At 40.3% G+C, this 144179-nt stretch overlaps 1 protein-coding gene across 4 annotated transcripts; it reads right to left on the bottom strand.

The window, feature by feature from the left end:
• Window positions 1–47108: 47108 nt before the first annotated feature.
• Window positions 47109–133616, bottom strand: LOC149445614 (uncharacterized). Of its 4 annotated transcripts, none has more exons than XM_089653536.1 (42): window positions 133562–133616; window positions 133008–133052; window positions 130666–130722; window positions 128922–129050; window positions 127577–127636; window positions 124931–125192; window positions 124720–124834; window positions 119476–119566; window positions 119288–119394; window positions 118853–119069; window positions 116228–116353; window positions 116026–116143; window positions 114168–114306; window positions 111589–111699; window positions 111052–111121; window positions 110351–110488; window positions 108343–108507; window positions 107083–107177; window positions 106766–106892; window positions 106361–106616; window positions 104777–104829; window positions 103039–103139; window positions 101438–101589; window positions 101205–101343; window positions 96009–96119; window positions 95706–95885; window positions 95387–95626; window positions 93074–93230; window positions 92855–92983; window positions 91472–91625; window positions 89396–89433; window positions 87546–87749; window positions 66428–78724; window positions 62576–66274; window positions 59001–59270; window positions 58375–58473; window positions 55325–55365; window positions 53006–53134; window positions 51341–51439; window positions 49520–49648; window positions 47759–47816; window positions 47109–47286 (listed from the first exon to the last, which is right to left on the bottom strand). In XM_089653536.1, the coding sequence occupies exons 5-42, from the start codon at window positions 127614–127616 to the stop codon at window positions 47120–47122; spliced, it is 20823 nt and encodes a 6940-aa protein (XP_089509662.1). In that variant the 5' UTR covers window positions 127617–127636; window positions 128922–129050; window positions 130666–130722; window positions 133008–133052; window positions 133562–133616; the 3' UTR covers window positions 47109–47119. The 4 variants fall into 4 exon arrangements, with proteins under 4 accessions (XP_089509662.1, XP_089509663.1, XP_089509664.1 ...); XM_089653537.1 differs by having other exon boundaries at window positions 62576–67525; window positions 67679–78724; XM_089653538.1 differs by having other exon boundaries at window positions 62576–69874; window positions 70028–78724.
• Between the last annotated feature and the right edge of the window lie 10563 nt (window positions 133617–144179).

The raw sequence follows: 144179 nt of genomic DNA, 5'->3' as shown, positions 1-144179 counted from the left end.
TGAATGATCACAGAGGTCACATGGTACAAGGCTATTCACAACAGCCTTGTACCATGTGACAAGCTGTGACCAATCACAGCTCACTCAGTACTTCTCAATGACTGCAAGAATGCAGAGAGAGAAAGAGAAATTATTGCTTTTACATACTATATGGGTGTAAAAGCAATTAGTGTAAAAAAAATAAATAAATCTTCATCACCCCCCACAAGTAGTACAGTGTCACCATGGTGACACTGCACTGCTAGGGTGACAGTATATAAAAAAAAAAAATAATATAAAAAAAAAAAATAAAAATGTAAAAAGAAATCTTTAAAATTTTTTGGACTTTTTCATTTACATAGCAAAAAAAATAAAAATCCCAGTGGTGAATAAATACCACCAAAATAAAGCTTTATCTGTCTCAAAAAAATTGGTAAAAAATTAATTTGGGTACAGTGTTGCATGACCGCGCAATTGTCATTCAAAGTGTCATAGCGCTGAAAGCTGAAAATTGCCCTGGTCAGGAAGGGGGTAATAGTGTCCGGTTTGGAAGTGGTTAAACTATTTTTTTCCAGCAAAAATTGATCTATATGGTCTTTTATTAAACTCTCCAGTATCTTCCTAACTATAGAAGTTAAACTAACAGGTCTATAATTACTTGGCAAAGATTTTGACCCCTTTTTAAATATTGGCACCACAATGGCCTTACGCCAATCCAGTGGTACTACGCCAGTCATTAAAGAAACCCTAAAAATTAGAAACAATGGCTTTGAATTGACAGAGATCAATTCTTTAAGGACCCGTGGGTGTATGCCATCCGGTCCAGGTGCTTTACTCACCTTTATACTGTCTAAATATTTTTGGATCATATCAATTGTGAGCCAATGTGGATCATCTGGGTCTGTGTCAATACCATGCCCATTATGGACAAGAGCTTCCCCATGCTCCTTTGTATACACAGAGCTGAAGAAGGTATTAAACCCATGCAAATACACCCAGAGCATGAGGTTTTGAAGGCTTGGTGAACCAGGAATGCTAATGTGAGTGCAAAATTGGAAATACTTTTCTTACTTTCTAAAACAATAAAAGGTAATACACTATGGAAAGCTGTACTTATGTCTTTTACTGAGATATTGGCTCACACCCCAAAACGCATACCCCAGTGAGGGAGATCGTTACAAGGAGAGGTCTCAGTGACAGAGGAATCATATGCATGGAGGATCCGGTTTTGTGATCCCAAAAGTGTTTTGACCCTTACAGGTCGAAGCAATGAGGTGAGAGGCTAATCCTGCCACTTACGGATACTCTTTAGTGGTTACCCACAGTCACCATACATGGGCACGAGTGTTCATTTGGGTTTTGGATTATGTGGTGTGGATAGCACCATTTTGGACTTTAGTTCACATATTTTTGTGTGTTGCTTTTTGTTATGCAGTTTGCTGCATACTTTAAGCTTTAATATACTACACAGACTTTTTTCACTATGCATATTTATGTTTTATTTTCTTCATTTGATTTGCATTTGATACCTGTATATGGATACATCACTTAGTACTTGGATATTATAATATTTTTTTTGCATTTTTATATGCACATTCATTTTTTCACTTGCATGTTTATGTGTTTATTTTATATTTGAGTCCATATTTCTGTGGACTTACCACCTTTAAGTCCTTAGTTGGACTATCATTTACCATCACCAATTTATCCTGCTTTGGATTTATTCACTTTTGATACTTACCTATTGTATATATGGTTTCACATATTGTTTATTGTCATTTGTGTGGTTGTTCATTTTTCACTTCTTTATTCATCTTTGGATCCGGTTAGGATCAGATACTTGCTAAGACCCCATGAAGACCTTATTAAATTTTTTTCTTTTGCTCATTGTATCACTGTATATATTATCTCCACTTTTTTTGTATACAAGTTTAATATGTGATTTATGGATTGTGAGTAGTGCAACATCATTTTTTTCTCATTGCATTTATTTGATCATTGGTATATGATTGGTTGTTAGCAGCTTCTCTGTGAGTTTTGAATTATATCATTAGTAGAAGCGCAGGAGGTTCACACCATTATTATTAGCCTCAGACAAGAATGTGAGATTCATATGGTCAGTCAAAATGAAGACTGGCACAGTAGTACCCTCAAGGAAATGCCTCCATTCTTTAAGAGCTAAAATGATGGCTAATAATTCTCTGTCCCCAATTTCGTAATTGCATTCTGCTGGAGACAATTTTTGAAAAGTAGCCCCAAGGATGCATAGGGCCCACAGAGGTAGGACGTTGATACAGGAGAGTGCCTACTCCAGTCTCAGATGCATCAACCTCAAGAATGAAGACTAACATAGGATCAGGATGGGTCAGCACTGGGGCTGTAGCAAAAGCGGCATTGAGGGATTCAAAGGCTTTAATGGAATCCAGAGATCAATTCTGTGGGTTGCCCTCTTTTCTGGTCATATCAGTCAGGGGTTTGACCAGAGAAGAGAAATTACGAATAAATTTCCGATAATAATTGGCAAAACCAAGAAAACATTGTAGAGGACATAGACCTATGAGTCAAGGCCACTGTAAGAATGCAGATAGTTTATCTGGGTCCACCAAAATCCCAGAAGCAGAAATGACCCAAAAATTTAACCTGTTCACAAAGAAACTTTTCCACTTTTCCAGCTTGCAATACAGGTTGTTCTCTCTCAACCTCTATAGCACACGGGAGATGTCTGTGTGGTGGTTCTCTAAGGATTTTGAATATATGAAAATATCATCAAGGTAAACCACCACATATTGCTGCAGCATATCTGAAGGATACCGTTAATAAATTCCTGGAAAACTGCAGGAGCGTTGCAGAGACCAAAGGGCATTACAAGGTATTCGTAGTGTCTGCTCCTAGTATTAAATGCTGTTTTCCATTATTCGCCCTCTTTAATCCTCACAAGATTGTAGCCCCTCTTGAATAGAGCTTAGTGAAGACGTTGCTCCCTTTAGTTGGTCAAATAATTCCAATATCAATGGGATTGGATAAGCATTTTTAATAGTAATTCGACTGAGATACCTAAAATCAATACAGGGTCTCAGTTCACCACTCTTCTTTTTCACAAAAAAACCCCACACCGGCAGGAGAAGTGGATTTGTGGATGAACCCCTGAGATAATGAATCTGCAACATACTCCTCCATAGCCTTATCCTCCGAGACAGACAGAAAGTAAACCCGGCCACGAGGAGGAATGGCACCAGGTTGAAGATCAATTGTGCAGTCATAAGGCTGATTTGGCAGCAAAATACCAACCTGACCTTTGTAAAAGACATCACAGAATTCCTGGTACTCCTCTGGCAAAGAAGAGTGTTAGGGATCCGGGTATGACCAGAAATGTGTGGACTGACACAGGGAAACGCAGGCTATAGGTATAGTGTAAATAAGACAATTTATTAAGACTAAACAACACAAACGCAGTGCAAGGTAAACATAACACAGTGCAAACAACCCAACCTCCAACAGATAACCATATATACAAATCAACGTAGTCGGGCAGGCCGGGTCGGTAGCAAACAGGCAAACAGGGTACCAGGAGAGAGCGGAAGAGTGGTCAGGAATAGCCGAGGTCAGGACAGGCGGAGTTCACTCAGAGTCAGGATCAAGCAGAATCAGGAATCGAGCAGGAAGCAGACAGGATGCAGGCACAGGGGTTCATGGGAAATATTACACCAAGGCCCTGATCACAGGCCTGGCCATTCCTTAAATACACCTGCTGCAATCAGCCTCAGGTGATGGCTCATTGCAGGAGTGAGCCTCTGGTTGCTGAGAGCACCCGCTGGCCAGCCTTGGTACTGCAGCCCACAAGGCAGATGAGTCCCACCACCACTGGCAAGTTCATTCCTGACAGTACACCCCCCTCAAGGAGCGGCCTCAGGACGCTCTAAACAGTCCGTAATGGCCCAAATGTTCCACCGCCTGGGTCCGGCAACTGGCTGGACATCCCACTGCCGGAATCAAGCGATTGGCTGGGTCTCCTGCTGATAGGCCTATCTTTTTGCAGGAGACTGCAGGAAGGCAGATTGCTGGACACAGGATTTCCAGAAGCAGGCTGGGCAGCAGGCAGAGGCACGTCAGGCTGGGTAGCAGGCAGAGGCACGTCAGGCTGGGTAGCAGGCAGAGGCACGTCAGGCTGGGCAGCAGGCAGAGGCACGTCAGGCTGGGCAGCAGGCAGAGGCACGTCAGGCGGGACAGCAGGCAGAGCCACGTCAGGCGGGACAGCAGGCAGAGGCACGTCATGCTGGACAGCAGGCAGAGGCACGTCATGCTGTACAGCAGGCAGAGGCACGTCGGGCTGGGCAGCAGGCAGAGGCACGTCGGGCTGGGCAGCAGGCAAGGCAGCAGGCACCGGGCCATCAGGCGGAGCAGCGGGCACCGGGCCATCAGGCGGAGCAGCAGGCAAGGCAGCGGGCACCGGGCCATCAGGCAGAGCAACGGGCACCGGGCCATCAGGCGGAGCAGCAGGCAAGGCAGTGGGCACCGGGCCATCAGGCGGAGCAGCGGGCACCGGGCCATCAGGCGGAGCAGCAGGCAAGGCAGCGGGCAACGGGCCATCAGGCGGAGCAGTGGGTACCGGGCCATCAGGCGGAGCAGTGGGCACCGGGCCATCAGGCGTAGCAGTGGGCACCGGGCCATCAGGCTGGATAACAGAAGGCAGGTTCTTAGACAGCAGGCTGACCGATTTGGATACTGGTAGGATGGTACTGGTTGGAAAGAATTTTCGCTTCTTCTTGGGTTTAGTTACTGGAGCACTGTAAGTAAACGCAGGTCTGTAAACGGATGGAGCAGCTGAAGACCTGTTAGGGATCCGGGTATGACCAGAAATGTGTGCACTGACACAGGGAAACGCAGGCTTCAAGTATAGTGTAAATAAGACAATTTATTAAGACTAAACAACACAAACACAGTGCAAGGTAAACATAACACAGTGCAAACAACCCAAACTCCAACAGATAACCATATATGCAAATCAACGTAGTCGGCAGGCCGGGTCGGTAGCAAACGGGCAAACAGGGTACCAGGAGAGAGCGGAAGAGTGGTCAGGAATAGCCGAGGTCAGGACAGGCGGAGTTCACTCAGAGTCAGGATCAAGCAGAATCAGGAATCGAGCAGGAAGCAGACAGGATGCAGGTACAGGTGCTCATGGGAAACATTACACCAAGGCCCTGATCACAGGCCTGGCCATTCCTTAAATACACCTGCTGCAATCAGCCTCAGGTGATGGCTCATTGCAGGAGTGAGCCTCTGGTTGCTGAGAGCACCCGCTGGCCCGCCCTGGTACTGCAGCCCACAAGGCAGGTGAGTCCCACCACCACTGGCAAGTCCATTCCTGACAAAGAGACTGAAGACGTACACATGACCATACTCACTTTCTAAAAACAAGTATTAGTGCATTGTGGTGACCATAAGAGAACCTCGGCTCTGCACCAGTCAAATGAAGGATTGTGCTTCCGTAACCAAGGATACCCAATGACAACTGGGTAATGAGGTGAGGAAATTACTTGGAATTGGATTATCTCATGGTGAAGGGCCCCTACAGCCATGGTCAATGGAGCAGTTTCATGGGTCACATGGGCAAGCTGTAGAGATCTCCCATCAATAGCCTCAATGGCAAGTGGGGAGGCATGAGGCTGCAGCAGTATCGAGTGCCTCAACACGAAGACACTATCTATGAACAAGCCTGAAGCTCCAGAATCAATTAGTGCCTGGGTGTCGATGGAAAACTAAGACCAGAGATGGGTAACCGAAACTAGAGGTCCCTACAGGACTTCTGATTGGTTGGACAAGACTTCAATAAGTGACCTGCTTGGCCACAGTAAAGGCACAATCTCTCCCTTCTCCTAAAGGCCCTCTCTTCAGCAGAGAAACGTGTGAAGCCCAACTGCATGGGCTCTACATCACTGGAGGATTCGGCCCCAGGAGGCATGGGAGGTGAGGAAGGCATGGGTGGGAATGCAAAGCTTGGAGCCAATGTACATTGGACTTCCACAAGCTCTTCTTAAAGGAAGATCTCACTCGAAGTCTGGTATCAATGAGAATGGCAAATGAGATCAACTCCTCAAGATCCTTAATTATATCTAAAGCTGCAGTCTCATCTTTAATGTTATCAAAGAGGGAATGGGAAAAAGCAGTCATGAGAGCCTTATTGTTCCAAACAACCTCTGCTACCAGAATACGGAATTCAATAGTGTAGTCGGCAACAGTTCTCGTACTCTGTTTAACGAACATGAGGCTCTTGGCAGCAGAAGTGGAGTGAGCGGGAATGTCGAATAGCCTTTTAAAAGAGGACACAAACTCAGCGTAATTTTGGACAATGAGTTTTTGTGTCTCCCATAGAGGGTTTGCCCAAGCCAAGGCTTTTTCAGAAAGCAAAGAAATAAGGAAACCTTCTTTGCTTCTGTCCGTTGGAAACGCCTGGGGCAGCATCTCAGAATATATTCCAACCTGACTGAGAAACACTCTGCAGTGAGATGGAGCACCTTAAACCACTGGAGAAGTGGAGCAGAACCAGTCATACCTCCTACAGCGGTAGTATCAGAGGTAGCTGCCTGAACCTGAACCAAGATAGGAGCAGCAGCAGGGATGGTAGAAGGATAGGTAGCAGCCAAGGTAGGATGATCCAGATTAGGCTTAGGATCAATTTGAATCAGGAGCATTTGTAATGCTATGGCAAATTTATCCAAGCGGTGGTCCTGCTCATCCACTCTGGAAAAAATATCATGATCAGATGGATTGCATGCACCTTCTGAATTCATGACCTTTACATAATGTCAGGAACCATAAACCAGACAGAGACAGTAAGTGCAGTTAAAAACACACCTTTAATGAAACAGCAAAAATAACACAGTTTGGGAACGTAGTCAAAAACAGAGGCCAGGGTTTGGATGCCCGACCGGGTACTCAGACGATCCTGGATCAGGAAATCAGAAGCCAGCATAGCCAGGAGCAAAAATCAGGAACAGGAATCAGAAGAGAAGTCAGCCAGACCAAGTTGTACATAGGACAGAGGCAGGAACACACTGGAGATCATAGACCATGCAAGGGCAAGAAGGAAATGAGCTAAGCTGCTAAAATAGCAAAAAGCGCTGTGGGCTGGACTAATGAGGCAGGTAATGATATCCAGGTGAGTCATTGTAGAGACAATGAGTAACAATTAACCGACAGCTAAGCAGCTACTGAACACTGAAAGAAAAGAGCTACTCTCTAAGTAGCAGGAACCCAGCCCTGACAATTGAATATATTTAAATGGGATCTAGCTATGTATCTGAAACACAATGAAAGAGCTTACAGGCATATGTGTATCAAAGGGAGGAAGGAGGCCTTCACTGGTGTTCTTCTAGACTGCAATTGCAGTGAATACCCAATAGATGGCTCCCTACTCAACGCAATGATGTGAATACAGAACAGCCTTCATATCTTTTCATGGAATAGGGAACAATCATCAACTGTGCTTTTCACAGTGCTATTCTGGAACAAAGCTAAGCGCAATAGTTCAGTCTAAATAAGTATTTGTAAAGATACCTTGTTTAAAGCAGAGTTCCACCCAAAAGTGGAAGCTCCGTTTGTTTGGCTCCTCCCCCCTCCATTGCCATATTTGGCACTTTTTTGGGGAAGTGGGTGCCTGATTTTGCCAGGTACCCGCTCCCATATCCGGCTCAGTTTGCCATGGCGAAGTGAGCCAGCAGTTCAGCCCCCTACTTCCTCCCGCAGTTTCCTGGGAACTTGCACAGGTCTCAGAAGACTGCTGGACCAATCAGGAGGTGTAGCGCGACTCGCAAATGCACCGTGGACATCAAGCTGTGAAGCCGCAAGCTGTCACAGCCTGGTGCCCACAGTTTAGATGCTGGTGCTGTGGAGGAGAGAAGGGATGGCGCAGGTGAGTACATCGCTGGACCCTGGGACAGGTAAGTGTGTGTTTATTAAAAGTCAACAGCTACAGTTTTTTTGTAGCTGCTGACTTTTAAGAAACACAAAAATGGCTGGAACTCTGCTTTAATTGATATTGACAAAGGTGATGAAGTGATTTCTTACCTTTGTGGAGAATTGTATGTACTTGCTGCGTTGAAGAATTTTTTTTTTCCTAGACCATATCATACTTCCATGGAAAGTAACAAGTAATAAATTACCATACCATTTTTTGAACCTTTGTTGCAACAAATGTTAACAAACATAAAGTGGAAATAAACCCACTGATTCAACTGTTTCTCAAAAACAGCTAAATTCAAGGTATGCCTTGAATTATTATTTTTACAGCTACTATTGTAAACCAAACTGTCAAGCCATCCAATAGCCAGTGTCATAGCTGATAGCACATTGCTGACAATATAGCAACTTCAGATTGTGGCCAAGATGGCAGCTTCCTTTGTTGTAAAGGATAGGAGGGTTTAGTTTCACTTTAGAGTGGTAGTAAACTCAATATCATAATGTGCTACTATCACTTTATGAAAGTGATATACTAGCATTTTATGAAAGACTTACCGTGAAACTAAGACCTCCAGCGGTGTGATGTCACCGCTGCATAGGCTTCCACCTTCACTAGGTATTCCTTCCAGGTTCCCAGGCTATGGCCTCTTTAATGGCCGAGACGCGATGATGTCACTCCTGTGCATGCACGCAGGAGTCACAGTCGCGGCACTGAGCTCTGAAGGAATGGCACACCATGGACATCACTGGCTGCTGTCCACTGGAATATCACCTAAACGGTGCATGGTTATGAGACAGTCATTACCTACAGGTAAACTTTAATATAAGCTTACCTGTAGATTAAAATCAATATGCTGAGTTTACTACTGCTTTAAAGCAAAACATTTGTCTGCTCGGGGAACAATGACAACTGACTTTCACTCAGCTCCCCCAACCACTAGGTCTGACACATATCAGCATCTGTCTGTCCAACCTTTCTTTTGCACCAGTCCAATGAGGTTTGGGCTGCATCTGGCCATTGTATTTTAACTGCTTCTTTCAACTTATTCCCCCTGCTAAAAGAGGTACACAGGCCAATGCATACCAAGTAGCATCGGATGCCCTTTTGCATACACCACCAGGGGGCCTAACTTCGGTCAAAGCAATTATGACAAGCATGGTCTGCTTAATACATTAGACACCCTCTCCCAGTTTTACAGTAAAAAAAAGGGCAAATAAATTAGTAAAAATACTTATCTTTACCGTGGGGTCCATACAGCAATGGGTGACATTACACTGCTTCCAGCAAGATCCTGGAGATGCTAAAGCACAGTGCAAGATAGTGTGCTCACAAGATATACAGTATGACCATAATTTCCCGGTATCTTGCTAGAAAAAGGATGGCTGCCACGTACCTGATGGGAGACTGAATTGATGAGGTCGGCCTTACTTGTGTTACTAGCCCTGACCCCGCTGAAGTTGGAACAGAGGGAGTCTAGGGACCAGGGGGACAAGAGTGCCAGTGGTTGTTGTTTGCAGCTCTTGCAGATGATGATCTTGGAAAGAGTGATGATCCTCTGATTTGGACACCGTAGTAATAGGCAGAGCAGGTTTTGTAGATTGCCAGGCGTGCAGCAGAGCAAGGCAGGTAGTGAGGACAAGAGAAAGGAGCAGAGTCATGAAATAGCCAGGGTCATCAACAGTCGGGCAGCATGGTACAGAATCAGAAGGAAAAGCCAAGGTCAGGAGCAGACCTGAAGTCAGGAACCAGTATCAGGAGAGCAATCGAAGTCGGGTCAGGAACAAGCCGGGTCGGTAACGGAGGAATCGTACAGGAACAAGCAGGACACGGGGGGAGCTGAAGACCAGTCAGCACTGAACATGAGCAGAGACACTCCTTAAATAGGCCTTCTGCCGCCAATCTTCGCCGTGCGCGTGCGTGTGCATTCCTGCGCGCATGTGCACAACCAGCAATTCTTCTGCGGGAATTCCTATGCGCATGCGCATTTCTGATCGCGATTCTTCTTGCCAGAAATCCCTTACAATGGCATTGCCCTTGCCTAAGAGCTTTGGACACAAACTGGGGTGAAGGTAAATATGTTATTTGACTTTTTTAGCATCGGCTCTGGATGCCCTTTTACATGCATCACTAGGGGGTCATAGCCTAACTTTGGTCAGAGCAATTTTGACAAGCAGGGTCATCTTAATACATTAGGCACCCTCTCCAAGTTTTATATTTAAAAAAGGGAAAATAAATTAGTAAATATACTTGTCCATACAGCAGGAGGTGACATTGCACTGGCTCCAGCAAGATCCCGGAGATGCTAAAGCACAGTGCAGGATTGTGTGCTCACAAGATATGGGATCACCATTTCCCGGGATCTTGCTAGAAAAAGGACAGCATCACCCACCCTTGCCTATGAGCTTTGGGCACAAACTAGGTTGAAGGTAAGTATGTTATTTGACGTTTTCTCTTTTTCTTTTTTTTTAATTGAAAAATGCAATATGTGATGTGGGAGGAACCATAATATAATACGTAGATCTTTCAGTTTTACTGCATGGTCTACTTTAAGTAGAAATAATGCCTTTTAAACTTCTGTTTATTCCAAGCTGTGTAAAGCAACCAGCTTTTTAACTTTGTTTTACACTTATGATGCAAGGGCTGTGTTTTTCTTACTTTCTCAGTGACTTTCTTTCCCTTTTACTTTCTTCCTTCGTGACCCACTTACATATAGTCATTGGACACAGCTGATCATGGAGATCGACGGGTGTGCGCGTTCATATGACGCCCTCCCAGGACTGGACAACCGTGCTGTACCCATCATTCAGCTATAGCGCGATTGCCAAGTGGTTAAAATGCTGCACAATCTTGAAGCACCCATTACAAAATGTAAAAAACAAAACTAATAGTTTTACAGAACGCAGCAACATCAGCACTTGTAGAACAGCCAACGCCAGTGGTGATTTATTTTTCCAAAGCAAATACATCTTTTCACAAAGATACTGACTAGTATTTCATTGTTTCTCTTCTCCCTCAGTTTCTCTCTCTCTAGTGTGACCCCAGTGCTGGCGGAGAGGGGCAGGGGAGGGGCAAGGATGCTGTGCAGGTGCCCAATGTCCTTATCAACTGATGACATCATAGCTTTTTTATGTCATCGGTGGCTAGAAAATTAATTGGTGCACAATGAAAACTTGTGGCTTTTTGTAACTAAAAGGCAGGTGTGATCCACCTGCTGACTTATATACAATTTTTGGCCAATTTTTGAGGAATTTTGTTAAGGCACTCCTGAAGATAACTGAAGGCACCCTGGTTGAAAAAGGCTGTGTTAATGCTTGGTAAATCTTTGAAGGTTTATTAAACCCACAAAAAAAATGTTATAAGTGCAGCTTACCAATCCTTAAATGTGATAGCTGCATTCGTTTTCTTTCTTTTTTTTTTGCTTTTTTCTTCAAATTATTTCACACGGAGATCCAGCCAGGAGCACACTTCTTGTCTCAGGGTGCCTGTATTCTGGATGAAGTAGTAAAGCAGACACCTTTGGACAGCAGCATTGTCGTTCTGGGGGAACGGTAGTTTTAGGCTAGCAGATTTAGATGGACCTGACCAACAAATTGAAACTCAACTCCGGCTAACACTTTATAATCAGTTACAGCAACATTTTGTTTTTCCTTTTGAGAAAAAGGTTTTACATAAATGAATAAAAGCTGATCTTTGTAAGCACCCTTGCCAGTGTTAAATGGTTTGTCTCATCCCTAAAACTGCTACTTTGTCTGGGCAGCTTTGTCTGTTACAGTGGTTGTAAACCCTTATATATAGTGAGTGAAGTGACTGGCTTCAGGTGATACACGGCGATTAACCACTTCCCGTCCGCCCTATAGCAGAAGTACTGCTACAGGGAGGCATGGGTGAGCAAAATCATGTATATATACGTGATCTTGCACTTCCGGGTAGGGAGCGCGTGCCCTCCTCTCGCCGCCATGTGCGCCCGTGGCTGTCAATCACCAGGTCCCAGGCGGTGATTACTTGACAGAGCCTAGTGATTGTTGAGCATCTCTGATGGGGGGGGGGGAGAACTGTTTGTAAACAAAACAGTTATCTCCCCTGTCAGCTCCTGCACACTGCTTTGCATGGCTGTGCACCATGCATGTGCGGTATTGCCGTGAACGTCAGATCAAGGGCAGTAATTCTAACACTAGGCCTTCTCTGTAAATCTAAAATTGTAGTTTGTAAAGGCTTTTAAAGCATTGCCTATGGATATAAAAAAGGTATGCAGTTTGTCGACATTGCACGGGGCATGCGCTGTTTTAAAGCATGTCATGTTTGGTATCTATTTACTCAGCATACCATCTTTTATATTTCACCAAATAATTGGCCAATATATTGTGTTTTTGTGCATTAAAAGTAAAAAAAGTGTATTTTTTTTTTTGCGTTTGAAAAATCGCTGCGTGAGTACTATGTGACATACAATATTGCAGCACCCACCATTTTATTCACTAGGGTGTTCGCTTTAAAAAATATATAACATTTGGGGGTTTAAATAATCTCAACAAAAAATACTGATTTTTTTTCATGTGAACAAAAAGTGTCAGAAAAGGCTTGATCTTCAGGTGGTTAGAAGAGTGAGTGATGTGTAGCATAAACTTCTAATGCTGGGCATAAAACACCCCCACCCCCCAAAACTACCCCTTTTTGGAAAGTAGACTCTACAAACTATTTGCTGAGAGGCATGTTAAATCAATGGAAGAATTCATTTTTTTTTTTTTACACAAAATTGTCACTTAAATGATTTATTGCTCATACATGCCATGGGTATATGTGGAATTACTCCCCAAAATACATTCTGATACTTCTTCTGAGTATGGGGGTACCACATGTGAGAGACGTTTTGGCAGTCTAGCCAAGTACAGGACCCCAAAATCCAATAAGCACCTTCAGGCTTTTAAAGCGCTTTATTTCCTCATTACACTTCCTGACTACCTATCACAGTTTTGAAGGCCCTGAAATGCCAGGATAGCACCAAACCCCCCCCCCCCCCCCCAAATTAACCCTTTTTGGAAAGTAGACAGCCAAAGGAAATTGATAAGAAGCATGGGGAGTATTTTGCAGATCTCGTTTGTGGCCACAAGTTTTTGTAATATGAAGAAAAAAAAACAAAAAATATTTTTCTTTTCTTTTTTTCTATTTCAAAACCTTGTGAGAAAAAATTAGATCTGCAAAATACTCATCATACCTCTTTTTATATTCCTTGAGGTGTCTACATTCCAAAAAGGGGTCATTTTGGGGGGTTTGGTGCCATCCTGGCATTTCAGGGCCTTCGAAACTGTGATAGGTAGTGAGGAAGTGAAATGAGGAAGTTACGAACCTTCAGGATTTCAAAGTGGTCATTGGATTTCTGGCTTCTGTATGTGGCTAGGCTCCCAAAAAATCTCACACATGTGGTATCACCATACTCGATAGAAGTAGCAGAATGTATTTTGGGGTGTAATTCCACATATACCCATGGCTTGTGCAAGAAATATATCATTTTTGTCATTTTCCATAAACTTGTGGAAAAAAAAATAAATCTTCCATGGACTCAGTATGCCACCCAGCAGACAGCTTAGGGTGTCTACTTTCCGAAAAGGGGTCATTTGGGGGTGTTTGTACTATCCTGGTATTTTAGCACCTCAAGAAATGTGATGGGCAGTCAAAAAGTAAAAGCTGTGTAAATTCCATTATCTATACCATAGTTTATAGATGCTATAACTTTCACACAAAGCAATCAATATACATTTATTGGGATTTTTAACCAAAAACATGTAGCAGAATACATTTTGGCCTACATTTATAAGTAAATTTTAGTTTTTTTGGATATTTTTTATGACAGAAATGAGAAAATAAAATTTAAATTTTTTTTTCTCAATTTTTGTATATAGAGCCAAAAATAAAAAGCGCACATGTGATCAAATACCACCGAAAGAATGCTCTATTTGTGTGAAAAAAAAAAACGTAAATTTTGTTTGGGTGCAGCATTGCATGACCGCGCAATTATCAGTTGAAGTAGAGCAGCGCCCAGTAGCAAAAAGAGGCCTGGTCAGGAAGGGGGGTAAATCCTCTGGAGGGCAAGTGGTTAACCAATATGTATGAATATTCTCAATTCAGGATTTATCCTCTTCTAAAGTTATATCATTTATTTAAGATTTTTGTTTTGTTTTCCATCAAATCCACAAAACTGTAATTTTGAAATATGGAAGTTGATCTTCATGGAGGAACTTTTATTTTTCACATACAACTTGTAATTTTAGCTAAATTTGCGCAGATAAACCTATTAAATGCTGTGACAGAAGTTGCTGTTCTCTGAACAACTCGGAAACATCCTTTTGTGAACGGGTGCCCAAAATTAACTGTATATTCAAAATTAGGTGATACAAAGGCTACCAACACAATTGGTTTAGGAGATGGGCAACAAAAGGCAGTCTGCACAGGGGGGACAGGAAGTATAAATCCAGCTCTGATTACCTGTTAAGAAAATCTAAATAATATTTATTTAATAATAGAATTTATAATTCCAGTCCAAAAGCTACAAGAGTAAATAGTACAAGAGGATAAGTCCCAATCCTTGTAACTTCAAGGATCATCAGGAACAGAGCTCAGCCTAACCTGACTGTACAAAGGTCAAATAATATCAATTTCTAGGATTCAGAACAATAGCTGTCTGTCATGCCAGTTGAATCCATTGTTACAATCAGACTGATTATGAAGGGGGCATCCTGTACAGAAAGCTGAACTGTCAGATGAAACATGCTGATAACAAATATAATACTTCACAAATGTCTCAGCTGTGTTTGCACAGTAAACCTTCCAATGTCTTTATACACTGAGGTGTAAATAGCAGAGCTGTGTGACCTCTCAGTTAATATTGGACGTTTAAAGCAGCTAAATAGCATAAAATCTTCGCAAATACTCTAAAACAGATTTCTTTTATATGGGGTCCATTATCAGCATTAAATAACTGGAGTGGGGGGACACCTACAAAACTCCTAATACTGCAGTCTCATACAGCAGAAAGATTTGGGATGATGATGTGCCACTTTTTTACGTTAAGTAAATGCAAAGTACAACATCAGCACTTTACCACAGCAGGGTGTGATTGTAGTATGCAGGAGTAGGGATGAGCCGAACTGCCCTGGGTTCAGTTAGAGCATTGCTATGTGAACTTTAAAGAAGTTTTGTGCCGAACTTGAACCCCATTGAAACCAAGGGGTGCCGAATCTGCCAAACTAAAAATGGCAATTTTCTAAATTAATAGACAATGGGGTGTCTATAAAAATAGCATAGGGGATGGTCATTGTCAGGGTATCAGGGCTGGGCTCCTGCTACTTAATGAGCAGCTCTTTTCTTTCAGTGCTCAGAAGCTGCTCAGCTGTCAGTTAATTACCAGCCACTCGTTGTCTCCACAGTGACTCAACTTGATACCAACACCTGCCCCATTAGTTCAGCCTACAGCCAGCCCTTTTTGCTATATTAGCACTTTCTGTCTCTGCCTGGTTCATGGTTCCTGACACAGGGGCACTTTATGAAAGCATTGGGTCTGTGTCAGAGACGTAACTAGAACCTTCAAGGGACTGGTGCAAGAAACCATGAAGGGTCCACCTGATTCCTGGCTGGGGCCCTTCTCTCTGAGCCTGGGGCACTTCCCACTGATTATAAAAAAAAAAAGAGTGCGCTGTATGCTAAAAAATCATAAACAATAATAAATCAAATAAATACTGCTACATAAAAATTGTGCATAAACTAATTGAAATTATATAAGTCCACATTCATAAATTAAATAGTTAAAAGTCCCAAAATCCAATACCAACAGTGCTGTGTGCTAAAGAAATCCTCCAACGGAAAGTGCATAGGTGTCCAGAAATGCTTGACACAAAAGAAAAAATCAGCCTCTTACCAGACACTGTGATCTCCAATCAAGAGATTCACACTGACACCCTAGTTATCAAGGAGATGAATGGAAGATGAATGGACGACTGCAGATTCACTTGAACAAATTCATCACATCAGACGGCTCTCCACATCATGCAAGGAAAGGTTTAAAACAGAAGAAGAAAACTTGATAGTGCGACCCAATAAACCAGCAAGAAATGTATTAAAGTATTGCACTCACATAGATAAGCTGCATAAAGGCAGTGTAAACATTTAAAATTTCCATGGTGTCTTGATTTTGGGGGAGATCCCCACGACATTTTTTAAATTAAATTTTGGTGTGGGGCTTCCCCTCAAAATCCATTCCAGACCTGAAGGGCTTGGTATGGATGGGAGGGGGGGACCCCACGCCATTTTTATTATTTTTTAATTGCTGGCAATTCTTTCTTTTACATTCAGCTGTCAGTGGGAATTCCGCTGACAGCTGAAACATTAGTGCAAGCTTTTCACTACTAAAATACTGCATGACTCATAACTCATGTGGTATTTTAGTAGCCTTTTTTAGTGAATTTACTATTTTTCAGTGCATTCTGGGCACTGACGTTTTTTAACCTACGTTTTCCAGCAGCCAATTTCCATAATTCAGAAGAGTTTTCCAAACACCCTGTGTACATGAGCCCTAAAGACACAGCCCTCAGTAGCACAGAATAACTGGACAGGAATAGGTCTGTACAGAGGTTCCTGTTTATTCACAAACTAAAGCATAGTAAACACAGTTAACTATGCCTCAGTTATAACTGAACAGAGTCAGTGAACTATATCAAACTATGACTCTGTCTATTCAGAAAAGGAAGGGGCCAGTAAATGACATATTCACCGACCCCTTTCCCGCTCTCCATCATGACTGCATGGGGGGACCAGGGGCAGCAAGACCTGGAAAGAAGGGGAGGCAGGGGCAGCATATATATTAACCAATGACTTCCATTTTCCTCCTGCAACCGCTGAATACCTGCAGGAGAGAGGGGAGGAGAAGCAGGCTTTCAGGGGCTGCAGGAGGAAAATGGAGGGCAATAAGTTTGGCTAGCTCGACAGCTAATACTGCAACACAAAGTTTTAGTTTAGGTATGGTGTGCTCAGGATATGGAGCCAGTTTTTCTTTGCCCACGACATATTCTATATGGTACTGTACTGTAACATTTACAGTTTTTAAGTAGGCAACAGCAGTTATTGCTTTGACAGAAGCATTGGAGAACATGCAAGGTTTTTGGCTTTTTAGCTCTGCAGAGCATACAGGAACATATGGGTGTAAAATATGCAGATCAGATGAAGCTGACAGAATTTCTCCATTCTACACAAAAGTTTCTTTTATCACAGGGCAGTGGGGCATCCCAGTCAGATGTTGCATGAGTTATGTCTTTAAGCAGTGCTTTTCCTTGAATGGCAACGGGGGCTACAAATCCCAATGAATCATACAGGCAATTAATTGTGGACAAGACACCTCTGTGAGAGAAAGGGTTTCCTCTGTACTTATGTGGAACATAAAGAAATCCAATTTCAAGTCCCATAACAGACCATTGTACAGGTAAAGAGCCTGTCCCTAAATCTAAGTCTCTTAGATCATTAGCGTGATCTTAAGAAGGGATTACTGTTGGGAGCAATCTTGCGAAGTAAGAGATTTTAAACAGTCATCTACATAAAAGTCATTTTCTAGAAATTGTCTAGCATATGAGCCATATTCAGGTTCACCCTCCTGAGCAGAATTTCTGAGTCCATAGATTGCAACTGCAGAAGAAGAGCCATTATTCTTATTCCATTATTTCTTATTATCCTCAATAGGAATTGCCACCTGATTGTCCTCTTTTGTTCTTTGAAAGACTGTGCACCCTAAATAGTGTTAGTCACTGTCACAGGAAAGGTTGTCACTAGAGGGGGCCTATGAAGGGACAAGCAAGTGGATAGTGTATGGCAATCTCTTTATGAGGAAATGGTTGTGGCAGGGCTAGAAAATGTAGGTACATCCGTTCTCTATTGTACTTGTAATCATGCTGTAAACAGAAAGAGGTTTGTGCATGTTTTCTAAACGGGCTTCTACAGTATAATCACCCATCCTTCTGGGCATATCGAGCATTATGGGGACCATTAATTTGAGCTCTTGCTTTATGGACTCATAAGATATCTCTCCCAAGGAGTAGGATTATCTGAGCCTGTCGATCATGTTGTGGTATCAATGCAATCTATGCTTTTCAAGTGTGGGTGATGAAATACTGCATCTGGTTTGAGAATTTCAGATCTGTGATCAGGGATCTGATTGTATTCAATATGAGTCGGTAAGGACAGACATGTTTGCCCATCAAAAGAATCAATTAGGTAGCTAGATGCTCTCCTTCCGCCGTCTCTACTATACCTGGATAATTTCTTAAGGAGTAGGGAATGTTGGAATATGTCAAAGAAGGTTGAACTGGCTAAAGACTTGTTACTTTGAACATCAAGAATTGCATAACGCTTAATGGCTTTGTTCATTTGGCCTGCTGAGGCCTTAATGTTCAAGTTGAACATAAGTTTGACTTGAACATCAGCCGTTTGTGTGTTCAGTGAACACATGAATGGTATGGGCGTTTGTTGGGCTGTTCGCCTGCCGTGCCCCACAATGCACTGTTATTGCTCTGACAATGCATTGTTATTGGCCAAATCAATGCACCTGACACAAGTGCAATGCTTTGGCCAATCACAGCACAATTGGGCAGAGCTAGTAGTGATGTTACCACTAGCTCCGCCAAGTTGTTTACATCTGACCTGCAAATGCCAGACAGCGACAAGTGCTTGGCAGGTGCGGGCGGCGGTTTTTTTTTCTACCTATTCCGGCGAGTCGGTGCCATGGAGACAACACTGGATGCCATAACTGATGATGGATTACAATGTTGGAACCTTTTTATTTTTTTTAAAAAGGGGCTTGTCAAAAACTGTTGTGTTTTTATTCAAACATTACACTTCCAGATTCTGATAACTCACACTCACCCCCCACAACTACAGCCCAGGGTTGTGGCGAAGAGACCCTTGTCCCAGGAATTTTAAGGAGGACCCCATACTTTTTTTTAAGGAATTTTAAGGAGGACCCCATACTTTTTTTTCCAAATTTTTTTGGGGTGACCTTACAATCCTTGGCAAAGTGAGATATGGATGAGCAGCACGTGTACTGTAGCAGACATTGTTTTTATTCAGGAAGGCTTTGCAATCCTCTGTGGACTTCTCTCTGAAGGCTCTTCATTTTAGAGGACATGGCTTCTAGTGCAAAGGACACTGCTTACCAGGATATTTGACCTTTATCTCTGAGTTAGAGCAGCTGGCAGACCTGTGAAAACAATCTGGAGGAATCACATTGGTTTTGTATTCTACTACTGGAGGTTTGTGAGGGTGCATTCCTGTAGAAGCAGCACATGACAATTTAAAGTCAATACTAGGATCATTTCTTATTCTAGCTTGCTAGCTTACAAAGTCCACAGAAAAAAAGAGAAAGGGGGATGGAACATTAAAATGTCTTTTATATTTGGAGCTATATGTGATCCACTGCTCTTGAAAGTTATAGGGTAGCTTTTGTACAGTGGGGTCTATACCTCTGGCTGTATCAAGGAAAACAAGTCCTTGTAAGTTCTCTTTGGCTTTGGCTACCTGAATTTCCAAAAGTAAGTCCCTTAGTTCCCTGAGTTTCTGATAGGCCTTGTTACGTATCTTAGGAAAACAGTCAAGTCTTTTGAAAAGTGCACTTTCAATTGCTTATGCTGAGCCAAAACATTCCTCAAGTCTATCCCAGATCCTTTTAAGGCCAGTGTCTGGGAAGTTTCTGGGAATTAAAGGAACATTCTTTTAATCACAGTACAGCATCAAGTCAATTAAACTCCTGGGATATTGATCTGGTTAGTTAAGTAGCAGAGGGGGTTGTTAATCAGTTTCGGCTGCTTTGGTGTTAATGAAATTAATAACAGGTGAACTAGATGGGTACCAATAAGATGACCCCCAAAAAAGAAATAGTTTTACAGGTGGATGCCAGTGACATTTTTTCCTTATTCATCTTTTCTGACTGTATTTCACTAGTTTTGCATTTGGCTAGGGTCAGTGTCACTATTGGTAGCATGAGGCGATACCTGGACCTTACAGAGGTTGCACAGGCAGTCCAACTCCTCCAGGATGGCACATCAATGCATGTCATTGCCAGAATGTTTGTTGTGTCTTCCAGCACAGTCTCAAGAGCATGGAAGAGATTCCAGAAGATAGAAAGTTACTCTAGGAGAGCTGGACAGAGCCATAGAAGGTCCTTAACCCATCAGCAGGACCAGTATTTGCTTCTTTGTGCAAGGAGGAACAGGATGAGCACTGCCAGAGCCCTACAAAATGACCTCCAGCAGGCTTCTGGTGTGTATGTCTCTGACCAGTCAGAAACAGACTTCATGAGGGTGGCCTGAGGGCCTGACATCCTCTAGAGGGCCCTGTGCTCACTGCCTGGCACCATAGAGCTCGATTGGCATTTGCCATTGAACATCGGAATTGGCAGGTCTGCCACTGGCACCCTGTGATTTTCACAGATGAGAGCAGGTTCACCCTGAGTACATGTGACAGACATGAAAGGGTCTGGAGAAGCCATGGAGAATGTTATGCTGTCTTCAACATCTTTCAGCATGACCATTTTGGTGGTGGGTCAGTGATGGTCTGGGAAGGCATATCCATGGAAGGACACAAAGACCTCTATAGGCTAGACAATGGCACCCTGACTGCCATAAGGTATCGGGTTTAAATCCTTGAACCCATTGTCAGACCCTACGCTGGGACAGTGGGTCCTGGGTTCCTCTTGGTGCACAACTCATGCCCGACCTCATGTGGCGAGAGTATGCAGGCAGTTCCTCCTGGAGGATAAAGGAATTGCCTGACCTACATCCAATAGAACACCACTGGGATATCATGTGTAAGGGAATTCCCATGAGACAGCTGGTGAATAGACGTGCACATGCACACAGAAATGCGCGATCGTGCACACGCACGCTGAAGATTGGCACCAGATGGACTATTTAAAAGGTGCCTGTGCTGAGTGCTGACTGGTCTTCAGCTGTTCCCCATTCCTGATTTCAGCTCTGTTCCTGACTTTGGCTTGCTTATGATTTGGTACCTCGCTGTCCACCCGTTGATGACCCTGGCTATTCCTTTGACATTGCTCCTGTCTCCCATTCCTACTTCCTGCCTTGCTCTGGTGCACACCTGGCGACCTACTATACCAGCCCTGCATATCACTACTGATCCTGAATCGGAGGTTCATCAGTGTTCCAAAGTCTCCAACTGCAAGAGCTGCAAATAACATCTGCTAGCGCTCTTGTCCCCCTGGTCCCTAGACACCCTCTGTTCCACTTCCAGTGCAGTCAGGGCTTGTGACAAAAGTGAGGCTGACCTAGTCATTTCAGTCTCCAATCAGGTACGTGACATCATGTTTCGGTCCATCTGACGCCACCAGGTTGCACCTCAGACTGTCCAAGAGTTCAGTGATGCCCTAATCCATATCTGGGAGGAAATACCCCAGGACACCATCCTGACATTGTCAGGCATGCATTCAAGCACGTGGCGGCCATACAAACTACTGAGTATCATTCTTAGTTACTGCAATGAAATTTCAGCAGAATGGACTAGGCTACTGCATAATTTTTTCACTTTGATTTTTGGGGTGTCTTTGAATTTAGTCCTGTAGGTTGATAATTTTCAATTCCATCAAAAAATAGGTCATGCTTACGTTGTTAACACATTACCCCGTCCATATCAGTATAGATATCCAGCATGATATTTTTCCCCATTGAGATCAGATTTGTTTTCAAAGTGTTCCTTTAATTTTTTTGAGCAGTGTATTTATTGTCCTGATTCACCTGGCATGTTCAGCTGACTTGTATCCAAGCAATTTGGTCTATCTCTTCACTACACGACAGGTCTAAGCCTCTGATAGTGTTTTGGAAAGAATTCACCAGGCTCTGTAGATTTCATGCGGTTCAACTTTTCAAGTCCTTTTGTGGCTAACTCGTATTGTGCAAAGAACTTGGCAAAGTCTACCATGGCTTGATTAGCTGGCTGTTTATTGCTATGGTGAAAAGGTGAGGTGTAATCATATCTTTTAAGAGTTTCTGGCCAGTCCTTGTCATACCAATCTGATGTGAAGGCAGGACCTGGAGGATAGTTTGTAGATTCTGATACCTTGCATGTAAATTGTTTGTCATAAGAGGTTTCACGTTGCTCGGAGTTCTCTTGTTGATTTGAGGCTCATTGCTGATTTGTGGTGGTGCTATGTAGCATCCTTGGTTTGTCTTCTAGAGGCTGTCTTGTTGCTGCTTGGCCTTGAGTGTTGATGGACATTGTCCGAAGTGCGTTGAGGTTCAGCTTCTGGACCAAGCACACTGCTGCGTCACTATCAGGGTATACAGCTAATTCTAAGACCTCTGCTTTGGCTATAGTGACTGACACTTCTTTCTCTACAGTAAGCTTCTGTTGGTTTTCTTCTAGTAGGGCTTTCTGCATTTTGCTTTGCACTCTCTCAGCCTCTGATTGTGCTCTCTCAGCCTCTGAGCATGCTTCTTTTTGAGCCCCTAAGCGTGCTTCATGCTGCTCTTTCTCAGCCTCTAAGCATGCACTCTCTTTTTAACTGCATTTCTTGCTTGGCAAAGACTTTTGAGGCTTCAACTTTCGCACAAGCAACCGTGAGCACATTACTTGTGGATGAGGATCTAGAGGAACCAGAGACTTGGGAACTCATTTGAATCTTGAAGTGAAGGCGCCTGACTCTTTGACATGTTGCTTGTGGAGATGCTTGACTGTGTAGAAACTGCTGTGTTGCCGTATGCAAGTGGCTGCGCTGACAGTTAGCTCTGATGAAGAAGGCATGTACTTCGAAACGCGTCAGTGGTACTGAGTGTCTACCCCCATGATGGGATTCGCACTGGCTTCTTATCTTTGAAGTCCCTCTGAGGACTTACATGCCTGATTTTATTTGCTGTTTGTGAGTACCATTTTTTCATCAATAAATTTTGGTTACTGAGGTAATGCGCAAGGTTGGTGCGCTTCTCGTTTTTTGTTTCATTTTGCGCTGACAGTGTAGCAGGCCTCTGTGTAGTCACTATGTATCCCACTTACTGGGTAGTTGTTTCACTGTTCTGTCCTTGCTACATGTTTCCCTGTGTGTGACTCAACATGCAGCTAAACCCTCCTATTCTGCAATCAACCAGACTGAATGTAATTTTGAAGCTCTATTAACAAAAGAGGGTGGAGTGAAACTATTGAGAAAAACAAAGAGGAAATACATACGATCAATATATGAAGCATACAGAAAACACAGCTAAATGATTGGGCTGTAGATGGCAATAAGTCCATGCTTATCAGCGATGCTGCCTGTAGGGGATGTAATTTCAGTCCACAACATGTGCTTCAAGGATGATGGTGGTTTCTCTCTCCTTCAGTTCTAAAAATGAAGTCTGAGCTCCCATGATGCACCTGTTTCCTTTTCTTAGAATGAAGGATGAAGGGAGCTTTTATTAACTGAATAGATTCTGTTTTCTGGAAAACAGTAAATTGTTCCAGGCTCCATCTAGTGGCCAAATGTAATATTGCATAATGATTTTCCCTGCTGGAGGCAGAGCACATTTGCTTTTCTGCATGCAAAAATGTAACATTTTGCCTGACAAAGCTTAAAGAAGAGCTTCATTAAAATCAGCAACTTCTGAGATAATGAACACTTTGGTTAGGACTATGTAACATGCAATATATATAGAGTGAAGGAATCAGTATTTATTTAGGCCTAATGATTCTTTCACTAATGGTTATCAAAACAATATTTTCACTAAAAATATACTAAAATCATTTTTAGCGGAGACAAATACAGGAACCCTTACAAAATTTCAAGTAAATTCCTACTAAATATGAAATCTAAAACTGTATTGAATTAATAAACCAGTCTAGGGGTGTTGTTTTTGTGGTTTTTATTTTTGAAGAACTTGGATATTGTTAAGGATATTAAAGTGTTTGTAAAGTTTCAAGATTTGTTTTACCTTCATGCATTTTATGCATGAAGATAAAAAAAACCTTCCATGTACAGTAGTCTCCCCAGTGCCCCTAATACTTACCTGAGCCTCATCGCAATCCCGTGATGTGCACGAGAGTTTCGGCTTTCCAGGGACTCTCCCTCCTCATTGTCTGAGACAGCAGCGGGAGCCATTAGCTCCCGCTGCTGTCAATCACAGCAAGTGAACCAATAAGGAGAGAGAGAGGGTGGGGCCAAGCAGCTTGCTCTGAGGGCACTTGACAGGAGGGAAGGGCCAAGTGCGCCGGTAGGGACCTGAGTAGAGGAAGACCGGGGCTGACATTACCTGTTTTTTTGTTTTGTTTTTTTTAAGAAATTACCTTTAATATCACTTTAAGTGGGATACTCCAAAACAAGAACTATGTACAGTTGAGGGTTTGTGTATTCTTCAGGATAGCTGTAGCAGAGTCTGTGCTTGAAACAAACAGTAGACGTCAGCTTTAAAGTGGTAGTAGTAGCAGTAGTAAACTAGATCAGAGTCCCTTCATGTAGGAGATCAAGTGAACAAAACTCTTCAGGACACCAGCCAGTATCCCCTTTAACTGAACCCACAGCTGACACCCTAGCCCCAGAGGGGTTTTAGCAGCACAAAGTCTATAAGATCCTTTCAGATGTGTCTGTACTCACAAGGACCAATTAGAGCTGGTTGCATTCCTACGTGATACCAGACTGGTAGATGGCCCCTAAGCTCCTAGTAGAACCTGGGTCTCAGTATTCAGGCCCTCAGGTAATCCACCTGAGGCCTATGACAGCAGATTCAGCAGCATTGCCTGGGAGGGCAGCATGCCCCCTCCAGGCTAGAACAATCTTATTGAGAAAAGACCCCAAACTCAGTGTGCTCACCAGCATGCCACCAGAGCCTCTCTCTCAGGACTAAGCCAAGGCTGTATCAATATTCATGATGCCATTTGTATAGCTCCCCACCTATCATCCAGAATCTTCTCAAGCTTCCTGGATGAAGAGGGAGCTAGCAGGCCTGAGCAGACCTGACTAGCAGATCAGAGAAGCACTGATTACAGTGTGCAAACTATGCTTTTAGCTAACATCAATCACAACCACTCTAAGTACAGTGTGGTAACTAAATTTATATATCAAAACACATACTAAATCTATCTATTTAAACCTAACACCTATCTAGGAGGGTGCTACAGAAATATTTGTACATTTTAAATTGCTCCTTTTTGTGAAATGGTGAAAATTGAAGGTATGCAAAACTTACACTTACAGCTTTCAGAGTTTGTAAAAGACCCCCAAACCATAGTTTTTCTGAAAGCACATGACTTGTAGAACAAAAAAATGGTGCTACTAGTTTTTTAGGTCCTGAAATAGTTGCCCAAATGTTTATCAAATTCACTATATTGCCAAAAATATTGAGACACCTGCCTTTACACACACATTAACTTTAAGGGCATCCCAGTCTTAGTCCATAGGGTTCGATATTGAATTGGCCCACCCTTTGCAGCTTCAACTCTTCTGGGAAGGCTTTTCTCAAGGTTTAGGAGTGTGTCTATGGGAATGTTTGACCATTCTCCCAGTAGCCCATTTGTGAGGTCAGGCACTGATGTTGGACGAGAAGGCCTGGCTAGCAGTCTCTGTTCTAATTCATCCCAAAGGTGTTCTATTGGGTTGAAGTCAGGACTCTGTGCAGGCCAGTCAATTTCCTCCACCACAAAATCGCTCATCCATGTCTTTATGGACCTTGCTTTGTGCACTGGTACACAGTCTTAAGAGTTCCCTTCACTGGAACTAAGGGGCCAAACCCAACCCCTGAAAAACAACCCCACACCATAATCCCCCCACCACTATATTTTACACATTGCAGTCAGGTAAGTACCATTCTCCTATCAACAGCCAAACCCAGACACGTCCATCGGATTGCCAGACAGAGAAGCATGATTTGTTACTTCACTGTTCTAGAGCCCAGTGGCGGCGTGCTCTACGCTACTGCATCTGATGCTTTGCATTGCACTTGGTGATGTAAGGCTTGGATACAGCTGCTCGGCCCTACTCTATGCACTGTTGTGCTAATCTGAAGGCCACACAAAGTTTGGAGGTCTTTAGCTATTGACTCTGCAGACAGTTGGCGACTTCTACTCACTGTGCGCTTCAGTATGCGCTGACCCCGCTCTGTCATTTTACGTTCCCTACTACTTCATAGCTAAGTTGCTGTTGTTCTCAGTACTTATTGCACAGGCGGCAACCTATCACGGTACCACGCTTGAATTCACTGAGCTCCTGAGAGCGACCCATTCTTTCACAAATGTTTGTAGAAGCAATCTGCATGCCTAGATGCTTAATTTTATACACTTGTGGGCATGGAGATGATTGGAACACTTGAATACAAAGATTCGGAGGGTGTCCCAATACTTTCGGCAATAGAGTGTATTTTATTTTCACTAAAATCAGTATTAGCACACCAAAACACAACATAACTTACAAAATCCCTACTAAGGCCTTGTTTACACGGGGGAGCTAGAGCAGATGCCCATACGAGGCTGTGTTTGCCCGCACTGAGATGCACAGGTCCCATTCATGTCTATTGGGATGCAGTGGTGGCATGGACACAGTTGCTGCTCCCAATCTGACATTTGTGCAGGTGCATGGCCTAGAACACAGACAGTATACCATTCAGGAACATGCACCCACACAGATGTAATTTTGGGAGCAGTGGCCTTGCAGCTGCTGCGTCCCAACTGACATCAATGGGATTGCCTGCATGGGATGCATGGAACACCTGGGCATCACTGTGCGAGTAAACATGGCCTCACACAGACATAAGCTTTAGTATGCAATGTGTGAACAAGGCCTCATTATGTTCCTTTTTTTTACAATTTTATTTTTAATATGCTTTATATTTTTGGGGAGGGGGGCTTTGGTGAACATTTTTTTAAGACAGAGAAAGAGACTGAGAACATAGTCCTCATTTCATTTCTTTGCAGCCTCAGCTGCACTGCAAATGAATGAATAAATGTCTCTGTTGGAGGCGTTCTATTCATTCTCAAAGTGAAGTATAGTAAACACAGTTTACTATGCTTCAGTGATGAATGAACACAGGATCAATTGGTACTGATCACCAGGGCCACCAACAAGCAGATATCGCTGGTCATCACGGCGGTCACATGATCTGGATAGGTCCCGATCAAAAGAGGAGACCGAGACCTTTCCGTGAGTACTGGACATGTGTGCTGGGAGCGCGCAGGGCGCACGCTCTCAGCACATATGTTTTTTCTTACCTGAATGTAAATGTGAGGCCGCTCAGCGTCTAGGCCAGCAATGGGCAAACTACGGCCCGCGGGCCATATACGGCCCGGCGGGCCTTTTAATCCGCAGCCAGGGCAGGCAAACATTGGCTGTCAGGATGTGTGTAGGCGGGGCAGCGTGACGAATGTGAGGGGAGCTAGGCTCCTCTCACAGTCCGCCCTGAAGACCGGAACGGCGCGGGAACACGGCGAGAGGGACGCGCGGAGCAAAGGTAAGTGAATTGACACGGGGGACTTGGTTTACTACTTGGGGGGGAATAGTACTGTGGGGGATGAAATACTATATGAGGGATGAATTAATATGGGGGATGAATTAATATGGGGAATGACTTACTATAGGGGGGATGAATTACTATGGGGGGATGAATTACTATATGGGGGATTAATTACTATGGGGGATGAATTACTATGGGGGATGAATTACTATATGGGGGATTAATTACTATGGGGGATGAATTACTATGGGGGATGAATTACTATATGGGGGATGAATTAATATGGGGGATGAATTACTATATGGGGGATTAATTACTATGGGGGATGAATTACTATGGGGGATGAATTACTATATGGGGGATGAATTACTATGGGGGATGAATTACTATATGGGGGATGAATTACTATGGGGGATGAATTACTATGGGGGATGAATTACTATATGGGGGATGAATTACTATAGGGGGGATGAATTACTATATGGCGGATGAATTACTATATGGGGGATGAATTACTATGGGGGATGAATTACTATATGGGGGATGAATTACTATGAGGCATGAATTACTATATGGGGGATGAATTACTATATGGGGGATGAATTACTATGGGGATGAATTACTATGGGGGATGAATTACTATATGGGGGATTAATTACTATGCTTACTATGGGGGAATATTACTATACTTACTATGGATGACACATACACATCATTCATCTACTCTTGGTCCGGCCCCCGGGTCCAATATATGAACCCATTGCGGCCCTCAAGTCAAAAAGTTTGCCCACCCCTGGTCTAGGCCCATACCCCGGGAGGCTGCAAATTTGTGTACGGCCAGCATGAAGAGGTTAAGTACACAGGTTTTGGGGCTGATCATGGTTGTAATTAAACTCACTTGGTGCCTTATCTGCATTAAATTATCCTTAGAACCTGTGTAATTAATATGTGTTTGGTTTTAAAGGGATGAGGTGGGAACCCTACTTTAAGTCTTTCCTCTGCTACTTCACCTTGTGTCAGTATTTTGACTCGCTTGCTTTGCTAAGCCTGATGCTGTTGCTATTTATCCTGCTTATGCTCCTGACCTTGACTGTTAAGAAGCATAGGCATAAAGCCACCTCCACTTAACAAACAACCTTGTGCCTTTATAGGAAATAAAACATGGAAACTGTTGTTGAATATGAAGGGCAAGGCCACAGCTTTATTTATCACTTATAATTACAACTTCAATAAATGCTCCAACATGAAACATATGATTCCAAATTCAACATGCCAGTCACAGCCAAGCTGTGAGCACCCAATACTAACATAGCCTAGATGCCTGTCCCAACCATCAGGTCAGGACAGGCACTGTCTTCACACAAACAAAGGTTATTAACCAGATCTTTGAGGCTTGCAAGGTAACAATCCACCAGTAAAGCAGATAAAGTTGTGGCAAGATACAAGAGATGTTAGTAAGGTTTTTTTTTTTTTCTCAGTGGGGATGATTATTATTATAATTATTAGGGAGGGAAGGTGTGAGCTTCTCATTTGGGAGCAGAAGTCCAAAGAAGACATGCTCCTGCCCACTGAGTACAGGGGCGGAACCGGCGGGCGATTCAAAGAAGTAAAAATGTGCATTACACACTATACACTGAAATCTGTTAGTATTACATTACTGTATCAAACCATTTCACCTAAGTTTTGTCCCTAGTGTCCCTAGTGCTTTGTCCTGTGCCCTGCCTGCACTTTTACTGTTCTTTCTGCCTGGAAACTAAGAAACATCCATGGCATCCAAAAAGAGTCCCTTTAGGTCAAAAGCGGTTTTAGACCAGCTAGAAAACAGCGATAGTGAATTAGAATCACTTGCAGAATTGCGCGATAATGATTCGTGGGGAAATTTGTCATCAGACACTGAAAACTATTTTGCGACTGAGCTCAGTGATGTGTGAACTTGGTGCTCTATTTCAAATTTCAGTGTTTTTGGTTTGATTACATTATTGAATTAAATGTATTATTATATTATTTTTTATATTTATTTATTATATTATAAATTATAATGATTAAATATAAAATATATAAAGTATTAATTATATTATATAATTATTTATTATATTATAATTTATGATTTTGCGTTTCAAACTTTATCATATCAGATGTTTACTAGGCTCTTGTTTGGACAGATTAAGTAAGTTATTCCTAAGAATTACAGGCCTACAATACAAAACAACAAATTTCCATGCAAAAAAATGTACCGCTTTGACATTTAAAAATATTGATTAGTTGGACCGCCAGGGAGGGTTAAGGGAAGACCCCTACACTATCAGCTGCCATTCTTCTACCCAGTCAGGGCCCCTTTCTCTAGCGTGCCAGGGCAACTTCACGATCTTGCTCTTGCCCTGCATCCTGTACCCTGCTCCCTTACTTCTGCTCCCCTTGTTCCTGTTCCTGTATCCAGTCCTGGTTCCCCCTTTCTTGCATCACTGGTATTCCCTGTTACTCATATTCCTCATCTTGTATATATAATGTAGATATTGTATATAGTTAGTTTGTTAGGCTTCCTGTTACTTACTTCTGCATTTTGGCTATATGGTTTTTGTTCAATTGTATCTTCACGTTTGCTTGTTTCCTGTTTGGTATGCGGATGTCTTTTGTTTTATTGTTAATAAATGTACTGCACTGTGCATATTCTGCTCTCATTTTCTCAGTGCAGCCATGCAGATCTGGTCATCTCTGCTGCTAAATCCTGACATAGCGCTGATGCCCACTAACCACCAGACTAGCTGCACTTGGGAACTGGGAGATATTGCATTTAGCATTTGCTGTCCTTAATGTCAAAATAATTTTAGGAGAGCTTATTGCTCATGTGAAATTGGCATTAGGGAAAAAAGATCTTTGCTGTCAGATGTTGTAGGATTTCACTGGTGAAGAACTGTTGGAATGCATTCATAGTGAATACCTTGGTTGATCTGGGCAGATTTTCCTTTGGGGAAATACAACCTCTAATTCAGGTTTGTTTTAATTAGTTTCACCTGCTTCGTCTCATGACCATGATGTTTTCACTCCTCCCTTTACACCCACTGCGGGTGCGACTTGGCATGTGATTTGCAAATTGTATGCCAAGTTGCACCCTATTGTCCACAATTACATCAGTCAAATCAATGCGGTTCTGACTTGGTCGGAGCCGCACTGATTTCTAAAGTAGTACATGCACTACTTTTGGTGCGATTTGCATAGACATCTGTGTCAGATGTCTTTTAAGTTGCACCTGAAATCGTCATCTCACCCAACTTTGAAATCGTGCAACTTCACTGTAAGTCGCATGATTTCAAAGTCGGGCTTGATGTGACCGGGAGGTTAGTATGCCTCAGGTTACGCTTTTGGTATGGTTGCTGAAAAATGGTACAGGTTCCTTCTTTGAGCAGCACTCAGCTTCCTCACAACAGGCGCTGTTCATTTGTATTACTGATATACGTTTTCTAGTCAGACAAAAGGAGCTGTAAACTAAACTTTATTCAGCCTCTGCTCCAAGCCTGGTCAGAGATACTATCCCCAGTTTCAGATCATTGACACCAATTCAGATCTGCCTCTAAACATCAAGAATCCTTTTCCTTCATTACCCTTCGCAGCCACAGCTGCTACTGAGTGTTCCTCACCCCCTTTATACCAGTCCCCTTACTTTCATTAATGTCACTCCCCTGCATTTACTCACCGAAGGCTCCCTGTCAGGAATGGACTCTCCAATGGTGGTGGGACTCACCTGCCTTGTGGGCTGCAGTACCAAGGCTGGCCAGCGGGTGCTCTCAGCAGCCAGAATCTCACTCCTGCAATCAAGCCATCACCTGAGGCTGATTGCAGGAGGTATATTTAAGCAGGACCAGGCCTGTGATCAGTGCCTTGGTGTTTGTTTCCCATGAGCTCCTCTATCTTGTTACCTGTGCCTGATCCTCTGTTCTGTGAAGTACCCTTTGTTGCTGACCCTGCTTTGATCCTGATGACTGTCTCCTGCACTGACCCCTGGCTCTTTACCTGATTACTCTCTGCCTGCTCCTCCTGTACCTACCTGCCCGTTAGTTGCTGAACCTGGCTCGTAACCTGACTACTCCCCGCCTGCTCCTCCTGTACCTACCTGCTCGATAGTTACCGACCTACCTGACTACGCTTGTGTTCCTGCACATATTGAGACTAGCTTAAGGTTTGGTTTGGTTTTGCACTGTGTGCTCTGTGTATTGTGCATCTTAAATAAATTATATTACTTTTACACCATACTTGAAGCCTGCATTTCCCTGTGTCAGTCCACACATCTCTGGTCATATCCGGAGCCCTGACACTCCCCTTGCAGTTCCATTACCCACAGTAACCTCTCAGACATCTTCCTCTTCCTCTGCTTTTGCTACCTTTTCTTCTATGATTCCAAGTACTGCTGCTACCTATTTACCAGCAGCACAATCTGGTCAGCACCCTGCAATCACTTGCAGGACTTCTGCATCTATATCAAAATAGAAACAAATGTTTTTCCCGTCTCATAAAACTTGGCCACTATTTACTGCTGCCTCAACCATTGTATTGTATACGTATTGTATTGTAGACACATCAAAATGATTAAAAAATTGATGATCAAAAAAAATAAAAGTAAAGAAGTGACATATACAGTATTCTTTCTTTGATCTGGTGCCATAGAATTTGCATTAGTCCCTTCCACAAAAACTGAGCTCCCCACCAGAATCACACACATGCACACATGCATTTCAACCCCTCTACAGTAACCTTCTAGATAACTGTATGGGGAGAATTGAAGGAGAATACTATAGGGTGTCACTTGATTGACAGCTCTGAGAATGCTGGGGCTGCTGACATCACAGCCAACATGGTGGCTCTCAGCAGCAGTGTCATGGCTTTTGGATGTCTAAACAAGGGTGGCTTTCACGTTCCTTGTAAGTTATCGTATTTGCGTGTAAAATACATGCAAATGCACATATAATCTTATGGGAAGAATTTTAATAAAATGAATGTCAACACAATCTTTATCATAGTTGCCAACATTTCAAAAACATTTCCAGGTACACGTTTTTTTTTTGCTGAATGTCCAACAAGCCATTGTAGGATGAGCATATACTCTAAATAGTGGAGGGGTATTTGTTTAAAATGGGCGTGATTCCACAAGAAGAATATGGTTAGCCTATTATTTGTTACTGTCATATATAGCACTTGCGATTTTGAAAGTGCTTTTCATACTGTATGTAACAATTCATTTCTGTATATAGTGTGAGATTACTCATAAAAAGGACAAGGTCTTATTCATTAGTAAAATCATTGAAGTATATGTTTAGCTACAACAGTACGTTTTTTTTTGCAGAAGCCCATGAGATCTCACAGGGAAAACCACCAATTACACTGCAAACACATTTTGCATCAAATTCTCTGGAAGCATCATTGGACACTGACCATTCTGCTGAGTACTGAAACTCAGTAGTAGGTAGAGCAGTGTACAGAGGTCAGTAGTATGTAAAGCCGTGTATAGGGGTAAGTAGTATGTAGAGCAGTGTACAGAGGTAAGTAGGATGTAGGGTAGTGTACAGAGGTCAGTCGTATGTATGGCAGTGTACAGGGGTCGGTATTATGTAGAGCAGTGTACATGGGTTCAGTATTATGTGGGGCAGTGTACAGAAGTCAATAGTATGTGGGGCAGTGTACAGAAGTCAATAGTATGTGGGGCAGTGTACAGAAGTCAATAGTATGTGGGGCAGTGTACAGAAGTCAGTAGTATGTAGGGCATTGTACAGGGGTCAGTAGTATGCAAGGCAGTGTACAGAGGTCAGTAATATGTAGGGCAGTGTATAGGGGTAAGTAGTATGTAGAGCAGTGAACAGAGGTAAGTAGGATGTAGGGTAGTGTACAGAGGTCAGTGGTATGTAGGGCATTGTACAGAGGTCAGTAGTATGTATTGTAGTGTACAGGGGTTGGTATTATGTAGAACAGTGTACAGGGGTCAGTAGTATGTGGGGCAGTGTACAGAGGAAAGTAGGATGTAGGGTAGTGTACAGAGGTCAGTGGTATGTAGGGCATTGTACAGAGGTCAGTAGTATGTATGGTAGTGTACAGGGGTTGGTATTATGTAGAACAGTGTACAGGGGTCAGTAGTATGTGGGGCAGTGTACAGAAGTCACTAGTATGTAGGACTGGGCACCAGCAGGGCAGAGGATTGGGCATCAGCAGGACTGAGGATTGGTAGTTATCAGGGCAGAGGACAGGGCATCATCAGGACAGAGGACTGGGCATCATCAGGACAGAGGACTGGGTGTCAGCAGGGCAGAGGACTGTGCATCATCAGGACAGAGTACTGGGCATCATCAGGACAGAGGACTGGGCGTCATCAGGACAGAGGACTGGGTGTCAGCAGGGCAGAGGACTGTGCATCAGCAGATTGAGAATATTCCACCGCTGCAACAGAACTAATTTAGGAAATTACCTCCATGTTGCTCTCACAGTCAGCAGCGCTTGGCTTCAAATGTGCACCATAGCAGAAGAAGGTGGGCGAGGTGCGAGGCTGGCCACACCCTCTCCCCAAGTCCCACCCAATCAAATTGTGAGCCTCTCAGGCGCTACCTGAACATCAGCTGCTGGGGAAGGAGGTAGAGATTCTATGGATCTTGGGGGCACCCAGCCCCGACAGCACACACACCATGCATGGTATTTTATTATAAAAGAAAGATACTCACAAACAAATCTGTAGGGATAAGCATGTAGAACAGCTCAGTTCGTCAGAGTGGGCATGATGACGTTCTTGCTAGGCTAGGTATCTTTCTTCAAAGAGACAAGAATTTCTTTCATTTCTTATTTAGACTATTTAGAGATTCACCTATACATTCATTCTGTGTGAATTTGTCAAAAACAAATGTTGTTTAGACTATTTTCACTTCTAAATAAATTTTCTTTTACTGGTAGTAGGCTGTAATAAAATATTGAATTTTGGCCACTAGATGGAGCTGAGGTACATAGAAAATACATGTCTTTGTAGCAAATGATGCAATAGCAATTCTTAAGAAAGCTACCAGGAATTAGTACATACTGTACATGTATTCAAGGGTTATATTTATTTGCTAATTGCCTCTAGTGTTCTTTAGACCAGTTTTTCTCAACCTTTTTTCAGTTAAGGCACCCTTTAAAATTATGGACAGTCCTGAGGCATCCTTTAAAAGTATGGACAGTCTTGAGGCACCCCATTCTAAAATGTGGTGCCTCAAGACTGTCCATAATTTTAAAAGGGCACCCCATTCTAACATGTCAAAAACTATTCTAATAGTTTTATATAACGCAGCACCATCCACACATGTAGGACACCCAACATTAGAGGTGATTTATTCTTCCAAAGCAAATACACTTTTGTACACTGGTACTGACTAGTATTCCAATGTTTTTCTTCTCCCTCAGTTATTCTCCAACACTGAGCTAATGTGACCCCAGCACTGATGGAAATGGGCAGGGGAGGTTCAAATTAAGATGCTGTGTAGGCAACTGATATCCTCCTTATCAACTAATGATGTATTTGGTTGTCAGGATGCCGGCGACTAGAAGGTCATAATGGTGCACAATGGAAACCCGTGACTTAGTGTATCTAAAAGGCAGGCTGGATTCACCTGCTCTCTTGTATACAAGTTTTGGTCAATTTTTAGACATTTTGACAAAGCACCCCTGAAGAAACCTCAAGGCACCCCAGGCACTGATGAGGCAGCACTGGTGGGCATTGATGAAGAGACACTGATAATGCTGTACTGACATGCAGCAATGGTGGTCACTGATATGTGGCACTGATGGGCACTGATAGGTGGCAATGATGGGCGACACTGACTGACGGCACATACTGGCAGCATTGCTGGGCACTGATGGGCGGAACCAATGGGCACTGATGGGCGCAACTGCTGGCCAGCACTGATGGGTGCTGATCTGCTCTGTGACAGCTGCCAGTTATCAGCAGTACTTTCCTGACGCTGTCACAGCATGAGGAAAGTGCTGCCGATAACCGGCAATTGTATTTACTCCATGATCTGCTGTGTCATTGAACACAGCTGATCACGTGGTAAAAGGCCACTGTGATTGGTCTATTTATCTCATCACATGATCAGCTTTGTCCGTAGGACACAGCGAACACAGAGATCGCTGGGTGCGAGCCGCTGGGGGCATGCAGGAGGGCTCGTTCTGAGAGGAACGCCATATGACGCCCTCCCAGAACTGGACAACCGCGCTGTAGCCGTCATTCGGCTATAGAGCAGTTAGCAAGTGATTAACCAACAATTTGTTTTGTGTAATTCTCTTTTAAGGGGGGCGTGTCCTATGCCTACATACTTTTGCTAATGGGTGTCCCTCATTCCTATCTCGGAAAGTTGGAAGGTATGCTTAACGGTATGACAGTGTCATTTTAAAATGTTATCTAAACCAGATAAAGACTAAATAAATATAGGTGGTGCCAGACCAACTAATAATAATTATATTCACCCTATCGATTCTTGAACCAGCTGCAAAGTCTACCCTCTGTGAAGGTGCATGCAAATACAAAAAAACAAGACTGCGCTAGTAACAAATAATCAGAAATCATAAAATGTAAACCAAATATCCGTGACAAAAACAGAAGAAATATAGAAAAATGTCAATATCTAAATCATATAAATCCTAAAAAAATCATTAAATATAAAATATAAAGTCCCAAACAAAATGTATTGAATGATAAGTCAATCATATGAAGTCCCAAAACCATATATATAAATAGTGAAGATAAAAAAATTCCTTTTAAACTAAATCCACCAAGTGAATCCGCCACCAAATGAACTGAATAAACTCACAAGAGCAATATGCTGATTATATTATAAACCAGCATAAGCGCTTTTTTGCTCTGGGAGCAACGATCTGTAGGCAGTTGAAACACAGCTTAGGCTTGGAAGAAAGACGATTCCCTGAAGCAATACTCTGCAGGAGACTCTGAATAACCACTTCATTCATATCCCATCCTATTTAAGGGGTATTGAAATGGCCACTCGGAATAAAAGAGAAAAAGCTCATGGTGCAGTACTTCTTAAAAACGTTGTTTTAATAATACAAAAACGCACTTACAAAAAACGGTGTCCAACCGACACCAGCATAATCAGCACAATCAGATGTCAGTGAACAGACCCAGCCACATTACATATGCGCTCTTGCGATCCTAGGAGCGTGCTGATGTCACATCACTCAAGCCCCGCCCTACGCGTTTCGTCATTCGACGTCCTCACGGAGCGGATGAATGTGAGACGTCCTAACCTCATTAAATATGCATTGCATTCAAGTCACAACAGCTGTCAGTAATTCACAATCGCGTGTATAAACCAGATGACAATCTCCTTACAGACCTTGGTTACATTCCGGAGGATAGATAGAGTGTAGTGAAATGTCAGCATGGCTAAGTGTGTTTGTACACTGTTCTGGCCTCTGTGAACTCGAATACAGTAATGCTCCCATCCCTATTTCTACCACTGTTACCCAAACAACTCTGCAAACCACTCTGTTATTACTAGAGACAGAGCATGACATCTTGTTGTTTCTCTCCTATACCCTTTTAAACTGTACTCTGAAGTGACTCAGACTTAAGTCCCGTACACAAGATAAGAAAATAGTATGAAACCTTCCACATGAGGAGCGATCGTTTAATAATCTGATCGTTAGTACACAGCTTTCGAGAGCTGATCATGACAGTCTCTGCGAAAATATCCGAAGAAACATACACGAAAATGTTTCTCATACAATATCAGAACAAATGGTTTTCATTCAATTAGTACAGTATACGTCTGAAAAAAAATCAGAAGACCAAGACCACACATGGTCAGAAACGAAAGAATACATTACAGTACAATACAATATAATACATCACTTCCGAAGTTGTATTATATTGCTCTTCATTTCTGATATGAGACTAGCATGTGAAAAAAAGATCATTCATCTGATATTCTAACTGTGTGTATGGGGTTTTATTCTGTGAGCTGAGCTTTATTCAGACTCACCTCATTTGTTCACAGCTGTTGCTGCCCTTCCTAATTTTTGGAAGTGTAGGGATCTGCTGCCCTCTCCTATCTATATTTATAAATATCTTTTGATTTTTTTTAGTTGCCAGTTAGTTTGTTACAGACAGGTGCTTTCTGCTAACTGGGTCAGAAGTCCTGATTGGAGGACAGGTGATGTTATATAAATGGGAGTTTCCAGGAAACAGACACTGAAACTGACCCACATGAACTAATGCACATAGGAGCTGCATGTATTTCACCCAGACTAGAACAGAATTTTTTATGCAAGTAAAGTTTAACTGCAGCTGTCCATAGCTTCTTGAGTGTGTATCTAAATCATTGTGACAGACATATCTCTGTCCTATTGTTATTATCTGACATGCACAGTGTCAGATAGCTAGGTCTTTGCTACTGTATGTTTGTAGTGGTCACCTTCCAGTAAATGTGTAGGTGAACCCATTTATTGCAATAGAGTTTATATGCAGCTCCTGTCATTTTAGTAAACTTTGTCTCTTCTAGTCTGGGATTCTATAGTTAGTTTTACCTCAGGGCTCAATAACCAGCATACGCTAGAGCCAGGTTAGACATCTGCCAGCACTGGTAGTTAGAGGTCTGGTTGCATGACAGATTAGAAACTGCTAGGTTCTAAGACGAAGAGTAGATAGGCTGACTCTGAGTTCCAGTATCAAATAACAGTTTCTGCTGGTGAGAATCTGCATTCCAGGCTGGTTGGACAATGATTGAAGGATCTTCCCATCACCACTGATCTTGTCTTCAGGTCTCCGACCACAAAGATGGATGCTGCAGTGTGGTCATTCTCAGGGGCTCCTGAAACTGGAATTTGCGGCAACCTTCAGATATCTTTATTAAAAAAAATATATACTCGGATATACACTCACCAGCCACTTTATTAGGTACACCTTGCTAGTACCATTTTGGACCCCCTTTTGCCTTCAGAACTGCCTTAACCACTTGCCAACTGCACTGTAGCCGAATGGCGGCTACAGCGCGGTTGTCCAGTTCTGGGAGGGCGTCATATGACGTCCTCCCAGAATGTGCTCCCAGGGACGGTCACCCAACAATCTCCATGATCGCTGTGTCCTACAGACACAGCTGATCACGTGATGTGGTAATAGGCCAATCACAGTGACCTTTTATCATGTGATCAGCTGTGTCAAATGACACAGCAGATCACCAGGTAAATACAGTTGCCGGTTACGCTCTCACAGCGTAAGGAAGGTACTGCTGAGAACCGGCAATTGTCAGCGAACAGATCGGCACTGATCATCAGGCCACTGATGATCAGTGCCCAGCAGTGCTGCCCCACATGTGCCCATCAGTGCCTCACACATCTGCCCAGTAGTGCCATCCACCTGTGCCCAGCAGTGCCCTCCATCAGTGCTGCCCAGCAGTGCCACCTATCACTGCAGCTTCATCAATGCACATCAGTGAGGGAGAAAAATTACCTGTTTCCAAAATTTTATAATAGAAACAAAGAAACTTTTTTTTTCACATTTTTTACTCTTTTGATTATAGCTCAAAAAATAAAACACCCAGCAGTAATTAAATACCACCAAAAGAAAGCTCTATTTGTGTGAAAAAAAATTATAAAAAATTTCATATGGGTACAGTGTTGCATGACCGCGCAATTGTCATTCAAAATGCGACAGCACTGAAAGCTGAAAATTGACCTGGGCAGGAAGGGGGTATAAGTGCCCAGCAGGCAAGTTGTTAATTCTTCATGACATAGATTCAACAAGCTGTTGGAAACATTCCTCAGAGATTTTAGTCTGTCAATTCTCCTCTGACCATCAACAAGGCATTTTTGTCCACACAACTGTAGCACGCTGGATATTTTCTCTTTTTCGGACCATTCTCTGTAAACCCTAGAGGTGGTTGTGCATGAAAATCCCAGTAGAACAGCCCATCTAGCACCAACAACCATGCCATGTTCAAAGTCACTTAAATCCCCTTTCTTTCCCATTCTAATGCTCGGTTTGAACTTCAACAAGTCATCTTCACCACGTCTAGATGCCTAAATGCATTGAGTTGCTACCATGTTATTGGCTAATTATCAGTTTGTGTTACCAAGCAATTGAACAGGTGTACCTAATAATGTTGCTGGTGAATGTATGTCCTCATTTTCACCAGAACTCTTGTTGGGCCATTCTTATATAAAGCTTGTATTATTTCCAAAATGGAAGAGAGGGGGCACCCACTAGGTTAAACTGGCGGCCCTCCAGCTGTTGCCAAACTACAAGTCCCATGAGGCATTTCAAGATTGACAGTTACAAGCATGACTCCCAAAGACAGAGGCATGATGGGACTTGTAGTTTTGCAACAGCTGTACGGCTGCCAGTTTGAAATCCCTGCACTAGGTGAAGGCTCAAGACTGCTGGAGATCGAAACAGGAAGTGCCAGTAACCATCCTGGAGTGCACAGGGGAGCAGGTGTGGACGGCATGTTATGTGAGTTGTTATGTGGGTTTGGCTACAGGCCTGAGAAAAGAGCAGGAAGCTCTGAAACATGTAGCCACTCCCACAGTACAACCCATGTGACATAACTTCCGCACTTGCTCCCCTGTGCACTCCAGGATGGTTACTGGCACTTCCTGTTCCAGTCTTGAGCTTCCTACACAGAGTCTGGTGGCTGCACAAGCAGGACAAGACATTAGTGGGGCTGACAGTGGTGTTCTTGTGAAGATATGCCTTTTATCTGTTAACCCAGTGAATTGTATTTTAATAAAGTGGATGATTTTAATGCTGTACTTAGTGGACACCCCCTTTTTCCCTTTTTGTTTCATTACAGAGACTGCTTTCTACTCTTAGCTGGCTGTCCTAAGTTAGCCTGTGGATAGCATTACAGGACTTTTTATTCAAGTTGGACTTTTATGGACTTGGGCTGCTTGTCCTATTAGCGTCATTTACCTCTTGTTTGTTATATTATTTCCATACTGGCATGCAACTAGATATTTATGGCTAATGGTATATGTTGATTGTAGTAGTTCCTCTGCTTTCAATTGCTTTTATTAGAATACTGGTTAATTTCAAAGGAAAGGACCCCCCCTCCAATTCACAGGGGCCCTGTTCTGAGTGGTAACACAGTCAACTTTATTATCAAACCTACTTTTCCAATTGACAAAGTTTCTGATTCTCTATCCTTTTTGAGGAGGCTCATTTCTCATAACCCCCTCACACACACAACAGCTACAGCAGCATTATGCTTACCCTGCAGGTGGGGAGAGGAGTGGCTGGAAGGGAAGATCTTCACTTTGTGTTGGCCTGCTGGCTGCAATACAGGGAAGGGACTGGCTGCCACTTCACTTGACAGCTTCTAATGCCAGATGTCAGTACTTTAAGGCAATGCATCTGGAGATGCTTCTTGGGGCTCACAGTAGAAAAAAAACAGCCCGTAATGTATTAAAGTGGTTTTTACAGTTTCCACCCAACTGGTTGGTAAAATGTCAGTTGTGTGGAAACTCTACCTTTGTTCAGATAGCCAGGAAAGAATCAAAATTGATTTGCTAAACAAAATTGAAAATTCTAATGACGTTGAATAAGGAAATGTGTATTGTTCAGATGTATCCATTTTGATGCAGCAAAACGCATGCATTGGGCTGCATGAAAATGCAATTTAGAAAATAGATAGAAATACCACCTTAGGTGGTAGGTGGCTGGTTCACGTCTATGCTTTGCAGCTTAGCGTGAAGGGGAAACTGTATGGGTCATTCACCATTATGCAGGTGCTGAGCAGAATGCCTATTTACTCCCCATGTTCAGATACAGGTGTAGGCCCCTTCAAATCCCTTCTTTACAACTCCATGGGTTTCTGGAAACACTCAGTGAAGAGGGTTCTCTGCTTTCCTCCCTCAGCAGGTAGGAGAGGCCACATCTTATGAGGCAGAGATAGCAGAAAAAGCAATTTACAGCCAGGTGGAAGGCCCTCCACTGTCAGAAACCTGCAGGCAGTCAGACCAGAATGCTAAAGCAGGACCAAACTACTGTAGGGCATCCAATCCTAATTTCTACCAGACTAGATCTGTTCCAATTATACATTTAAAAAATGTTATATATTGCAGTTTACCAGTTCTTAGATGCAGTAATCACATTAGTTTTTGTTTTTTCTGGATTTGTTTTCTTTTATTTTCATCTGGTGATCCGGGCCTGTAACACCTTTGGCCACTCCTCCATTGTATCTATAGAGGCAAGCATGGCTGTCACACAAGCTTGACTTCAAACACGTATGAAGAAAAAGCAAGTTACAAAATAAACCTCCCAAAAAGTTCTTGCGGTAACCAAGCAAAAATTACAGAGTTGATCAAGTTTAATACACCAATGTTTAGGAACTGCAGTAGATCCAGTTTTCAAGGTGACAAGCAAACCCCAATCTTTATTGACTACATATGCCTTGATTACATTTGCCTATACCAAATTGCAGAGATGGTATAGAAGCAAAATCCGCAAGTAAATCATTCGAAAGAATTTAAATCATGCCCATCCCATTACTGTAATTTATGTACATTGCTCTCAAGAAAGGTGTTTTTTTTTTCCTTTGAGGTTTTTTGTGGGAATGCTGACTCTCTTTTTATGCACAGTTATATGCGGCATCAATGTTTGTCTTGCACTCTGCAGCTGTGGCAGTAAGTGTCTGGTGATGGATGAATTTGTCTGCAGTGGATTTCAAAAATGGCTGCATTTGTTTATCTCCTATATATGGTGGATTGATGGGACTAATAGTTTATATAATAAAGATAAGGTTCTCTATGCTTTCTTTTAGGCTCACAGGAAGTGAAATGGACACTGCATTTCTTGTGAGATCAACAGGTATTTGTTGTACTTGCTGAAAATAAAAGTCTGAAATGTGAAAATGAATACAGCCACCTTGCCTAAGGACTGCAGTACATAAAATGTTTTGGTTTTGGGTTTAGATGCACTTTAACGACTAAAAATTTACAGAACAAGAGTGCTTTTTCAGATTAGTTTTGCCCTTCTTTAGATCATAAAACAAAAATTACCACACAAGTGTCTTGCTTTGAAGTTTAATAAAATCTACATTTAAAAAATAACAACAGTATAGTAAGAATGTAGCCTCTCTCATTCAATAAAAAGTATACATTGTTGTAAGGAGACAGTACAAATGTTGAAATATTACTTTCTACAAAACTACTCAAAACTGTAAAGCTACCATGAAGTTCTGAATGAGCAATAGCAGAGGCTCATGCTGTAAAGCATGCTGATGTCTTCCAGTTATCAGAATTAGTCTTCATTGCTGTGACTTCCAATTTGTCTACTATTCTGATTTTTAGCGGATAAACTTCCTAATGCACTGGAAGGACTATTGGGTGTACAGTAAGCACTAACGCAGCCACATCTGAGCACACTGGTGTAGGTGTAGGCAATGCGAGCTCCGTTGGCACATTTCATTTCAACAGTCTTCTTTCCGACTTCGAGCTCTGAGCAACATGAACATGTGTGCACCATGCTCCTGGTAGCCACAGAGTACCTGAACAATGAAAAGTAATATAATTAGTAAAAGGAAGTGCATAACAAGGGTAGAACCAATTCCACCAAACACTTGTACTAAAAACTGCTATGCCCAACTAACCATTTTATTTTATACCTTTAATTATCAGATCACAAACCAGTCTGGAGTAAAAATTGGCCATACCAGCCATTGATTAACATATAACAAACATTCCTTTAAAACAAACATATTAAAGATTGCCGATCTTTGAAAGCACTAAAACCTGTAATCTAATTTTGTATCTCTGGAAACACTTAAAGATTCCCAGTCGCAACACTCAGCTCAGGAACAAGCTTGCAGAGAACTCCATGTCACAAATTCCCAAAGAACCCATAGTTAACTGGAATTCAAAAGAGAACACCATAGCAAAGAGGGGTCCCTAGCATCTAATAGTAGTACTATTTTTAACACCTCCAGAGACCCAAATTTCCAGACCACTATGACCTCAGAACTATCCATCAATCAAGTACAAATATCAGGGCAGGGGGGGCGGGTGGAGTTTCTTCTTCAGCCAGCTCCAAACTGACTCTAGCTCTCACCTCTCCCTAGTGCTACATTTGAAAACCTCCTTCACCTTTAAACTCTGCAAACCCTGGTGAGTAGCTAATATTTCCTGACATATGTTAACCCTTTCCAACCGGCCTCCACTGTTCCCCCAGTTGTGACTGCACTCTGCATAAATTTCTTTTTTTTGCTCTGCGCCTATCTGTTTTGTTATCCAGAACTACGACTTTAGCTGCCTAAAAAAAGAGAAAATATTGTTGTATGCAGATATAATGTGCGGTGACTGTAAAAACCAGGAATAGTTTTGAGTACTCTTAGGGCTGAATATTATACTGATATTTTAGCACACTTCAGGTTTGCAATTATTCCCAACCATCCACCCCACCCCCCTTCATTCCAACTAATCCATTACAATGAAAGGCTATTTAAAGTAAACCCATACTTGAAGAAATAATGAGACTGCCATTGATGCCCTCCTTCTTAAATTACGCATTCTGTCACTGGTTTTGGTTTTAATACTTCCTCAGCCGCTGAACTAGAAGTATGCAGCAATTGAAGGCAGAACTGATATGCATATTTGTTTCAGATCAAGCAAGCTATGTATAAATTTCCTATGCATCTGGTTTTAATAGATGTGTTATATAATATACGATTTTCCATCCTTTTTAGCATCCACGTACACTATATTGCTAAATGTTTTGGGACACTCCTATAATTCATTGGATTCAGGTGTTCCAATCGCCTCCATGGGCACAGGTGTATAAAATTGGGAACTGAGTGAATTCAAGTGTGGTACCGTGATTGCCACCTGTGCAATAAGTTCATCCATGAAATTTCCTTGCTACTAAATATTTCAAGGTCAGCTGTGTATTATAACAAAGTGGAAGTAACTGGGAACAACAGCAACTCAGCCACAAAGTTGTAGGCCACGTAAAATGGCAGAGCAGGGTCAGTGCATGCTGAAGCACACTGTGCGCAGAAGTCACCAACTGTCTGCAGAGTCAATAGCTAAAGACCTCCAAAGTTCATATGGCCTGCAGATTAGCAAAACAGCAGTGCGTAGAGAGCTTCATGGAATAGGTTTCCATGGCCGAGCAGCTGCAGCTAAGCCTTACATCACCAACTGCAATGCAAAGCGTCGGATGCAGTGATGTAAAGCACGCCGCCACTAGACTCTAGAGCAGTGGAGATGTGTTCTCTAGAGTAATGGATCATGCTTCTCTGTCTGGAAATCCAATGGACATTTCTGTGTTTGGCAGCTGCCAGGAGAACGGTACTTGCCTGACTGCATCGTGCCAAGTGTAAAGTTTGGTGGAGGGAGGATTATGGTGTGGAGTTTTTCAGAGGTTGGGCTTGGCCCCTTAGTTCCAGTGAAGGGAACTCTTAAGGCATCAGCATACCTAGACATTTTGGACAATTTCATGCTCCCAAGTTTGTGGGAACAGTTTGGAGATGGCCCCTTCCTGTTTCAACATGACTGCACACCAGTTCAAAAAGCAAAGTCCATAAAGACATGGATGAATGAGTTTGGGGTGGAGGAACTTGACTGGCCTACACAGAGTCCTGACCTCAACCCGATAAAACACCTTTGGGATGAATTAGAGCGGAGACTGTGAGCAAGGTCTTCAAGGTCAACATCAGTGCCTGGCCTCACAAATGCGCTTCTAGAAGGATGGTGAAACATTCCCATAGACCAGGGGTGGGCAACCTGTGACTCTCCAGCTGTTGCAGGTCTACAAGTTCCATCATGCCTCTGAAAGTCATAGCTGTAACTGTCAGTTTTGCAATGCCTCATGGGACCTGTAGAATCATGCTTGTAACTTCTGGTCTTTGCAATGCCTAATGGGAAATGTAGTTCCACAACAGCTGGAGAGCCGCAGGTTGTCCACCCCTGCCCTAGACACACTCCTAAACCTTGTGGACAGTCTTTCCAGAAAAGTTTAAGCTGTTATAGCTGCAAAGGGAGGGCCAACTCAATATTGAACCTTACGGACTAAGAATGGGATGCCATTAAAGTTCATGTGCGTGTAAAGGCAGGCGTCCCAATACTTTTGGCAATATATTGTATGTGCTGTTTGAGCATGAGTCTATTTTAAAGTGGGACTTCAGGCAAAAATCTAAATTGAAATTCACAGACACACAGAAGAGAGACAGCAGAAAAAAGACCAAGTGGTCCGAGTCTGCCCCAGTTTTTTTTTCTTACTTTTATATACAGTGTATGTTTTTGTTTTTTAACTTTTTCTGTATAGAGTATACAGTAGATCTGTTTGTCCCAAGCATATTTGAATCCACTTACTGCTGACTGACTCACTACCTTTGATGGAAGTCTTTTCCAAGTGTCAACTACTCTTTGGTGAAAAATAACTTTCTTAGATTAGTTTTGAACTTTCCTCTTGTTAGTTTGAGGTTCAGGTCCCATGTTCTTGTCTTCATATTGAAAATACTGTCCTGCTGAACCTTATTCACCCCATTGATATATTCAAAGTGGTTCTAAATGTAGAAGGTTTTTTACACTATTGCATTGCCCTGTGTGCATCGGGCCATAGGCTTATTACGAATTAATAAAATACAAAAACATAAATGTATTGAAAGGTTCAAATAAGCAAATCCACCGGGCCTTAGCCCGTTGTTTGGGTTGACTTGCGAATGATCCAGCTCTGACTCTGTATTTAGCTGTTTGCCTGCAATTTGGACTTAAGGACACGTGCAAAGTGATTTGTGGCAAAATGAATGGGCTAAATGCAACGTATGTTAACATACAATAAAATGTACTATGTGTGTGCAGTAAAGCCTCAGTGTGAAAGTACTCTAAGCACCCCAGTGAACTCATTAAACACTAGAAAAGTAACCACATATTGGACTTACATGGAAGTTCCCATGCAGGGTCCTCCACAATATGTGAGTTCCACTGTCGCCTTGCAGTCGTTTTGTGTCAGAACAGTAATATTCGTACGAACACTGCAGTCAGGCACTTTAGTTGATGGTGTGACTGATGATCCTGGTATATTGGGAAGTGTGGTGGAGTCTATTGAAAAACAGAAAAATTATTTAACATTTCTATATAATATGGAAGGTGAAATTGAGATTGTTATGTTAGTTAAAGAGAACCCGTCACCACCTTAAAATTGCAAGTAAAGACACAGAAAAATCAAGTATTTTAAATGCTTATTTGCAGCATTTTTATTTTCTCCTTAACAATGTTATATTCACTTGTAATATGACTCTCATGTCCCTACATAATGTTTAGGCTGCTTTCACACTGATCCATTTTTCTTTCACTTTCACGTTTCGGGTCCGATGTGTTTTTTTAAAATCCTGCTTGCTGCACCTTTGGGGTGGTTAAAAACGCACAGTAAAAACACACCTCCTTATTGAAATGCACCCGCATTGCGTTTTTGGTGCTGTTTTTGAGTCACATGTCCTGTAAAAAACACATCGCAAACACTGAAAACACGTTTTTGCTACTGATCAGTGTGAAAGTAGCCTTATACAGCATCCAGAAGAGTATTGAAGGGGAAAACTAGAGTGTATAGCTATGGCTGGGGCTGCTGACATCACATCCAAGATGGTGGTGCCCAGCATACTGTATAATTTATGGGAATATTGTTGTTGAAATTATAGATCTGGTGGAAAGATCTTGTTTATATTCAGTTTATTGTAATATTAGAATAAAAAAGTAAGGCTAACTCTTGTTTGTTTCATGAAGGAAAAGAATATTGCATGAACTTTGTCAAAGCTATGTATGTTTTTGTTACTGAAGATAGTCTTTTGCTTTGAATATAAAAAAAAAGTTTTGATGACATACCATTTCCTCCAGGCACCTTAGATGAGGATGTGACTGAGTTTCCTGGTGTTGTGTTGAGGTCTGTTGAAACATAGAATCACGGTTTAACATTTCCATATAATATAGACGGTGAGGTTGTTATGTTAGTTTAAGTGAACCTGTCACCACCTTAAAATTACAAGTAAAGACACAGAAAAATCAAGTTGTTGGCGCCCAGCAGCAGATCCAGATATACAAATGCATAACCTTCCTAAAAATACGTTGAATGCAAATACTGTAAGAGAATATTATGTTATGTATTATGTGCAGTATATTATGTATGTATTATTTATATTATATAATATCATGAATGGGACTATTACTGTTGAAATTAATGATCTGGTGACAGGGTCTCTTTATCTGCTGTTTTTTTGTAATATTACACTAAAAATATAAATCACTTCTTTGTTTCAGGAAGGAAAGAACATTGCCTGAAGTAAGACAGAACCACGTATGTTTATGTGACTGAAGTTGGTGTTTTGCTTTGAACATGAAAAAAGTTTTGATAACGTACCATATCTTAAAGGCTGACAAGTCCTGCAGCAGCCATTTGCATCATATTGAATGGTGCTCTAAAATGAGAGAGACACACTGAAAGTTACACATTTGTTTTGTTGAATAAAGAAAAACTCTTCTGAAGCTCAGCTACAATGCATAGATTTTACTAAAATTCTTCTTACATTTTTACATGAGATAGTTCATACCAAGGATATCAAATCTGTCAAAGTTTTAAAATGTTTTTCCTTTAGCTATGCTTCAAGAAAATGAATCTCTATGGATAAATACGTATATTGCAAGAAAACAAAACTCTATAGCTAAATAAGGTCAGTTATGACCAGGGACCCTATTTTAATGTTCAGCTGCTCACCACAAACATGCCTAGAACATGTAATAAGTGTCCCTGCTTACTGTGAGTGAAAGCATGAATACCTGACTCTTACAGGAATATCCCTTTTTCTAATTGCTATTATGAGGTAGGAGGACTCAAGTGCCGGGTCACACATATGCAGATTGGTGCATTGGCGGTGTAGATTCAGTGCAGTTTAAACAAGAGTCATGTACGATTTCTGAAAAGTGTAATCAGATTACAGGCTATTGACTTGATAAAACCCTGAGCTGATCCTGTCTTGAAACTGATGTAAACCTGACCTGAACCACTGAATAACTACTGTGTTTAGCTGTGAAACCTGAGCTTCAATCCACACCGCACATGTGTAAATCAGCACTAAATCTACAGGTAAAGTAGCAAATCCTTTCAATCACTGCTTCATAGGTGAGGGCTGGTGCTACTACCCGTCTGGTGGTGATCTTTATCTATCATGAACTACATGTGTTTTGCAAAGACTAACGTATGACCAAACTAGAAAGGCCTGATTGTTTTTTTTTCCATTGATAATGGGTTAATTTGCCTTGCTTTTATGTTGCTTTAAGCAGTCTTTCAGTTAACCATTAAGTTGCTTCAAAATGCCTTTGCATTTACATTGACTTGTATGGGTATGCAAAGCAGCTTGAAAGCAAACAAAAGATCATCAGTACATTAGCCCTTAAAGCAGCGGTTCTCAACCTGTGGGTCGCGACCCCTTTGGGGGTCGAACAACCCTTTCACAGGGGTCTCCTAAGACCATCAGAAAACACATATTTCCGATGGTCATAGGAACCGAGACACCGCTCCTCTATCAGTCTCCAGGCGGGTCCGCCCACATGCAGATACGTCCACATTTCCCTGGACCGCGATGTGTGCGCGGGATGACATGCCACCCCTGTCATCTGGCCACATCCCCGGGATCACTCAACAGCTCCGCCTCCTCGCCAGTGATTGACTGCCGGAACTGTAGCTCAGGAGAGGCACACAGGCGGCCAATCACCGGCGAGGAGGTGGAGCTTGGAGAGGAGGAGCCGAGCAGCAGTGCGAAGATCAAAGAAGATCGAGCGAGGGAGCGGCCGGAGAAGGAAGGCAGCTGACAGATGGTGCTGCTGCAGCCAGGTATGCTGGCTGTAGATGGGAGAGGGAGAGAGCGAGCCCAGGCTGGAGCAGGAGTCAGCAAGGTAAGTATTGCCATTGCTACTATGTAACAAATGTGGGCATCTCACTGTTCTCAACCAGGGCTCAGAAGTGCCAGATTTGCAAAATACAAGGCTGATTGTTTCTGATTTAATTTTAAAACGTGCCACTGGGAGTTTTAAAATGGACAGTCTTTTACTTATTTCTGGAAAGTGTACAGTAGGCAGTGTTCTTTCTAAAGGCAAACATTTTTTAGAAGTTTTTTTAACCTACCATGTCACATTTAGTGATGTCCAACTCTTGGCAGACCGTCTGCACTTTGGTAAGAACAGGCTGGCCGTCTTCTTCATTACATTCATAGTAGCTGCATCTGTTGCTGGGGGTACTGTATGTCTGACCAACCTGAGAGACAAAGTTTTCCTTGTCAGTTTATTTAGGTCTATAGGCAACACAATATTCCACATTTAGTTCTGGATAGTATATTAATAGTAGGCAAGGATTAACTTACCTTTTCTGGTCATATGACAAATTGTCATGTGGTCTTAATTGAATCAGAGGACCATTTTCCTGCAGAGCTGCTGATTGGCAATCTCTGCTTGATTGTCATTATAGAAAATACATTTAACCTTTTTGGTTCTGCATTTTTTTTTCTCAGTTCCACTTCACAAATATGCGAATTGGATGCATTTTGAATCGCATGTCATTTGCATGACATATGAACCAAATGGCTTTTCTATGGAGCCGGTTCACATATGTGGGGGCCGAAGCCAGTGAGACGTCATGCATTCTACAACAGAACAGCAAAATCAATTGTTCTCTATGTGCCCTGTTCACAACACTAGTATCCAGGGGCGGACTGATCATTTGGAAACTCGGGCACTGCCGAGGGCCCAGGGTCAGTAGGGGGCCCCATGAGATGCCCCTGGTACCTTTTCATAAGCTTTTTTGAGTTTGGGCACGGACACAGGGGCCCCATGATCCCCTATTGCCGGGGGCCCCATGAGTTGTCAGTCCGCCCCTGCTAGTATCACATCGAGATTTTTTTCTGCTCAGGATTCTGCAACGTGTATAAAACTAATTGCAGCGTGCATGAATACCGATGTCAACTGATGTCTCTACAAGTGAAATCTGCATGTCAATTTCCATCAGTTTTCATGCACGTATGGTGTGAACGACGGCCTCAAAAAGTGTCCGGTCCGATTTTCAGCCTGGTTCAGGTGCGATTTCCACTGTTAGACACATTAACAATTTGCACCTGAATCGCACCTGAACCACTGAACGAAGTTGCACTGGAAGGGGATTGAAATCGCACTGCAAGCTGGCCCCACACATACAGTATGTGAACCCAGGCATAAAAACAATGTCAACATTCAAGCACATGCCTGCTTTAAATGGAATATGAAACTATGGCTTGTGTACTAAAACAAAATAATGTAGCCTCTGCAAATGTCCTTAAAATCTGTGCTTTTCCTTGGTGCAAAAATCAGAAGATGTCAAATAACCCAATGTAAGTCAGGCTTACACTATAAGATACATTTCAGTCACCTTTACATTTACAATTTGAAAGGAGGTGACAGGGATTTGTTCTTAATATGTAAGACTCTCGGTACACTATTCAATATGGGCATAATTAGCGTCAGTAACAAACTTGAAATGAGCATTTTGTCGTTGGAGTTGGACCTGTATACAATGAAAAATGATACTAAGCATACTGAAATATAGATTTTGAGTTTTCAAACAAATTATTTAGAGATTTTTCAGCATGCAAGTTTTAAAAGCCATTCTTTTGAATTGCCCTGGTATTATAAAATGGAAAAAGCAGCTGTTGTAGCCACATCATCTACCATGGCCACAAATGTTCCCAGCAAAGGTTTGCCATATAACTTACTACAACTCCTACTTATCTATGGGAAACTTGAAATGAACACATTTTTTTAAAGAAAGTGCCTGAAGAAAAGGCACGAAAAACAATATTTTGGCATAAAATACACAAACACAAGGCACACAGCCACACAAAATCGGTGCTTTATGTAAGTAAAGGCAATTCAAAATGTTCTAAAAGACATAATTCAATTATAGAGGATGGGCATTTACCGCTAGGCTGACATCAGTATTCTTCTCTCCTTTCATGGTACATTGTTTGGCCACACACTCTCCACAGCATTGTCCACTTATCTGTTTGTATTCATAGCCCTATGAAATAAAGCACACATAATAAAGATTGAAAATAAAGAAATTACATTACTGATGAGTGGCTATGTGCTTACATGAATGTAAAACTGCATCAATTTGTTCTTTTATATTGGCCCAGAGGAATTTGGCTGTAAAAGTGTACAGAATTTACTTTATTGTGTGTGTGTGTATGTATGTATATATATATATATATATATATATATATATATATATATATATTTGTGTGTGTACTCTACTTTAAAACAGTTGTAAACTCTGTGTAATCTGCAGTTACTTTTTTTTGCCTAGGTCTACTTTTCCATCCATTCCACAGTGCTTTGTGGCTAGCTTTGTGGCTAGGCAGCTGCTATATTGGTGGAGAAGCAAGCTCTTCCTTTTACTGCCATCCTGATGATAACATTAATATCATCTAGTAAGAGTCGGAATGGGCAGGTATGCTTATTAAACTCCTAATAGGCTCCTATGAGGGTTGGAGAAAGGAGTGTGCCTAGGTACTGTCCCATGTACAGGAGTGTTTTCTTGCTTCTAATTATGAACTTTATAGTATGTGAAAAGTACATTTATTGTTTATTTTGTCAAATTAAACTGTGCTAAGCAATTCCTGTTTTGCAATAATTTTGCCCTTTTAACAATAAAAATGAAACTCCCTCAGTTTATCCCCCTGGGACAAATATTCACCTTCAGCCCTTATCCAGTGAACTGCCTTGTGCGGCTTCGCTCAGAGCCACAGTTTTGCTTTCAAAAATGTCACTTCATATTGCACGTGTGCCACAGTTATATTCTTTCTTATGGGAAGGTGAATCCTGGATGCCACCTTGAGTACAGCTTTTCCATGAAAATGAATGGAGTCACGACACTCCTATGCAATACTAACAGCTGTTTTGTAAGACTGGCTTAGAGCAAGCTGCACATTGAAGAATGCTGGATTGGGCTCGATGGTGAGTTAGGAGTTAGGGAAATTTAATGAAGACAAAGATAAAGTTGTCCTTTAAATCTTCTTGGGATTTTCAGTCTAATTAACTACATAATTAGTGTAAATTGTAATGCATGTTTAGGTATATAGCTAGCATTTTTAAAGAATACCACTGAGTTGGTTTGAATGGAAACATTAGGATCAGTACACAAAAAAGCTTTAGGAACTTTTTTTTTCTCCAATGCACCTCAATGCAATGCATTGGCATGCACAGGCCCAAGGTAAATAATGAATTTTCTATATATTTTACTTGTCCTGAAAAAATGCATTACTGTTGTGAACAGGATCCAACAAGGTAATAAGAAAGGTAACAACTTTTACTGGTAAGCTAGGAAGTCTTTATCTTCCCTTATTCAAGTATGATCTCACTTTTCCTTGTCATTGACCCATTATAGGCATTATCCCAATGTGTTTATTGGTTAGAAAGGGTTTTCACAGTTGATATTTTGGTGTTTGGCTTTCAGGCAAAGGCTATTTGACATTAAAAATTAGCAAATGTCACTAAACTCTTGTGAACACTCTGCCCCGGGGCACAGAAAGCTGCTTTCCCACCATGTAATGTGCTGTATTACCACAGTTAAATAAATTCTTACTGATTTGCAGGCAGTGTTGCAGGCAATTGGAGAGCATTTTATTGCGTAGAATCCTGAAATCATGTCCATATCGTGAGAACATTCACAAGTCTGACAGGCTCTAGCTGGCTGTGGTATAAGTGATCCACGCTAAAAGAAAAATAAATAAGAAGGAAAAAAACATTTTTATTTCCAGTATAAACACACAATATCTACACCCTTATATATTTGAATAGAGGCCTCAATTAGCTACTGTACATTCATTCTCAAAAAACGACTTGATGAAAGCAACAGCCCTTACTGAGGTATATAAACCAAAATCAAAAATGCAACATATTGTAACTCAGCCATCATTAAACATAGTGGCTGCATCCCTTTTTTGTAGGCTTTCCCCCTCTGTTTTCACCTGGTGATCTGACCAGCAAAACACCTTCTGTATTAAAATGCCAGCACTTTGAATAGATTAGCACAGACTGCACATTTGGACAGCAGCATTGTCAGTCTGGGTGGAGGGGAGTGTTAGATGTACTAGCAAATTTAGATATACACATTGGAGCAAACTCCAGTTCACAAGCAGTTAAAGTAGCCATTTTTTGGAGATAACGTTTTTACATGAATAGATAAAAGCTGACCATTGTAAACAACCCTGTCAGTAGGACATGGTTTGTCTCAACACTCTATCTGCTACATTTGCAGGAGAGCTTGTTCTGTTGAGAAACAACAGACTTACTGGCTGGATCACCAGATGAAGGTAAAGAAAACAAAGCCTAAAAAGGAAAACTAATGCAGCCATCACATGTAAGAATTGGTAAGCTGCTAAATAATAAATCAGGGTTTCTCAACCAGGGTTCTGTGGAACCCTAGGGGTTCTCCAGAGGTTGCTAGGGGTTCCTTGAGCAATCAGCAATTTTTGCCTCTCAGGTAAGTTCCCACTGACACCCTTGATCTTTTAAGCAATCTGTAAGGGGGTAATTCTTCCCAATGACCACAAGTGTAAGGAGCATTTTCACCTCTGACTATCACACTAATGTATCATGAATTGTACATATAGTCATTTTTAGCAGGGGTTCCCTGAGATCGGAAAGTTATGTCAAGGGTTCCTCTGCATTGAAAAGGTTGAGAAAGACTGGAATAAATGTTTGATTTTGGGTTAATGCCACTTTAATAGCTAATCAGCAATCATCTGTTATTTTTAGTGCCATGGCATGATCAAAGGTAAATTCCTGTTGGATGATATAAGCTACTATACTAAATATTTCAAGCTGGCTATTCAGGCATCAATTAAAGGGCCATTCCACCCAACAATGTTTTTTAAATTTATGATTGGTGTTTGGTGAGCAGAGTCACCTACACCTTTTGTATCTCTTAGGCACTCCAACAGCAAAATTCCTTTGCCTGTATCTTTCAACTCTTTTCCTTTTTGGGTGTTTTGGTTGTACCCTCCCACCCCAGAGCAAGAGAACGTCACAGCACACCATGGATTTCCAGAATGGATTCAAAGCTTTATTTAGCAATTACATTATTACAGCAGAAGTGTTCACCCCTTCTGTTATATTCCCTATAATATTAAATACATTGAAAAGCATAGAGGGAGCCTGAGACCCCTTAATCATGGTTGTGGCAGGTGTGCAGCAATGAAGCATGCATATTTTAGAAAGAAGTCCTTGAGAGATATAGGAAACTTTTTAGGGTAAATGAAGTTGTAGTTTCCACTCTTGCCCTCCTTACCACTATTACCCCCCCCCCCACACACACGCACACACCACCACCATTACTGTAATTAATTGGTAATAGTGCCTGTCTACAAGGGGTTTTACTTTTGAACGGCTTCCTATTCCTTACAAGTTAGCGGGAATGCAAAAATAGCTGTAAGCAGGTTGAGGCAGCTTACAAGGATGCACTTGTGAAGGCATTCAGATGTGCCTCACACACATTTCAAACTAATCTCTAATATAGTCTAAATGCACCTGAAAGCATGCATTTGCCTATGGATATAGGCTCTTACAGTAGCTGCCAACATTCACAGCATACCCTAATTTTTCATTTCAAAAGAAAGCCAACAAAACACCCACAGCAATAAACTACTACTACTTTGTGTACTTTTGATAGGCAGCATTCCATTAGAGAACTATACATTACCCTAATGTGATTACACGAAGGAAAGCCCCCCTGCTGGCCGATGCTAAGGTAAAGTTTAAAATTTCTTACTGGACCAGAATTTAATTTGTAACCATGGGCAACAAATATTTATCCAAATCTTTATCAATCAGTCCTAATGTTGCCACGTAACAGCTATTTAATTTCAATTAGTAAAGATTGTCACTTTTTAGAGTGTTTTACCTGGTACACATCATTTTCATATACACAGACAGTGTCCGGTACTGTGAAAAAATACACACAAAAAAAGTTATGAGTAACATCATAACAACTATATACTGAATACATCAACTCATTCCATCTTTTTTTTATTTAAGTCAGATTTTATTTATTGCATTTTGTAACCTTTTTTCCAGTCTTCTTGTACAGAGAAAAAAAATCAAATAAAGACAGCTGTGTATACAAAAGAACAAAAATAGAAATTACAAGTGAAATAATATAAGTGAGCGCTTTTCAAATAAAGCAGCTAGGCACACAGGATAACCAATAACAATCCTCACAAAGACATATGTAAAAAAGTGCAGCGCTAAAATAAAAACAAAAATAATGCATCCAATAAAAAATTGCAGTGTACAAAGGACTAACCGTCCTGAAAGGAATAATGGCCGCCGGAGCTCCACAATGCTCCGACGGCGTGACGTCACGGTGTATGTAGGCTTTTTCTTCCGCGAGATGTCTGAGGATTTGCTTGGCACGTAATGCGTAAGGAGGAGCCTACGTACGCTGTGACGTCACGTCGTCGGAGCATCATGGAGCTCCAGCGGCCATTATTCCTTTCAGGATGGTTAGTCCTTTGTACACTGCAATTTTTTATTGGATGCATCCTCTGCTGCTGTCGCATGCTTTTAATAAATGCTGTTTATTAAACAATACATCACTATGGGCACCTTTTTTTCTTGACCCCTTGTGGGGAGCATCTCTTTTTAGACACCATAACCCGCTCTACCCAGTGAAGGACTCTTACCCTTTGATGGAGCTGTGCCTGGTTTTACCCTTAAAGGGAACTTTTTAACTATCTATGTGCCATCCGTGGATCCACACAGATGACCACTTGCTGAACTGTAGGATATCTACACTGCACATTTAATGTGCACATCTGATTAGTGTGCATTTCTCACTTTATTTTACCTCCATTGGGACTATTAATATATTTTTTATTTTATTTACTATTTTTATTTTTGTTTTTATTTTAGCGCTGCACTTTTTTACATATAAAAATAGAAATTAAACTGATAAAATGAATGAAGTTCCACTTCTGAGCTGCAAGCTGCATATTGTATATGATGCATAAGCTACTGTGGGGACTCAGATTTCATCACATTGCACTGCATTTTAGGGGGATAGAATTAGGGTACATTAGACAACATACTGTAAGTGATATGCATCTCGCATTTCATTATCAGGATAGCGTTTGGCATAAAATCTTTAATCAGTTCCACATGTAGACTTTAGTGCAAGTTCTATTATCTATCTGTATTAAATAACTGGTGCACTTTAAGCATGAGTATGAAAGCATGTCAGGGTGTCATTTATTTGACCCAACCAGCTATACCAAATTCCATTGAATTTGCTTGGAATGCCTCATGTTTTCCAAAGGAGAGCATGAGGTGTATCTCCTGGGCCACTCAGCCGTTGTGGGTAGAAATGTTCTATTTCCATCTCTATTTCCTTACTATTATTTTGCAAGCAAAGAATAGAGCTCTGGTTGCACTACCCAAGCAAAACTCATTCCATTTTACTGGGCAAACAGCAAAATACATTGGATCTGTAACTTTGCCGTGGAGAAAGGATACGGTCAATTTAAATCCTTGATATACTATAAAATGTAGTCTGCCATTTACATGGAAACAAGGATTTTTTTCTCAGAAAATAGGCGCAGGAACTAAACCATGACTCCCCAAATCCCCCCTCCGAAACGCACCCTCCAAAACATATCAAATAGTGCATGTGGTCGACTGTAACTAACAGCAGGAGGGTCTTAAGGGGACATTAAATACCAGGAGTGCATTATGTACAGAGTGCAGAGTTGGGGGGGGGGGTTGCACACTGAGTGCAGAGTTCAGGGGTGTGCTATGTGTATAGTTTGGGGGTGCAATACATACATAGTGCAGAGTTCAGTGGTGCACTGCATACAGAGTTCAGCTTTCTTACACAGTTCCTTACCTCTGCATCCCCCATCCACATCTCATTTTCACTCCTATTCAGCCCTGATCTCTGCATTCAGCCCCCCTCCACTGCCCCATCTTCTCCCTCCCTCCTTAAAAGCTCCACCATCTTCCACATGTCTTACTTTTGTTGCTGTATTAAGTAGCACCCAGCTGGCTCAAGTACTTCCCCGCACACTGTATCTGCCTCCGCCTCTCTCCCTTGCAGGAAGATCATCCACTGGGGGTGTCGGCATCCATGCCCTGGGCACCTGCATCTCCCTTGTCACCATCCTGCACTCAGTGGGAGCCACTCAGGAGATCAGATTTGTTGGAGCCACTGGGAGACAAGCTGTCACTTGTAAACACAGAAGCTGGACTTCTGTGTTTACAAATGATAGGGGTGAACAGGGAGCAGAGGGTCTGAGCCAGAGGTGGTGTAATTGAGTTCCAGCAAGTTCCAGCTGAAAAAAGCCCTGCTTGGAAACCATTTCAATTTCTTCCACTGCCTGCACAGATTGTTACCTTGAACACTGTAAATCTAGCCGCAGCTCCTTTGCCAAATGTGTTTTAGAATTTACCTTCTTTAATGCTTGGATGCTGTCTTTTATTGGATTTGGGAGTATCCGGCTTTTTTTGACATTATACTAGTTGTTATTTACCCCACACTCATTCCAGCACTGGGGGGGTCAATAACAACTCTACAGGTAATAATAGAAGAACTGGGCTTATGTAGACACCTGCAAAACTACAGATTTAAACTTTTTGAAACCTAATCTGGTAATATTTTTTCAGCTTGTTGCTTTTATATAATCAGACAATAAGTTCCCATGTTAAGTGCTCTGTGTTTATAGTAGATCTCAACTAGTAGCACATATAAATTGAAAGTAGATGTCTGGAATGTAAAGATGCAGTTACTAATGTTACCTATATGCTCTTTTTTATCCTAGAGTTAGAATATTCTGGGATATAACTTAGGCATTAGGACTGGTGTACAGAGTTCAGTTTAATTTTGTGAATAGTATCCTATTGTGAACAAAAAACAATGAGACAGCATAATAATTTGATTAAAATATCAAAAGTACATACCGCAAGTAATGTTGACACAGCAAGCACCAGGAGGTAAGAAAGACACTACTTTGTAGCCAGACCCACATTTTGGCATTTGACAAACGCATTCATCACAAGCTATATGAGAAGAAGAGGAAGTGGAGTAAATACTTTATTTTTTCCTGTGATTAAGGTATTAAGTCAGCACTCTGTATGCTAAACTAAAAAAGGCCAGTTAATTTTCCATTATCTTCACCTGATATTCCTGCAAAAATACACTTCTTGTCCCTTCATGTCTGTACTTACTGTATGTCTCTAATGCATCTCTGGAGGCAGCCACAGTTGCCATGCAGGCCAAGCTTCAAACATCTCCATACGTGGTGGATTGATGGGGCTAGTTTTCTTTTATACAATAAAGGTTCTGTGCACTTTCCTTTAAACTTACAGGAAGCGTTAAGTAAACTGAATTTCAGGCAAGATCAACAGGAATTTTCTACTTCCTAATTTTTGTATTTTCTACTTGCAATATTTTGCTTTCTAGAAATGTTCTTTGCCTAAAAAAGAAAACTAAGCAGCCACCACTAAGGACTGGTCAGCTGCAACATATTAAATGTAAGGATTTATAGTTCCTAACAGGTCATTCATAAACTATTGCTTATACTTACGAGTAGTGGGAGGGGCTGTAGTTGATAGACGTGTTGAGAGGGTAACTGGTGTTTTAGTTGTCGAACCAGTTGTTGAGGATGTAGTTGTTGATTTAGTTATTTCAGATGTGGTTGTTGGTACAGTTATTGTCACTGTGGTTGTTGATTTTGAAGTAGAAGGTGTTGTTGTTTCTGAACAATTTCCAACAAATTTTTCTGGTTGGCATTTGCTGCTACATATTGCATAATATTCACAGCCGTTCAGATCTGCAGTTCTGTAAATAATATCACCTTAAAGACAAAATAAAAAAAAACATAGGCATTAAGAAATTAGATACAGAAGGTATTAACTTTAACAATAAAGCATATTGACCTCTATTGATCCCAAACCTCCTATGTCAATATGTATTATTTTGAAACTATTGACTATCAGGATATTGGCACATGCATAAGGGCTATACATAAAACACTAAATCATACCCACCTATTAAAGAATCAGAATCTATTTATGGGTGAGGAACAAAAGTAATAACATACATAAACTGGCATGAACCTGCTTTCATGTACACGTTACTTTTCTTTGTATACTTCAAAGGATTATGCAAAGAGCTTGAGAGGTAGTGAGTAGGCCTCACCTAGCAATGTCCTGGGACTTTTCCAGTCAGGCTTCAGAAGGTATGCAAATGGCTTACACCTATAGCAAGGGCATTATCCAACTTAATCAGAGCTGCACAGTTTGTTTTTATCTACAGACACCCCTTATTTGCATAGGCAGCTTTTTGGTAAAGGTGAACTATCCCTTTAAATGAAACCCTGCCTGGCCTAAACCTTTCTAGGGTAAGGAAGGTGCCTACGAGTGGCTGTAAGTACTTGGATTTTATGCCCAGGATGTAAGAAGGAGGTCAGACTGACTAGAGATTGAAGCAGTATTAAACCCAAAAGAAAACATTTATTATATTGCAGCTTACCATTTCTCAGATGTGATGACTGTATTAGTTTCCTTTTTTTAATCTTTTTTTTTCTTCTATTTTTATCTGGTGAACCAGCCAGCAAGTCTACTTTTTTCAAAAGCTCAACCTTTTCAGCTCTCCAGCAGAATGTATCAGTTTACATGGATGAGGCAAACCACTGAACACTGGCAGGGATGATTAAAGTGATTTGGTTTTATTTATTTATGCAAAACCTTTATTCCAAAAGGAAAAAAAAAAATGTTTCCTGTAACAGACTATAAAGTGTGTGTAGCCAGGTTGCCTACTGTATGTATAGATAGCATCCAGCTATCCAGGTCAGGGGAAAAGGGTTAAAGTTTTTGCTGCTTTTCCCCAGTAGATTCATGGGGGTCTATCCTCCTTCCTGTGACATATAAAAGGGAAGAGGTCTGGCTTCTAGAGGGGAACTTGGGGGGCTCTAGGGAAACGTATGTGGAACACATGCTGAGGACTTGCTGGGACCTATGGTCCACTCTGGAATGTTGATATGCCGGAAGAACCCTGGAACATGAAATTCTCTGTTAGAATATCACCAAGCTTGGACTTTCCTCTAAGAAACTTCACCTATGTAGATAACCTGGGGCAGCTACAGTTAGGTTTAGCTACATACGGAATGTCTTTGCATGTTATACCTAGCAGGGCCCTCTGTTTCCTCTTGTACCAAATTGTATTGTACCTGTAATGTCTACATTCATTTTGTAAAGCGCTGCACAGACTATTGGTGCTATATAAATCCTGTATAATAATAATAATAATAATAATGTTATACATGTTTCCAAGCTTATAGTGAAGGTTGTTTCAGCTACTTCAAGCCTGGACCAAAGGGTGAATGTGAGGTCTAGGTATACTGCTAAAGAGCTTGGGTCTACAACTAAAAATGGGGCTTTGTGTAGCATCGTTACAGCAAGGAATTCACGAGTAACTATAAGGAAACCAGGAACCAACCATTGGTGTGGTACCTGATAGGTGACAAGTTCTCCAGTAGTGGGAGGGTCGGTGCTTTGACTTCCTCCCTGACTTTCTGTCTCTGTCAGTCTCTAGGAGTGGACTAGTGTTACGGAGATCTATGGCCTAATAACTTGGTACTGAAAGAGAAGAGATAAGTTATATCCACGCTATGTGCTCGGCAGGACCCCTGTCTGTCAATGAGAGTGAGGTAGCAGAGGTACGCTGACTGCAGTGGGCAGTGGCTCAGCCTGTCCCTCCGAATGCTTCATTTACATAAGAACAAGTGTTTGGGGCAAGGCAGCTTAAGCTCCTCATTAAAAAGTATTACCCCATGCCAGAGTTAGTAGCCCCACTCAATGCCGGAGTAGTCCAAAAACCCACCCCAAGGGAGAACCTTTCATGTGACCCTTGCTTGGTTCCCAATGAGAGAAGGAAGCATGGAGGACATGACAGACTAACAGTCTACCCCCCTGGAATGCCAAAGAAAAGAAAACCGATGCAGTCACCACATCTAATGATTCGTAAACTGCAATAAAATATATTTTTAGTTTGGGGTTTAATACTGCTTTAAGGACTTTCTGCTGATAAGATCCACCTTGTTTATCACAATGTTAATATGCATCAAACGCTAATTTTTTTTTTGTGTTTTTTCTAACAGCGTGTGGTTGGTTTAGAACTTCTGTCAGATTTTAATTTTTACCTGTGTCACCACTGCACAGATTTACCTTCTTTTTTTGCTCCCTGTGCCCATTGTAAAAGAAAATAGGAGTGTTAGAAAATCCAAAATGTTGAGCTGTCAGTGGAAAAGGACAATAAGGAAAATCTTCCAATGATAATATCTGTTCCAGCGATCACTTACTAGGAGGGGTTTCTGTGACCTTATATGATATATTCTGACCTCCTATTATGTTTTACATCTACAAGAAAAGAAGTTATGATACTCCCCAGTAAGACTCAAATGAAAAAAAGTGACAGGTGCTTGAACCATCCCCCACTCTATCCAAAAAAAAAAAAATTCCAGAACTTTGCTTGACAGTAGAAATAAATTAAAAGCAAAATGACAGAAGGAGCCTCCAGCACTCTGGAATCAACATTGTCATATCTGGCTTAGAGTCACAATAACAACTAACAAATCTCAGTATACTTTATCCACACCCACCATTCCAAAAATTACTTCTATGTCAATGATTCCATGCTTCGGTCTATCACGAATCTACGTGCTATATTGACAATATGTTCTCATAACCATATTCGCTCAGCCCCTCTTCATGTCTCGTCTTTTCTGGACTCACGTCCTCCTCTTAGTTCCCTATGTTTTTGTACGGGGTCCGACCCTTCATTCCTATGTGTTTGAATTATATGTTATGTCCTATGTCTGACATACTCCTATTACTATGCTAGATGTCCCTAGCAAATTGCTATTTCGATATAACAAAAGTTTTTGTTTATGTTTATGTTTTTCATTGCTCAATAAATCTTTTTTTAAGGAAAAAAAATGACAGAAGGAAGCATGTTGAACCCCATATATAGCCTGGATATACGTTCCAAAGAGGTTTTACTATCTCACATTATATTATCTATTCACAAATATTCACATAGTTCTAAGAACTCTGCATAATGTAGCCTTTAATTATTGGCAATAGAAAACATAGCACATACCTGGTGAAAATAGTGCTGTATTTACTTGACAGAAGCAGTGTGTTGTACTTGGAATTGTTGAGGATGTAGAAGAGAATGTGGTAGAAGAAGAACTAACTGTAGTCTTTCCACTTGTAGTAGATGAAAGAGTAGTGGACAAAGGGGAAGTTACAGAAGTAGATGATGTCAACGATGTAGTAAATGAGTTTGTATATATTGGAGAAGTGGTTGTTCCAGAAGTGGAAGTAAGAGTAACAATTGTTGAGGAAGTAGAAGAGGTTGAAGTTGTAGATGCTGTTCTGCTTGTGGTTGATGATGTAGTCTCTGTTTCTTTTGTAGTTGTGGAGACAGAAGGAGTAGTTGAGGTACTTGTAGATGATGATGTTGGAATAGAGGTAGTAGTCGTTGGTGTTTTACTTGCGGTGGTAGATACAGTAGAAGTAGTTGTTCCACTTGTGGTTGATGATGTGGACACAGAGGAAGTAGTGGTTGGTGTTTTTACAACGGTGCTGGATACTGTAGAAGGAGTAGTTTTAATTGTGGATGAGGTTGTAGAAACAGTGTAGGGAGTTGTTTTTGTTACGGTGGTGGTAGTTGTTTGTCCTCCTGTGGTTGAAATTGTTGTTTCACCACAGAATGTAGAACAACACTTTACCCTAATCTTATAATTTGAACACTCTGGTCCTCTTCGATTTGGATCAAGACATGCAAGTCCAATATTTCCATCACATTTTGAAACAGAATTTAGTGCTTTTTTTCTTGAATCTGCTACTTCACACTCTATTTGGCTTGCCATTTCCTGCACTGAGCAAATATGATATCCAGAATTTGTCAGTGTAGCCAAGGGGTTGTTTTCTTCAATGGAGTGCTGTTTTGCTAGATTGTGGTCCTCCTCACTTGAACTCTTGCTACCTCTTTCATTAGATTTGTCTGTGAATGGATTGTAACCTCTGTATGAAGAATCCTTTCTCTGAGAGCTCTTTTGATCCTTATTAGAGTGACGGCTTGATGGACTGTGGTCCTCTTCTGACCAGTAATCCCTGAAAAGACCATGGGATTCTTCACTGGAGGAACCTCTTGAACGATCACTACCAGTGTAGGATTTAATAACTGGACTGCTGTCATCAATCCATGGTGTCCAGTAGCATTTCATGGAACTTGCAAATGCACAGGTTGTTGAGGTTGTAGTTGATTTTGTAGTGGATGAAGGGGTGGAAGGTGTAGATGAAGTTACTGTTCTAGTTGTGGATGGTGTTGTAGAATGAGTGGTAGGCGTAGTGGTTGATGTTGTGGAAGTGGTAGAGGTAGTTGTTGTACTACTAGTCGTTGATGGTGTAGATCCTGTGTAATGCGTTGATGTTTCTGTGTAAGGTGTAGATGAAGTTACTGTTTTAGTTGTGGATGGTGTTGTAGGAGTGGTAGATTTAGTGGTTGATGTTGTGGAAGTAGTAGAGGTAGTTATTTCACTTGTGGTTGAAGATGTAGGTATTGTGTAAACAACTGGTTTTGTTGTTGCGGTGGTAGTAGATGTAGTAGAAGTAATTGTTGTAGTTGTGGGTGATGATGTGGACACAGAGGAAGTAGTGGTTGGTGTTTTTACAACGGTGCTGGATACTGTAGAAGGAGTAGTTTTAATTGTGGATGAGGTTGTAGAAACAGTGTAGGGAGTTGTTTTTGTTACGGTGGTGGTAGTTGTTGGTCCTCCTGTGGTTGAAATTGTTGTTTCACCACAGAATGTAGAACAACACTTTACCCTAATCTTATAATTTGAACACTCTGGTCCTCTTCGATTTGGATCAAGGCATGCAAGTCCAATATTTCCATCACATTTTGAAACAGAATTTAGTGCTTTTTTTCTTGAATCTGCTACTTCACACTCTATTTGGCTTGCCATTTCCTGCACTGAGCAAATATGATATCCAGAATTTGTCAGTGTAGCCAAGGGGTTGTTTTCTTCAATAGAGTGCTGTTTTGCTAGATTGTGGTCCTCCTCACTTGAACTCTTGCTACCTCTTTCATTAGATTTGTCTGTGAATGGATTGTAACCTCTGTATGAAGAATCCTTTCTCTGAGAGCTCTTTTGATCCTTGTTAGAGTGACGGCTTGATGGACTGTGGTCCTCTTCTGACCAGTAATCCCTGAAAAGACCATGGGATTCTTCACTGGAGGAACCTCTTGAACGATCACTACCAGTGTAGGATTTAATAACTGGACTGCTGTCATCAATCCATGGTGTCCAGTAGCATTTCATGGAACTTGCAAATGCACAGGTTGTTGAGGTTGTAGTTGATTTTGTAGTGGATGAAGGGGTGGAAGGTGTAGATGAAGTTACTGTTCTAGTTGTGGATGGTGTTGTAGAACGAGTGGTAGGCGTAGTGGTTGATGTTGTGGAAGTGGTAGAGGTAGTTGTTGTACTACTAGTCGTTGATGGTGTAGATCCTGTGTAATGCGTTGATGTTTCTGTGGAAGGTGTAGATGAAGTTACTGTTCTAGTTGTGGATGGTGTTGTAGAACGAGTGGTAGGCGTAGTGGTTGATGTTGTGGAAGTGGTAGAGGTAGTTGTTGTACTGCTAGTCGTTGATGGTGTAGATCCTGTGTAATGCGTTGATGTTTCTGTGGAAGGTGTAGATGAAGTTACTGTTTTAGTTGTGGATGGTGTTGTAGGAGTGGTAGATTTAGTGGTTGATGTTGTGGAAGTAGTAGAGGTAGTTATTTCACTTGTGGTTGAAGATGTAGGTATTGTGTAAACAACTGGTTTTGTTGTTGCGGTAGTGGTAGATGTAGTAGAAGTAATTGTTGTAGTTGTGGGTGATGATGTGGACACAGAGGAAGTAGTGGTTGGTGTTTTTACAACGGTGCTGGATACTGTAGAAGGAGTAGTTTTAATTGTGGATGAGGTTGTAGAAACAGTGTAGGGAGTTGTTTTTGTTACGGTGGTGGTAGTTGTTGGTCCTCCTGTGGTTGAAATTGTTGTTTCACCACAGAATGTAGAACAACACTTTACCCTAATCTTATAATTTGAACACTCTGGTCCTCTTCGATTTGGATCAAGGCATGCAAGTCCAATATTTCCATCACATTTTGAAACAGAATTTAGTGCTTTTTTTCTTGAATCTGCTACTTCACACTCTATTTGGCTTGCCATTTCCTGCACTGAGCAAATATGATATCCAGAATTTGTCAGTGTAGCCAAGGGGTTGTTTTCTTCAATGGAGTGCTGCTTTGCTAGATTGTGGTTCTCCTCACTTGAACTCTTGCTACCTCTTTCATTAGATTTGTCTGTGAATGGATTGTAACCTCTGTATGAAGAATCCTTTCTCTGAGAGCTCTTTTGATCCTTATTAGAGTGACGGCTTGATGGACTGTGGTCCTCTTCTGACCAGTAATCCCTGAAAAGACCATGGGATTCTTCACTGGAGGAACCTCTTGAACGAACACTACCAGTGTAGGATTTAATAACTGGACTGCTGTCATCAATCCATGGTGTCCAGTAGCATTTCATGGAACTTGCAAATGCACAGGTTGTTGAGGTTGTAGTTGATTTTGTAGTGGATGAAGGGGTGAAAGGTGTAGATGAAGTTACTGTTCTAGTTGTGGATGGTGTTGTAGAATGAGTGGTAGGCGTAGTGGTTGATGTTGTGGAAGTGGTAGAGGTAGTTGTTGTACTACTAGTCGTTGATGGTGTAGATCCTGTGTAATGCGTTGATGTTTCTGTGTAAGGTGTAGATGAAGTTACTGTTCTAGTTGTGGATGGTGTTGTAGAACGAGTGGTAGGCGTAGTGGTTGATGTTGTGGAAGTGGTAGAGGTAGTTGTTGTACTGCTAGTCGTTGATGGTGTAGATCCTGTGTAATGCGTTGATGTTTCTGTGGAAGGTGTAGATGAAGTTACTGTTTTAGTTGTGGATGGTGTTGTAGGAGTGGTAGATTTAGTGGTTGATGTTGTGGAAGTAGTAGAGGTAGTTATTTCACTTGTGGTTGAAGATGTAGGTATTGTGTAAACAACTGGTTTTGTTGTTGCGGTGGTGGTAGATGTAGTAGAAGTAATTGTTGTAGTTGTGGGTGATGATGTGGACACAGAGGAAGTAGTGGTTGGTGTTTTTACAACGGTGCTGGATTCTGTAGAAGGAGTAGTTTTAATTGTGGATGAGGTTGTAGAAACAGTGTAGGGAGTTGTTTTTGTTACGGTGGTGGTAGTTGTTGGTCCTCCTGTGGTTGAAATTGTTGTTTCACCACAGAATGTAGAACAACACTTTACCCTAATCTTATAATTTGAACACTCTGGTCCTCTTCGATTTGGATCAAGGCATGCAAGTCCAATATTTCCATCACATTTTGAAACAGAATTTAGTGCTTTTTTTCTTGAATCTGCTACTTCACACTCTATTTGGCTTGCCATTTCCTGCACTGAGCAAATATGATATCCAGAATTTGTCAGTGTAGCCAAGGGGTTGTTTTCTTCAATGGAGTGCTGTTTTGCTAGATTGTGGTTCTCCTCACTTGAACTCTTGCTACCTCTTTCATTAGATTTGTCTGTGAATGGATTGTAACCTCTGTATGAAGAATCCTTTCTCTGAGAGCTCTTTTGATCCTTATTAGAGTGACGGCTTGATGGACTGTGGTCCTCTTCTGACCAGTAATCCCTGAAAAGACCATGGGATTCTTCACTGGAGGAACCTCTTGAACGAACACTACCAGTGTAGGATTTAATAACTGGACTGCTGTCATCAATCCATGGTGTCCAGTAGCATTTCATGGAACTTGCAAATGCACAGGTTGTTGAGGTTGTAGTTGATTTTGTAGTGGATGAAGGGGTGAAAGGTGTAGATGAAGTTACTGTTCTAGTTGTGGATGGTGTTGTAGAATGAGTGGTAGGCGTAGTGGTTGATGTTGTGGAAGTGGTAGAGGTAGTTGTTGTACTACTAGTCGTTGATGGTGTAGATCCTGTGTAATGCGTTGATGTTTCTGTGTAAGGTGTAGATGAAGTTACTGTTCTAGTTGTGGATGGTGTTGTAGAACGAGTGGTAGGCGTAGTGGTTGATGTTGTGGAAGTGGTAGAGGTAGTTGTTGTACTGCTAGTCGTTGATGGTGTAGATCCTGTGTAATGCGTTGATGTTTCTGTGGAAGGTGTAGATGAAGTTACTGTTTTAGTTGTGGATGGTGTTGTAGGAGTGGTAGATTTAGTGGTTGATGTTGTGGAAGTAGTAGAGGTAGTTATTTCACTTGTGGTTGAAGATGTAGGTATTGTGTAAACAACTGGTTTTGTTGTTGCGGTGGTGGTAGATGTAGTAGAAGTAATTGTTGTAGTTGTGGGTGATGATGTGGACACAGAGGAAGTAGTGGTTGGTGTTTTTACAACGGTGCTGGATTCTGTAGAAGGAGTAGTTTTAATTGTGGATGAGGTTGTAGAAACAGTGTAGGGAGTTGTTTTTGTTACGGTGGTGGTAGTTGTTGGTCCTCCTGTGGTTGAAATTGTTGTTTCACCACAGAATGTAGAACAACACTTTACCCTAATCTTATAATTTGAACACTCTGGTCCTCTTCGATTTGGATCAAGGCATGCAAGTCCAATATTTCCATCACATTTTGAAACAGAATTTAGTGCTTTTTTTCTTGAATCTGCTACTTCACACTCTATTTGGCTTGCTATTTCCTGCACTGAGCAAATATGATATCCAGAATTTGTCAGTGTAGCCAAGGGGTTGTTTTCTTCAATGGAGTGCTGTTTTGCTAGATTGTGGTCCTCCTCACTTGAACTCTTGCTACCTCTTTCATTAGATTTGTCTGTGAATGGATTGTAACCTCTGTATGAAGAATCCTTTCTCTGAGAGCTCTTTTGATCCTTATTAGAGTGACGGCTTGATGGACTGTGGTCCTCTTCTGACCAGTAATCCCTGAAAAGACCATGGGATTCTTCACTGGAGGAACCTCTTGAACGAACACTACCAGTGTAGGATTTAATAACTGGACTGCTGTCATCAATCCATGGTGTCCAGTAGCATTTCATGGAACTTGCAAATGCACAGGTTGTTGAGGTTGTAGTTGATTTTGTAGTGGATGAAGGGGTGGAAGGTGTAGATGAAGTTACTGTTCTAGTTGTGGATGGTGTTGTAGAACGAGTGGTAGGCGTAGTGGTTGATGTTGTGGAAGTGGTAGAGGTAGTTGTTGTACTACTAGTCGTTGATGGTGTAGATCCTGTGTAATGCGTTGATGTTTCTGTGGAAGGTGTAGATGAAGTTACTGTTTTAGTTGTGGATGGTGTTGTAGGAGTGGTAGATTTAGTGGTTGATGTTGTGGAAGTAGTAGAGGTAGTTATTTCACTTGTGGTTGAAGATGTAGGTATTGTGTAAACAACTGGTTTTGTTGTTGCGGTGGTGGTAGATGTAGTAGAAGTAATTGTTGTAGTTGTGGGTGATGATGTGGACACAGAGGAAGTAGTGGTTGGTGTTTTTACAACGGTGCTGGATACTGTAGAAGGAGTAGTTTTAATTGTGGATGAGGTTGTAGAAACAGTGTAGGGAGTTGTTTTTGTTACGGTGGTGGTAGTTGTTGGTCCTCCTGTGGTTGAAATTGTTGTTTCACCACAGAATGTAGAACAACACTTTACCCTAATCTTATAATTTGAACACTCTGGTCCTCTTCGATTTGGATCAAGGCATGCAAGTCCAATATTTCCATCACATTTTGAAACAGAATTTAGTGCTTTTTTTCTTGAATCTGCTACTTCACACTCTATTTGGCTTGCCATTTCCTGCACTGAGCAAATATGATATCCAGAATTTGTCAGTGTAGCCAAGGGGTTGTTTTCTTCAATGGAGTGCTGTTTTGCTAGATTGTGGTCCTCCTCACTTGAACTCTTGCTACCTCTTTCATTAGATTTGTCTGTGAATGGATTGTAACCTCTGTATGAAGAATCCTTTCTCTGAGAGCTCTTTTGATCCTTATTAGAGTGACGGCTTGATGGACTGTGGTCCTCTTCTGACCAGTAATCTCTGAAAAGACCATGGGATTCTTCACTGGAGGAACCTCTTGAACGATCACTACCAGTGTAGGATTTAATAACTGGACTGCTGTCATCAATCCATGGTGTCCAGTAGCATTTCATGGAACTTGCAAATGCACAGGTTGTTGAGGTTGTAGTTGATTTTGTAGTGGATGAAGGGGTGGAAGGTGTAGATGAAGTTACTGTTCTAGTTGTGGATGGTGTTGTAGAACGAGTGGTAGGCGTAGTGGTTGATGTTGTGGAAGTGGTAGAGGTAGTTGTTGTACTACTAGTCGTTGATGGTGTAGATCCTGTGTAATGCGTTGATGTTTCTGTGTAAGGTGTAGATGAAGTTACTGTTCTAGTTGTGGATGGTGTTGTAGAACGAGTGGTAGGCGTAGTGGTTGATGTTGTGGAAGTGGTAGAGGTAGTTGTTGTACTGCTAGTCGTTGATGGTGTAGATCCTGTGTAATGCGTTGATGTTTCTGTGGAAGGTGTAGATGAAGTTACTGTTTTAGTTGTGGATGGTGTTGTAGGAGTGGTAGATTTAGTGGTTGATGTTGTGGAAGTAGTAGAGGTAGTTATTTCACTTGTGGTTGAAGATGTAGGTATTGTGTAAACAACTGGTTTTGTTGTTGCGGTGGTGGTAGATGTAGTAGAAGTAATTGTTGTAGTTGTGGGTGATGATGTGGACACAGAGGAAGTAGTGGTTGGTGTTTTTACAACGGTGCTGGATTCTGTAGAAGGAGTAGTTTTAATTGTGGATGAGGTTGTAGAAACAGTGTAGGGAGTTGTTTTTGTTACGGTGGTGGTAGTTGTTGGTTCTCCTGTGGTTGAAATTGTTGTTTCACCACAGAATGTAGAACAACACTTTACCCTAATCTTATAATTTGAACACTCTGGTCCTCTTCGATTTGGATCAAGGCATGCAAGTCCAATATTTCCATCACATTTTGAAACAGAATTTAGTGCTTTTTTTCTTGAATCTGCTACTTCACACTCTATTTGGCTTGCCATTTCCTGCACTGAGCAAATATGATATCCAGAATTTGTCAGTGTAGCCAAGGGGTTGTTTTCTTCAATGGAGTGCTGTTTTGCTAGATTGTGGTCCTCCTCACTTGAACTCTTGCTACCTCTTTCATTAGATTTGTCTGTGAATGGATTGTAACCTCTGTATGAAGAATCCTTTCTCTGAGAGCTCTTTTGATCCTTATTAGAGTGACGGCTTGATGGACTGTGGTCCTCTTCTGACCAGTAATCCCTGAAAAGACCATGGGATTCTTCACTGGAGGAACCTCTTGAACGAACACTACCAGTGTAGGATTTAATAACTGGACTGCTGTCATCAATCCATGGTGTCCAGTAGCATTTCATTGAACTTGCAAATGCACAGGTTGTTGAGGTTGTAGTTGATTTTGTAGTGGATGAAGGGGTGAAAGGTGTAGATGAAGTTACTGTTCTAGTTGTGGATGGTGTTGTAGAACGAGTGGTAGGCGTAGTGGTTGATGTTGTGGAAGTGGTAGAGGTAGTTGTTGTACTACTAGTCGTTGATGGTGTAGATCCTGTGTAATGCGTTGATGTTTCTGTGGAAGGTGTAGATGAAGTTACTGTTTTAGTTGTGGATGGTGTTGTAGGAGTGGTAGATTTAGTGGTTGATGTTGTGGAAGTAGTAGAGGTAGTTATTTCACTTGTGGTTGAAGATGTAGGTATTGTGTAAACAACTGGTTTTGTTGTTGCGGTGGTGGTAGATGTAGTAGAAGTAATTGTTGTAGTTGTGGGTGATGATGTGGACACAGAGGAAGTAGTGGTTGGTGTTTTTACAACGGTGCTGGATTCTGTAGAAGGAGTAGTTTTAATTGTGGATGAGGTTGTAGAAACAGTGTAGGGAGTTGTTTTTGTTACGGTGGTGGTAGTTGTTGGTCCTCCTGTGGTTGAAATTGTTGTTTCACCACAGAATGTAGAACAACACTTTACCCTAATCTTATAATTTGAACACTCTGGTCCTCTTCGATTTGGATCAAGGCATGCAAGTCCAATATTTCCATCACATTTTGAAACAGAATTTAGTGCTTTTTTTCTTGAATCTGCTACTTCACACTCTATTTGGCTTGCCATTTCCTGCACTGAGCAAATATGATATCCAGAATTTGTCAGTGTAGCCAAGGGGTTGTTTTCTTCAATTGAGTGCTGTTTTGCTAGATTGTGGTCCTCCTCACTTGAACTCTTCTTACCTCTTTCATTAGATTTGTCTGTGAATGGATTGTAACCTCTGTATGAAGAATCCTTTCTCTGAGAGCTCTTTTGATCCTTATTAGAGTGACGGCTTGATGGACTGTGGTCCTCTTCTGACCAGTAATCCCTGAAAAGACCATGGGATTCTTCACTGGAGGAACCTCTTGAACGAACACTACCAGTGTAGGATTTAATAACTGGACTGCTGTCATCAATCCATGGTGTCCAGTAGCATTTCATGGAACTTGCAAATGCACAGGTTGTTGAGGTTGTAGTTGATTTTGTAGTGGATGAAGGGGTGGAAGGTGTAGATGAAGTTACTGTTCTAGTTGTGGATGGTGTTGTAGAACGAGTGGTAGGCGTAGTGGTTGATGTTGTGGAAGTGGTAGAGGTAGTTGTTGTACTACTAGTCGTTGATGGTGTAGATCCTGTGTAATGCGTTGATGTTTCTGTGGAAGGTGTAGATGAAGTTACTGTTTTAGTTGTGGATGGTGTTGTAGGAGTGGTAGATTTAGTGGTTGATGTTGTGGAAGTAGTAGAGGTAGTTATTTCACTTGTGGTTGAAGATGTAGGTATTGTGTAAACAACTGGTTTTGTTGTTGCGGTGGTGGTAGATGTAGTAGAAGTAATTGTTGTAGTTGTGGGTGATGATGTGGACACAGAGGAAGTAGTGGTTGGTGTTTTTACAACGGTGCTGGATACTGTAGAAGGAGTAGTTTTAATTGTGGATGAGGTTGTAGAAACAGTGTAGGGAGTTGTTTTTGTTACGGTGGTGGTAGTTGTTGGTCCTCCTGTGGTTGAAATTGTTGTTTCACCACAGAATGTAGAACAACACTTTACCCTAATCTTATAATTTGAACACTCTGGTCCTCTTCGATTTGGATCAAGGCATGTAAGTCCAATATTTCCATCACATTTTGAAACAGAATTTAGTGCTTTTTTTCTTGAATCTGCTACTTCACACTCTATTTGGCTTGCCATTTCCTGCACTGAGCAAATATGATATCCAGAATTTGTCAGTGTAGCCAAGGGGTTGTTTTCTTCAATGGAGTGCTGCTTTGCTAGATTGTGGTCCTCCTCACTTGAACTCTTGCTACCTCTTTCATTAGATTTGTCTGTGAATGGATTGTAACCTCTGTATGAAGAATCCTTTCTCTGAGAGCTCTTTTGATCCTTATTAGAGTGACGGCTTGATGGACTGTGGTCCTCTTCTGACCAGTAATCCCTGAAAAGACCATGGGATTCTTCACTGGAGGAGCCTCTTGAACGATCACTACCAGTGTAGGATTTAATAACTGGACTGCTGTCATCAATCCATGGTGTCCAGTAGCATTTCATGGAACTTGCAAATGCACAGGTTGTTGAGGTTGTAGTTGATTTTGTAGTGGATGAAGGGGTGGAAGGTGTAGATGAAGTTACTGTTCTAGTTGTGGATGGTGTTGTAGAACGAGTGGTAGGCGTAGTGGTTGATGTTGTGGAAGTGGTAGAGGTAGTTGTTGTACTACTAGTCGTTGATGGTGTAGATCCTGTGTAATGCGTTGATGTTTCTGTGTAAGGTGTAGATGAAGTTACTGTTTTAGTTGTGGATGGTGTTGTAGGAGTGGTAGATTTAGTGGTTGATGTTGTGGAAGTAGTAGAGGTAGTTATTTCACTTGTGGTTGAAGATGTAGGTATTGTGTAAACAACTGGTTTTGTTGTTGCGGTGGTGGTAGATGTAGTAGAAGTAATTGTTGTAGTTGTGGGTGATGATGTGGACACAGAGGAAGTAGTGGTTGGTGTTTTTACAACGGTGCTGGATTCTGTAGAAGGAGTAGTTTTAATTGTGGATGAGGTTGTAGAAACAGTGTAGGGAGTTGTTTTTGTTACGGTGGTGGTAGTTGATGGTCCTCCTGTGGTTGAAATTGTTGTTTCACCACAGAATGTAGAACAACACTTTACCCTAATCTTATAATTTGAACACTCTGGTCCTCTTTGATTTGGATCAAGGCATGCAAGTCCAATATTTCCATCACATTTTGAAACAGAATTTAGTGCTTTTTTTCTTGAATCTGCTACTTCACACTCTATTTGGCTTGCCATTTCCTGCACTGAGCAAATATGATATCCAGAATTTGTCAGTGTAGCCAAGGGGTTGTTTTCTTCAATGGAGTGCTGCTTTGCTAGATTGTGGTCCTCCTCACTTGAACTCTTGCTACCTCTTTCATTAGATTTGTCTGTGAATGGATTGTAACCTCTGTATGAAGAATCCTTTCTCTGAGAGCTCTTTTGATCCTTATTAGAGTGACGGCTTGATGGACTGTGGTCCTCTTCTGACCAGTAATCCCTGAAAAGACCATGGGATTCTTCACTGGAGGAACCTCTTGAACGAACACTACCAGTGTAGGATTTAATAACTGGACTGCTGTCATCAATCCATGGTGTCCAGTAGCATTTCATGGAACTTGCAAATGCACAGGTTGTTGAGGTTGTAGTTGATTTTGTAGTGGATGAAGGGGTGGAAGGTGTAGATGAAGTTACTGTTCTAGTTGTGGATGGTGTTGTAGAACGAGTGGTAGGCGTAGTGGTTGATGTTGTGGAAGTGGTAGAGGTAGTTGTTGTACTACTAGTCGTTGATGGTGTAGATCCTGTGTAATGCGTTGATGTTTCTGTGGAAGGTGTAGATGAAGTTACTGTTTTAGTTGTGGATGGTGTTGTAGGAGTGGTAGATTTAGTGGTTGATGTTGTGGAAGTAGTAGAGGTAGTTATTTCACTTGTGGTTGAAGATGTAGGTATTGTGTAAACAACTGGTTTTGTTGTTGCGGTGGTGGTAGATGTAGTAGAAGTAATTGTTGTAGTTGTGGGTGATGATGTGGACACAGAGGAAGTAGTGGTTGGTGTTTTTACAACGGTGCTGGATACTGTAGAAGGAGTAGTTTTAATTGTGGATGAGGTTGTAGAAACAGTGTAGGGAGTTGTTTTTGTTACGGTGGTGGTAGTTGTTGGTCCTCCTGTGGTTGAAATTGTTGTTTCACCACAGAATGTAGAACAACACTTTACCCTAATCTTATAATTTGAACACTCTGGTCCTCTTCGATTTGGATCAAGGCATGCAAGTCCAATATTTCCATCACATTTTGAAACAGAATTTAGTGCTTTTTTTCTTGAATCTGCTACTTCACACTCTATTTGGCTTGCCATTTCCTGCACTGAGCAAATATGATATCCAGAATTTGTCAGTGTAGCCAAGGGGTTGTTTTCTTCAATGGAGTGCTGCTTTGCTAGATTGTGGTCCTCCTCACTTGAACTCTTGCTACCTCTTTCATTAGATTTGTCTGTGAATGGATTGTAACCTCTGTATGAAGAATCCTTTCTCTGAGAGCTCTTTTGATCCTTATTAGAGTGACGGCTTGATGGACTGTGGTCCTCTTCTGACCAGTAATCCCTGAAAAGACCATGGGATTCTTCACTGGAGGAACCTCTTGAACGATCACTACCAGTGTAGGATTTAATAACTGGACTGCTGTCATCAATCCATGGTGTCCAGTAGCATTTCATGGAACTTGCAAATGCACAGGTTGTTGAGGTTGTAGTTGATTTTGTAGTGGATGAAGGGGTGGAAGGTGTAGATGAAGTTACTGTTCTAGTTGTGGATGGTGTTGTAGAACGAGTGGTAGGCGTAGTGGTTGATGTTGTGGAAGTGGTAGAGGTAGTTGTTGTACTACTAGTCGTTGATGGTGTAGATCCTGTGTAATGCGTTGATGTTTCTGTGGGAGGTGTAGATGAAGTTACTGTTTTAGTTGTGGATGGTGTTGTAGGAGTGGTAGATTTAGTGGTTGATGTTGTGGAAGTAGTAGAGGTAGTTATTTCACTTGTGGTTGAAGATGTAGGTATTGTGTAAACAACTGGTTTTGTTGTTGCGGTAGTAGTAGATGTAGTAGAAGTAATTGTTGTAGTTGTGGGTGATGATGTGGACACAGAGGAAGTAGTGGTTGGTGTTTTTACAACGGTGCTGGATACTGTAGAAGGAGTAGTTTTAATTGTGGATGAGGTTGTAGAAACAGTGTAGGGAGTTGTTTTTGTTACGGTGGTGGTAGTTGTTGGTCCTCCTGTGGTTGAAATTGTTGTTTCACCACAGAATGTAGAACAACACTTTACCCTAATCTTATAATTTGAACACTCTGGTCCTCTTCGATTTGGATCAAGGCATGCAAGTCCAATATTTCCATCACATTTTGAAACAGAATTTAGTGCTTTTTTTCTTGAATCTGCTACTTCACACTCTATTTGGCTTGCCATTTCCTGCACTGAGCAAATTTGATATCCAGAATTTGTCAGTGTAGCCAAGGGGTTGTTTTCTTCAATAGAGTGCTGTTTTGCTAGATTGTGGTCCTCCTCACTTGAACTCTTGCTACCTCTTTCATTAGATTTGTCTGTGAATGGATTGTAACCTCTGTATGAAGAATCCTTTCTCTGAGAGCTCTTTTGATCCTTATTAGAGTGACGGCTTGATGGACTGTGGTCCTCTTCTGACCAGTAATCTCTGAAAAGACCATGGGATTCGTCACTGGAGGAACCTCTTGAACGATCACTACCAGTGTAGGATTTAATAACTGGACTGCTGTCATCAATCCATGGTGTCCAGTAGCATTTCATGGAACTTGCAAATGCACAGGTTGTTGAGGTTGTAGTTGATTTTGTAGTGGATGAAGGGGTGGAAGGTGTAGATGAAGTTACTGTTCTAGTTGTGGATGGTGTAGAATGAGTGGTAGGCGTAGTGGTTGATGTTGTGGAAGTGGTAGAGGTAGTTGTTGTACTACTAGTTGTTGATGGTGTAGATCCTGTGTAATGCGTTGATGTTTCTGTGGAAGGTGTAGATGATATTACTGTTTTAGTTGTGGATGGTGTTGTAGAAGGAGTGGTAGATTTAGTGGTTGATGTTGTGGAGGTAGTAGAGGTAGTTGTTGTACTACTAGTCGTTGATGGTGTAGATCCTGTGTAATGCGTTGATGTTTCTGTGGAAGGTGTAGATGAAGTTACTGTTTTAGTTGAGGATGGTGTTGTAGAAGGAGTGGTTGATTTAGTGGTTGATGTTGTGGAAGTAGTAGAGGTAGTTATTTCACTTGTGGTTGAAGATGTAGGTATTGTGTAAACAACTGGTTTTGTTGTGGCGGTGGTGGTAGATGTAGTAGAAGTAATTGTTGTACTTGTGGGTGATGATGTGGACACAGAGGAAGTAGTGGTTGGTGTTTTTACAACGGTGCTGGATACCGTAGAAGGAGTAGTTTTAATTGTGGATGAGGTTGTAGAAACAGTGTAGGGAGTTGTTTTTGTTATGGTGGTGGTAGTTGTTGATCCTCCTGTGGTTGAAATTGTTGTTTCACCACAGAATGTAGAACAACACTTTACCCTAATCTTATAATTTGAACACTCTGGTCCTCTTCGATTTGGAACAAGGCATGCAAGTCCAATATTTCCATCACATTTTGAAACAGAATTTGGTGCTTTTTTTCTTGAATCTGCTACTTCACACTCTATTTGGCTTGCCATTTCCTGCACTGAGCAAATTTGATATCCAGAATTTGTCAGTGTAGCCAAAGGGTTGTTTTCTTCAATGGAGTGCTGTTTTGCTAGATTGTGGTCCTCCTCACTTGAACTCTTGCTACCTCTTTCATTAGATTTGTCTGTGAATGGATTGTAACCTCTGTATGAAGAATCCTTTCTCTGAGAGCTCTTTTGATCCTTATTAGAGTGACGGCTTGATGGACTGTGGTCCTCTTCTGACCAGTAATCCCTGAAAAGACCATGGGATTCTTCACTGGAGGAACCTCTTGAACGATCACTACCAGTATAGGATTTAATAACTGGACTGCTGTCATCAATCCATGGTGTCCAGTAGCATTTCATGGAACTTGCAAATGCACAGGTTGTTGAGGTTGTAGTTGATTTTGTAGTGGATGAAGGGGTGGAAGGTGTAGATGAAGTTACTTTTCTAGTTGTGGATGGTGTTGTAGAACGAGTGGTAGGCGTAGTGGTTGATGTTGTGGAAGTGGTAGAGATAGTTCTTGTACTACTAGTCGTTGATGGTGTAGATCCTGTGTAATGCGTTGATGTTTCTGTGTAAGGTGTAGATGAAGTTACTGTTTTAGTTGTGGATGGTGTTGTAGAAGGAGTGGTAGATTTAGTGGTTGATGTTGTTGAAGTAGTAGAGGTAGTTATTTCACTTGTGGTTGAAGATGTAGGTATTGTGTAAACAACTGGTTTTGTTGTTGCAGTGGTGGTAGATGTAGTAGAAGTAATTGTTGTACTTGTGGGCGATGATGTAGACACAGAGGAAGTAGTGGTTGGTGTTTTTGTAATGGTGCTGGATTCCGTAGAAGGAGTAGTTGTAATTGTGGATGGGGTTGTGGAAACAGTGTAGGGAGTTGTTTTTGTTACGGTGGTTGTAGTTGATGATCCTCTTGTGGTTGAAATTGTTGTTTCTCCTGTCGTGGATGTTGTAGATTCATGGTAAGGGATACTGGTATGGACTGAAGTAATAGTTGATCCACTTGTGGTTGATGATGTGGAAAAAGAGGAAGTAGTCGTTGGTGTTCCACTTGTAGATACAACAGAAGTTCCTGTAGATATTGTAGTAGATGGTGTTGATAATGTTGTACTCTCACTGCATGTTGTTGTTGAGGAACAACACTGAATTCTGATTTGATAATTGTAACACAGTCTCTTTGGCTGTTGACTATTGAGACAAATTAGACCAACATATTTGCTGCATGTCACTTGTTGACCTAACTCATTCAAGGGTTCGTCAGGGAAATGTTTTGCTCTGCATTCTACATCCTGAGGTGAAGTACATATATTAATTCCCTTTTTCCTGATGTTTTCAAAAGTTTCAAAATCTCCATTATCCTTATCATTGCCAGGATAGTCCACATCAATCCAGTCCGACCAAGTGCAACCTGCATCTTTCATGCTTACAGTGCACACTGGAAGAAAATAATCAAAGATTGTTTTTTTCAGTGACAATATAATACTATTTTTTAAATCTGTAATCAAAAGTAAATACAGCATTGTTAGTTACATTTCCAAATTTTCCATCTTCTTGACTGTTGAATCTCTGTCTCTCTTAGCTCTCCTCTCTCAAATCTTTATGCTTTTTCTTACTTAGACTTATTTCTCAATAAGTATGATATATAAATAAAAAGAAAAGAAAAAGAAAACTGGAGGCATTCTGTTCTCTAGCACTCACTGAACAACATATTTAAATGGAGCCTACTAAAATCATGAGTGTGCTCTATTAATAATAAATTTAAATTACTCTTGAGATAACAGATTTAGTGAGTTACAAAATGTGGTTTTAGAACTATTGTAACACAAATACTCATTGCTGCTAGACTATTTTGAGTCTATGGAAACCCAATCTATACAAAGTTATAGAAAGACTTAACACCCAGGGTCGTTTTGAACTCATGCTTGCATATAAAAACTACAAACGTCATAAATTTAAACTAATATGGCAAATATGGACCTCTCATCCGAAAGCTTTCAGACAGCTGAAAGAGCTTTGGAAAATATCTAACATTTGTATTTTCATTTTTGCTCAACTTTTGTGGATAAACCCTCTACCAATTAGGAAACCTTCATTAATAGTGTGACATTATTTATTTTATTTTTCTATTGTGCTTTTTGTAATGATGTATACACCTGTACAGTGTGAGCCCTATCTGGTAACAGGTATTCACATTCTACTATTGTTATTTTAATTTTTTACTGAAACTGACATGGCATGTTAGACTTTTAGGGGTTTATTTACTAAAGCTGGAGAGTCCAAAATCAGACTCCCTTCTGCATAGAAACGAATCAGCTTCCAGGTTTCATTGCCAAAGCTTCATTGAACAAGCTGAGGTTAGAAGCTGATTGGTTTCTATGCAGAAGGGAGTCTGATTTTGGACTCTCCAGCTTTAGTAAATAAACCCCTTACTGTCTGGAAATGTTTGTCACTACTTTTTTTTATTTGTTTACAAAAATCTTTAATACAAATCTGCTGATTAAAAAAATTTTGTGGTATGTGTATTTAAAAAAAGAATTCATAATTTTAGAAAAAGTAAAATCAGACTATTTAAACTCCAAAGCTACTTGCACATTTCAAATAGTGGACCTATTCTGCAGTACCTCTGTTATTACCTATGCGGAAATAAAACATATCTTGTATTTTTTTATTTTTTGGTCGGGGGGGGCAGACAATTGTTTTTAGTATTGTCCTCCAATTATTTATAATTCTTAAAAGTAGAATTTAGTAAAAAAAAAAAGTAAAAATATGCTTTTTTGTTGGTTTACTCATTTGAATGCATCTATGTTTGATGTAAATATCTATTTCTAAAGCTATTCCTTAACTATTCTCATTTATTAATATAAAGCGTGGTCAAATTATTTTTTTTTAAAGTCTCTGTTAAAAGTTTACAAAAACATTAAAACCCTTTTGGACTGTGTATTAAAAATTAATTGGAAAAAATAGCCCAAAAAAGATTTTATTAAATTCAAGATATGAAGTATGAGGTATGACCTAGGTATGACATGGCTTGAGATATGGCCTATGTCATTAAAGCAATTATCAGGGTTTAATAATAAAAAAAATGCAGAATATACAATAGCAAGAAAAAGTAGGTGATCTGATCCTCATCTAAGTTACAGTAATAGACAAAAACAATGTGATTAAGCTGATAACATACAAGCAATTCTAATTTCCTGTGTCTTTACTGAACACACCCAATAAACATTCACAGTGCTGGTGGAAAAAGTAAGCAAACCTATAGACTAGAGGAAGGGTGGACGCCACTCATACCAGTCCCCAGGAGTCAAAGATGATGTGTTCTAGCTGACCTCAGTCGTCACTCCGGCCCCGCCCTCTAACATGTTTCACCCTGCCCATAGGGGGCTTGGTCACAGAGGCCTCTGTGACCAAGTCCTCTACGTGTGGGGTGAAATGTGTTAAAAGCATGACTGGAGTGACGACTGAGGCCAGCTAGAACACATCGTCTTTGTCTGACTCCTGTGGACTAGTATGAGCAGCGTCCACCCTTCCTCTTGTAACATTTGATATGTCTCTGGTACCATTTGGAACGCTGCTCCCCTCTCTTCCTCTGCTGGTGGGGTGATTGCATATTCTGTCCAGCTTCGAGCTGCACCACATGCTAGCTACAAACAGGTTTGAACCTATAGACTAATTACTTTAGCAAAAGCTCATTGGAGTGAGTAGTTTTCACACCTGGAGTCCATTAATGACATGAGTTTGGAAGTGTGGTTAGAGGTACTTTGATAAAATTCTAAGCTCCTTGAGGGAAGAGACTGATATCAATGTGCAGTATACAGTATATGTGAAGAGCTGCGTAAACTGACGATGCAATATAAGTACTCGTCGTATTAATAATGATAATAAAAGACACTCAGGCATTTTAAATTTACTGTTTATAAGAAGCATCAGCTGATGTGAACTATGCCTTGCAAAAAGGAACTCTCTGAAGACATGCTATCAAGAGTAGCTGATCTGTATAAAGCTGGAAACACATATAAAGCAATCTCAAAGTATTTAGGCAGTCATCAGTCAACAATTAAACAAATAGTCTGTAAATTGAGACATTTTAGTACTGTGGCTACTTTCCTAGATGTGTGTGCCCAGCCAAGATGACTCCCAAGGCACAATGAATAATCCTCAATGAGGTAAACCCACGAGTAACAGCTAAATGCTTGAAGACATTACTGGAACTGATAAACACTCCAGTTCATGAGTCTACCATACATAAGTCTTTGAACAAGCAGGAAGTCCATGGCAGAATACCATGGAGGAAGCCACTGCTCCCAAAAAAAACCATTGCAGCTCTACTGCAATTTGCCAAAGAGTACCTTGGCAAACCGCATTACTACTGGGAAAATGATTTGTGAAACAAAAGTTGAATTGTTTGGGAACAATACCCAACACTATGTATGGCATGAAAAAGGTACATCTTACCAACATCAAAACATCATCCCAACAGTGAAGTATGGTTAAGGGAACATCATGCTTTGCTGCCTCAGGGCCTGGACCACTTGCAGTCATCGAGGGGAAAATGAATTTCCACGTTTGCCAATATATCCTACAGGATAATGTCAGGATGACTGTCCTCAAGGTGAAGCTTAGTAGGAGTTAGGTGATGAAGCAGGATGATGACCCTAAGCATCAAAGTAAATCCACAGACTGGCTTTAGAAAATGAAAATGCATATTTTAGGATGGCCCAGTAAGAGACCAGGCTGTACCCCATAGAGATGCCATGGAATGACCTCAAGAGAGCTGTTCACACCTGATACCTTACAAATGTGTCTGAGCTGAAGCAGTTTTTTAAAGGCCAATGGTCAAAACTTCCTCCTGAACATTCTACAAGTTTAATTCAGAGCTACTGAATGAGCTTGCTTGAATTTCTTACTGCCAAAGGAAGTTAAACCAGCTATTACTTGCTTTTTCCTCCAGCACTGTGAATGTTTAATGGGTGTGTTCAAGAAAACATGAAAAATTACAGTTGTTTGTGTATTATCAGCTTAAGCACATGTTGTTTGTCTATTGTGACGTAGATGAGGATCAAATAACATGTTATAGTAAAATTACTGCAGAAAACCAGTTAACGCCAAGGGCTTGCCACTGTATCTGCAATACATGCACATTTGACCATGTTTTATCACATGAATGAACCTGCAGGTACAGAAAACTACCCATTGATCTGTCATAAATGAACTCAGATCCTAATTTTCTATTGTGATCTGACAGAGCATTTTTTGTGAATTGAGTGGTGTCAGCCCTGCCCATTTGTCTTTTGCTATACTACTCAGTAACTCATCTTTCCTACTGTTTTCATATCCATGCGTACCACATAGGGACTAATTGACTTGTAGTCCAAGATACGAACAAAGAGGGCTAAATAGTCTCTTTGGGATAACACGGGTACAGGACACAGGTCACAGGACAGCTCTAAATTTCAGATAATATCAACAGGGCTTTTTTTGCACTTAAAGAAAATATATATTTAAGAGTTAATTGTTTGGGTTGTTAAATTTTTATTGCTGTTCATAATCTTTTTGGAAGCATTTCACTTTCATTTAGGGAGTGGTCATGTTGGGGGAAAGACATCAGGGAGTTTTAATAACCTAACAGAGGTTCAAATTCTTTCCCAAAAGTATCCCTAGTGGAGATATTTCCTGATACCTTCTGTCCCAACAGGAAGTAAGGATTCATTTTTCCAAAGAGGCCCACAGATCACATTACAAGTCTCACAAAGGTTCCATACCTCCCCCTCTATGTTCAAAATTAAAATAAATGTTTTGCATGGAAAGGCTTGTTCCCTGCCAGCAGCTGCAAAGTGGGAGCCTTACCATCTATTGGGAAGAAGTGGTTTCCTTGCAGATGTCTAACACACCCCTACTGAGTCAGGACTATAGCTCTGAGATCAAAACAGGAGGTGTGCCAGACCTCTGCAAAGAGATTACTTTTTCTCCACAGACTGGCCACAGGCTTCTCTACTTATGCTGTGTTCACTCATTTTTTGAATCACAGGGAATGTATTTGGCTAATTTAAACAGAACATGACATTGTGATATTAAATGCTAAGCATTTACAGCAGCCGTTTTAATCACTTACTGAGTGAGCAACTTCTTTAAATTTTAATCCTTGTCTATGTTCCAGTTTAAGCTGTTGCTATGACTACTGCCCCAGGTTTTCTGTTGTAGGGTGGATCCTTTGTTTTGCAGAGTCCCTTGAATGCAGGGACTAGAGATGTGTTTCCCTACACTATGCACACCAATAGAAGCACACAGCCCTGTAGCACAGGATGACAAGTCACTCCCCTGCTCCTTCCCCCTCCTTCCCTCTCCTTTCTCCAAACTAACAGACTTGCTTAGAGACTGGACAGTCCACTGTTAACTCTTTCCTGTGAAGACTGGAAGTTCAGGGAGGCAGCACTGAGAAAGCACAAGCAAGCAGCACTAACAATTGTAAACTGCAAATGCTAGGGTAAGAATTTTACCAAATAGATTACTGGGAAATGTTTATTTTATTGTGTTCAATATGTTAAAAATGCTAGGGATTTAATATGACTTTAAACACGGGTCATAATAGCAGTGCTGTCTGTCACATAAACAAGCTGCCTTTAGGCTTCGGTAAGCCCCAGTGTTATGTGAATGCTTCAACAAATCTCTTTGAAACTTTTGAAAGCTTTGCAAATACTTTGTAATAACTCACTGTACACATTGCTCATTCTAAAACTGAAGCCTGTATGTTCAAGGCCTTATTTAGGGGAATGGTGGCAGTTGTTGAAGCTTTCTGATGTAAGCAAATATCAGACACCAGTATTCAAATTTAATGAGGGGCATGTAAGTGACTTTTTGTTCAGTAAATGTACTTGTTCTCTTTAGTTTAATTCACTTCAGGAATTTAAACTTTGGAGATATATTCTAAAAAAAACATTTTTCTACAATATATCCTATTTATTCAACTATCTTCCCTGTGCTGCTGCAAATGCTAGCATCTGTTATAGATTATATATAGCAGCAGACCATCACTGACCCACCACCAAAATAGTCATACTGAACAGTGTTACAGGCAGCATAACGTTCTCCACAGCTTCTCCAGACCCTTTCATGTCTGTCATGTGCTCAGGGTGAACCTGCTCTCATCTGTGAAAAGCACAGGGAGCCAGTGGCGGACCTGCCAATTCTGGTGTTCAATGGCAAATGCCAGTTGAGCACAGGGCCCACTGGAGGATGTCGGGCCCTCAGGCCACCGTCATGAAATCTGTTTCTGATTGTTTGGTCAGATACATTCACACCAGTGGCTTGCTCGAGGTCATTTTGTTTGGCTCTGGCATTTGGTTTGGCTCATCCTGTTCCAGATACCAGTCCTGCTGATGGGTTAAGGACCTTCTGTGGTCCTGTCCACCTCTCCTAGTGTAACTGCCTGTCTCATGGAATCTCCTCCATGCTCTTGAGACTGTGCTGGGAGACACAGCAAACCTTCTGGCAAAGGCACGTATTGATGTGCCATCCTGGAGGATTTGGACTGACTGTGCAACCTCTGTAGGGTCCAGATATCACCTCATGCTACCAATAGTGACACTGGCCTTAGCCAAAACTAGTGAAAAACAGTCAGAAAAGATGAGTACGGAAAAAAATGTCAGTGGCCTCCACCTGTAAAACCATTCCTGTTTTGGCGGTCGTCTCATTGTTGCCCATCTAGTGCACCTGTTGTTAATTTAATTAACACCAAAACAGCTGAAACTGATTAACAACCCCCTCTGCTACTTAACTGACTGGATCAATATCCAGAGTTTAGGAGTTTAATTGGCTTGATGCTCTACTCTGATTAAAAAGTGTTCCTTGAATTTTTGTGAGCAGTGTAGTAACGGGTAACTTCTGTTTTTTTTTTTTTTTTGCAATACGGCGCTGCATTACTTTAACTAACAAGTGCGTGGTCATGCAACACTGTAAGTAAATTAAATTTATGTCCTTTTTTTCCCACAAATAGAGCTTTCTTTCTGTGGTATTTTTGCATGTTTTATTCTTTGTGCTTTAAATTAAAAAATACTAACAATGTTGAAAAAAACCCTATATTTTTTACTTTTTGCTATAAAATATATCCAATAAAAAATAAAAAAATGTCTTTGCTAAAAAATTGGTTTACATGAAAGTTATAGTGTCTACAAATGGAAAGATATACTGTATAATGGAATTTTTATTTTTTTTATGCTACTAATAGCGGCGATCAGTGACTTATAGCGGGACTGCAGCAGGCATTCTGACACTGGGTGGGAATTGACTAACTGCCACTGACATCCCACTGACACTAACACAGTGATCAGCACTGACACTGTACTAATGACACTGGGCAGGAAGGGCTTAACATCTAGGGAATCAAAGGGTTAACTGTATGTTGTTTTACATAATGTAATGTGTTTATTTTACTAGGGAGACATGCTGCTTTGTATTTCTCTGCTGTGAGAAATACACAGCAACATGTACTTGTTGGCAGGAGAGATACCTGTGTTGCTTACACACAGGTCTCTCCCCTGTCAGCTTTCCCCAATGACTGCTGGGTGCCGGTGGGGAATCTCAATCTGGGACCCAGTGATTAACATCTCTAGTCGCCAATGGCAGCGTGGGTAGGGTGGGGCGCGCTCCCCCTACCCGGGAATGCAAATCACATGTGTATATATATATATATATATATATATATATATATATGTGATTTTGCACAGCCTTGCCACCCTGTAGCAGTAGTTCTGCTATAGGGCGACAGGAAAGCGGTTAATGGGTGCCAAGATAGTCCATTCTTCTTTTTGCTTTGGGTTTCTTCTTCTACTTTTTCATGAGGATCTACTGCAGTGAGGGGGCCCAGAGTCTGACCAACACTGGCTGGAGTGAGCAGTTTTAAGCCAAACTGAAGAGGGGTGACACTGATCTACAACCTACCTAGAAGGTTGAAACTTGCAAATCTTCCCATACTGAGTACTTGGTGTCATTCTGGACTCCAACCTATCCTTCCAGCCCCAAGTTCAATCTTTAACAAACTCATGCAGACTCCACCTCCGCAACATCGGCAAAATACGCACGTTCCTAACCCCAGAAACCACTAAACAGCTCATCCACTCCCTCATCATATCACGACTCGACTACTGCAACTCCCTCCTCACTGGCCTGCCTCACCGCTGGCTATCCCCGCTTCAGTCAATCCTGGATACGGCTGCCAGACTCATTCACCTTTCCAACCACTCCATCTCCGCCACCCCCCTCTGCCAATCCCTCCACTGGCTTCCGATTGCGCAATGGATCAAATTAAAAATCCTAACACTGAGGTACAAAGCCGTCCACTATACTGCCCCGAACTACATCACTGACCTAATATCCAAGTACCGCCCAGCACGCACACTCTGCTCCTCACAAGACCTCCTTCTCTCTATTTCCCTGGTCTCCTCCTCCCATGCCCGCCTCCAGGACTTCTCCAGGGTGTCACCCATCCTCTGGAACTCCCTGCCCCAACCCATCAGATTATCACCTACTCTCCTCTCCTTTAGGCGCACCCTGAAAACCCATCGCTTCAGGGAAGCCTACCCCACCCCCTGCTAACTTGCCGACCTCCTCCACTCTTCCTACCATTCCATCGCCCACAGCTATCTCCTCCTGTGCCACCATCCCCTCCCTTCTAGATTGTAGGCTTGAAAGAGCAGGACCCTCGATCCCCTCATGTTTTGCATTGTATTGTATTGTTATTGTTCTGTCACATGTTCTGTCCCCCTTTGTAATCTACAGCGCTGAGCGAACTATTGGCGCTTTATAAATACTGTATAATAATAATACTGAGGGAAAATTTGGTATTAGGAGAGAACTGGGTTAGGTGAAATGGCTAGTCTGTTTGTTCCGAATCCTCAAATGTATGTATTTATCTTAGATAGGCTCCATTTTCTGACCATATATTTACCTTTTTTTTAACTAAACATTTTTTTTCTTTAAAACAGTAAAACCATAAACATATATCAAACACAAAAACAACTCTTCACTTTACAACTGATTTTTGCATTGTGCCTGTGTCTGTGCCTATCTCACCTGCTGAAGTAGAGCAGGGAAATGTACCTGTTTCAAATTGGAAAGAAGAGTCACCACACACAGGTACGACATTCAAATCCCTGGCATGGCAGTTGTTAAGTGGTTGTTTTTTTATCTGCATTCCTTCAGTTTCTTTCAAATAAATAGCATTTTATTAGAAATGGTAACCATTAATGCCATGACCTTACCTGGCGTGGTTACAGTGGTGGTTGTTACAGGAGAGGTCGTAGAAAAGCTGAACACTGTAGTAGGTGCAGTAGTTGTGCAGGGAGTGATACTACCCACGACTTTTCCTCCAATACAGTATGCTACGATGCAGCCTCCCATTCCATCAGTGGTGTTGTAAACAACTTGATTAGACTTGTACATAGTTTTTTCATACACACAACATTCTGCAAAATACATACAAATTTTCTATCAGGAAAGCCTAAATCTGAATTGCAGGTTATGCGTATGATATCTTCCCTTGTTCCCACCTTCCCCCTGATGAACATGCATTTAAAATTTTCAATCAAATAAATTAGCTTTCAGAAAATACTTCTTTTGAGACACAGTGATGTCAGTGTTGGGTCTTTCTGCTAGACTTTATAAGGCAGAGTTTAATAGAAGGGGTTGGCAGACTCTCATAAACACCACAGTACACTGCCACGAGCGTTACATGAAAGAACACATCTCCTGCATCCCTTTGGATGTGCAATTCTGATGGCCACTGGGTATTGCAGACTTAAGCTGTGTAATTTGCTTTAAAGGTGCTTGTTTACAATACAGTAATAGAGTGCAATCAAGCAAGTGATCATCAGTTGCACAGCTAAAGTCAGCACCCTGCGGCTAGTTGGGATGCTTGTCTAGGAATGCAGGGGATACGTTCTTTCATGAGTTTAGCTGTAATGTAAAATGAATTTTCACTGCTTGGTAAGGGCCTGGTTTGGCTTTCAGTTTGTATTGATTGACAAATGTAGTATGTGTTTGAAATCAGTATAGGACACATTATAATTTTTTATTATTCACAGTCTTTTCGGCTGCAGTCTTTTCGAAAAGTGACAGCTGGTACAGGGAACTTCTCCCCATACTGCTGTTATAGGGAGAGAGGAGAGTGGCTGCAGCAGTGGGAACATGTTACATGTTGCACCCTAAAAACGGGTGGAACATGTTCCCAAAGGTGAACATATCCTTTAAGACTGAAATCTCTTTATGGTTGCAAACGTTCCTTCCCATACATTTTGCAGCAGTATGAATTGTGAATCTAGATATAAAATATGCTTTCAATATAGTAAAGTAAAGTTAGCTACATTGAAAAAAGATTCTGCCCCAGTTTATGGGACCCAAATGTTAAAGTGGTATTAAACCTAAAACCATAAATGTAATATATTGCAGCTTATACATCTGTAGATGTGGTGACTGCATTAACTTTCTTTTATTAGGCTTTTTTCCTCTGTGTTCACCTGGGGATGTGGCCAGCAACACACCTCCTGTATGAAAGTCCCACCCACTCTGGATGAAGGAGCACAGGGACACCTTTGGACAGTAGGATTGTCAGTCAGGGGGGAGGGGAGTGTTAGATGTATTAGCAGATTTAGATACACTAACAAACTGAAGTTGAACTCTAGCTAACACTTAATAAGCAGTTACAACAACAGTCTTTTTTCCTTTTGGGATAAAGGTTTTACCATAAATAAATAAATGCTGGGGATTATTATTGCAAGAACTGATTTTGAAAAGACACTGACTCTTTCATTATAAACGAAGGGGCACACTATGCTATTTTTGCACTGAGCAGCGGATTACCTTGTCCCAGCAATGGTAAGCTGCAATGTAATAAATATTTGCTTTTGGGTTTAATACTGCTTTGTCACAGTAGTGCGACTTAAATGTAAACCTTTTTATAGAACCTTAACTGTTCCAATATTTGAATTCTCCATGATATATTATTTAGCCAAATGAACTTCAGAATGCAGCACAGGGAACGTATTCTCCATAGTTCAGTTTACAAGATCACATTATGTACTAATCAAGAGCCATAGCTGTATCTCAAGCTTACCTTCAGTTGTACACACTCTGCCATTCTTGGTACACTTGCTAGAAAATAAAGTAAAATATTAACAGTTATTTTTATACATACAGTACTATTATAATAAATCTTGTATTGCATTGTCTTTACAAGATATTTTTAAATTTAGCCCATCACACACTTTGACAATTCAAACAGAGGTTACGATGAAAAAAAGTATAAGCAGAGGTTACCTTTAGTGAAAATAGCAAGTCAAATCAAAATCAAAGATATACTGTAAGTAGCCACATTAATATGAAAATCTTTCTATGAAAAGCTTTCTATTGAGTCCTCTAATGATGGGAGTCTTGCTAAGAAATAGGAAATCTTATGAGATGAAAAAGACAGGGCCAAGCTCAACTTTTATAGAAAATAGAAACAGTTTCAGTTACTTATATCTTGATCAATATTGATTATTATCACTTAAAATAGAACTTTACTCAAAACCAATAATCATTGCACAAATACATCATCCATTCCTTATATAGAGAAGTTTACTCCAGCAGCTGCTTTACAAACCAATGTAGCAATGCAGCAATGTGAGGCACAGCAGTTTGCTTTTTTTTCTGGGCACACTTTATTGAAATGTCACAAGTGACTTTTCATTAGAATGTATTGTCCACAGCACAATGCAATACACGGGATTGAGATGCACCACGCTGTACTGAAAAAAGTAATGTATGACGTACAGTACATTCATTCAGCCCAGAACATTATACCAGTTTTCCGTTTATTTTACTAGCCATTCGAGAACAAATTTTAATATAACCCTACTGCCTGACTTAGATATGTAAAGGTTGTTCGCAAAAAAAATAAAAAATATATGTATATATATATATATATATACACACACTTTATTGCCAAAAATATTGGGACACCCCTCCAAATCATTGGATTAAGGTGTTTCAATCACCTCCATGGCCACAGGAGTATAAGGTCAAGCATCTAGGTATGTATGATTCTACAAACATTTGTGAAAGAATGGGTCGCTCTCAGAAGCTTAGTGAATAAAAGCGTAGTTTCATGATAGGTTACCACCTGTGCAATAAGTCTATCCATAAAATTTCCTTGCTACTAAATATTCCACGGTCAACTAGTGGCATTATAGCAAATTGGAAGCAAATGGGAACAACAGCAACTCAGCCACAAAGTGGTAGGCCACATAAAATGACTGTGCGGGGTCAGCACATGCTGAAGCACACAGTGCGCAGAAGTTGCCAACTGTCTGCAGAGTCAATAGCTAAAGCCCTCCAAACTTTGTGTGACCTTCAGATTAACACAACAACAGTGCGTAGAGAGCATCATGGAATGGGTATCCATGGCCGAGCAGCTGCATCCAAGCCTTACATTGCCAAGTGCAATACAAAGCATCGGATGCAGTGGTGTAAAGCACGCCACCACTGGACTCTAGAGCAGTGGAGACGTGTTCTCTGGAGTGACGAATCATGCTTCTCTGTCAAGAGTAAATTTTGGTGGGGGGGGGTATGGTGTGGGGTTGTTTTTCAGGTTTTGTGCTTGGCCCCCTAGTTCCGGAGAAGGGAACTCTTAAGGCGTCAGCATATCAAGACATTTTTGACAATTCTGTGCTCCCAACTTTGGGGGAACGGTTTGGGGATGGCCCCTTTCCTGTTCCAACACGATGTGCATCAGTGCACAAAGCAAGGTCCATAAAGACATGGATGAGCAAGTTTGGGGTGGAGGAACATGACTGCCCTGACCTCAACCTGACAGAGCACCTTTGGGATGAATTAGAGCGGAGACTGTGTGCCAGGCCTTCACAACACCAGTGCCTGACCTCACAAAGGAGATTCCAGAAGAATTATCAAACCTTGTGGACAGTCTTCCCAGAAGAGTTGAGGCTGTTATAGCTACAAAGCGTGGGCCAACTCAATATTGAATCCTACGGACTAAGACTGGGATGGCATTAAAGTTCATGTGAGTATAAAGATAAGGCATCCCGATACTTTGACAATATAGTGTGTAATATATATATATATATATATATATATATACACTACATACTACGTATATACTTTTTTCATTTTACCATTTTACTAAATAATTTACCATGTGGTGCACATGCTATCATTACTGTTGCGGGGCATGACATCACCAACATTGTATACTGTTCCATTAATTGAGTAGCAAGGACAGACGGGAACACATTCCATTTTATCCTCATCAAAAAGAGGTCTTTCAGGTGGGCAGTTTGGATAACAACCTGCACAAAGAGACAGTAAAACAATACATTTTAAAAAGTTATTGGAAGAAAAGAATAGAATTATTTATTTTCAATCATGGTTTTAAATGCAAGGATCCCTTTAGCCAAAATATAAAAAATAGCTGTCGATATAAATGGATAAGTTACATACAAAGTGTGGTTCAGAAGAATACAGCAATGAGGTTGAGTGCATGATTTTAACAACCTGCATATTTATAAAGCAGTGAGCCCTGGTTGACACTGAATGCAACTTTGAAATCGTGCTACTTCACTTGAAGGTCAGTGCGACTTCATGCACAGATGTCTTTGCAAGTTGCATATGAAATTGCAAAACAAAGTACAGAAACCTTTTTTCAAAATCAGTAAAGCACCGCAAAGTCAAAGTTTCACCAATTTGAACAGTTTTATAGGCACAAATAGAGTGCAACTGGTCATGCGATTTGGAACAGTTAAATCGCATGACAAGTTGCACTGGTGTGAACCAGCACTGAATGTACCACATTCACAGGTAGTTAATAATTTTCTGTCATTTAAAACACATAGGCCAGGAAGATTTACCAGGATAAAGTGAATATCCCACTCACTGCTTTTTAAATATGCCCAGTTTATGTGTTAGTTAGTGCTTTGGTTAAAGTGATACTAAAGCTAAAAACATTTAAAAATGTATTCCTTGCATTAAGGTAAAAAAATGTCTTCTATTCCTCTGGTATTAAATTGTAAAGATGTTTGGAAAATGTATTTTTTTATAAGTGGGGAAGGGTATTGCCAACATTTGACTCCCTCCATCCTTCAAAAATTGAACAGGACAGTGCAGTATTCTGTAATTTTCTTATGTAACTTGCCAAAAAAAATTTAAGTGATATTTTAAAGTGAGAAACTACCTGGCAACACATAATAGCTAGTCAATCATTTTATTTTGTAACTGTTTTTTGTGTGAAAGTGTTAAAAAGTTACCACTGCTGCATGGGCCATACCAATACTTAGTAATAAACATTTAAAGAATTTGCAGAGGTCTAAAACTGAAAAGTGACACTTTAAAGTGAGAAACTACCTGGCAACACATAATAGCTAGTCATTGTTTTTTGTGTTAAAGTGTTAAAAATGTACCACTGCTACATGGGCCATACCAATACTTAGTAATAAACATCTAAAGAATTTGCAGAGGTCAAAAACTGAATTGTGTCATTCATTCTGAAGCCATTGACAATTTACAGTTACAGTATATTTACCTTCCAAGCCTGGCAGGTTGTGATAGCATACACCACTGGGGTTCCTGCAGGTCTTCATGCATTGAGAACCGCATGGTTTGTAGTGCCATTCACACAACTGTTGCTGATTGTAGAAATCACAGAAAATCGCTGTTGGTTTAAAGAAAATTAAGATTATTATTAAAATCATATCTAATGATTTTATAGCTTGAGCTATTATGTGAAAATAAATCTACTCACGGCACAAGGTGGGTGTTCTCCAGTTGACACAGACTCCGGCTTCACTGCAGGCTTGGGCATATGCAGCTACAGCAGTACAGAAACACTCACAATCTCCACCAGTGTCACAAGCACATGCGTCATTGACACAAGCATCATAGTAATTATGTGGATTTACCTGTGATTGACACAATATGAACATTTACTAGGTTGGAAACTACACTCACACAGGTGTACAAATCATTTTCAACTATTTCTTAAATATAAATAATAAAAATATAAATGTGGATACCAAAAAATTATATTTTTAGCACAACTAAAGGCTCATCTGGTAGTCTAAGAAAGTACCAAATCCAGTTGATATGTGACTAACAAGCCTCATAAAGTAAACAAAAACTTTCTGATACCTTCTCTGACTGAGCCATTTGTGACTTCATTTGTGTCTCACATGATTCCTCTCCCAGACACTGCAGCTCACAGTGGGAGGGTTTCAGAAACCAAGGAATTATTGTAAACAGGACTAGGTGTGGCCAGCTGTTGAATAACAAACTACAGGCTTGCAAATCAGCAGTGGCACTGATGATAGCCACATCCACTGCAACATCTTGTCATCCCACTGTAGTGAAAGCGGATACTGTCTACACGAGAGTGGCAACTCTGCTCTGAATCCTGGAGAATCCTGCAGCATCACTGCCACACCATCACAGGAAGCTGCATTAGGTGGACAGTAGCACAATCAACAGGTATTTGTGACACTTTACAGGGAGAATGAAAGAAAACTGTAACTGCAGAATATATATATATATATATATATATATATATATATATATATTATAATTATATGCAGCAGCACAGATTTCTCAAAGTAGGCCATAGCTCTACTTTAAGAAGTAATATGATATTGATTATCAGCTGGGCTTTTTTTCAGCCATAACGTGGAGGAACACAGATCCAGCACCTTCATCACTTAAGGTATGTAGTAGCAGGGGGTCCTGGGGTGTCCTGAAGAGTTTATTGATGTTGGGTGATCTATTGCTGCTGGGTGGGATTTATTTTTGCGTAGCAATATTTTTTTTCTGGGGAGGTCTATTGTTGCTTGTGGGGGGGCTTATGTTGCTGGGGTTAGTTGTTGCTGAAAGAGATCTACTGTTGAGGGAGGGGTCTATTGTTACTGGAGAGTCCATTCATGCTGACTGCAGGGAGATCTTTTGTTGTTGTGGGGGTTCACTGTTGCTGGGGGAAGTTTATTGTTGCTGGGGTTGTCTATTGCTGTTGGGGGGTGATCTTTTTTACTGCTTTTCTTGTTATCATTAACAAATTCCATACAACTTACTTAGCACCACAAAATGATACTTGGTTATATATTCTCTAAATGGGGTGGTATTGGGAGGTGGGTAGGAGGTGGAAACTGGGGACGGACCTTGTAGGTGGGTAGGGGGCTGAGATAAGAGGTGGCTCAGAAGTGGGAGAGTTTCTGCACCTATTATCTAAGGAAAAAAAGCCCTGATTATCAGTTAAAATTTAAATATCACAGTTCACAGAAAGCAGATTTGTAAATGAAGTTCATGAAAGTCTGGTAATATTTAATACATATTTTCTTTTGCCATTTTTTGATTGTCTGTCATGCTGCTATTCTACAAGAGGACTATCTGATTTTTAATCTGTTTGACATGAACATCTTTCAGTTAAGCTTTCTATTAGTCTCCCTCTCTCAGCCTAGTTCACAATCTATATGATTTATTCGCATGATGTTGGACATTGTAGTGCTCTTTCTGATTGCTATTAAGTGAGCTATTATTTAGGTCTGTCATTCAATGATGTGCATCTAAATACACATGGCCCCGTTTACAGCCGTTTCGATTCGCATCACTGACGATAAGCATACATTCTAGACATTCTAGTACAGACGGTTTCTTTTAATTCACTGGGGATGATTGGTGTTTGTCTGTCCCTTTTTGCAAGGTTATATCCTCACATAATCTTTGAATAGATATATAATAAAGTTTTGTACATAATTCTTTACAATGCTACTCTGCAGGGGTATTTTTTAATTACCGTCAGTATACAGTCTATACTGCAGTTTATTTTGTGATACATTTATTTCAATATAAGCCCGCATCGATACATTTTTTGGATGAGACAGAGAGCAATTATCTAGGCTTATATGTCTATTTGTGTAGCGTGCTTTTAGCTGGTATCGTTTGGAGATAATCTTTAACCAAAGTAAAACTGAGAAAAATATATATACAGTACTTAAAAGAGGATGTAATAGTACAGTTGGCTGATTTAAATATCTACACCTCTTTTTCCCATCTGAGACATAATTAGACCTACCAGGGAGTGGCAATCTGAGAATGCAGCACTGGTGAGGATACTGCACTGTTTCTGGGACCAAGCTTTTCTGTACGGGTTGCTAGCACAGGCATCTCCTAATTCTGCAACATCCAGACAACTTGGAGACTGCTTCCAGCTGTTAGCAAACTCCATCACATCTCCAACTACAGCCAAACTTCTGGTGGTATAGTCATTGACATTATTGCCATCGTAGTTACCGCAAAGACCGCAGACTTTACCCTAGAATGAAAAACAAGTTTGTATAGCAGCCTACTTGTAGATCATCTTTTACTGAATTAGATATTTAAAGATGACTTACCTGGAAGCTTGGATCCAACTTGATGTATAGGCTAGTTTGCTTGTCCCACACCAAGACCAGACCATTGAGTGCTTCGATGACCATGTAGATACCCATTTGGTGCACCTTGAATGGCACATAGTTTCCAGAATTTTGTTGCACAACTTCAAATGTTTTGTCAGCAAGTATGAGTTCATAATTCTGCAAGACAACAAAGTGAATTTATAGCCTTTTTGGATTATATTTTTCTCATGTTATTTATATGTAGGAATACCGGATATATACAACATTAGAAATAAATATTTATAAAATAAGATAACTCACACCAAGGAAAACTTTGATTGATTTAGAGCAGGTGGTTCCAGTGGTACCACATGGGATATTCTCAGTGATGACCCGGAAAGTTCCATTGTTAGTGTCAATGCTGCAGTAGTCCTAAATATACAAGTTAAGAAAAACATTATAATGGTTATTTTAGTGGATCAAACTGTTAAATATAGCTAAGCACAACTGGTAAACATAAACAGTTCAACATGGTATTGAATATTTACAGTGAAAAAAGGTGCCATAAGTGGTATGCACTTCCTTTGGTTTGTTATAGCTATCCAATGGTGATGATTAACTTGGAGGATTCAGTGATATGCACATTTTTTTAGCCTGGGTATTTGCCTAAAGGTCTGTGTGATATGCAGGGTACTCTTTTTGGTATGATTGCAGCGTGTTTGTCGCACGGCAGACACGTGCCTGCTACCCACATATGGGGTTCCATTCACATTTTATTGCGCTGCAAGTGCAATGCGCATTTGCAGCGCGTTTCCTGTGGCAAAGTGCATGTTTTCTGTGTAGTTTGCCATGTTTTCGGAAACACACAGATGTGAATGGAGTCTCACTGATCTTGTCTAAACACACCAATTTCACTTTCAGGCCCCATTCACACCTAGCACAGTCGAAGTGCATATTTTTGGCTCATTTTTACAGTGACATACATAGGGCAGCCCGTTGATTTCAATAGGCTTTGCTACATCTGGCAAAGTAGCTCATGGGACATTTTGGTGTATTGTGGTTTGAGCGATTTTTACTGTGCATTTTGCTGCATTTATCACTCGTTTTTTTCATGTGACAAAGTGTGTGTTTGCTTCTACGTTTTGGGTATGGTTGACAATTAATGGCACCAAAAGAGCGACTAATTAATATAGGTGTATAAAGGTGGCCATACACTATATAATCTAATTTTACAATCTCTGTACAATCTCCTTTAGATTTACCAAAACTATATAATAGGAAGACACCTATCTATCCAATCACTCTGTATCCAGTCAGGCAGGCTCTTGCACTACATAGTTGATGGTAGATCTAAAGGACATTGTACAATCAGATTGTATAGTATATTGTGACCTTCCAGGGACACACTTCTCCTGTTTTCAATAGTACAGCTCTGCACCACATAGATATGTCATCGCTGAGATCCTACACACTCTGATTGAACGATTTGTGCAACATGAATAAACAAAAAAATTGATCACTGGCTGTGTATTTCGGTGTCCGTTTATGAACCAGCGGTAATAGATCGCTGCTCAGTTCTCCGGCATTCTCGGAGAACACAGTTCTCCTGTGAATCCAGTTTATGAAGCAGTTCTCCGAATGAAGGGAGAACTGTCTCCAAACGCTGGAGAACGGTCTACAAACTCTGGAAAACGGCTGATTTTACTATAATCTCGCGAGATTACAATAAAAGATCAGTTTACTAAACAGAGGTAAATTATCTCTGCTTAGTTTGCGGTCCCTCCGATTCTGCAGCTCTGGGCTGGAGAATCTGGAGGGAGAACACAGATCTCCAGTGAAGGGCTGACATGGTCTCCTGAGTGTCATAAACTGTGAATGACCAGAGAATAGCTGAGATCCGTTGAATCGCAGCTATTCTCTGTGTCATAAAAGGACACCTTAGTGAGAAAAGATAATGATATATAGATGTCTAATGATTGTATGTAAACACAGAAGTGGGAAGGAGCAATCTCCTGGAGGGGAACGGCAGGTTCAGGGTGTGTTAATGAGGTGAGCTGGTCAGGTACTTCCTTCTACTGGTTTTCATGTCCTAAATGCCAAATTCAGGATGGGGAAGGAAAAATCGGAAGAGATTTCTATAAACACTAGGAGCTGAGGTAAGGCCTTGACCTAAAAAACAGATGAAGCTTTTTCTTTTCAGAACCAGTGGCACAATAATGGTAGATTGGTAACTAGGAGAGCTGGAATTTAGAAAAAAAGCTGAATTTAGCCTTTAATGAACCCTTTTTTAAAAAATGAATAGTTATGTTTAATTTTATAGCATACAATGTATTATACAAAATATGTGTAAAAACAAATCTGTTCCTAACTTGCATAAAAAAAAGTTTTGATAACTGTCTCAGTCTCTGAAGCTGTTCTCAGCCTCCAAGCCCTATATGTACATTTTCCCCCTTGCATGTGTATGTGTATGGCTAGCTGCTAAATACCAAACTACAGGCTTGCAAATCAGCAGTTGTACTGATGATAGCCACATCCACTGCAACATCTTGTCATCCCACTGTAGTGAAAGCAGGTACTGTCTACATGAGAGTGGCAACTCTGCTCTGAATCCTGGAGAATCCTGCAGCATCATTGCCACACCATCACAGGAAGCTGCATTAGGTGGACAGTAGCACAATCAACAGGTATTTATGACACTTAAGGAGATTGAAAGTAACTGCAGAATATATATATTATAATTATATGCTGCAGCACAGATTTTTCAAAGTAGGCCACAGATCTAATTTAAGAAGAAGGTTTGGACATAATAGTAATATAATATTGATTATCAGCTTGGCTTTTTTTCAGACGTAACGTAGGGGAACGCAGTTTTGGCACCTCCAACACTTAAAGTATATAATGGCATGGGGTCCTTGGGTGTCCTGAAGGGTTTATTGATGCTGGGTGGGATCTATTTTTGCATGGCAATCTATTTTTTTCTGGGGAGGTCTGTTGTTGCTCGTGGGGGGGGGGGGGCTTATGTTGCTGGGGTCATTTTTTTCTGGAAGGGATCTACTGTTGAGAAAGTGGTCTATTGTTGCTAGAGAGTCCATTGATGTTGGCTGCTGAGAGATCCATTGTTGCGAGGGTCCATTGTTGCTGGGGGAAGTCAATTGTTGCTGGGGGGGTCTATTGCTTGCACATTTAGACCTTAAAATGCTGACTCTGTATCTTCAAGTTGTCAATTGGAGCCATATGATCGAGAGGCAGACAACAGCCAGAAGGTATAGTGAAAATCTCATCTCAGACCTCCCGCAAGAGGGTTCTGACTATCATTAGGGCAGCACAGTAGGTAAATGGTTAGCACTTCTGCCTGTTAGTACTAGGGTCGTTGGCTCAAATTCCAACAATTGCACCACCTGCCTGGAGTTTGCATGTTCTCCCTGTGCCTGTGTGGGTTTCCTCCAGGTACTCTGGTTTCCTCCCACACTCCAAAGACATGCTGGTCGGTGAATTGACTCCTGTCTAAAATAGCCCTAGTATGGATATGTATGAATGTACGTTAGGGACCTTAGATTGTATGCCCCTTGAGGGTTAGGGACTGATGTGAATGTACAATATATATGTAAAGTGCTACATAAATTGACAACGCTATATATGTACCTTGTAATAAATAAAATAAAAAATTATGATCTGGAATCTTGTTTGGAATTACATTAGAATTCCCTAACTGATCATCCTAATAACTATAACACCAACCTTTGAACTAAATTTCGATTAAGGAGTCACTTTGTTCAAATATGAACAGATTCAACATAAAGCTTCCTAGCTATGCCTTAAGTAAGTTTGTACAGTTACTATTATTATTATTATACAGTATTTATATAGCGCCAAAGGGTTTGCTCAGAGCTGTACATTAGCGAGGGGGACAGAACACGAGACAATACAGTACAATACAACACACGAGGGGTTCGAGGGCCCTGCTCTTTCGAGCTTACAATCTAGGAGGGAGGGGATAGTGGTACAGGAGGAAGTGGCTGTGGGGGATGGAGTGGTAGGAGGAATGGAAGAGATTGGTTGTTAGGTGAGGGTGCTGTAGGCTTCCCTGAAGAGACGGGTTTTCAGGGTGCGCCTGAAGGTGAGGAGGGTAGGTGACAGTCTGATGGATTGGGGTAGGGAGTTCCAGAGGATGGGAGAAGTCCTGCAGTCGGGCGTGGGAGGAGGAGACCAGGAAGCTGGAGAGTAGGAGGTCCTGTGAGGAGCGAAGATTACGGGTAGGGTGGTATTTGGGTATCAGGTCAGTTAGGTAGTTTGGGGCAGCGTTGTGAATGGCTTTGTATATCAGAGTATGCTTTGGGCAATCGGGAGCCAGTGAAGGGATTGGCAGAGGGGGGTGGCAGATGTGCTCCAACCTCCAGCGGCTAGACTCATCCACCTCACCAACCGCTCCGGTTGGTGAGGTGGATGAGTCTAGCAGCTGAGTTCAGGATTGACTGGAGTGGGGAGAGCATTTGTTTGGGTAGGCCAGTGAGAAGGGAGTTGCAGTAGTCCAGGCGTGAGATAATGAGGGAGTGTACGAGTTGTTTAGTAGTGTCTGGGGTTAGGAACGTGCGTATCTTGGAGATGTTGCGGAGGTGGAGCCTGCATGACTTTGATAGTGATTGGACATGAGGTTGGAAGGAAAGGTTTGAGTCCAGGGTGACACCCAGGACTTTGGCGTGTGGGGTGGGATTGATGGTGGCGTTGCTAGTCATGATGGAGAGGATGGGGGGGGGCGTGGGCTGGGGGGAACACTAGGAGCTCGGTTTTGGACAGGTTTAACTTGAGGAAATGGAGCGACATCCAGTCTGATATGTCGTTCAGGAGGTGGGCGATGCGGGCGTAGAGTGAGGGGGTGAGGTGAGGGGTGGAGATGTAAATTTGTGTGTCGTCGGCATAGAGGTGATCATTGAAGCCGTGGGAGTGTATCAGTTTGCCAAGGGAGGAGGTGTAGATGGAGAAAAGGAGGGGTCCGAGAACAGAGCTTTGGGGGACTCCAACAGAGAGGGGGAGAGAGGGGGAGGTGGCAGCGTTATAGGTGACGCTGAAGGAGCGTTGGGATAGATAGGAGGAGAACCAGAAGAGAGCGGTGTCCCTGATGCCAAAGGAGTGCTGTTTAGTAAGGAGGAGGGGGAGGTCGACTGTGTCGAAGGCCGCGAAGAGGTCGAGGAGCAGGAGGACTGAGTAGTGGCCATTACTTTGGCGGTTAGCAGGTCGTTAGTGATTTTAAGTAGGGCAGTTTTGGTGGCGTGTAGGGGACGGAAGCCAGACTGTAGTGGATCAAGGAGGTTGTTGTCAGTGAGGTGGGCGCTTAGGCGATTGTAGGCTAAGCACTCAAGGAGCTTGGAAGTGAATGGCAGCAGGGAGATGGGTCTAAGGTTGTTTAGGTCAGTGGGGTCAAGGGAGGGTTTTTTGAGTAAGGGGGTGGTAGCAGTTGAGCTATTATTATTTCTATCATTGTTACCTCCTTACTTAACCAGTTACTTCAAGTTTACTTACTTGAGCCAAGGTATATTCGCAGTCTCCATCAAAGTTGTATGTTTTCCTGTCAAAGGTAAGATAGTGGCCATCTCCATATACAGCACAGGTGGCCATACAAAGCTTGCTATCACAGTCCCACATTCTGTTTTTACAGGTGCTGCAATTAGATAGCGAAGTACATTGTTATTAACGATCAGTGCACAATAAGATGTACTGTATACCTGACATTATGTCATGGTTTTTGGACTTACCAAGTGTTGCATCCAACCCTGATTGTGTCTCCAGGTGAGTAAGGGTTGTTGTTATGGATGCATGGGCACTGTTCCTGTTGCACACATCCTCCATTTCCATCAGCAATCAGTCCATCTGGGCACACACAGCCAGAAATGCATTGTGTGCTATACTGTAATAGAAAAATGATTTTGAAAGACCCCCATACATAATGAATGCCACAAACTATATTTATGCCCAGGTGCCAAAATCTTTTTTAAAAACATATTTTTTTTAACACTAAAAAATACCCATAACCAGTATTATTTGCATCACCACTGGGGAGATTTCTTTTTTCTCCCTTTCACATGACAATGATAGTGTCACCCGGACAGGAAGTGAGGGCATAGCTGCCCACATTCAGCAAGAAAAAGCAAGTAGTTCTAAGCCTTTGCTCACTCTATTAAAAAAAAAATCACCATCAGCCTATATTTTAGGAAAAATATTGCAATTCGTAAAGAAAGCATATTCAACCCAATAAAAAAATGGATTACTGGCTACTTTAGCATACCTATGTTGTATAGTTACTGGCAGAGACAAATCTCTAGATAGGCCACACAAGCCATGGCCTAGGGTGCCAAAGCTACCACCCCTTTTCCCAATGTGTGGGCATTGTTAGTGGCTCCTACACAGCATTGGCACTGTTATTAATGGCTATTTACATAGATAGTATCTAAGCAAATATGTTTCTGCTAATGTCAGTACAGCTCTGACTGTACCCTTGTGGACATGTTTCTGGTAAGTGTCAGGGCTCTTAATTTGGTTTGTTCTATTTTTTAACAGTTACCTAATATTTATTTGTCTTATTTTTTTGTTATGCATTTATTTCAATATTGAATAATTTGTATGTGTTTTGGGGAAATTGGGATGGTTAACACAAGGGATTAGGGAAGAAAATATAAATCTGGCCCCTGTGACTGGTTGTTTTAGATTTTTTAAGGCAATTGCTATGATTGATAAGCCAGTACCAAGAATGTTATCTTGCCCTGCTCTTTCTCTCTTGTTAATACAAGAATAACAAAGTCCTGGATTCTGCTTTGTGAAATTATAATGTACCAGTAATGGCAGCAATAAAGCAAAATACACGGCCAAAGATTTGATATCATGGACATTTCCTGAAGTCAACATTCCCAGGGTATGAGCATTGCTTACAGAGCGCCAATAGATCTCACAGATTGACACAAGTACCCATATTCTTTTACTTTTCTACCAACACATTAGCTATATCATGCAGTCCACTGCACTTAAGTAAATAACCTATAGCCATGGAAACGTGTGGTGAAGAAGTATGGAAGCTACCATTGCTGTTCTCTGGCTGTCATCTAAAGGCTTCAGTACTTTATAAGTCACTAATGTGCACAGTTTAAACAATCTTCACTTTGATTTTCCTTGACCTTCATGCTCATTCTGAGTCAATGTCTTAATGTAACTAAGCCAGTCAGGCAACTAACAATTTTAAAAGGAAGTCACCAATGTCATCTTCTACATTTTTCCCAATTACTGTATCATGTAACTATAATGTAAGGACCAGCTAGCATTAAAAAACAACATATTTTAAAGGTTTCCCGGGGGGATTACATACACAGTTCATGTCCAAGGTCTGGCAACTCTTTTGGCATTCGGATCCCTTTGTGCCGGCAGGTTGATTAGCACAGTCGAAGTACGTCATAGGGGACTGACAAGCTGCAGAAAAATATCACAACAAATTAATACTTGACAACATATTTCTAAAAATTACAATGCATCTTTCCATTCCTTAAACATCTACACATAGCAGCTAACTCTTGATAATCTAATTCATTTGCACCATCCTTTCTGCAAAACATGCAGCCTAAGACTGACCAGCATGATTTTTAATATGCTAATTTAGACTTTTTCTCAAAAGTCAACAGCTGAGCCCTTATCTCCATCTCAAACCACTAACAACACTGCTAACATTTGCAGAGAACAGTGACACACAACATCCATATGAAGGGCAGAGGGGTCTATGACATTGTGTCTGTGATTGACTGCCTGGCCTCACTTTCTCTGTACTGTGTGAGAAGTGGATCGGTGGCACCCACAATAGAAGGTTTTTTTATTCACTTGTATGCTGATTTTGTCATACATAGCAGATTTTTTTAGAACATTGATGAAGAAAAGGGTTGCATTAAAACTTAATTACAAAAACCAGTGGAACAAGTATATTCAAAGACAATTTTTTTTTTTGGATAGAGAAGGGACTGGTTAGATCTGTAAAGGATTTTTCCATCTGTATCTCATTGAGAAAAATTACCTTCACATCTGTCATACACACAACAAGAAGTGAGATGAAATTTCTCCCAGATAAATATTACTGGACAAGTCTTCACTCTGGAAGATTTACCCTGTATTCTTGTTCTAGCAGCAGCTTAACGTTTTGGATTTCATTTCACTTTCAGTCATAAAAACATAGGAGAGTGGAGATAAAGACCAAGTGGTCCATTGAATCTACCTTTTTTTTTTTTGCTGTTTTTTTTGTTTGGTTTTGTGTTATTTTGTTTATTCTGAGTATAGTTCTTAATTTGCCCTGCAAAGAAGTTTAAATGAGCTTGCTGTTGTCTCAACTTCTGCTGGAAGTTTGTTCCAGACACCAACTACTCTTTCAGTACTACTGACAAAGGGGTAGATTTACTAAAACTGAAGAGTGCAAAATATTGTGCATAGGTTTCAGGTTTTATTGCCAAAGCCTAACCCCTTCCCACTGCCACATCCCGGCCCTTTAAGATGTTCTTGACACCGGGAGGTAGATGCAGGCTTTCTGATCATGTAACCACCGTAATTGGCTGCCACAGCGGTCACATGATCAGAAAGCTCCCAATGGCAAGTAGACGTTGGGAGCTTTCCATTACCCACTGGTAGCTGTGCCAGGAGTGAGCAGGGCATGCGCTCTCAGTACAGCATTGTTGGCCTTTCAGCATTACAGCCTGCCCGCTGAGAGGCCGCATATATGTATACGGCCGGCGGGAAGAGGTTAATTGAACAAGCTGAAGTTAGAAGCAGATTGGCTACCATGCACAGCTCACTAGATTTTGAGTGCGCCAGATTTAGTAAATCTACCCCATAGTCACCAGGGCACAGACAGAGGGTGAATTTTACAATGGTTCAGTTAATTTCCTACTGTGTCCAAAACTAAAACGTTTTGGCTTTAGATGCACGTTAACAGTCTTATGTTATCTAATTTGTCATTATTTATTTTCAAACAGACTATATTCTTAAAATTTTATAATTAATAGAAGCTTTTTGAGGCAAAAACAATGTTATTCCATATTGTTAAATCAAGATTAGATACATATACATACCTTTCACTTGGGGTGCTTTTCCAATGCAGTCCAGTTTGCCCATTGTACATGTGCTGAAATATTTAAATTAACAAGTTAAAATTGATATATTCTTGATGTAGGTACATTTTGGGACAGATTTGGCTCCAGTAGCATAATGTTTATATAAGCTGATTTAACGTAGGGTAATGATCTTTTACCATTCACAAAAAAAAACATATTTTGGGCACACAAAATTATATACTGTCTCATACACATGTGTACATGATGGTATATGTATACACAGCCTTTAAACATGTATCTTTAATATGATTAGTCTTGATTTTTTGCACACCTGAACATGAGAGCAGAAACAGCAACACCGTGGGGGAGACAGGGGCGGACTTACCATTTGGAAACTCGGGCTCTGCCTGAGGACCCGGGGTTAGTAGGGGACCCCATGAGATGCCCCGGTACCTTTTTCATAGGCTTTTTTGAGTTTGGGCAAGGACACAGGGGCCCCATGGTCCCCTATGCCCGGAGGCCCCATGAGTTGTCAGTCCGCCCCTGGGGGGAGATTTACTAAAGCTAGTTCACTCAGAATCTGGTGCACCGGTGCATGGTAGCCAATCAGCTTCTAACCTCAGCTTGTTCAATTAAGCTTTAGCAATAAAACCTGTAAGCTCATTGGCCTCCATGAAGAAGTGCACAAGATTCTGAGTGAACCAGCTTTAGTACATAAACCTCTGTGAGCCAATCATACTACTACATTACACAGTGCAATCATCCTAACGTAATGGGGGGCACTGGAAGGAGAGGCATTTTAGAGAAGTTTTCAAGAGGTGGGAGAGCACATGCAAGCCTTTACCCGTGTGGCAATTGCCATTTATAGTCCTATAAACTGTGGTATCACCCTCTGGTTACACAGTATTAAAGGTTTATGGAAATCATAAGAATAGCCGAATTGAATTAACCGCTTCCCGACCGCCCTATAGCAGAACAACCAATTAATTTACATGTATTGATATTTTTGTTTAGCAAAGACATGTAGCAGAATACATTTTGGCCTAAATTTATGATGAAATTTGATTTTGTAAATTTTTTTACTGGATATGTTTTATAGCAAAAAGTCAAAAATATTGTTTTTTTTACCAAATTTGTTGGTCTTTTTTTTTTTATAGCGAAAAAAATTAAAAATGCAGAGGTGATCAAATACCACTGAAGGAAAGCTCTATTTGTGGGGAAAAAAGGACAGAAATTTCATTTGGGTGCAGCATTGCATGACCGCGCAATTGTCAGTTAAAATAAAGCAGCACCGTAAATGGCCTGGCTGGGAAGGGGGGGGGGGGGGAAATTCTTTGGAGGGCAAGTGGTTAAACATGACTTGGCAGGAAAAAATAAATTTCAGTACATTTCCTACTGGGTATTAAAGTGCTTGGCTATGGTTAAATTATAACATATCTTATTTGATTTTATTAGAATTAAAGATAACTCCCACTTCAGTTTAAAAAGAGGCATCCTAAATAATTTGACAAGAAATGTCTCCATTCTAAATATCACAAAATATCCAAGATATTCACAGAACCGAAAAAAAAACAACTCATATACTATGAATGAAATACTTACCACTGAGCCCCATTGTCATGAACCACTTCACCGGGTGGCACTGCAGTTCCCTTGTAATAGCAAGGACAAGCTGACCGAAGTACGCATACGCCACTGTCATCCATGTATGTGCCGTTTTGACAGACACAGCCATCAATGGGTATGAAAGAGATATCACAGGTGAGGTCAGGGTCACTCAGGGAGCGGCACGTTGGCTGGCAAGTTCTGACATGGTAACTGTAAGTCAGGGACTTGGGGCAGGTATTTGTGTACAGTTCTAAAGTTTAAACAGAAAAAAATCTTTTTATACTACATATTTATATAGGGCCAAATGCGCATTTAGCACCTCTACAGCAAGAACAGAATCTTACTGCTGTCAGGGCTAAATGTATCTCTTTTTTCTTCTAGTAATTCCTAAATACTTACGGCATACGTTCTTTCTCCATCCTTTCAGATAGACTCCCATTGCAGCACAAGCGTGTACGTAAGAAGACAGGGCGGCACACATGCAATCCTCACTCTTCTCGCAGTTACATGAATCAAACATACACCTCTGCAGGAACAGAAGTATTGTTGACATTATTTATCTATAAAGCCCTGGTTATTAGCACTGGTACCATTTCAGCTTGACAGTTGACAACCAGCCCCCCCCCCCCCCCCCCCCCACACACACACGCACACATCTTCAGATTAATATATTACTATAGTGAGTGGAATAAGGAAGAAATGGGCGAAAAGCATACCGCTCTGTAGGGGTCTGGATTGACTGATGATTGGCAAGCTGCAAATGGTCCAGTAGGGTCATTAAGCATTGAACACCAATGAGATGCATATTGCTCTGTAGATAAAAAATAAGGAAAGTTAATACAATAAACTCATATCAACAATACAAATCACAATAAAATGTATTTAGAGCTTAGTTTAAACATTTGTTTACATGTGCACAGACTATGGTGAATTTTTATTTAAATGTCTACATTTTCCATATTTTTATTACATTTATCAAAGTCTGTTGTTTTCAATAAATCATATCATGGGCAGCTTTTATAAATTAAAGTCTAAGTGGTAAAGATGTAGGGGGAAAACTAATTTTGGCTATGATAAATCAAAGTAAATTTTTTAGTATGGGGCATGGGAGCAGGTGGCCAATGTTGCTACACATTTTAGGTATGGGGTGGGTGCAGTGTGTTAAATAAAAGTCCTGCTTGCTGTATATTGGAGAGGGGTACCAAAAAAAAAAAAAAGCACAAATTACCTAGAGTATTATGGTAACAATGTGCCACACCTAACGTATACAGATGTGAAGGGGCCTTATGATTTATGGTAGTAATCAAAGAGTAGTGCACCAAAATACTAGAAAATGCACTTTTATTGTCATATAAAGACAAGTGGATGCCTAGAACGCAAGGTATATACAGATTATAGCAGCAGGTCAAGACACTACATACAGTATGTGTATGACAAAGTAACAATATACAAGAGAGTTTACTCCAACAAACCAGCACAGAGGAGGGGAAAAAGAGGTCTCTTCATTTGTAAAGAGGTCTCTTAAAATGTTTTGGGGTACTGGACCCCTTCATCAGGAAAGTCTGTTCTGATAAGACTGCACCTCTTATTGGAGTGTTAGCATCCATTTTTGCTTTTGCTTCTGAATGATGTATATAAGTTAAAGGTGTGCTAGGGGTAATCTTTATCATAAGGGGCCTTATAGTTTCACCCTTCTGACATAACCTGTGGCTATGCATGCACAATGCCAAATTTTTTACATGGCATATACCAGACCAGGCAATGCCAACCAGCTACTTGGGGTAAAGAGAAGAGCCACTACACACAATAGCATGGTTTATACTTGCACTACATATCTCTCATCCAAGTTAGGTACCTTACACAAACAGTTTATATTGTAAATTCTTTAGCATTTTTTGTAACTAAGAGCAGACAAAGGGTTTGATTAACCTACATTATAGAGGAAAAACATATCTGAGTTGGAGACAAAGACTTACCATTTTCAATGCTAAGAGAGCAAGGGTCCTCAAAATTGGTTTTAGCATTAGAACAGCTAGCTTGGGTCTTCCAGGTGTTGGCAAATGCTGCAGCACTTCCTTCAACCACTCCACTGAGTATCTGGAAATCATCCGCTTGAATGTTGTTGAAGTTTCCACAAAGACCTATAGTACAAAACAGTTATTATTGTCAAACACTTCAGTTTAACAAAAGGACACCAAATGTTTAGCTTTTCATGCTATTTTAGTTTCAGATTAATACTTGAAAACTATCTTTGAAAGATCAGGTTAGTCAGGGGCTGACTTTCATTCTGAATGAGTCTAGTGACCCCTAGTGTAAGTGCTTTAGTCTGTATCTTTGCTGCTAAAGCTGAATGCCAAGCACAAAAAAATATATATTCTTAAATAGCTACAAAGGATATAAATGCACTTTATGTGCATAATATACATTTTCAAACCCATATATTCCCTTGTAAATATAGCAGTGACATCATCATTGTGCTGCACATAGACTGCAAAGAGCAGAGCTGTACATGGGGCACAGAAGGCTCACCCACTACAGGCTGCCTGAAGAAAACTACAGGGGGTGACTACAAGACCAGTCACCCTGCATGAGAAGAGAGAAAAGCAGGAACTGTTCTTTATTACAGGGAACTCCGTCATAGAGGCAAAGATGCAATGTAGAGGATTTGTTTCAAGCTGGGTTTCTGCCCATGTGTGGCAGAAACACATAAAAACAATACACATACTGCTTGTATTCAGACAATATTTATTTTGCCTTGAGTTCAGCGTTATAGTAAATCTGCACTTTAACCATTCAGGCAAAGAAACAGGTTTTCTTTATTCCTGCACTCCTTCCCAGCAAATACTTTTTCTTTGCTCCCATGACACTCCAGCCATGGGACATACCTGATACCTCTTTTTTTTTTTTTATAGAGGGACATGCTGCTCCCATATCTGACAGTGCTGGACCAAACAGCTCTACTATACATAATCCTGGTGACTTGTAGTGCACCCAGGACAATCCTCACTCCTGCCAACTGAATGGAGCAATGGGGGAGAAAGAAAGGTGAGTGTTAGCTACTGGGGCAGGCTAACTTGACCTTCTTTTTTGGACAGTAAAACAATTACTCTCTGTGTTGGGCAGGTGAGGAGAATGGGAGGGATTTAGTGGTTTAACAAAAGACAAATTGGAAGGGCTGACACCATTTCTTGCTATTTCAATCCACAAAAAGGCTCTGCGCTGTCAGTCCACAACAGTAAATGAGTTGCTGTGTGCAGATCAACAGGACATTTTCTGCACTTCCAAGGTCTATAAAAAGTCATGCATGCATTTCAAAGATATACAGCAAATGTTATTTAACCGACATACATTTAACCCATTCACGTTGGCGCCTCCCGGTCCTTTAAGGGTTTCAGAAGCCGGGAGGTGGGGTTTAGGGTCATGTGACCGCCGTGACACGCTGTCATGGCGGTCACATGATCGGGAAAGGTCCCAATCGAAAGAGGAGAACGGGACCTTTCCGTGAGTACCGGACATGTGTGCTGGGAGCACGCAGGGCACGCGCCCTCAGCTCATATGTTTTTTTTTAATAGAACACAAATGTGCGGCCAGACGCCGGGAGGCCGCAAATTTGCGTTCGGCCAGCATGAAGAGGTTAAAAAAAAAGGCTATGGTCACTAGTAGTGTCTGATGGAACTTTAAAGGGATCTTGTCATAAGATATTGCCTTCCACCCAATGCTTGGGGATTGCTCTGGCTAAATTTCCAAAGCAACGCTAATTCTAAAACAGATGTGTGCTGCATCACGCACAGCAGCAAGCCTGCCAAACATGTGTCAGTACGCAAGCTCCTTTGATTGGAGAAGTCCCACAGTTGGTGGCAAGTGTCAGTGCAGGGCATGACATTTTCTTTGGTTTCTTGTCAGTTTTCCTTTCTGTATGCCTGTCTAGCCGGAGAGACATACTGCATATAAATATGTGTACATATTCTATTCATTGTTACTCACCGCATACTTGGCTCTTGTAGGAGGGATCAGCATTGATATAAAGCTGCATAGTTGGGGTGAGTTGGATTTGGAGTTGGATTCCAATCTTGGTTTGTACAATGATGTAAAATGATGATGGTTGGAAAATAGTAACACTGGCTGTGGATCAAACATATATATTTATATGGATTAATGCACAGAAAATAATTTAGTGGGTCATTTATAACAGTATGTATGTTAGAGGGTTGCTCTAAGAGATGCATAGTTATTCTCCTGCTGGAGATTCTCATAATTCATGGCTCTCGTCGAGGCAATTGGATGATTTGTAGCTCCAATCAGGAGGGAGAAGGGTGTGAAGAGGGGCAAAAAAGAGAGGTAAATAATGGTGTTTGCACATAGGCAAGTACCTGAAGAGAGTTATCACTCCTTCATATTATTAACAGCACGCAGAGGTAACAGCTCTATTTTTAACACCTTCATTTACATTTTATTTTTTTAAAAGACCTAATATACTATCATAAATGTGTGCTAAGCATTATGGATACTGTAAGTCAGTGACATTATAAGTGGTTCTGTCTATGAAGGGTTTTGTAAATAGGAAGATTAATGTGTCTGAGAATAAGAACCTGATGATGTGAAACTAATACAAAACTAATTGGGTACATTCTTTCCTTAGTTTGCATGGTATGAACTTATATTAGTATCAGGGCTTTGTAACATACCTGTAGAGACTGGTAACTGAGTGTACATTGAGTTGACATAGACACTGCCACATGGTTTGATGTAGATTACCTGTTATGAGATTATGAGATGAAAAAAGCAAAATAAATTATATGCATACTGTATACATATCCATTGTTGCAGGTTTTTTTTTATTTCATTATCTAATTCAAGCTTTCTTAACCAGGGTTTCATGGAACCCTGGGGTTCCTCCAGAGGTTTTCAGGGGTTCATTGAGCAAGGAGCAATGTCTGCCACTCAAATAAGTTTCCAGCTGACACCATTAATCCATTTACCTATTTGTAAGGGGGGGGGGGTTTCTTCTCAATGATTACAAGTGTAAGGAGAATTCTTCCCACTGACCATCACACTAAAGTATCATGAGTTCTGGATATACATAATTTTAGCAGTTGTTCCCTGAGACTGGAAAGTTATTTCAAGGGTTTCTCTGTGTTGAAAAGGTTGAGAAAGACTGATCTAATGACTGGGTATAATGTACAGTATCACCAAAACAAGTGGTATTATGCCATAGAACTTACATCTTCTCCATCATTTAAATTGAGGGCAACGCTCTTTAAACAGGTCTCGGTTTTGGAAAGACCACAATTCAACAATTCTCCCAGAACACTAAATTTGTTGTTGTTGCAAGTCTACAAAAAAAAGAGGATTGCATTAATGGTTACCCAAGAATGAAGGAAGCCATACTGCAAATGCAGACACACTGAACAATAAGATATTTTCCAAGAAATAAAATGAATGATTCATATGTGTTTTTAGTAAGTTAGATATATTTATAACACATGAAAAAAAAAAAAAATTATATATATATATATATATATACTATATTGCCAAAAGTATTGGGACACCTTCCTTTACACGCGCATGAACTTTAATCCCAGTCTTAGTCCGTAGGGTTCAGTATTGAGTTGGCCCACCCTTTGCAGCTATAATAGCCTTAACTCTTCTGAGAATACTGTCTACAAGGTTTAGGAGTGTGTCTATGGGAATGTTTGGCCATTCTTCCAGAAGTGCATTTGTGAGGTCAGGCACTGATGTTGGACAAGAAGCCTGGCTTGCAGTCTCCACTCTAATTCATCCCAAAGGAGTTCAATCGAGTTGAGGTCAGGACTCTCTGCAGACCAGTCAAGTTCCCCCATCCCAAACCTGCTCTAGAGTCTAGTGGTGGTTTGCTTTACACCACTGCATCTGACGCTTTGCATTGCACTTGGTGATGTAAGGCTTGGATACAGCTGCTCGGCCATGGAAACCCATTCCATGAAGCTCTTTACACACTGTTGTGCTAATCTAAAGGTCTTTAGCTATTGACTCTGCAGACAGTTTGTGACTTCCTGACACCTGTGGTCATGGAGATGATTGGAACCCAATGATTTGGAGGGGTGTCCCAATACGTTTGGCAATTTAGTGTATATATGTATATATTTTATAATCAGTGTGCAGAACGTGTTCAGCTGAAGCAGCCTAAGCCCTGGCTCACACTGAATGTGGCTTTGAAATCTCACTACTTCAGCTGATCAATGCAATTTCATGTGTTGCTTGCCAACATCTGTGTATCTTTATGCACATATGTCAATGCAAGTCGCGCATTAAATCGCAAAAAATAGTGGAGGAACCTTTTTCAAAACTGGAGCAATTTTCACCGATTTGAACAGTTCCATAGGCACAAATAACGTGCACCTTGTCATGCGATTTTGAACTGTCAAATCGTCTGACATTTCGCATTGGTCTGAATGGGGACTAAAATCTTGTTTACAGCTACATCCATTTCAAATAAGATATTTATTCAGTACTTCCAGATTATGACAGTGCTTTAAAGGAACCCAGTTACTTAGTTACCAATGGGAATCTGTAATATTCAGAATTTTTATAACAGTACAGTCCTAGCTCTCTGGGCTTACTTGAATTTTATCTACTTACATATTCTCCCTGCTAGAACAAAGGAGTCATTCTGGGCCTTAATCTGTAAGACCACCAGAGAGGTTTTGCCATCTCCTGGTTAAGCTTATTGCTAACAGAAGACACATATATTTGAAATAATAAAAGTATTGGTAGGGTTGCATGAAAGAAATAAAAGGATGAGTTTCATTACTGCTTTTCATCATCCACTGGGGCCTGAGAATGGGATGACATTTTAGCTCTGACAGGTAGAAAATACATTTGAATAACAACACATACAACTAAGCCCTCAGAAGAATATCACAACATAAAAGTTTAACAAATTGTCCTTAGTTGTCTTATTTAAGAGCCGAAGAAAGCTGCCTAAAGCTTGTTAATTGCTTTGTAAATGTTTGCTAAAATGGTTCCCCTTCAGACTGGCAATTCCAAGCCAAGAAAACAAATACCTATGGGTTTAGAATTTTATAAAGGTGAACTTGCGCTTTAAAACTGTACTAGTTTCAGATACTAAACTGTTGACAAACCCTATGACAAACATTCATCTATAATCATGCATGATCAATGGGTTCTCGGGACTTTGAAAACTGTTGTTATAGATTATTTTTATTCTTAAAAAATATATCATATAAAAAATAAAATTGTCTTCCTTACCACTCTAAATTATGATCAGTACATCTTAAACTGTCTTGGAAATATCTGAAAGGTTCATTCATTTGATGGCATAAAATGTAACCAGTAAATTTGTAAGAAAATGTATAACAAATTTCTACAACCTACAATAGTTGTTAAAAGAATTTGTACATTATTGACATCCCTTATCCAAATGCTAAGTGCCTGCTTGTGATGGCTCATCTATTGGTTTAAATACTTTCTGTGACCCTATCACAGAACAATTATGCAGATTAGAAATTTCAACATTGCTTCAATCTACTCTGGTGCTGCATTCTTTTTTCAAGCTAGTGACTCGAAGTAAGTCAGACAGCCAGGTTCTAGCACTGGAAGTGTTCACAGGAGTCTAAATAGTTTCAACACAACAGCACATAGAACATCTTGATTTAGTACCTGACATTATCTGAAAGGATATTATGTTAATCAGTCATTCTGTGTTAAGACACCACCATTTTTCCATGCATGACAAGGAAGACTGTTTCCTGTAGTTTTTTTTTCTTTTTGAACTTTGTATCATAGTGCTAGCTTTACATACCTTAGACAGGACATAGGAGCAATCACCAAAGAAGTTATAACGTGAGGTATCAAAAGAGGTGATATGAGAACCTCCCTCAATTGCACAGGTTCCTGGACAGTTGTTTTCCAAACAGTTCCATTTTCCTTCAACACAGGTGCTAAAAAAAATAACATAAATGTTAGCAAATAGTATTATATAATGTCTGTTTAAGGTTGTAGAGGAAACATTTCAACACAGAAGTAAATCCAACTTAAAAGCCAACTTAAATTTGAAGCTGTCAGGCCAGCTTCTTGGCTAGTTTCTTGTACCAATCAGACTAACCTACACACCCCACCTCTGCAATTATAGCTTCACACCAACCCCATTAGAACCTGGAATACAGTGGTGGTCAGTAAACCCACACTTGATTTTCCTGGATGGGCTCAAGATGCCAAGTTGACAGAATCCAAATTCCTGTCCAAACTCTCCTACTATCTTATTTCATTAAGAATTGAGGGTAAAAGGGGTAGGGTGTGAATTTATCACCATTCAAAAAGTGAATATTCTTTGAATCTCCTCTATTAGTACTAAAAAACAGGAACCCCCTTGCAAATTTTTATTTTTGATTTCGCAAGACTCCTTCATGGCTGGCCTTTATGTTTCCTGGTGCCTCCCCCAGGTGGAGGAGGTATTTGGTGGACATATCCTAAAATAAACAAAATTGGGAATCCATATAACCTTGCATAGAGATGACCACCCTCAAACCTATTAGGTGTAATCCTCTGCAGTACTTCATGATACACTTTTTCATCAAACCTTACACAAATAGTGTTACCACATTTACTATATACCACCAAAAGCCTTATCCTTAGATACTGGAAACAGAAAATATGTCCAACTGTTTTAGATTAGAAGACACAAGTAAATAAGGTCATAGAGTCTGTTTACATCCCAGGATAAAACGTTTATGGCATTTGGTCTGGCTTGATACATATATTACTCCTCAATGGTTAATACAGCATTATAGCCACTGAAAATATGACTAGCCCTGGCCTTTATTGGTTGGGTTTTGTAACTCTGCAGTCTGCATTAAAGATATGGATATGTCCTTTACTTATTGAAATGAGGTATGAACGGTAGTACATTGTATAGAGAATGTCCAGGCAGACTCAGCCTGTATCTTCCACTGTTACACCTCCAAAAGCATTGCAGAGGAAATATTAACTTACTATTTATCAATGACTACCATAACTCTTGTCTCCCCTCCCCTTTGGCTTCCTCTTCTTATCTCTTCTGGAATTAGCATTACACTTTGGAGGCCCTAATGTTTGAATGTGTAGCAAGGAAGCAAAGGTAATATGAATGTATACGTTAATCTCTTTATATATAGACTGTGCACTTTGCAAGTGCAGTTGCACTCATTTTCCTTAGTAAATGTAAATGTGGTAAAGCTTCACTTTGTAAAATATACTCAATCAGGTGCAACAAAAAAAAAATTTTCTTGCACATTATTGGATGATGGAAATCAGAAGAGCTTTACCACATTTACTATGCTCTGGAAATAATTAGTGCAACTGCACTTGCAAAGAGCACAGACGATTTGCTTTTAGTAAATGCACCCCTTTGATGGTCATTTGTTTCTCTGGCTTATTGTATTGCACAAACGAAAAACACAAAATCCCCCCACCAACTTCCAATGGGGCACCACAGGCTTGGCAACAGCTATCTTCCCTCCCAGATCAATCCTTGCGCTTCCTGGGGCTCTTTGTCACACTATACTGTATATAGCAATATATACTGTATATATACATATATATTTAATCTTATTAGGGTTGTGCCCTGTATATGATAGGACAGATTATTATATATATAATAAAACTAATAGATTAGAACTTACCATGCCTGACATTGGGCAGAGTATCCTGTTCCTGAGTGATAGACTTTTCCATTGTATGTACAGGAACACCTCTGTACAGGGATGCAGCCAGAATTGTTAATGTCATCAAAGACAGTCCCTAAAAAAGAATATGCTCACAATAAGTAATGCAATTATTAACCCATTAAGCAAATCTTAATCCAATACCAAACAAGGCATTCACCTGCTGGACAGAAGCAACCATCGACGCAGTGGGTATCACAAACTGATGCACGGTCAGGATTGGTACAGGTGTTGGGGCAGAAACTTCCACACTCTCTGTATTCAAGGTTATAGCTACACTGAAGGGCTGCAATAAAAAAATACAAGCTTTTACCCAATGAAAGCACACAGGTTAATTTACTAACTTCACAACAATTTTAAAAGGAAGTATAGAATGTCAGTCTCTTGGAAGGGAATGTGGAATGGTTTTGTGCCTTGAAATGGTTTAAAAATGCAGACATGAAATATGAACAAAGCATATCCCTCTGTAGAAATAGGTGTGTCCCTTCTCTCCAATCTGCTCTCAGAGCTCTCTTCACTGAGCCTCTGCAGTGTGTAACTTAAGCTCCCCGCCCCCCGCTTTCTGAAGGCTCAGAGAAGCTGTATAAATTCTGGACTTTGAACGAATGTAGAGAAGAGAAGACAGCAGATAAACAGATATACCTTATGTAAGAGGATTTGTTTCATCTATGGGTATCACCTGAGGTCATACACTTCATTGGGTATATGTAAGGGTTTACAATTACTTTAATTATGATTTCCAGATAACAGGTGGCACACTTAAGTGTGGATTTATAAAAGACTGTGCACTTTGCAAGTGCAGATGCACTATTTTCCCCAGAGTTTAGGAAATCTTGTCAAGCTCTGCTGATTTCCATCACCCAATCGTGTGAAAGCAAAAATGCTTTTCTTGCACCTGTTTGGGTATTCTTTAAAAAATTAAGCTTCACCACATTCACTAAGGTTGTAAAGTACACCATCTGTATGCCTTTAGTAAATCCACCCCTTTGTCTCTTAACATGTTTATCAGACTAATCACAACTGTTTTACTAAAAAAGCTCCAGTTATTTCCACAGCTCAGAATCTGAAACTCAGATTATACACAGGACCAGTTTGAAAGATAAAAATGCTGCAAGGCTCTCTTTAAAAATCATAATGCTCAAAGAATTTGATGTGATGGGTACACCCTTTATTACCTGTTTGTAAACTAAAGATGTAATAAAAATAGTTTAAAAAATTAATATTTTGTATATGGCTGACCTATTTGAGGGTGGAGATGTGAAATGTACACCAATCAACCCTAGCATTATGACCAATACCAGGTAAAGTGAATAACCTTGATTATCCCATTACTATATCACCCGAAGGTGGGTAAATCCAAAACTGTAGCTCTTTGATATTTTCCTGGTCGGCAGTGTTTAGGATCTGCCAACAGTAGCCCAAGAATCTAAAACCAGCAAACTGATGACAGGGTCATGAATGGCGAAAGCTCATTGATGCACATGCAGAGCGAAGGCTGGCCTGTGTAGTCTGATCCAATAGAAGAGCTAAAATTGCTGTAGAGTTAATGCTGGTTCCAATAGAAAGGTGTCAAAACACAAAGTACATCCTGGTTTGTTGCTTATGGGGCTGGGTAGCCACATACTAGTCACACTTCTCCACAGCCAAAATTGCCTACAATGTGTACATGAGCATCAAAACTGTACCACAGAGCAGTGGAAGAAGGCCTTGTCTGATGAATCATGATTTCTTTCACTTCATGTGGATTTCTGGGTGCATGTAAATCACCTACCTGGGGAAAAGATGGCACCAGGATGCACTATGAGAATAAGGCAAGTCAACGAAGTCAGTGATCTGCTAGTGATGGCTTAGTGACAAATACCACAGCATACCTTCAGAGGTCTAGTGGCATCCATGCCTTGAGGGTCAGGGCTGGTTTGGTGATAAAAGGGGGGCTGACTTAATATTAGGTGGATGGTCATGTTGGTGGGTGGTCATAATGTAATGGCTGATTGGTGATTATTTAACTGCTGGGAAGGTACCATGTATATATGAAGCTGTTAAAGAGAGGTTTTATATATGGCTGCTGTGGAAGGTTGAGAACTGATTCTAAGGTTGTTGTGCAGGTAGGGGAAAATGAACTGTATATATATCAGCTACAGTATGTGGAAAGAAGCAGAAGCAAATTGTCTTTTAGATAGCAGTGGAGGTTAAAAACAAAGTATAGTAAAAAAAACAAACAAAAAAAAGTATAGTAAGGAGTGTGAGAACTGTAAATAAGGATGATATGGGGGCTCCAATGAAAAAAAGTCATCCAAGAAGCGCTGGGTCTTTGGTATAAGTTATGCAAAATAGGGAGAGGGTAAGAGCTCACTGACTCACATTTGGGCTGCTCAGGACAGACAAAGCTACCCTCCAGTGGGTACCCCAGCAGGTTACCAAAAAAAATGCATACATGGACAGAGCGCCAGAAAAAAAAGATAAAATAATCCAATTTCATTTATAGAATTGTACTAAAAGACCTCCAATGCATTTCTGTAACTGTTCTGTGTGAAATGTGTTGGGTGACCTTTGAACAGTACCAATAAATTAAATTGGACTCATTACTCTTTTGGTCTGGAGCTCCTTCCATGTATGCATGTTTTTTATGGGGGTGTGGAGAAGTTGTACATTTTGCGGAAGAGACCTGCATATATGTCAGATTAAAACTACATGGTTCCTGGCTTCTTATTTTTTAAGAGGTGACTCCCAGATTTTTTAAAGTGCAGATAGTAAAATTAAAGTAACGCTACATAGGAAGACTTACGGCATAGTGTATCAGTTCTCCAGTTGCCGGGTTTCCCTCCAGCATGGGCGCATTGCCTAGAATACTCAGTAAAGGTGTTACAAAGACAAAAGCCAGTTGCATCTTTAGCACATCGACAAAGATCCTGTACACATGCATTAATGTACTGAGTGGGGTCTACAAGGCGGTTGCAAGATAAAAATGGTGAGCTGGTTAGGATCACTTCACACATTTTTCTCTGTAAGGAGAAAAAAAATAATTATTAGGTCAGTGTTCTAATACATAATTGATTGAATATTATAAATAGAATATAATGTTGGCATAAAAGAATATGTGCACATACAGAACAATGGAATAATTATATATTTTAACTTGGTAAAGTCTGTTCTAAACTTCAGGATCGCTTTATCAACTAATAAATATCCATAATTATACCATATTAGGATAAGTTCTTACAGAATCTGTGCAGTTGTCCAGGGGCTGGATGGTCAGGTCTTGACAAATTTCTGTTGGTCCATTCAACTTTTGCTTGTTTCCATACTGGATGGGTGTCATTTGAGCATCTAAATAACAAAAAATACTTTTGGTACCTCATCTCTCAGTAACATATTTCAAATCTTAAATTAAGATTTTAGCTTACGTACTGTTTAAAATAAATTCATTGTACATGGGAAAGCCATTGAAGTCACCGCACAAACCACAAGTCTTATTGGCAAACTTTGGATCCAGCTCCAGCTAAAAAAGAGAAACGCTAATTTAGATTTTGTTGAAATGCAAAAAAAAATAACCAACATCACTATATACATTATAATATGTATAATATAGACCAGCTTTTTTTAAGTATGGTGCCATGGAACCATGGAGTGTCATCTAGGTTTGTCATGGGTGCTTTGGCAAAATGCCTAAAAAACTGCCCCAAATTGCCTCAAAATTGTTAGCAAACCTGCAGAAGAATCAAGCCTGCCTTTTTTGTTACGCAATGCAACAGATTTTTGTTGTTCAGCGTTACAACCTTGGGCACCGTGTGGGCCATCTGCCAGCATCCTAACAACCAATGACATCATAGGATGATGATGTGGATGTTGGGCGCCTGAGGACATCCTTGTTTGCTCCTTCCCTGCTCCTATTTGCCAGCACTGGGGTCACGTTAGCAGAGTGAGGGAGAGAAACTGAGGGAGAAGAGAAATGCTGGAATACTAATCACACTTCTTCACTATATACACTATATTGTACATTACAGACTCCTGCACTATATACACTATATTGTACATTACAGACTCCTGCACTATATACACTATATTGTACATTACACACTCCTGCACTATATACACTATATTGGACATTACAGACTCCTGCACTATATACACTATATTGTACATTACAGACTCCTGCACTATATACACTATATTGTACATTACAGACTCCTGCACTATATACACTATATTGGACATTATAACTCCTGCACTATATACACTATATTGTACATTACAACTCCTGCACTATATACACTATATTGGACATTATAACTCCTGCACTATATACACTATATTGTACATTACAGACTCCTGCACTATATACACTATATTGTACATTACAGACTCCTGCACTATATACACTATATTGGACATTACAACTCCTGCACTATATACACTATATTGTACATTACAACTCCTGCACTATATACACTATATTGTACATTACAGACTCCTGCACTATATACACTATATTGTACATTACAGACTCCCTGCACTATATACACCATATTGTATATTACACACTCCTGCACTATATACACTATATTGTACATTACAGACTCCTGCACTATATACACTATATTGTACATTACAGACTCCTGCACTATATACACTATATTGTACATTACACACTCCTACACTATATACACTATATTGTACATTACAGACTCCTGCACTATATACACTATATTGGACATTACAGACTCCTGCACTATATACACTATATTGTACATTACAGACTCCTGCACTATATACACTATATTGTACATTACAGACTCCTGCACTATATACACTATATTGGACATTATAACTCCTGCACTATATACACTATATTGTACATTACAACTCCTGCACTATATACACTATATTGGACATTATAACTCCTGCACTATATACACTATATTGTACATTACAGACTCCTGCACTATATACACTATATTGTACATTACAGACTCCTGCACTATATACACTATATTGGACATTACAACTCCTGCACTATATACACTATATTGTACATTACAACTCCTGCACTATATACACTATATTGTACATTACAACTCCTGCACTATATACACTATATTGTACATTACAGACTCCTGCACTATATACACTATATTGTACATTACAGACTCCCTGCACTATATACACCATATTGTATATTACACACTCCTGCACTATATACACTATATTGTACATTACAGACTCCTGCACTATATACACTATATTGTACATTACAACTCCTGCACTATATACGCTATATTGGACATTATAACTCCTGCACTATATACACTATATTGTACATTACAGACTCCTACACTATATACACTATATTGGACATTATAACTCCTGCACTATATACACTATATTGTACATTACACACTCCTGCACTATATACACTATATTGTACATTACAGACTCCTGCACTATATACACTATATTGTACATTACAGACTCCTGCACTATATACACTATATTGTACATTACAGACTCCTGCACTATATACACTATATTGTACATTACAACTCCTGCACTATATACACTATATTGAACATTATAACTCCTGCACTATATACACTATATTGTACATTACAGGTTCCTGCACTATATGCACCATATTGTACATTACACACTCCTGCACTATATACACCATATTGTACATTACAGACTTCTGCACTATATACACTATATTGTACATTACACACTCCTGCACCAGGGGCGGACTGACCATTTGGAAACTCGGGCACTGCTCGAGGGCCCGGGGTCAGTAGGGGGCCCCATGAGATGCTCCTGGTACCTTTTTCATAGGCTTGTTTGAGTTTGGGCAAGGATACAGGGGCCCCATGATCCCCTGTTGCCCGGGGGCCCCATGAGTTGTCAGTCCGCCCCTGTCCTGCACTATATACAATATATTGTACATTACAGACTCCTGCATTATATACACTATATTGTACATTACACACTCCTACACTATATACACTATATTGTACATTATAGACTCCTGCACTATATACACTATATTGTACATTACACACTCCTACACTATATACACTATATTGTACATTACAGACTCCTGCACTATATACACTATATTGTACATTACAGACTCCTGCACTATATACACTATATTGGACATTACAGACTCCTACACTATATACACTGTATTGTACATTACAGACTCCTACACTATATACACTATATTGTACATTACAGACTCCTGCACTATATACGCTGTATTGTACATTACAGACTCCTGCTCTATATACACTATATTGTACATTACAGACTCCTACACTATATACACTATATTGTACATTACAGACTCCTGCACTATATACACTATATTGTACATTACACACTCCTACACTATATACACTATATTGGACATTACAGACTCCTGCACTATATACACTATATTGTACATTACAGACTCATGCACAATACACACTATATTGTACATAACACACTCCTGCACTATATACACTATATTGTACATTACACACTCCTGCACTATATACACTGTATCTTACATTACAAAATCTTTCACTATATACACTATATTGCCTATTACAGACTCCTGCGCTATATACACTATATAGTACAATACAGGCTTGCACTATATACACTAAATTGTACATTACAACTCCTGCAGTATATACACTATATTGTACATTACAACTCCTGCAGTATATACACTGCATCTTACATTGTAGACTGCTGCATTATATGCCCTATATTGTATACTGCATATGTCTGACCAAAGTTTTATTGTTGGTTGCAGTTCCTGACTATTTTAATTTCTTCTGTAAGGTAGGCTCAGACAAAATGTTAGCTCTCAGTCTATTTTCACTGTGCACAAAGTTTCATTTTTACATCACAGATTCCTGCACTATATACACTATATTGTACATTTAAAAAAAAATGACTGTACTGAGGTATCTATGCCCATTTAAGCCCCTCCCACTGCTAATGCAGTTTGGGCACACACATGATTTGTTAAAAGGAAGAATGTAGTGAGCTCAAAGGGAAAAAATTTTACCAGCTGCTAGCACAAAAGGACAGCCCACTTCATCCTCATAAACATATAATTGAAATAAAGTGCAGCGCTATAGTGAATATCATAAGTGACGTGAAAAATTATATATGATATAAAAATTGGTGACATGCATGGCAAAATAATCTGTGCATATACAAATTATCAATAAAGCAGAAACAAACAATATCTATGCATAGTGTCCAAAAATTGTAAATAAAAGACATGACATCAAGTGGTGGGTGAATCCGTAACGATTCTTCCTCTTAATGCACTCACCAGAAGCACAGAATAAATGCGCGTTCAAAATAGGAAAACTTCCAGAAGCCAGAAAGGGTATATGGCATGCACCTCTTGAACTCAGTATAGAGATCTCCCAAGAAAAACAGATGATTCCCCTACAGTGTGGCTCGATATCCAGATACAAAATGGCCAAACTTTGAAGAGAAAATCTCCTAGTAGCAGGGTCTGGACGGTGCCATAGTTGTTAGCCAGGACGGTGCAGTGCAGGGTGATGCACCCCAGAAGCTGGCCCCAGTATTCGGCTGATTGCTGAACTCATCCTCCCAAATCATCAACACTGGTGCCTGGTGTGCTCTCATCCTCTCCTGTTGCTCCTCTCTTTACATCTCTTAACATTATTTGTTGCACTAGGAACCATTGCTCCTCTTTTTACATCTCTTAACATTATTTGTTGCAATGGGAACCATTGCTCCTCTTTTTACATCTCTTAACATTATTTGTTGCAATGGGAACCATTGCTCCTCTCTTTACATCTCTTAACATTATTTGTTGCAATGGGAACCATTGCTCCTCTCTTTACATCTCTTAACATTATTTGTTGCAATGGGAACCATTGCTCATCTCTTTACATCTCTTAACATTATTTGTTGCAATGGGAACCATTGCTCCTCTCTTTACATCTCTTAACATTATTTGTTGCAATGGGAACCATTGCTCCTCTTTTTACATCTCTTAACATTATTTTTTGCAATGGGAACCATTGCTCCTCTCTTTACATCTCTTAACATTATTTGTTGCAATGGGAACCATTGCTCCTCTCTTTACATCTTTTAACATTATTTGTTGCAATGGGAACCATTGCTCCTCTCTTTACATCTTTTAACATTATTTGTTGTAATAGGAACCATTTATAGTGCAGTGTATAGTCTTTGTGCCTGGTCAGGTGAGTCACAAGAGCCAATAATTTGAATGGATAACCCAGCCCCTTTCTATGAAAAAAAAAAATTGGGCTTATAGCAGCCATATTGTGATTGTGTATTGGAACTGTAAAGGTTGTGTTTAGGTAGAGATGCTGCTTTTTTGTTGTTGTTTAGTTCCCAATCTTTGCTTTTCATGACTTTTACTTGACAATAGCTTGTTTATAAACCTTAAAAATAGCCAGATTGTATTAGCCAAGATTTGCCCATCCCCCCCATTTAAAAGGAATTTAGTGGGGATCACTGCAAAGTTCAGAAACCTTGAGCAAGATTTGCAAAACCATTCACCAACTGATCCCAATCCTCAGTAGCCATTTATGACCAGTGATAATAATAAAGGCATTTAGTCATGTATATTCTAAAATGCTTTCTAGTGAACATTACCAAAATTGCATCATCTTCATTCCACATTAAATTTAGACCCAGCTTGGCCACAATTGTGATGTATATACCATTTCTGTTCATTTGGATTCCTGAGAAGGCATATGGCAGATCCACTCTGGTAATAAACAAAAGTCACATTAGTGTTGTGATTTTAGAACAGAGATGTAAGTTTGACTCAGTGAAAAGCAATATTCAAAAAATGTCAACTTACTGTTGTCCATTGAATGAAATAACTCCACTGGACATTTGAATAGAAACCCCATCAAGCATCATCATAACGTGGCTGATGGTGGGAAGGCCATTGACAACAGATCGTCTGATCTGAATATTGAAATCCTGATAGATGTCATTACAGTCTGAAGCGTAAACATAGTTGCAGGTGCCAGGGTAATGGAAGACGTCACCATCAAAGGTTTTAAAGTAATAGTTACCCCATGTGCTGCACACTCGTCCATTGTGAGCAACTGTGCCATCTGTGTTATGATAAATACTTACAATTAGCCTTTATGCTTCTCCTTGATGCACATTTTTTATTTTGCACACTTTACAATAGTTATCATACACACACAGAATATGTACCACAAAGGAAACGCCAAGCAAAACACAATACTGAAGTTTTATATTTTCACCAGTAGAAGTATTTAATTGGTGTTTGCATTTTTATATAGATTCATAGTAAGGTTTCATATCTTTTTTTATTGTAACAAGTTCAGAAGTCTTTCCAGACTTTGACAGAGCAAATCAAAATGGATTTAATTGATCAAATTGATCACAATTGTTTTCACAACTGCATTTCTAGTTTTGATTGCCAGACCTGCCCTGCCCTACTATGCATGGAGCAATGCAGTAAGTTACTTTCAAATAGATTTGAGCCTACCTCTGAGGCAGCCGGTTGAGCTAGCGAAACCGATCAGGAAAATGGCCTATTCCACACCTCATGGTCTACCAAGAACATTGACTTTGATATGATAAGTGCCAACAATTCTACCTCTACCTTGGCTTTGCCGTTACATTCTGACAGTCTATGCTAGGATTTCCTTCACAACATGCCTCCAAAGAGTTTATCCTCTTGCTCCTTAAGGACATGCTTATTTGTTTTGTGTACGAGCTGGATTTCTTTTTTGATGTAAGAGGGAGGTCATTTTTGTTTGTGTACTCTGTACTGTCTTTTAATAATGTGGGTACCAAAGGGAGGTGAAAATATCAATACTATTATTACTACTATGTTACTTCTTTCCTCCTCTGGACTACATCAAGTTTAATCCTTTATCTGGGAATACTAATGGTCACCCTGTATGGGGTCTATCTGGCTACACACATAGTGTATGAGGGAGGCCGGTACTCATTACAAGCAAATGCAGGACATCCTCCTCTGGACTACACTTTACTGTCACTTGATGTGGGGTTTACAGTATATCTCAGCTGATACAATATATCTCTAGGCACTCAGCTGACACTTAACCATTTCATAAAAATCTCTGTATTTGAATCCTATGCGCAAGCATTTCTGGCCAACATGGAGAAAGGAATTTAATATACATATGTTTTAAAGATATCCCCCAAAATACCATCAAGGGGGTATAATGGAGACCCGTGAGGTGTGGTATATTCTCTGTTTTGTAATGATATGTTTTTAATATGTCTTTGTTTAAAATAAAGGAGTAATTCATGTGTTCTTTGACCACCAACCTTCCTATTATTATTATTTAACTATTTGAGTCTGTATAAAACACCCACCAGATCCTAGTTGAGTCCATAACCAATTAATTTTATTCTTTGGTTTTCAACTTATTTTCATTGCAGAGATACAGTATATGTAGGTTGACAGCTACATACAGTTGTCAAAGCCCATGGAGGACAATGTACATAAAAATCACATGTCCTCACACTTATGTAAAAGATACCCTTTCACTAACACTGTCTTACTTATGTATACACAGCTAGACATGCAATTATATTGTATTCCTTGGTTTTAAATGTTTGCAGAAGCCAAGGATTCAGGTTTATCCTACTTCACATGTGCCTAAAGTAAGCTGAATTCAAAAAGTGAAAATTTTCTGATGTAAAAATGTTAATTGTTCCTATACAGTACTGTAAACAAAGTGCCCTCTCTCTTGAATCATGTGGCCAGGCACCCCTGTTTTGAAATGTTACCTGTGATCCCTAGTGTCATGAAATTTGATGATCTCACAAATGTGCTTCTTGGTGTTCTCCTTGTTTGGAGAGGTAGTTCTACCTGAGGACCTTCAGTTCATAGATCATCCTGCTTCTGCTTTAGTCATTCTATGTGTAGCACTATTTCTGCTGCTTCTTAAATGGGCAGTACACTCAATTAAAAATTTAATTCAAAGTGAACCACCTATTTGCCTTTAGTTAATAAACCCCATAGTATAAATCAAAGTATTGTAAGTCAATAATGACCAAAGGATCATTGAGCCTGCAAACAATACTGGTGTCTAATCTTGCACTCTGTTTTTTTGTAAGTCAATAATGTCCAAAGGATCATTGAGCCTGCAAACAATACTGGTGTCTAATCTTGCACTCTGTTTTTTGTAAGTCCATAATGTACAAAGGATCATTGAGCCTGCAAACAATCCTGGTGTCTAATCTTGCACTCTGTTTTTTTAAGGGAAACAGCTTTTACAGTTCTCCTTCTTTAAGGAGCCTCATCAAGGGCTGAGGTCTATTCTTTACTGTAGGTGCTAATGGGGTTGTAAAAGAAACAGTAGCTATAACCTTATATGTTTAGTCACTTTGTTTTCTGGGGTGCACATCTGTTTTATTTATGCATGTAGACTAGTCAAAATATACAGCATACTGTTGAATATAACATTCTTAAACACCTAAAGCTACTTACTTCTTAGTACAGGAGGAGTTGTTGGTGCAATAAAGGTCATCTTGGAAAATTTCTCTGCACCTAAAAAGGAAAGCAAATAGTGTATGTTATTAAAAATGATGATGATATCATGGATGATTTAAAAATTATTACCATACATCAATGAACATAAACATGAGGCCCAAATTAGGTGAATACTGTGCCCAAGTGTTGTATCCCTGTAGTATTATTTTTTAAATTTTTGCTTCAAAGTTTTATTAACCTTTTTAAAAAACAGGCATAGACAATTGTAGTTATACTGGCAATTTAAGCAGTTTTAATCCACCCACACAACTGTGTCATTCATTCACAGATATCTGTGAAAGAATAAAATAAAATCTGATCTGCCACTGTAGGAGAATGATTTAGTTCTCAAAGGAACACAAGTGTGGTGTGTGTAATGTGGACTGGAGACAGTGCTCGACTGATTCAAATGGTTAAAGGTAGTTATTAGGTGGTTCCAGGTAAGTGGCTGATTTGATCTCCCCCTAAAGGTTTGGGCTGCTACCTTACTGGTACTATGGAGCTGTCACTTCAGTAGAAACATTGCTTGAATAAGAAGGAAGGAGCACCCGGTGTCAGAAATAACGCGACTTGGTGGAAGAATACATGAAAGATTTGTATTCTCTCATAAAGAGTTGGGTTATTTTGGATATCCCATGCATGCTTGCTTCCAACTGAAAGCCTATACCTTGGTACCAACGTAGAGCTGGAGGAAGAATCTGCAGGAGCCTGGTATTGCACTCATCATCTATTGATGGTAGGTGCAATTCTTTGAAGGCTCTTATGAAAAAAGTAACACATGCACACTTCTTTCCCGCAAATATGGGGGTATTTATTGTTTTTTTTTCTAAAAAGCTATTAAGGTATTTTTTTTTAAGAAATGTTTGCTCCTTTTCCCCATGTTGCTACTCAAAAGTGGTCCTCACAATGACATCCATGAGGAGCACATGGAGGACTTAAGGCTCATTTCCACTTTTGCTGTTCTTGTGCAATGTGTTACTCTAACGCACTTCATTGCAAAAGTGTGATTCAGCCCTCAGTGTTCCTGCTCACAAAAGGTTGTCTGTTGACAGAGAATGTATTACTACATATGGGCTTTTAAGGAGTCCAGTTTGTCAGAGATGACAAAGGAATTCTCCTCATGCATTGCAATTATTTGGACTCCTTCAGTGCAACTTGGATTAGGGGCAGACTACCATTCAAAATGTATTGTGTTAATTCTGCCTGTAGCTTTTACATTTCTTTAACTCAGAGACAACATGTGTGTGTAGCAGTTATACATATAGATAGTTTTTCCACTATGTTGGTGGTTGAAATAACTTACTCTGATCATAACTATTCCTCTGATTGTAGTACCAAGACTTGTCTGCTGCGCTGGATTCTTGACTGTTGACAGATTTGGAAGTCTGTATTCTTTTGCCAGTAAGTGCAGATTCAATGCTGTTCTCTTCATCTGTGGTAACAGTACAGCATTATATATCCCATATAGTGAGATTCAGTTATAATAAACAGCATTATCTTTATTAGGATGGCAATTCATTTTTAACCAGAACTAGTCATTTGGAAATGTTAAACAGATGTTCATTACCTCTTAGAAAGATCATAGTACACCTCCTGATAGTGTCTCCATCCTCCGGAAGGATAGAGCCATCTTTTTCAGGCATCATACAGGGTCAGTGTCTTCTTCTAGAGCCAGGGCACTAGCCAATGAATAACACAACCATAGGCTGTGTTTCCTGGGCTGTGTGCACACATGTTGTGTCACATAGTTACACTGGTCAACAGTAACAGGGATGGCGAAAATAGAGGAGACTGGCTAAATGCTTCATACTAACTGTTTCCAACCACTGACATCATTCTTCCAAAACGTTCCTCTAAAGCTGGCCATACATTGATCAAAATTGAGCTGGTTTAACAGGAACCAATTTTTCAATCAGTGCCAGAAGGCGATCATGTAATCAACGTTCAAAGTGACATGATGGAAAAATGTTCTCTACCAGTGGCTGCAGCCGCTGATTGTGCATTCTGATGTATCCTCAGAATACAATGTTCCAGCAGGAGGGATTCCTTAAGGAATCAGGTTTTTTTTTTTTCATTTAGCCTGTCTATGGCTACCTTAAGCATACACAGCTTACTGAAGTTTAGAAACTTATTTTCTTAATTATATAAGGATTTTTTGATTGGGTTTTTTTCCTGTATTTTGTGACATTAGGATTTCATATTCATGAAGACTGGTAAAATTCCAGTGTGTGCAGAAACCATGACCTACCCTAGTTAACCAAAATGTAAACAAACTACACATCAGCTTAATTATTTGCAGAGTTATGTACATCACTCAATGGGGTTGTTTACCCAAGTGTGTGGTTATTGGCTCTGCATGGTCTGTAGTATGTTTCCACATTGGAACATTGTGTTGTTTTTAAACCTTGCTGCCTAATGTCATCAATGTACATTGTATGCTTATATGTTGATAGATATTGATTTTCTTTCCATTTCTGCTTATCCAGCTGGAAAAAAGTTGACCAGCACTGCAAAGTATAGTATGGAGCAAGAATCTCTGAAAATGATGTACTATGCTAAGTAATTATTGACTTTGGGCTAAGAACTGTACACTTGCTGCTGATTGAAGGACATCTGAGAACATTAGACGGGTACAAATCAAATACAGTCACAGCTTGTCTGACTAAACAGTAAAAATGTCTTTGGCTATACTGGACTGTTATTGTTTTAATTAGGCTATTACTGTATGTAATGAGGTCCCATCACCCTGGGAAATCTATCTTGGATGGTTCATTTTTACAGCCTGCTCTGTGCCCACAGAGATGCAGTTATGTACTGATCCAACTTTTATTGGCCATGGTAATCTCACACCTAAATGTAATTTGTTTATACCTGTTGTGTTATCAGAAGCAATCCATAGACATGACCCAGAAGACAACACTAGGCTTTTGTAATTGTTTTTATCCAGATAAGCATAAATATAAAGCACTGAATAATCAGGAAGTAAGTGATATTAAAAACTGTTTTAGCAAAGCAACCCAATAGATTACCATTTAACATGTTCTCACCGGAGTATTCTTTAGCCTTTTGAACCTTTTTACTTGATTGCTCAAAAGAATCTCCTCCTGCAGTGACAAGATAAATTATTGTCAGTGGTTCTGTTATTTTTTTTATTAATTTGAAGTTAATGATTGTTTAAAATTACATACATCTAATTATCCTTCTGGTATAGTTAGATCTCAAAGCACCCTCCCACTGTCACCAGGAGGGGTATCTGGGGGAGAGGAGGCAGAAGCTGGAATATGTTACATTTCCCACCCTAATTACAGGTGAAACGTACCGTGTTCCAAAGGTGAACTTAGCCTTTAAGCCTCAGGCAGCCTAAATAGCACATCTGTGATCACCTTTATATTACATATATTTTCACACGAGTTATCTTGAGTTTTCTGGACCTTTTGGCTAGATTTCTCAGGTGAATATCCTCATGCAGAAATATCATAATTGAATGTCATAGGAGGTGTGCAATGTTTCTTAGTTTTGTGACGTTATTGATAGATTAAAAATAAGGGAAAATGAAACAATCACACAACTTTTGTGCCCCTTCTAGTATAATTGAATCTGAAGAGATTGATATCATTGGTGCTTGTAGAGCTTTTGGAAAAGCTATCATCATGTTCTATAAGGAACCAATATTGAGAAACCTTTCCCATTTCCAATATGATCCTCAGAATATAATCAGGCTTTTCAGGGCAGCTCAAAGGAGTGATAACAAAACTTTCTGGACTATTAGAACTGCTTGTACTGTTCACAACTGACCTGTAACCTGATGGTAAATCTGTTTGTTCTGTGCATCCTTTTTCTCATTGAAAAGTTAGGAAACTGCTCATTGCATGGACACTGTTTTCCAAAATGTTTCCCTAACTGTTGTTCCAAGAATGATGGTTTGGGAGACATCGTGCCTTTGTTTGTAGCTCCATGGCCTGCTTCTGTTTCCTGTGCAAGTCACAATGGCCAGATGCCATCCTAATTGTCATTCTAGGATATGTGCCTGTTTGTGGCTAGCCTAATATTGCTTGTTTACGGAATCAGCATATAAATCATGTCCTAACTTTATAGTTCTTAGAAGCTGTAACCAAGCAAGCTGATGGATTAAGCAGTTTATGATATGCATGCAGACAGGGGTGGACTGACAATTCATGGGGCCCCCGGGCAATAGGGGATCATGGGGCCCCTGTGTCCTTGCCCAAACTCAAAAAAGCCTATGAAAAAGGTACCAGGGACATCTCATGGGGCCCCCTACTGACCCTGGGCCCTCAGGCAGGGCCAGAGTTTCCAAATGGTCAGTCCGCCCCTGCATGCAGATTATCTGCAAATAAAGGTGATTTTAGATTTTCACTGATAATATGTTTACAATGTCTCAGAGGTCTTTTGAGATACAGTAAAAGTAAGCTATTGTTCTTGTGCTATTGTTCACTTACTGCCTGGAGATGACCATACACTATATGAGTTCCCCACATCCTGAAAGAAAGTAATTACTTGATTCTGCCATCCACACTAAAGAGCATGGATGGATGAATCACCTGGTGCCATCTATTGTATTTTGACTGCCATCACCCCTGGCTGTCAGAATACCCCAACAGTGGCTATCTGTTTGACAATTTTCCACCTAACTCCTTTGACTTTTGGATCGAAGGATGTTGGATGGGAGGATATAGACAGGGCCATACATGACTCCAATTTCATCTAGGAACCGACTGAAATTCTATGTATGACCAGCTTTAGGGATAGAAAATGGGGTATTACGTAAGCATTGAAGTTGTGGACACTACTATCCTTGAACTTTCTGGCAAGGTACCCCCCTCCTCCCCCTACACACACACTCCACGAATTGCCACAGCTTTCTTGGCATTTTTATCTTGCTAGTTGTTGTACAATATATGTTTTCATGCTCTCTGGGGCCTTTAATTACTCTTCAACTGATAAGCAGAACAGGCATTTAGGTGAGATTATGATAGTTCAGTGTTCACAGATCATCTGTATTAGCAAGAATTTTACTCAAAATGTGACTTATGTTGTTTGCTGCTATGATGGAATACATATGTGGTTTATTAACCTAATAAAGCAGTGGCCTTGTCCATGCCAAAATCAATGGTATTAAGAGTTGTTAAGGGTGCCCCTTTGAATAGTTCTAATATGTAGTTTTAATTAATATTCTACTAAGCAGCCAAAGAGCTGTTATCAATTGAAAGCTGTATCAGCTTTAATATAGAGTTGGTTTTACTCTGACCCCATTTATTTGTAAGATTTGGCCATATTATTGTCCATCAGGTCATCTTTCACCAAAAAACTACATTCACAAGCAGCCTAAAATATACCTTTTTGATCAGCTTTACAGCACATATATTCTTACCTGAGTTATCTTGAACCTTCTGGACTTTTTTGCCTGATGACTGACCTGAAAAAACATTAGAAATTAAAATTTCCTATAATCTAGTGTTATGGGGTTGTTTTAAGCTTTCAAATGCTTCTTTTATCCCCTTCTTGATTTCTGTCACATTTGGCTATCAATGTTGATTAGACCATCTGCCACCAAGAAGAGAAAGCTTCTGGTGGTTGAAACCACAGTTGCTGTTTTGATGCAATAGCTATGTGGTTTATTTACCTAAAAAAGCTGTGGCTTTGTCCATTCCAACATAATTTACAGTAAGACTCACTATTGGCATAGGCCCTCTTTGAATAGTTCTATTATTTAGTTGTTGATGCCTTTCCTGCCCAGCAGCCAAGGAGCTGTTATCAACTGAAAATGGTATCAGCATTAATATAGAGCTGGTATTACTCTATCTCCATATACCTGCGAGATTTGACCATATTTTTTTGCTCTAGCCATCTTTGGCAGAGAAGCCGAATGCTCATGAAGCTTAAACTACATTGCTTTGATTGGCTTTACAGCATATATATTCTCACCTGAGTTATTTGGAGCCGTCAGGACTTTCTGGCTTGGTTGCTCATATGAATCTTCATCTGCAAAAACATTATAAATTAACATCTCCTATAATCTAGTATTTTTGGGGATATTTGAAGCTTTCAAATGCCTCTATTATCCCCTTTTTGATATGTCACATTTGGCCATAAATATTGATTTGGTCATATGCCATCAAGAAGAAAAAGCTTCTGGTGGACAGAACCACATGTTTATGACCATCTGTGATTGGCAAGAGTTATGTTAAACTGTGATTGGCATGAGTTGTGCTGAAAACGTTATTATTGTTGTTTGCCGTATTAAGTATGTACTTTATTAACCAAATACAGCCGTGGCATTGCCCATGCCAACATAATTGATATTAGGACTCATTATTGGCAGGAGTCTTCTTTGAATAGTACTATTATGTAGTTGTTGATGTCTCAGCTGCTCAGCAGCCAAAGAGCTGTTATCAATTGAAAGCAGTATCTGCATTAATATAGAACTTGTTTTATTTCTGTAGATTTGGCCATAATGTTGTTGATCAGGCCATATTTTACTGGAAAGCTGAGTACTCAAGAATTCTAAACTACACTTCTTTGATCAGATTTACAGCACATATATTCTCGCCTGAGCTATCCTTAGTGTGCAGGACATTTTTGCTTAATTTCCCTGAAGAATATCCACCTCGAGAAACATCATAAATGGATGTCACTATTAATCTGTTTTTTTTTCTGCTCTCATTATTGCTTACAAAACATTTTTGGAACTTAACTATACAACCTAACCAATCTTTTCTCCTTTTAAATCTGAACTCCAGACAAACAGCTAAACATACAGGTGATATATGCGTATATCTAAGGGGACTGTTGAAGGATTTGTGTATCTGTTCACACCAGGACATTGTTGAAACATGCATCCTGATGTACCTTTACAATCTGCATTGTAATGCAGTGTGTTACAACACATGGGAGTGTATTTACTAAAGCTGGTTCACGCAGAATCCGCACAGAAACCAATCAGCTTCCAGGTTTTATTGCCAAAGCTTCATGGAACAAGCTGAAGGTGGAAGCTGATTGGCTGTCACACACAGCTGCACTAGATTCTGTTTGTTCCAGTTTTAGTAAATCCCCCCCCCCAGTTTTAGTAAATCCCCCCAATGGTGTCCTGTGCATTGCAATGTGCTGTAAAAAAATATAAACATCACCTATATTTTCACACATTGAGGTGCCTTGCAGCCTGTTCATTTTGAATGAGCTGCCTAAAGTAGTATGCAACAATGGTCATCAAAGCAAGTAAAGGCATGCACTGCAGCACGCTACGTTGTGGTGCAAACAGGCTCTAAAGCTCCACAATATAATAAGGTGAAGTGCAAAGGAAGCTGGAAAGCAGAGCTACTTCTTCACAGTCTATATCATATTATTGAGACAATTTGTAAGCAGATGTACCTGCTCCTAGTCATATCTCAGCACCATTAATTATCATGGTTTTATTGACAGGTTTTACCTTGCTAATTATTGTACAATCTATGTTTTCATGTCCTCTGAGGCCTTTGATTAGTCCAGAACGGATAGTCAGAACAGGTATTTAGATGAGATATAAAGAAAACAAACAGAGGGCGCACCGGCTTAGTGCATTATCAAAAAAAAATTTGTTGAAAAAATAAAAATAGGTATCGTACTCACAAATGACATAAATGTCAAAGGCACAGCATAAAGTACAGCACTGTCCAATCCACACTACATGTCCATCTGCAATGGGAACCCTGGACTTCCAACAGGCTAACAGGTTTCAAGGACTTGCCTCTGGCTCTGAGGAAAAGGCAAGTCCTCGAAACCTGTTAGCCTGTTGGAAGAGCAGGGTTCCCATTGCAGATGGGCATGTAGTGTGGATTGGACAGTGCTGTTCTTTATGATGTGCCTTTGACATGTATGTCATTTGTGAGTACGATACCTATTTTTAATATTTCAATAAATGTTTTTTTTACGGAAATGCACTAGGCTGGTGCACCCTCTGTTTGTTTTCTTTATATCCAGTGGATTTGGACTACCCCGGTCCGTTGAGGACAGCAAGGAGTGCACATTCCAGGACATCCATGATGTAGCCATAGCCCAAGCTGAGTCCATCCCAAGGCGCAGGAGTATTTGGGTTTGCTGTTTTAGGTATTTAGATGAGACTATGATAGTTCAGTGCACAAAGATCATCTGTATTGGCAAGAACGTTTGCTCAAAATGTGATTAATGTTGTCTGCTGCTATGATGGAAGAAGTATGTGGTTTAATAACCTAATAAAGCTGTGGCCTTTCCCATGCCGATATCATTGGTATTAAGAGTTGTTAGGGACCCCGCTTTAAATAGTTCTAATATGTAGTTTTAATAAATTTGCTACTCAGAAGCCAATGGGTTGATATTAATTGAAAGCAGTATCAGCATTAATATAGAGCTGGTTTTACTCTGATCCCATTTTTCTGTACATACAGCCATAATTGTGTTGATCAGGCCAATTTTCACTGAGAAGCTGAATACTCAAGAAGCCTAAACATCATTTGTTTGATCAAATTTAATGCACATATATTCTTACCTGAGTTATATTGATTCTTTAGGACATTTTTGCTTAATTTTGCCGAAGAATCTCCACCTGAAGAAACATCACAAATGAATGTCACTATTAGTCTCTTTTTTTCCTGTCCTCAACATTGCATAGAAAGATTTGTTGGAACTTCACTATGCAGCCTAACTAATCATTTCTCCTTTTAAATGAGTGCACTTAGAGCTGAATGCCAGACAAACAGCTAAAAATCCACTTGATACATAAACAGTACATATATAGAAAGGGGCTGCTATAACTGTCAAAGGATTTGTAAATCTCTTCACACCAGGTCATTGTGGAAACATGCTTGTTGGTGAGCTATGTTGTGAATAGCACCCCAATGCACCTTCACAATGTTCTTGTGCTGTACCGCAGCACAGTACAACATATGGGGGGTCATTTACTAAAACTGGAGAGTGAAAAATCTGGTGCAGCTCAGTATAGAAATCAATTAGCTTCCAGGTTTTATTGTCAAAACTTAATTAAACAAGCTGACATTAGAAGCTAATTGGTTACTATGCACAGCTGCAAAAGATTCTGAGTATTCCTGTTTTAGTAAATATCCTCCATGGTGTCCTGTGGATTGCAGAACGCTGCAAAAAATGGAAACAGCGCCTATTTTTTTCATGCATCGAGGTGCCTCATAGCCCGTTTATTTTGAATGAGATGCCTAATATAGCATGCAACAATGCCCATAAAAGCAAGTAACCTAGATTGTAAGCTCGAAAGAGCAGGCCCTCGATCCCCCTATGTTTTGCATTGTATTGTTACTGTTCTGTCACATGATCTGTCCCCCTTTGTAATGTACAGCACCGAGCGAACTATTGGCGCTTTATAAATACTGTATAATAATAATAATAATAGTAAAAAAGGCATGTACTGCAGCACACTGTGTCGTGGTGTGAACAGGCTCTAAGGTTTTGACAATATAATAAGGTGGAATGCAAGGGAAGCTGAAAAGCAGAGCTAGTTCTTCACAGGCTTGGATGATAGACATGCAGTATGCACAGATTTACTTAATTTAAATTTGCACTTTAGTAAGCTAGGTACTTGCTACAGAGGTTGACTATTACTTTGAATATTATCATTTTCAACAATGATCTTATAAACAAATTTAGATTTTTATTGGTTTAATGCATTGTTGCTTTAAACAGCAACTTGTTGAATGTAAAATGTTCCTGAATCACTAGGTTAGCAGTCTGGAAGAATAGTCACATATCATGTTATTCATTGTCAATGAACACTACACCTACAGTAGATGTGTAATTTGTTGAATCATTTTGCTATTTATAAGTTCGCATTTCTCCTTGAGTGTTTATTGTGTTTCAGTAGCAGCATTTAAGCATACACCGAATACTATCATGGAATTTAGATCTTTGCCAGCATCTAACATCTATTGTCAGTTGTGAAACTGTTTGCTTGACACTCACATGAACAAAAGAAATGTACTTTTACACATATAAAAAAATTATTTTCCTGTGCTGGTATACACATAAAAGCTGCATATCTCTTACTTGCTCAGTTTTCTTTCTTTTAACAGGCATGGGTTTTTAGATTTATAGAGTGAATAGGACATGGGTACTCTCTATATTCTTGTGTACACAAACAATTAAAACAAGCAAAAAGATAAACATCTTTTTGCTGCTGAAGCTCTGGTCCTTGACTGGAAATCAAAAAAGTAAACATTTCCTGAAAGGAAATTTAGTCTGCCATGAACACTGCATATTCAACAATCAACAGTGCTGCTCAGGGGCAGGAACATTCTTTATTGGAGCAGTGTTCAGTGCAGCATGTTGGACCACAGGAGAGCTTGTGTGGGAGCCATGGTCCAACATTGTAATGTGTTGGCAGCACAGAGCTTTTTAACCTTTGTTGTAGCTCTGAGCTGGTAAAACAAAGCCGTACTTATTATTGCTTTTGCAGTCTAACTTCATTACAGTGCTGATTAAAGCTTGGGATTTATTTGTGTTAAAATCATAATAAAGTCTTTTGGGTCTTGATTGGAGCTATACTAGTTTGCTGTTTTAAATCTTCAGTTTTCTATTTTCCATTTGATCTTTGTTAAACACTTTAAGTAATTACGTATTTATTTAATATCCATTTATTTTATAGAGAAAAGTGGGGTGATTTTACACTTTAGATAATATTTGTTCCATGTCTTGGTAAATTTCAGAATGGGCTATCATGTGATTCGCTCCCCTCCTTTCACGTGACAGTTCTGGTGTTTGGTAATTGGCATAGCACTGACACATTAAGTAAGGGAGAGATTTCTCAGTCCTGTCTATAGTGATTTGGAACTTAAAGGGGTCTTCATTTCCTTTCTTCCAGTAACTGAATAAAGTGATAGGGGAATACAAGAGTATGTGCTTTTGAGAAGCAACTTTTCTGCTTTTCTCTTCATGAACAAAGCATGGGTTTGCCTTAAATTCTAAAAAACTAATTTTTCACGATCCAGCTTTTAATGTTTTTTTTAACATGGGGTAATATGACCTTACAGTAATATGACCTTACCTGATGAGCCACTATTTACATTTTGCTGCATGACCTTTTTGCTTGATAGTTCAGAAGAGTCTTTCATTGTGTTGGACACTTTCATTGCTGCTGTATAAAGTAATTTTAGTGTTATTTATTGTAATAAAAACATGAGATGAAGTCAGCAAAAAGATAAACTGGTTATCAGTTCTACCTGGTATTTTATGTGCTTTAAATAACTGCCTCTTTTGCAGATCTGAATGGTTACACTCTTTAAAAATTGTATATAGTCAAACTAGTGAGGGGCACTTTGCATCAGTAGCACGATTAATGTGTCAGCCTTCCCTAAAGTGATAATTTAGTTTGAGTTTGTTCATTGTACGTCAGGGACAGCAAATATTTCTGCCATAATTGCCAACTCTGTTCCTGTCCACCCTATAGGTATGAGTGTTGCTGCCTACCTTTATGTGGCCCATACTGTATTCTACATTAAATAAAATATTCAATGAAAATCCAACAGAGAGCATGGTACCCTCTTGGCCAAGTTAGGTGTATATACCAAGGAACACAAGTGCAAATATCTCACCAAAAGAGTCCCCAAGAAAACCCCAAAACATCAAATTTGAGTATTGGGTGGACCAATGCTTAAACCTTAGATTACTTTTTTCGATGAAAGTGTATATGTGTTTTGCTTTATACCAATTTATATTTTTCTTCTCAGATGTACGATATAGAAAATAAATGCAGCATTAAAGTTGTTGTTAATAGCAATATACGTATTAATCATTATTATTCAGGGATTATTTCACAAAGTTCAAGACATTCTCGTATATTTTCTTTAACAATTTTGGTCATAATTTTATTATTTTAACCCTCATCCAGTTAACATTAAACCCAAACATTTAATCCTGATAAAAAATTAGCTAAGACCTTATATATGCAAAAACTGTAGATTAGTTAAATTATATAATGATCTAAAAACCATTTATAAAAAAAAAATAAATGATTTATAAAATAATAAAGATTTATTAATAATAAACTCAGCACTTCTAGGCAAATAACTGACATGTATAATGTTATTAACAACTGAAAAATAATAGGTGTTATGCATTACCCTTAAGTATGATATGCTACACACATTTTGAGTAATATAACAAAGCACATTTCACCTAAACAATCAAAAATTCCTTTGTGGGGCTGATTTTGGAACAACTCAGGATTAGTGCTGGACAGATCCTGAAACAATACAGGATCAGCACTGGACAGCACATCAACACAGATGCTATTTGTTATTGTATGTTCCACAGATGCATAAATAGATGATAAACTTAGATGGGGAATGTGTAGCCGACTAAAATTTTTGATTGGTATCACGAGTTTTTTCAGTACAAATTTTTTTTCATTCAATCACTAGCTAGCATGCAATGTGGAGTGGAATGTTTTTTTATGCATCCAGCATATTATGTCTATAACTTCTAAAGTTTGTGACATTGGAAAAGAACATTAACACTTACCTTGTGCTGGAAGACATGTGTTCACTATTAATAAGGCACATATTGATATCCAGAGGCCCTTGGAGGTCCCCATTTTTCTGCAGCTCATGTGATGAGCTGAATGTCCAAGGCTGGCACTGTTTCTGTGCCCCAAATGTGGTATATATAGCAAAATATGGCCCTTCCCACAGCCACATGTTGAGGGCAGAAAAAACTAGAGATGGCTATTGACGTCAATTGCTTAACCTGTTACTCTATAGATCCAGGATGTTTTGCTAAATAAATCTTAGAAGTGATGAAGAGTCAATGGAAGAATTCCCCTAAACAAATGATAAATATGTAATGTACCTGCTGAAGAAGGAAAATATTGCAAAAGATTGTTTAGAATAGGATCTTCTAGGGAGTAATGTTAAATGACCCATATGGGTCCTAAGAAAGTTGTGTACATACGTTAAGCCTTTTTTATGGAAATAGCATACAGTATTTGTAAAGTGACTTTTTAGATAATGGATGGGTTGCATCTCTAAATACTAAAAAAATAAATGTTCAAATTTACAAGTTAACAGTGGTAAAGTTTAAAAACAGTGGAAGATTTCAAAACTTAAGAATTAGTTTATTATAGATTGATAGCTGGGGATTTATGATATTCATACAATGTATATCAGAATCAGGTATTTGTATGTGGAAAAATTACATGCAGAATAAAAGGTGAACTTCCAACAACTCTGTATAGTTTACCACTTAGATATCACAGATAGGGTGGGTTTTTAATTTCTCTTGGTAAGCCTTTGGAGTGAAGTGAAATAACTAACTGAGCACAATCATTATTAAAATAAAATGCACATATTCAGTTCCTAACACATGGTACATTCACTTAAGGCATTTCAACTTGGTGCAGTTATTTTGATGCAGAAAGCTTGGTGCCAAAACTGTTTGCTCCAGTAATTTTTATAGGTATACTTATTTATCCCCTATAAACAAATGACTATGACCTTTTTAGCTCAACTAAGCCGAAACTTAAGGTAAGCTATAATTTGTCAATATCAGAGGTAAGTTTTAAAATAATATATAATAACATATAACTGTTGTTTTATATATTCAATCCCAGGACATTGTAATATGTCAGAATACACTGATCAGCGGTTGCAGTCGCTGATCGAGGAACATTTTCCAACAATGTCCCATTGACAGAAGTTGAACAAATGGTTGACTCCTGTCAAGCAGGGATGGCCATACACATAATGAAATTAGCTGCTGAATTTTGATTAGTGTATGGCCAGCTTAATGCATTTTTATGCGTAAATTGTAGCTAAAAGTGATCCTATTGGGGAGCAACGGGTGTGGGGGAGGAAACAACTTTTGTGCTGCGCTGAGCACCTGGTTCTAATTACTGTTTTTATCAGTCTATGCACTGTTAAAGCTAAATTCTAGGCAGATATAAAAGAAAACCTCAAACCTTTTATATTGACATATATTGTAACTGTACTGTCTCCATTTATTATGTAAAGAGCTGTACATACTGTTGTAGCTACATATATGCTGAATAACAATAATAATAATATTAATAATAGTAGTTGAATAAAGTTACATAAAAAATTAAGTCTTTTATTAATAAAAGAAGTTTAGATACCTAAATTTGGCTTTTTACAGGCTTCTTGTTATCCCTGAAAGGACTCAGACTTGGAGAAAATGGGGCAGCATTAGGGGCTAATAGGGTGTGATACATGTGCTGAAAGAGAACATGCTGGAAGCACGAGAGAGTAAAGGGATCGCCTCATCAGTCTGCTGCTATTTCTTTACTGTCCAGTTACATGCTGTGAGCTGAAAGGTGACCTACTGTAACTGTACTGCTAGTTACATAGTTACATAGTTAGACTGGCTGAAAAAAGACAACAGTCCTTCTAGTTCAACCATAAAAAAAATAGAAAATAAATAAACAAAATGTTATACTCCTATACCTACAATTGATCCAGAGGAAGGCAAAAAAACCAGCAAAGCATGGTCCAAATTGCTCCTGCAGGGAAATAATTCCTTCCTGATCCCCCCAAGAGGCAAATGGATATTCTCTGGATCAACTTTACCTGTTAGTATCCAGTTATTTTGTGTGTATCTAGGAAAGAATCCAGGCCTTTTTAAAGCAATCTATTGAGCTGGCAAGAACCAACTCTTGATGGGGTCTATTCCACATTTTCACAGCTTTTACTGTGAAGAAGTCTTTCCGTATTTTAAGATTAAATCTCTTTTACTCCAGATATAAAGAGTGCCCCCTTGTTCTTTGTGATGACCTCAGGGTGAATAGCTCTAAACCGAGTTCACTATATGAACCACTGATGTATTTATACATGTTGATCATATCCCCCCTAATCTCCTCTTCTTAAGAGAGAATAAATTCAGTTCCTCTAATCTTTTCTCATAGCTGAGCTCCTATCTTGCCTCTTATCAGTTTGGTTGCCCTTCTCTGCACTTTCTCCAGTTCCCCAATGTTCTTTTTGTGAATTGGTGCCCAAAACTGAACTGCATATTCCAGATGAGGTCTTACTAATGATTTGTACCGGGGTAATATGATATCTCTCTCTCTGGAGTCTATACCTCTCTTAATACAAGAAAGGATTTTGCTCGCTTTAGAAACCGCAGCTTGGCATTGCATGCCATTATTAAGCTTGTGATCTACCAGAACCCCCAGATCCTTCTCCACCATTGATTCCCCCAGTTGTACCCCCCCTAGTATGTATGATGCATGCATATTCTTAGCTCCCAAGTGCATAACTTTATTTTTATTAACATTAAACCTCATTTGCCACATAGTTGCCCAAGTAGCCTATTAGGCTGTGATGTTTGGCTGGGCTGCGTGAATATCAGGACTGCATTCTCTGTCTGTGCTTCCTGATATTAGTTACATTGTTTTCTAATAAATTACAGAAGCAACATCAGGGTTCTGTGGGTCTATTTTCTTTCTGCTGTCTTGATAGAGAAGGGGAGTGAGTGTTGACATGCCGGAACTGGAATGTGCTACTGGCACAATCTCCCTCTGAAAGTAAAAGGAAAAAGATTAAAAAAAAGAAAACAAATGCAACCACTACAGCTAGTGACTGGTAAGCCACAATAACATTACATTTTTGCGGAGTTTAGATATACTTTAAAGGGAGCATATAGCCACATTTAATAGATGTGAAAAAAAGACCAGCTAAATGTAAATAATGTGAATGGAATGTATTAATGCTTTAAAAACCTCTAAGCACAGTATGTAATTATGTATGTACATACCAAGGCTTATTTGGTCATCGCTTACTGATGATCATCTGATGTCATTGGTAAGGTCTGCAGTCTTTTTTTTTTAGGAAATTATAATATAAAGATAAAGAAGAAAGGGATGGGGAACAAAGTACAATCAAACGGGGCTGAAGAGCACAGGCCCCAGGAGCAGCATTGATACATGTGGGGATGCACATGGAGCTTCAACTGCTCCCTTCTGCTATGTCTTACTGACAATGACTGCAGTGCCACTCCTGTCAGCAGTGCTTTTTTTGGGCTGGGACGAAGTGGATCTCAGTACCATTACCTCCGGCACTACCTCTGTGCACCCCACAGCTCAAACACACACACGCGTGTGTGTGTGTATATATCTCGCTGCCAGCACAGGGATAGGGAAGTGCAGAAGCACCTCTCTTATGGCAAATCTGGTCAAAAGGAGATCTTTCCCATCTCCCCGCTGGCAAACAGAGTGATAATGCCAATCCACACCGGGTGATTAGGGTGTACCCAGGCATACCCAGCATACCCTGCGTGCACACCTATGAATGACAGCATGTCTCACACAAAGCCTTGGATTCACACAAAGTGTGCCCTGCCCTGCAGCATGGCAGCAGCTTTTCCTGAGTAGCTGGAAGGGGAATGTGGGGTTGAGGGAAGAGGTCTGTATGGGTACAGCAGAGTGCAAGCTGTAAAGAATGTGGAATAAATAAAAGGGTGCATATATGTAAGGAATCATGCCAGGAATTTGAACTTGTCATTGCCCATGTAGATCACCCATGGGGGCTTTTTTTTTCCTGAAAGATGCACTGTTGTCATG

This window comes from Staurois parvus, unplaced genomic scaffold (assembly GCF_062004578.1).
Source record: "Staurois parvus isolate SC_StPar_1 unplaced genomic scaffold, SC_StPar_1.0 ptg000715l, whole genome shotgun sequence".
Lineage (NCBI taxonomy): Eukaryota > Metazoa > Chordata > Amphibia > Anura > Ranidae > Staurois > Staurois parvus.
Note: the sequence above shows the minus strand (reverse complement) of the source record. Positions and strands in the feature narration are given on the sequence as shown.

Excerpts from the sequence above, each read along its gene's own strand:
- LOC149445614 (XM_089653535.1), bottom strand. The coding sequence starts at position 127,616 with ATGACCTTTATTGCACCAACAACTCCTCCTGTACTAAGAA. Across the intron at positions 107,178-108,342 it reads CTCTCTTAGCATTGAAAATG|AGCAATATGCATCTCATTGG; the intron begins GTAAGTCTTTGT and ends TTTTATCTACAG. Across the intron at positions 103,140-104,776 it reads AAAAGCACCCCAAGTGAAAG|CTTGTCAGTCCCCTATGACG; the intron begins GTATGTATATGT and ends ATTTTTCTGCAG.